The sequence below is a fragment of the Phoenix dactylifera genome, chromosome 14, assembly GCF_051530095.1.
Source record: "Phoenix dactylifera cultivar Ajwa chromosome 14, Ajwa_hap1_PhDact_Kaust_v1.1, whole genome shotgun sequence".
Classification (NCBI taxonomy): domain Eukaryota; kingdom Viridiplantae; phylum Streptophyta; class Magnoliopsida; order Arecales; family Arecaceae; genus Phoenix; species Phoenix dactylifera.
Genome location: NC_143203.1, coordinates 2972495 through 3116673, shown reverse-complemented (window position 1 = coordinate 3116673; position 144179 = coordinate 2972495). Strand labels below are relative to the sequence as shown.

At 42.2% G+C, this 144179-nt stretch overlaps 2 protein-coding genes and 1 non-coding gene across 15 annotated transcripts in view; all 3 read right to left on the bottom strand.

Moving 5' to 3' along the window:
• The window catches only part of LOC103695972 (transcription factor MYB61), a 2010-nt gene extending 1551 nt beyond the window's left edge, over positions 1–459 (bottom strand). Inside the window, exon 1 of the mRNA XM_008777432.6 lies at positions 99–459. Within this exon, the coding sequence (XP_008775654.4) occupies positions 99–231 (133 nt within the window). The 5' untranslated portion in view covers positions 232–459. The remainder of the gene's footprint in view (positions 1–98) is intronic.
• A 51311-nt stretch (positions 460–51770) lies between these two features.
• On the bottom strand, positions 51771–117888 carry LOC103697338 (Alkaline-phosphatase-like family protein). Of its 13 annotated transcripts, none has more exons than XR_005509451.3 (22): positions 117385–117883; positions 116883–116917; positions 116598–116719; positions 115988–116077; positions 115705–115824; positions 115465–115548; positions 77395–77472; positions 77042–77167; positions 76866–76955; positions 75796–75831; positions 75629–75684; positions 74193–74340; positions 59584–60040; positions 59385–59476; positions 58683–59238; positions 58442–58580; positions 54281–54322; positions 53806–53971; positions 53058–53141; positions 52422–52557; positions 52326–52347; positions 51771–52213 (listed from the first exon to the last, which is right to left on the bottom strand). XR_005509451.3 is itself a non-coding variant. In XM_039121323.3 (21 exons), exons 1-20 carry the CDS (start codon positions 117627–117629, stop codon positions 52462–52464), a joined length of 2862 nt encoding a protein of 953 aa, XP_038977251.3. In that variant the 5' UTR covers positions 117630–117888; the 3' UTR covers positions 51771–52347; positions 52422–52461. The 13 variants fall into 13 exon arrangements, 6 of the variants coding, with proteins under 6 accessions (XP_038977251.3, XP_038977253.3, XP_038977254.3 ...); XR_015973197.2 differs by having other exon boundaries at positions 51771–52347; positions 53806–53856; positions 53943–53971; XR_015973198.2 differs by lacking the exon at positions 52326–52347 and having other exon boundaries at positions 53806–53856; positions 53943–53971.
• A 7644-nt stretch (positions 117889–125532) lies between these two features.
• Positions 125533–125641, bottom strand: LOC149751296 (small nucleolar RNA R71). Its single transcript, XR_016398417.1, has one exon. It is a non-coding gene; the product is annotated as a small nucleolar RNA R71 (small nucleolar RNA).
• Positions 125642–144179: the final 18538 nt, after the last annotated feature.

Sequence of the window (144179 nt, the reverse complement as noted above, 5' to 3'; positions counted from 1 at the left end):
CGGTATGATTAATTAAAAGAATTGCTCTTTGCTATCTTGATTTTTTTTTCGGATGCATTCTTGTTTTAGGAGGTGATGAGGCGAAGTGGTAGACATACCTGCTAGCTTGGGCACAGAGCTCCAGCACCCATGGCCATACTTAGTGATGTGCTTGAGGAGCTTCTCATCCTCCTCCGGGGACCAGAGGCCTTTCCTTAGCTTCTGCTTGTAGCAGCAGGAGTGTCTCCCCATTTTGGGCGAGATAACCACAATGCCACCGAGGCCTTCAAATCTCCAGAGAATTTGGTATTGGATCCTTTCAGCTCGAGGGGGTAGCTTTTGTGAGTACGAGGATTGGGTGTTGGTCTCTAGGAAATGAAGTGGCAACGGAGAGGAGGAATTGAATTAGGAGGAGAAGGCCAAGCTTGGAGAGAGAGAGAGAGATGTGAAGGTGACAATCGACTGGGTGTGATTGGGTTTGAGGTTTTTTAATTTCTTTTCTCCATTTATTTCCTTCTTTTTGAGGTGGGGATAGGGGATTGAATATTGATCATCTTACAATGTAGGTCTCATCAGGCTCTGAGATAAATGTTTGCTCCTATAATGGTGGGGTATCTGCCCTCGTAAATTAATGGAGAAGCAGTAGCACGATTTGGTCCCCATGACTTGAAAGCTAAGGCAGCAAAAAAGTAACATTATTTGAAAGCTAACCTAACAAAATATAGCATGCATGGGAAAACACTGCCTTCCAAGCAATCCAATACGGAAACAACCGCAGATTTTTGGAGAAGGGCTAAAAAGTCCTCTCCTAGCAATAGACAAACATTAAATAATAAGCACCGGCCTATACAGCAGCAGTATACCTTTATCCCATTTGTGAAGGAGCGAGGCCCAAAGGAAAGTCCTAACGCCCATTCGAGTTCCTAAGATAATCACGTGTCAGAGAAAACTGGGCCCATTTTGCTTTTTCCACTGATCCCCAAATCCATGATCACGTTGGAGAGGCTCATCATTGATTGGAAAGAACGAAATACCTCCATACATCTTATAAAACGGAGGGCACCTTTCTCTGGTTTGGAAAGAGACAACTCAGACAACTGTGTCCCTTGGCGGATAACTTGGTATTTACCAATTGCAGAGGCTGGACAACCATATCATGGCTTCTCTGAAGAAACTGAAAGAAAGTACCTGGGGAGCAAGTCTGCTTGACCGAAAAATAGACTGCTTGAAGCGTCAAGCAGTTAAAAGTACGTTAACTTAGCATCAGTCTCGCGATATATGCTCTAATAACTTTTCACCCTGTACTTTTCTCTTATGAATGCATGTTTTCTTTGTGTTCTTTTTATTTTGATGAAAAGGTGGTCAGAGGCCACAAATTTTATTAAAGAATGAAAGAATTACAATACAATTAAGGTAGTGTGGAGCTAGGACAGATGGAGGAGGAAGCACAAATCAGAAACCTAGAAGAGAAGAACTTAAGCGAAGCTTCAGCAGTCGACCAGATTATGGAAGGAAATTTTACGGATTCTTCCGGCCAGCTTATGAATACATATTTTGTGACTATTCCTCTCTCTCCTCACATTACCCAGTATTTTAGCTTTGATATCTTTTCCTAAAATCTTGCAATTCAAACAAGAAAAAAAAAGAGAGGAAAATTTTCTCCTCAAGAAGAAATGTAACAGATTGTGCATTTGTTTATTGTAATTTATCAAAAAAGTACCCTATGATTCCTTATCCTATGATTAGGGTTTTAGGCTTGTTCTTGAGTTTTTAAACTTTTGGGTCATAACTTTGTGGTTAATTTTCTAAAAAACCTTCAACAGCCTCCCTCATTCCTCTTGTTACTAGGCTATCGTATTGTACAATGAATTTAGTTGGATTTTTCTTTACTTTAATTCTAGCACCGGAATCTACCAAAATCATCAAAAGGGTGCGGATGAAAGGGGTAAGGAATAAAATAATCTAAGGTCTATGCAGTGCCCTTGTAATTAATTCTATCTGTCATCAATGATTAGATATGCACCGTGCCATGATTGGGTTCATGTGACCCTAAGTAATTCTGGATTAAACAAAAGTTTGGGGGATTTTTCTGGCAACAAGAATATTTTAATGATAGATACTGACCATCTTTTCTGTGTGATTTCTATTCCATTGGGCCCTTTCTTTAGGAAAGCAATTTCCTTTGGAGCTTCTGGCACCCCCCCAGTCCTTGCTGCTTCCAGCTTAGGTGAGGGCCCCTCCAACCATCGGCTGTCCATAAACCTCGACAAAATTTTCCGTATTAAAGTCCAAGAACATGTTTATCAAAAAAAAAAAAAGGAAGAAGAAGAAAAAAAAAACAGTCCAAGAACACCAAATATTCCCTGAATAAGAAATCCCATAAATCCTACATAAACCAATCTTAAACCAGTAGAAAATGTCAAAATAGTGTATTGCATTATTAGATGTTATTTGCTGTCACGGCTTGCCCATACCTTGAAGTGCGAAGAACTCTCCATTCCACGTCGGAACAATTAATTTAAAAATCAAGCAAAATTATATACAGTCAAAACTGTCATATATTTATAAAATTATGATGATAAACTATATATGTTTAGATATTTGTAAGGCTCACTGTAGCAATCACAACCATCAATTTCACATCAGTATGAGGCTTTCGACTGGCAGATATATAACCATTGATACCGACGAAGCTAAGTGGCTAGATAGATAAGGCCCATCTATTGAAGAAATTATACTCTACAGTGCATACGGTAGAGTTGGGCAACGGGCCGTGCCGGGCCGGCCCGGCCCAGGCCCACCGGGCCTAAGGACTAAACGGGCCGTGCCTGGCACGGCCCGTCCAGCACGGAACACCAGCCCGGCCCGGCCCCAGGGCCCTCTATTGGTGGGCCGGGCCGGGCACGGCACGCCACGGGCCGTGCCAGGCACGGCTCGTAACGGGCGATAACGGGCCGTGCCAGGCACGGCCCGCAACGGCTTCAAACGGGCCGTGCCTGGCACGGCCCGTAACGGCTCCAGACGGGCCGTGCCAGGCACGGCCCGTCTGGAGAGGGGGGAGGAAAATAGCCGTTTTCAACGGCTATTTTCGTGAAAATGACCCTTTTACCCCTCCCAACAGTCCAATAACGGCTGAATTGAGGGGTATTTTGGGAAAAAAAAAATTTGGGCTTCTATAAATAGCCCATTCCTCCCTCATTCTCACCACACCAAACCTCTCATTCTCTCCTTCTCTACTGCTATTATTTCTCTCTTCTAAAGTGCTCTTCTAGCAATTTAATTTTTAGTTTGTTCAAGTGCTACACAAGAGGAGGTTCCTGTTGAGAAGAGAAGGTCGCTTCTGTTGAGAGCACAAGAGGAAGCTCGGAATCTCGGCTCTGCCTCTGCCCTCCGACCCTCTACTCAATTCCTCCTTGCGGTTAGTTTTTATTTTTTGAATTAATCATAGATATGTCATCTTTTGAGGAAAGTCAGTTTGGCATTCCTCCTGTTTCTGAGGGAGAAGAAACTAATCCCCAACCCTATGTTCCTAGTTCCTCTAGAACTGGTGAACCGAGTGAAGGTCAAACCTCTTCTCGTAAGAGGACTAGTGCTGTATGGAATGAATTTGATAGAGTTATGGTTGAGGGAGTCTGGAAAGCTAAATGTAAAAAATGTGCCAAACTTTATAGTTGTAGTAGTAGTGGGAGAACAGGGCATTTAAAAAGACATCAAGAGAGTCATAGGATGCATGATTCTCATGCTCAAACTCAAAGTACCCTTAATATACAAGGGGGATTACTTGTAGGTAATTTTGCATATAATCATGAAAATCAAAGAAAAGCACTTGTAAAATGGATAGTTAAGGATGAATTACCTTTTAGTTTATGTGAATCTTTTAATTTTGAAGAATATGTTCAATTAAACCTACAACCTGCTTACAAAAGAACTAGTAGGCGTACATTTAGAAGAGTAGCTATGACCAACTTTTTAGCAATGAAACAAAATTTAATTGAAACACTTTCTACTTTAAATGTAAAAATTTCATTAACTTCTGATATTTGGTCGGCATCTGTAGGTAGTAATTGTTTTATTGCCATTACTGCTCATTATATTGATAATGATTGGCAATTAAATAAACGTATTCTTGCTTTTCGTGCTTTTGATTTTCCACATTCTGGGCAACAAATTTCAAATATAATTTATCAAACTGCATGTTCATATAATATTAATGATAAAATTATGTCTATTACTTTTGATAATGCATCTAATAATAATTCTGCTGTTGCATTATTAAAAGACTCATTGCATCCCATATTAGATGGAAATTTACTGCATATTAGATGTGCATGTCATATCTTAAATCTTTCTGTTCAAGCTGGCATGGGCATGATTCAAGATGTGATTTCAAAAATTAGAAATGCAGTTTCTTTTATTCATGCTTCAAGATCAAGACTTCAAGAATTTAAGGAATTATGCGTAAATCATGGTAAACGTTTTAAAAAATTTAAACTTGATGTAATTACTCGTTGGAACTCCACATATAGCATGATACATGATGCATACCCATATAAGAACTTATTAAGTGCATATATTAATGATCGTGGATTAGGCTTTACATTGTCTGAAACTGATTGGAATAAAGAAAAAATATTGGAAGATTTTTTGCTTAGTTTTTATAATGCTACCAATGTTCTTTCTGGTATTTATTACCCTACTTCATGTTCATTTTTACAACAAGCATATATAATTAGTCAAAAATTTGCAGAACATAGATATGATGATGTTTTAATGCCTATTATTGACCTAATGGAATCTAAATGGAATGAGTATTGGGACAAGATATGTCCTATGCATAACTTAGCTGCTGTATTTGATCCTAGAGTTAAATTAAATGGCGTGCTAATTTTACTTGATGCATACTCTGAAAATATGAATCAAGATTCTGAATCTGCTAAAAATGAGGTAAAACAACTTCTTTATGATATTTATGCTATATATGATGAAAAAATTCGTGGATCTAGAACACAAATACAAACCTCTATTTCTCCTTCTAGTAGTTCTCGTTCGTCATCTATTTTTTCATTCATTGCACAGAGAAGACACACACATGCTTCAAGTTCCTCTTCATCTTCTTCATCTTTAAGTAGTGAACTAGAATTTTATTTACGAAATGATCTTCATTCTGCATATGATGAAAATCAAATAGAGAATCTAGATGTATTATCTTGGTGGAAGAGTGTTAGAAATCAATATCCTGTTATGTCTGCAATTGCACGCGATATTTTAGCTGTGCCGATGTCCACGGTAGCATCGGAATCCGCTTTTAGTGCAGGTCGGCGTGTTCTTGACGAAAAGAGAAGTAGGATGACGGGCGAAACGGTGGAGATGCTTCTCTGCTTCAAGGATTGGCTGGATGCTGAGGCAAGACTTCAAGATAAAGGTGGACATAATACAACATCCTCTGATGATGATGATACAAACACTACTGAAGACTGAAGACTGAAGACTGAAGAGTGAAGACTGATTCACTGAATCACTGATGATTAGTAAGATTTCTTAATTTTTTATAATTGTACATTTTTATTGTATTCTGGAGGTCAGACCAAGGTCCAAACCTCGGCCCTTTCTTATTGTATTCTGGAGGTCAGACCAAGGTCCAAACCTCCCTTCATGTACCATTTTGATTTAAATTAATAAACTGGTAGGGGTCTATGCCAAACCCCCCACCATTAAGGTGGCTTTATATTCATAAATCCTTAGTGTTCAATATTTATTAATTTATTAAAAAAATTTATGAAGCATTAATTTTTATCGGGTCGAGCCGGGCCCAGGCCCGGACCGTGCCAGGCCCGCGTGCCAGCCCGGCCCAGGCCCTTATGGGCCGTGCCGTGCTGGCCCGCGGGCCGTGCCGTGCTTGGCCCGCGGGCCTAGACTGGGCCGTGCCGGCCCAGGCCCGAAGCGGGCCGTGCCTGGCCAGTACCCTGTGACCCAGCACGACCCTATCAAATGGGCCGTGCCAGGCACGGCACGGCACTGTAGCTGGCGGGCCGTGCCAGGCACGGCCCGCTTCGTGCCGTGCCGTGCCGGGCCATGGGCGGCCCGGCCCAGTGCCCATCTCTAGCATACGGTTTGTGGCTATGCGCCATGCTAACCATCTTGTCTCCTTTCTATGGGCCCTATCATGCGTTCGTATTGATGATTGACCTATTAGAACAAGACGAGGTCACTGGCATGGTGCATGGCCACATAGGTGCATGCCATGCAAAATATAATTTCTCCACCATTCATGGTATACCATCGAAATCTCACTATTGGGAGTACGAAAGTGGATCCCTCGAAACCAACGGTTCGAATAAGAGATTTTGATCCTGCCGATCAGTGCAAATGGATGGCCGATCACAGGGTTTGAGAAAAAAGTTTGGGTCTACACTTGATGCCAATCATACAGCCACTGTTGAAAAGGTGCTGCACGAGGGTACGAGAATGGAGCAGCCCATGTACGGATCACCGAAACCTATGGTTGGGATCCTTTTGCGAGAATGACAGCAAAGTCCTCTCTCCAAGGAAAATTACTGACAAACCCTGAAAGGACTAAAATCATGGAGGAGCCCCAGCTTCCTCAGGATTCGGCACTGTTTAGAATGTAGCGCAGCCGGAGTTTGCCTAAAAAGACTAAAATGCCCATATCCCTTTGGTATATTAATTGGAGTCTCATTGCAAAGTTGTTGATAGGATGGTAATTTCACCGAAGGGACGTCCTCATAAGCCGAGCTCAGCCAAAAATTATGGTTAAGCTAAGCTCGAGGTCAGATATATATAGTTCAAGTCTTCTTGCAGGCTGAAGTTTGTTTTGATTGAAATCTCGAACAAAACCTAAATAGTTATTAGGCAATGAAGTTTAATAAATTTCAAAGGCAGTAATTAGGAATAAACTGTCAACCTTGCAATTCTGTGTCTATTAGCTTGTTCTTTTTCCTTTTTTTTAATTGAAAAAAAAAGAAATACAGTGATAATCAACATGGCACCACCCCCACTCTCCAAGAGGAGAGGGTGCCAACCAGTTGGACCAAGTCTTCTTGGCCATAGTACTTTGAGCATGTCACAGCGGCCCACAAAGTTTCTTTCTCCCTCTCTCTCTCTGTGCCCAATTATGTAGATATTTAGCATGGAAAGTAACCCTTACATGATCCCACTCTTTTTATATGATTTAGTCTCTACCTATTCCAATTAGTACACCGATTACACTATACTCATCAGCTCGGTAGCAAACTAATTAATATTTATTTGCAATTCATCACCTAGAGAAAATCCATCAATTGTTCGATCCGAGTTTAGGGGGGGATTATAGAGTTGATACTCCATCACACAAAAAGGGAAGTTAGCATGGCTTTCATCTACAACTCTATGGTCGGAGTCTGATGCATGGAGATTATAGTGACTGCATGGCTCAATTATAAGGTTCCTAAAGATAGTAGTTGTCTAACATCTGCTCATCAGATCGGTGGTAGTTGACTGGTTGGCCTCCTACCAAATGGATCAATCACTCTGAGGGACCATAAGGGCTCACCCAAATTATAGCAAATTTTCACTGACCTAATAATAGTCTTGATGATGTTAATCGCAACTGAATTGTCATCATAGTCTAATTCAGAGAACTTATCGATGCTGAATCATTTACGTTGTCATTATTATATTCTTCTCACCACCCCAAACTGTGTCAGCTGTCTGTCAACTGAAGATTTTGTATCTACCTCGGTTAAATTTATGATCTTAGTTATATTTCCACTATTAGGATCGTAGGCGCTGCCATGTCACTAAAATTCACAGGTGATAGTAAAAGTTTAACCATGGTCTTTAAACCAACCATCCCAAGCGCCCCCCCGGCGTTCCACGGACGAGCCTTGCTGACTTGGCCCTCCGCCAACAACTCCCCCCAGCAAGGGAGTTTTTTTTTTTTTAATCACTTATCCTGGGAATCGAACCCGTGCCGCTGGCTCTGATACAGGATTATAGGCACTGCCATTTCACTAAAACTCGCATGTGATAGTGAAGGCTTAACCATGGTCTTTAAACCAACAATCCCAAGCGTCCCTCCGCCGCGGGCGAGCCTTGCTGACTTGGCCCACACCGGCCTCCGTCGCGGGCGAGCCTTGCTGACTTGGCCCACACCGGCCTCCGCCGGAGGCGAGCTTTGCTGACAAACATCATCCAGTCATGTGTTTGGACTTAACCTGCTGACTGACATAATACAGAGGTATGGATCTACTGATGTTCTTAATCCTCTACCATGTTCTCATGTATAGTAAAGCATATGAGTTGACAGAAGGATTTGAAGCATAGGTAGTCATGATCTAACTATTGCTAGAATGATGTCTAATCGCGCAGATAGTAGAATAGGTAATTTAGAGTTGATCATCTTTGTTGCTGCCGATCCCGAGACAGTGATGTGAGCTGCCTCCATAGACCTATAAGGTAATAGCTAGGTAAAGGTCAGAGAGCTGCTCGCCGTGCCCTTTAAGTTGGAGAGAATTGTTCCAATGGAAAGCAATGAAGGAGCACTAATAGCAAACTGAGTAAACGAGTGCTCTCTCTCTCTCTCTCTCTCTCTCTCTCTCTCTCTCTCTCTCTCTCTCTCTCTCTCTCTCTGTGTGGAGGATAGTGTTGGGCATCGGGCCGTGCCGGGCCGGCCCGGCCCAGGCCCACCGGGCCCGAGGTCTAAACGGGCCGTGCCGGGCACGGCCCGTTCAGCACAGAACGACAGCCCGGCCCGGCCCCAGGCCCGTCTATTGGCGGGCCGGGCCGGGCACGGCACGAGACGGGCCGTGCCTGGCATGGCCCGCAACGGGCGCAAACGGGCCGTGCCAGGCACGGCCCGCAACGGCCCGTCTGGTGAGGGGGGAGAAAAATAGCCGTTTCCAACGGCTATTTTGGAAAAATTCCAAATTTGCCCCTCCCAACAGTCCTAAAACGGCTAAATTGAGGGATATTTTGGGAAAAAAAATTTTGGGCTTCTATAAATAGCCCTTTCCTCCCTCATTCTCACCACTCCAAACCAACTATTCTCTCCTTCTCTACTACTATTATTTCTCTCTTCTAAAGTGCTCTTCTAGCAATTTAATTTTTAGTTTGCATTTAGCAAGTGTTCAAGTGCTACACAAGAGGAGGTTCCTGTTGAGAAGAGAAGGTCACTCCTGTTGAGAGCACAAGAGGAAGCTCAGAATCTCGGCTGCCTCTGCCCTCCGACCCTCTACTCAATTCCTCCTTGTGGTTAGTTTTTATTTTTTGAATTCATCAATTTAGATATGTCATCTTTTGAGGAAAGTCATTTTGGCATTCCTCCTGTTTCTGAGGGAGAAGAAACTAATCCCCAACCCCATGTTCCTAGTTCCTCTAGAACTAGTGAACCGAGTGAAGATCAAACCTCTTCTCGTAAGAGGACTAGTGCTGTATGGAATGAATTTGATAGAGTTATGGTTGATGGAGTCTGGAAAACTAAATGTAAAAAATGTGCCAAACTTTATAGTTGTAGTAGTAGTGGGGGAACATGGCATTTAAAAAGACATCAAGAGAGTCATAGGATGCATGATTCTCATGCTCAAACTCAAAGTACCCTTAATATACAAGGGGGATTACTTGTAGGTAATTTTGCATATAATCATGAAAATCAAAGAAAAGCACTTGTAAAATGGATAGTTAAGAATGAATTACCTTTTAGTTTATGTGAATCTTTTAATTTTGAAGAATATGTTCAATTAAACCTACAACCTGCTTACAAAAGAACTAGTAGGCGTACATTTAGAAGAGTAGCTATGACTAACTTTTTAGCAATGAGACAAAGTTTAATTGAAACACTTTCTACTTTAAATGTAAAAATTTCATTAACTTCTGATATTTGGTCAGCATCTGTAGGTAGTAATTGTTTTATTGCCATTACTGCTCATTATATTGATAATGATTGGCAATTAAATAAATGTATTCTTGCTTTTCGTGCTTTTGATTTTCCACATTCTGGGCAACAAATTTCAAATGTCATTTATCAAACTACATGTTCATATAATATTAATGATAAAATTATGTCTATTACGTTTGATAATGCATCTAATAATAATTCTGCTGTTGCATTATTAAAAGACTCATTGCATCCCATGTTAGATAGAAATTTATTGCATATTAGATGTGCATGTCATATCTTAAATCTTTTTGTTCAAGCTGGCATGGGCATGATTCAAGATGTGATTGGTAAAATTAGAAATGCAGTTTCTTTTATTCATGCTTCAAGATCAAGACTTCAAGAATTTAAGGAACTATGTATAAATCATGGTAAACGTTTTAAAAAATTTAAACTTGATGTAATTACTCGTTGGAACTCAACATATAGCATGATACATGATGCATACCCATATAAAAACTTATTAAGTGCATATATTAATGATCGTGGATTAGGCTTTACATTGTCTGAAACTGATTGGAATAAAGGAAAAATTTTGGAAGATTTTTTGCTTAGTTTTTATAATGCTACTAATGTTCTTTCTGGTATTTATTATCCAACTTCATGTTCATTTTTACAACAAGCATATATAATTAGTCAAAAATTTGCAGAACATAGATATGATGATGTTTTAATGCCTATTATTGACCTAATGGAATCTAAATGGAATGAGTATTGGGACAAGATATGTCCTATGCATAACTTAGCTGCTGTATTTGATCCTAGAGTTAAATTGAATGGCGTGCTAATTTTACTTGATGCATACTGTGAAAATATGATTAAAGATCCTGAACCTGCTAAAAATGAGGTAAAACAACTTCTTTATGATATTTATGCTTTATATGATGAAAAAATTCGTGGATCTAGATTTTCCGTACAAACCTCTATTTCTTCTTCTAGTAGTTCTCGTTCGTCATCTATTTTTTCATTCATTGCACAGAGAAAACACACACATGCTTCAAGTTTATCTTCATCTTCTTCATCTTTAAGTAGTGAACTAGAATTTTATTTACGAAATGATCTTCAGTCTGCATATGATGAAAATCAAATAGAGAATCTAGATGTATTATCTTGGTGGAAGAGTGTTAAAAATCAATATCCTGTTATGTCTGCAATTGCACGCGATATTTTAGCTGTGCCGATGTCCACGGTAGCATCGGAATCCGCTTTTAGTGCAGGTCGGCGTGTTCTTGACGAAAAGAGAAGTAGGATGACGGGCGAAACGGTGGAGATGCTTCTCTGCTTCAAAGATTGGTTGGATGCTGAGGCAAGACTTCAAGATAAAGGTGGACATAATACAACATCCTCTGATATAATGATACAAACACTACTGAAGACTGAAGAGTGAATACTGATTCACTGAATCACTGATGATTAGTAAGATTTCTTAATTTTTTATAATTGTACATTTTTATTGTATTCTGGAGGTCAGACCAAGGTCCAAACCTCGGCCCTTTCTTATTGTATTCTGGAGGTCAGACCAAGGTCCAAACCTCCCTTCATGTACCATTTTGATTTAAATTAATAAACTGGTAGGGGTCTATGCCAAACCCCCCACCATTAAGGTGGCTTTATATTAATAAATCCTTAGTTTTCAATATTTATTAATTTATTAAAAAAATTTATGAAGCATTAATTTTTATCGGGCCGGGCCTGGCCCCGCCCAGGCCCGGACCGGGCCAGGCCCGCGGGCCAGCTCGGCCCAGGCCCTTATGGGCCGTGCCGGGCTGGCCCGCGGGCCGGGCTGGCCCGCGGGCCGTGCCGTGCTTGGCCCGCGGGCCGGGCTGGCCCGCGGGCCGTGCCGTGCTTGGCCCGCGGGCCAAGAGCGGGCCGTGCCGGCCCAGGCCCGAAGCAGACCGTGCCGGGCTCGGCCCGCGGGCCAGAAACCCGTGACCCAGCACGGCCCCCTTAAATGGGCCGTGCCAGGCACGGCCCGGTACTGTAGCCACGGCCCGCTTCGTGCCGGGCGGCCCGGCCCAGTGCCCAACTCTAGTGGAGGATCTTTCATACCTTTTAATAGCTGGAATCTTGTATCTTCAGTAAATAGTATCCCAACAAACTTTGGGTTTTACCATAATAACTTGTTGATGTGTCACAACAAATAAGAGATATGCTGCAACCATCTTACTATAGAATAGCATGCTACTGAGGTAGATCGACTAGGCCACCCCAGGATCTAGAAAATACTAAGAAAAAAAACAAAGAATATGGAAGAGATGTTCGAAGAAAAAATTTAGTAAAGAGGAGAAAAGTTGTTATTAAAAAATTACAAGCCAAGATTGAAACACAACTCCCTCACAAATAAACAAAACTTACCGTCTCTTTTTCCCTCTCTCACGCCATGCCCAAAGATACATCACACACCTTTCGCCCTTTTATAACTCCCACTGAAAATAAAATCTCACTACAAGACAGCATAGAGCCCTTCTAAGACTAGGCTTGGATTTATTAAGCCTAAGGCTCATCCTAAGCTAACTTAGACCAACACATATAAACACAGACCATTATCAACGCCAACACCCTTCACGAACTCCAACACCCTTCACGAACTCCAACACTCTTCCACATTGCGAACTCCATGCTAACAACGCCAAGTTTGCCATGCTAATCTCCAAATTGCCTCTTTGTTTCTTTCCCACCTTACAAACCCATTTCTAAGAAATAAGTAAAACACTGCTAGGCAAAAAAACAAAATCCCATATCTCATTCTTTTTAAAAGCTGAAATCACTTCTTTCATAGCATTCTTCCAAATACTGATGCTCTTGGCCTTAAACAATAATAGAAGAATAACAATAAGTAATAGAAAAATAAATCCAATCACTATAATTGCCAACTGGTTTTTTCTTTCTCTTGCTTCTCTGTATTAATAATGGATCCTTGGAAACTTTATGTTCATCTTCAAGTAACTTAATATTTTCTTCCTCTGCAATGATATGTTTGTTTTTCTTAGAATTTGAGGCACATATACCAATTTTTCATGAACTTTTCAATACAAAAAATTATGGAATCCCCAGAATTTAAAAGTGCTAGAAAAAGAAAAAAAATGCCGCCCGTCGTATCCCCTACAATGTTTAAAAATGCTGGACAAGTGTCAACTAATGTGGTATGGGGTTTGTATCCCCACATTTGTGAAATGCAGAGGATTTGATGCTTTTGGCGGCATTTTAAATGGATCTTTTCCAGCATTTGTAGAATATCGTGCTTCTTACCGGCACTCATAAGTGTTGGGAAAATCATCTATAATGGCTATTTTATTTATATATTACCTACCGTTTGCGGCATTTCCAAATGAGGGGGATTTAGTGCTTTTAGGGATACTTTACCATAGTTTTTATTTGTATTTGGAAGTGCTGGGAAAGCCATATATAATAGAAATTTTATTTGTATTTTGCTGCATTTAAAAATACGGGGCTTTAGTACTTATTGTGGTCTTCCATTAGGACTTTTCATGATATCCTTAGCAACATTTAAACTTGTGTCAATATTGTACAAAATATCCATATATTATCTTGGGAACACATTTTCTGATACATTATTGATATCCATAAAAACCAAAGATATAGCAACATCTCAATTTAATTGACCAAAATAAGAGATGTTCCTTTACATGGCTGCACATACTAAATAATATCCATCAAAAAATCTAGTCCTAACAACTGTACTAAAAAAGTTCTTAACTGAAGTAAACAAAATCATTTTATCCAATGTTCATGAAAACTATAAAAAATAGCCTTGCTTCAGTTGGCCTTTAGCAAGTGCCACCTGCAAAAATAAAAGAACACATAATTAGGTTATGATACAAAGTCTTTAATGGTTAAGCAAACTCGATTGCTCCAAGTGTGGTGGCTGAGGGCATCTCGTTGATATTTATCCCACTAAAAATCAACAGAATTTCGAAGAAGATCTTGGCGCTAGTCCTAAAAATTTAGAAAAGCCATATGATGATGTCCTTGCTGCTAAGATCCCTTCCCCTTCTCCTGAAGTCCCTCCTAAGCCCGCTGAGGTTGAGGACAAGGAGGAAGACAACGTGGAAGAACAAATTTTAGAGGTGATACTATCTGAATCTGAGCCTATTTTAGTTGATTTTTCTTATGTAACTCTAGAAGAGTTGCCCAAAAGAGACAACTCAGAAAATTAACCGAAGATCGAACATGAATTCGGGACCATATTTGCATCGATTGTAAAGGAAGATGGTTCTGAAATTTTAAAGAAGCGTCATCTGACTTCGAAGTGGGTGATCTGATCATTAATGGATACCAAGAGGAACAAATCAGCGAAGAAGAAGCAACCGAGCAAATCAGTTGTTGCAGCCTCCCGGCGTTCACCCGGACTTGCATACCGTGTGCATCGATCCCGCATCCCGTGCGCACCAGACCCGTGTCCACTCGGGTTAGGATTTTTCTGGCACGCATCAGCCCACGATCACTTGGGCTAGGAGTCTTTAATTCAGCCCCAACTCGATAGAGTCCAGTTCTTTCTAAGCAAGGGAGAACTGATGCACGAGCCCGAGTCATGATGGATGTATGTCGAGTTTGGATCCTTACTTGGAAGTGCTCGAAAACACATTAGGTTCATGATTTCCAACAATTAATTATATTGGATTGAGTCTATTTTATTTTGGTCTATTAGGTCACATTGAGTCCTTTTATTTTAGGTTTATTTGATTCTTGTTTTGGATTTGTAATTTGCTGATTTGTGTTTAATGATTGAGTTCATTCTAGTTTGGTGTGCGCATGTAGTTTGGGTTCATTTATATTTTGTGGCTAGCTTGTTTGCATTGGGTCCTTAAATTGGTTTGTAATTTTTGAATTATGTTAGTTGGGATTGAGTCCTTGTCATTGAGTGCCATGTGGCACTCAGTTGGTTATAGATTAGGAGGCGTGAAAGAGAGATTGATGCTGCAAGAAAGAGTCCTCCTTTCACTAGAAAATCTTTATGTGTGATGATCTATCCTTCCTGATTTTTAGGAATCCTCATCTCTATGATTTGGCGCCCCTTTGAGGAGCTCTACTTGGAGAAAGACTCTTATCACGTGAAGGGGAGAAATAACCCTCAACGCATGAAGAAGTCAATCGTGAAGGAAGGAAATCAGATGGCGTCTTTAGGCATGAAGAATCCTTGAAGATTTTTCTTGGCATGTGGAGTCTTTTGACTTAATCAAATCCTACTTTGGTTAGGAGTCCTATTGAGTCCCTAGTATTTGAATTTAGTCATGAGTCTAAATCTGAGTTTGAGCTATGAATGAGTTTCCTATTTTGTTCCAACACCCCATCTATTTAAAGGGTGGACGTTGAAGAATAAAGACAGAATTAATTTTGATTTTCAATTGCTCTTGTGATCTAGAGGCAAAAGCTTCTTCTTCTTCCTTTGGTAAGACTCTAAAGGTTTCTCTTTTCCTCGGTGAGATGCCGGACAATCCTTAGGTTTAGAATAGAGGTGAGACTCTTCTATTTAGCCTATAATTATCTTGTTACTATCAAAACTGCAACACCTTCCATTGTTCCTTATTCCACCTGCCAACCTTCATCATGCCATAGCTCTAATCCCTTAAACCCATATTTATCCCCTCCTAATCTCACCACCTATTCCTAATCCCTTAGAATCCTTTTTCGACTCCAAGACTTCATCCACGTCTAAAACCCCTCACGTTCCAAACCCAATTCAGATTTGGGTTCAAACCAAAGACCATCTGCTCCATTCAATCAAGTCCAATCCTTCCATTTGGCTACTAATCTTTGGACCTAAGAAAACCCCTTAGCTGTCCCATCTTCCTCCTTCCTTCATCCAAGAACCCTAGCCGCCATTACCAAAGAAAAGAAAAATAAATAAATAAAAAGAGAGAGTGTTTCAACCATCATTTATAAAATCCAGCAACACCCATCTCCGACTGTGTCACTGACTCAGCAGGATGCTCACGCATCCAACACTATGGTATCAGGTACACTACTGATTCCATCCGTTTATGCTAATGTGTTATTTGATTCCAGTGCTACACATTATTTTGTGTCATTTGCATTTGTGCAAAAGCATACTTGTCTTGGGTGCCGTTAGAATTTGATTTACATGTTAGCACCCCTCGAGTGATTGCTAATCAAATCTGCAAGTCTTGTTAGTTCAGATAGTGGATAGAAAATTGACTGCTGATTTGATAGTTATAGACATACATGACTTTGACATAATTTTGGGTATGGATTGGTTAGCGTCACATTTTGCCACCATTAACTGTCATGAAAAATGGGTAAACTTCAAAATCCCTAGAGATACTGAATTTAGCTTCATGGGTAGTGGTGCTTATACTTCCCCTCGAGTTATCTCTGCAATGCATATAAAGCGGCTACTCAAGAAGAATAAAATGTCATTTATTGCCACACTAGTTGATACTAGATAATCAGATCAAAGATTGGATGATATCTCAATAGTGAATGAATACCCTAATGTTTTTTCGGAAGATCTCATTGGCTTGCCACCAAATAGTTTGATAAGCCTGACATTTCTTTTTTTGAAACATCGGTAAGTTCCCGGGCCTTCTTAGAGGCTCGAGAAAGTTAATGCAGACATCGTAGCCGTAGCCTCCTTTGACAAAGTGAGTAAGAAGATAAAGTTCGATCATCTCTAGTAAGCCAGCCCCCGGTGGGAATAAGAAAGCCATTCCTTTCCTCCCTTTCCTTAAAGCTGAAATTCCGGAAAACCGGATTTCAGAGTATAGGAATATTCCCCCTAAGGGGGACGAGGCCGTAGGCCGAAGGGGGGTAAGAATATCCTATAAAAGATAGGAAGGGGAGGGGGTTCGGGGGTCCTAGCTATGCCATGCGTTCAATACAAAAAAGCCTCTGGGAAGCTGCAGGGATGACAAAAAGAGGGCGCTTTCCTGTGTTGCACTGAAAAAAGGACCTGTCTTTTGAGATACAATCAATCGAAGAGAATAATCTAAACTGGATTCAATAAAAAATAGGGCACTCATCAGTCGCCCCCTTTCCTATTCAGCTTTGCTTGCCGCCTATTAAGAGAATAGGCCCCGGTTCAAGCGGCCCGCCTTTCATCATCTATACCAGCTGCCACGCACGAAAAAAATTGATCATTCTAGTCATTCTTGGGTATTTCATCAATTTTTTAAGTGTGCGCTGTTCGCCTGCCTTCCTGACCACGGATAGGCTACGGGGCTTTGCTCTTCGTAGCGCTCTCACTCATCAGTCGCTTCTGACAAAAATTCCATTTTTCTTTTCTTCGTTCGGATTGTTCTCTGCAACTCGGGAACATGAAGTTGGAATCGCTAGTAATCGCAGATAGTTTGAGGCAGCAAGAAACTTTAGGGCTTGTTGGAGCTGCGGATAGACAAGCAGACCTGCCCGTGAAAACAAGCAGGCAGGAAGCCTCTACGCGGCGTACGTAGTCCTGAATGAAAGCATCGGTGTCGGGTTTGATTCAAAAGCAGCGGTTAGGGTCTTGCTCTGCCTACTGGGGACCCGCACTGAGAGGGGTTTTGCTTTCACACGGAAAAAGAAAAGATTTTTTTGTTTGAATAATTTTTCTAAATTAGAAGTTGAAATTCATTGAATAATTAAAAAAGTTCTATTTGTTCAATGAATTTCTCCGCACCGCTTTGCCTAGCTAAGCCTGACAAGGAGGTACAAGTGAGGATAAAGATAGATGAAACACTTTACTTTACAGAGGACGATGGTAGACGGGGGATCCAGAGAGACCTTACAGAGGAGACACGGTAGGCGATTGGTAAGATAAGCCGATGTTCTTACTATAGTTTATAGTTCTAGACACTGAGAATGGCAGACCAGCGACCAGTGAAGCCGCTGGAGAAGTGTTTGAGGCAGAAGGCACCCATTGAGGCACCTTTAGTTTAGCATCCACTTTTGTGCTCTGACGGCTCAGCACGAAGGTGCTTACGAGACGCTACTGGGAAAACATTAGCTACAGGTATGCCTGCGCGTAGAAGACCTAAAAAGCCTAAGCCTGTAGCGTAGGCCCCTATGTTATGCGGCCGTAATATTTTGTTACATTCCACCGCTGTTACGCCAGAAATCCAAGGTTCCACACGAGCTCCCGTTCTGCGGCGTGGTGGCAGGACCGCTAGGGGATTGGCTCTTGAGAAAGCGTTCAGACTCGGCGGAATTCCGATTCACCTTTTCAAGCTGTGTTTTGATTCGACTAGATCGATCGGTTTCGGGTCAAATAGGAAGAACTAGAATCTTCCAATGCATGAATTACCGCTGAAAAAAGGTTCTTTGAGCATTAAATGTAAATGCCGCTGAGGAAACGAGCGGAAAGAGCGAGCCACAAAAGCAATCTCAGGCAGGAACCTCACTCGTCTATTGAAAAGAATAAGAACTGGTCTCTTTGTTGGCTTGTCAGGATCGTCATAAGAGTCAATAGAAGTAGGAATCAGAATTTGAAACCTTTTTAGCCTCCTCTGAGCTTCCCCAAAATCAATCTCTATTCTATTTATCAATCTCATCACAAACGCTTATTGGGAGAAAACCTCGAAGACTATTCAAGGCTGTGCTGTCCAATTCATGATTCTGCTCTCTTACCGATTTATGAGCTTCGAATGGTCTCGAAATAGGCTTCAAGAAGAAGCGAAAGACGGTAGGTATAAAGAACCGAGGGCGGTGGGTGGGGAAAGGGAAGCGGAAGGGAAGTAGGCCTGCCTAAACAAGGAAGGAGAGCTATTCCTGGGCTATCCATCTGCTTCGTTCATGTCGGGCTTGTACGTGCTGTCTTCTACCTCCACGGAATGAATCGAGGAACTGAGGACGTTTCCAATACCGACAGCAGCTCCGGCTGAAGCAATTGTAGCAGCTCCGGCGCGACCTGTAGACCGAAAATCCAAAGATCTCTCAATGTACTCGATTTCAGTGGCTTTTTTGAAACTCTGATGAAGGGGGCAGTCAGCTAGCTGCTTCTTGGCCACGCCCCCCTGCTTATAGATATGAGATACTTGATCTAAATTCTACAGTAGTCAGTTTCATCGGGTTATTTCCAGTCTAGTCTAGAATCAACACCAACTCACGTCTGAGTTCTTTCTTTCATTCTTTCAAGTCAGCAAGTCGAAGCTCAAGGACGAATGAGTTCTTGAGTCAGCAAGCTTTCTCCTCTTTGGCCCCCTTTCCAGCACCAAGGTACCAAAAAAAGCTTTCATTTTTCGCCTAATGACTGCAACTCCAACAGAATTGAACTAGCCTGCTATCGAAGGATTGCCATGCAGATGTTGAAGAAGATTAAGACGCAAAGCACAGGCAATGGGCCCGCACCAGAGAAGAAGAAAATGAAATGTCTAGAATCACTAATTCTGTATCCGAAATAGACGACTAAAGGGGCCCAGTACGCAGGGTCGAGATAAAAAGAACATAAAATGCTACGCAACAGAACCTTAAAATCAACACACCATACACAACACAAATAGCAAATGACAGAATCTTTGGCATAGGGATGTCTTTTTTAAGCTTATCCCAATTCATGCATGATTCAAGATAATCCACTTGGTTGGGGAACATAATAGATACAAATACAAATATATATGAATATACGACCTAGAGTCGTAGGAAAAAAGATAGAACCGAACTATAGACCGAGATCAATAACCACCAACGGCAGATGCAGATGCAAATCTATAACCAGTGAATAAATGGACCCACGGTTGAAGCACCCATTGAAACCTTTTGACCTATCTATAACTAAGCTAATTGGAAAGCTAATACAGGTGGTGGCTGCCTACCTATGCCCCAGCATAGGGTGCTCCGAACTTAGGACAAGTATCCGGGCAATTGTTCGAATACTTCTCCTGTTGTTCTGTTTCCTTTCCTCCCTTTCCTTAAAGCTGAAATTCCGGGAAAGGGAAGCTAATCTTTCTTTGACTGTTGGGAAGGCTGATCTCACTCGTCAGATTGTTCCCCCCTCCCCTGGTCAATGGCAGTGAGTTGATTGACCGAGGCCTTCCCTTACGATGATGGAATTTAGAGAAATTGAATTTGCAATTGATTTGATTTCCGATACCACACCAATCTCTAAAACCCCCTATAGAATGGCTCTAGCTGAAATGAAAGAATTTAAGGAGCAGTTGCAAGATTTGCTTCATAAAGTCTTAATTTGACCTAGTGTTTCACCTTGGGGAGCTCCAGTATTGTTTGTAAAGAAGAAAGATGGTAGTATGAAGTTATGTATTAATTATCGGGAGATAAATATAGTGACAGTAAAGAATAAGTATCCTCTACCAAGAATTGATGATCTATTTGATCAGTTAAAGTGTGCTTAGATATTATCCAAAATTAATCTTCGTTCTGGGTACCGTCAATTGAAAATAAGGGTAGAGGATGTGCCTAAGACTACTTGTCGTATGCGGTACGAGCACTATAAATTTTTGGTCATGCCCTTTGTGCAGACAAATACCCCTGCAACTTTTATGGATCTAGTGAATAGAGTGTTTAGACCTTTTTTAGACAAATTTGTGGTGGTCTTTATTGATGATATTCTAATTTACTCTGGAAGTTAGGCTGAGCATGAGCAGCATTTTAGGATAGTTCTAGAAACTCTAAGATATGAGGACATGTATGGTAAATTGAAGAAAAGTAAATTATTGCTAGACAGTGTGATGACTAAAGAGGGAATCTATGTGGATCCAAAGAAGTTTGAAGCAGTAGTCAACAAGAGCAGGCTGAATAGTATTTCTGATATTCGCAATTTCTTAAACCTAGCTGGATATTATAGATGGTTTGTTGAGGATTTTTCCTCCATTGTTGAATCTTTAACTCGATTAACTCGTAAAGGAGTTAAGTTTGAGAGGTCAGATAAATGTGAACGGAGCTTCCAAAAGCTTAAACAACATTTGGTATCAGTCCCTATCGTTACCCTTCCTTCCAGTGGTGGAGGCTTTATTATCTATAGTGATGCTTCAAAGAAAGAATTGGATTTTGTGCTGATGCAAAATGATAAGGTGATTGCTTATGCCTCTCGACAGCTTAAGCTATATGACGAAAATTATCCTACTCATGATGTTGAACTTGTTGCTGTTGTATTTGCATTGAAAATTTAGAGACATTATTTATATGGTGAATCTTGTAAGGTGTACAAGAATCACAAAAGTTTAAAATACCTCTTTACTCAGAAGGAACTCAATATGAGACAGAGAAGATGATTAGAGTTGATAAAAAACTATGATTTGTCTATATATTACTATCCAGAAAAAGCTAATGTGGTGGCTGATGCACTAAGCAGAAAATCTACCGGTAATATTGCTACTTTGCTCACCTCTTAGAGGGGCATTCTGGAAAATCTGAGGAGAACAAAAATCGAGGTATGTTGGTATGATTCTGATACACATTTGGCAAATTTGCATGTCCAACCTACCTTGAGAGAGAGGATTAGGATTACTTAAGAAGATGACCCTCAATGTATAAAAAAATATAAATAATAAATTATATTATTATATATTATTTTATTATTTATATAATAAAAGGTATTATGAGAAATATTGATAGATCTTAGCAACTTATCCAGAAAAGTAGTAATACAAAAAAATATGGATAATAAATTCTGAAAGCATTTTTCAATATATCAAAAAAATATAAATAAATTATTTTTTAATCTAAATATTGCCTATAAAATACTTATATAGAAAAATGTAGATTTCTGGATAATTTTTTTACCCTCTAAAATAATAAGCCCAGAGGACAAGAGGGCCTGGACTACATACAGTGAGGAACTGGGCAAAGTCGGTCCGGGTCCTAGACCCACCAACTCTAAACACCCCCGGTCCCCTTTTTTTTTTCCTTTTTTTTTTTTCCCCTCTTCTCCCAGGTGCGCACCACCTCAGCCTCCTTCCCTCTTCCAGTCAAACCCCACAACTCCATTTGTTGCTCTCCCATCGCCGTCTGGGATCGGCCTCGCCAATCTCCTTCCTAGTCCTCTCTCACTCTCTTCTTCCCTTATTCTTCCTTTTCGTCCCCTCGTACCAACCGAGTGTCACCACTTCAGTGTGTCATCGCTATCTGGCAGACACCCTGCCGGCCACCTACCGCTTCTTCATCTCGCTCTCCCTCTCTCTCTCTTTGAAGAAAAAGGTGGAAAGGGACCAAGCCCCTCTCCCAATCGTCCCTCACTCTCCCCCTCTTACCCTCTCTCGTCTCTCTCTATTTCCCTCACTCTCTTTATCTATTCCCTGGCTTTTTTCACTCTCTCACTGCCTGTAGAGAAAGGAAATGGACGGTAACTAGCCTCTGTTGGTTGGCGAGGTAACAACCACCTTAATTTCGTTTGTCACCAAACAGTAATTTATAAGAATAAATAAGTCAAAGAATTATGATTAAGTATTTAGATTATTATTAGACAGTTCTATGTTTGGTCTATGGGAGCTTTTTAGCATCGAATAATTGTTAAGATTTTTTGAGGGTAAGAATAACCTTTGTTAATTCCTCGTGGTTCTTAGAAATAAATTTTATGAAAAATTAATTGAGGACTCAGATAATTTTAGAAATATTCCTATCTTGATATATTTGTGTTATAGATTATTAGATCTCATGAGGACAATTTTAGAGTAGTTGGACTTGGTTCTCAAAAGATGAGAAACCTCAACCTAACCATAGTATTTTTAACTATATATATCTAATATATATTTATAATAATTATTGTAAAATAATTCAAAATTTGTATAAACTACTTTATAAAATTACTTCTTGAAAATAAATTGTAAGTTTTTCTATCAAATACTTATAGTTCTAGACTGTGTTAGACAATATCTTGCCAAGCCGGTATGATGTCACTCCAGAGCTTTAGTTGGCATGAGATGCTATGGTGCCATTAGTCTATTGTCAGTATACGTCATGCTTGATACGATATGGCATGGCATTATTAGCTTTCAGCACAACATGGAAACCACAACTTTAACCTTCGTTCTTGCTGGATATTCTTTGAATATATGTAAATTAGATTGAGCAAAAGGGAAACTTATAATTAAAATCATAGACATCCTTGAAACTCATGTGCGTATGTAATTATAGACTATGTCGACATTGTTTGTAGGAAAATATTAGAATCAACCTTGAATCTTGTATTTAACACTCGAATACTTCTTTGAAAACCATGCATGCATATCAAATATTTGAAATTCTTTGATACTAATACACAACCGAGGATCTTAATTACACTACAGGAATATCTGGCATTGCCGATAATTTTTAATGTATTTGCCGACACGAAAAAGCGATGTGAGTCAGATTTCTGATGCCTTCTAAAAAATCACAAAAGCATCAGTAATGTTGTCATGAAAAAATAATTTTACGATGCTTTTGGTTCGCATCGTGAGTTATAACAAATGACACTTATAAGCATCTCTAATCACCGTCGCATTTAAATAGCATTGATGTTGTATATTTTAACGACGCATTTTAGCATTGTAAGTGTAAATTACTTTTTAAAAAAATTAAAAATGTATACAAATATATACACCAAACACCTATAGTAACAGAAGTCATATAGAAGTCATATACACCAAACACATAACTGAAGTCATATAATAACATATGTAATATATATAGAAATAGCAAATATTTATATTGTCAAATATGATAATATTTACATTGTCAAACATGATTGAAAGTCAATTTACAACTCAATGTGCTTTAGAAAATATAAAAAATATATACATAAAACTCTTAAAAAAATAGTCTAAGCGCTATCAGGGGTCTATGGCATCATCATCATCAGCTCTACAACTACTGAAAGGATCAAGAACCTACAAGAAAAGATAGAAACTTTAGAAGTTAAGAATACGAAAATCACAAAGTATCATTGAGCTTATACAAAAATACATGATAATTATGTAAAATATTCAAATAGATGTAGTTATTTATCTAAGGAGGGGCAAACCTATGCAACAAGAATGCAATCTGGCCAAGCTGAGCTTTCAAAGATTGTATCTCTGTCTGATAGCTCTGCCTTATCTCTTCTATCTCTGCTTTCAGACTACGAACCTTTACTACTATGTTTGGCATTCTGAGTATATTTGCTCACTGCAAACAATTGAGTAGGGGTAACTCCAATGTTATAACTCCTTACTCGACTATAACGTTCCGATCCAATCAATTTAGCGAACACTTGAGCGTCAATGTAACTGGTCTCAGCAGATGATGATAACTCCCCGACACACAATAAGGGATGTAGCCCTATCCTATATTTTAAAAAAAAGGTCACATATTAATGTTTGAAAAAATGAAACTACAAATCGTTGCACAAATCGATTATCAATACATACAACTATCTCTCTCGACTCCTTCCGAACAAAGTTGATATCTCGGTCAATGTACACTCATCACATATTGCAGTTACTTCTTGTCCTCTACTAAAATCTGTCAAATTTCTAATACTATGTCCAAGAACATCTCTGAGTAATCCCCTTATCCAACAAGATATTTTTTCATGTTACTAAATCCAAAACTAGTAGTGTGTTCTATATAAGAGGGTTGGTTACATGAAAATAGCAATATGGACTCTCCATGAAATATCCATTCAATATAACCCTTTAAAAAATCATTCCATACTAAATATTCTTCAATAATTTTTAAAGCGGGAGAAGAATAATTAATACATTTTCGACATGGACATAAAATTTTCCTATTTATATTAGCTTTCTCCCTAGCAAATTTAATAAAATTTTGAACTCCATCCAAATATTCTTTACTAGATCTCAACTTATTTATCTAACTTTTGTCTATTCTATTAGAATATTGATTGAATTGCAACTTATCTAGAAAAGAAAAACAAAATTAAACATTTAATATTACAAATTTGAATACATTCTATTAGAGAACAAAACAAGTCTTTTTTCATGGAACACATTCTATTAGAGTACAAATTTGAACTCATACATTCCATTAGAGTACACATTTTGGGCATGCATTTAGTCATTTCTTACATTGCATAGAACATCATTAAGCATAATAAATCATCATAAGGCAAGACACCTAAACTATGTCATTGCATATAGATAACAATGTTGTTCAAGTGATGTTCATGTGCCAAAATGTTAGTGTTGGGAGAAAAATGGATTGCTCAAAATACGTGGATACATCGTCGGCACGTGATGACGAGAGCAATGGCAACAACCCTCAAGGCGTCCGACCTCGAGATGCCCGACCTCAGTACGACCGAACTCAGTGCACCCGGCCTCAGAGCTCGCAGCCTTGCGGCCTTAATCTCGATTAAGCTGAGCCCGATCGACCTCAAGCCCAAGGGAGACCCAGTCAAAGAATGAAGTAGACCTCTCCACTCCACCATAAATCAAGTCTCTCTCCTCCTCATCCGGGATCCAATCCCGCGATCTCCGCCTCAACAACTGTCAACAATTAAATGCGCACGATCTCAACGGACCACCAGCCTGCCCAAAATCTCGGGTCATCCACGACAACTCATTAATTTGCACGATCACGTCCAATCGAGACGGTAACTCATTAATTCTCACAGTCACGTCCAATCACAGGTAACCCTTGCACTCCTCTTATAAAAAGGGGACTCCTTCTTCTCAAGAGGAGGACTTTTGACACACGCAATCTCTCTCTTTCTCCACAAAAAAACTCCTCTGACTTAAGCATCAGAGGGCCGGGGCCGGAATCCCCGACCACCGACTTCTTGCAGGTCTTCCGGAGAAAGTCGTCCGCCGCCGCATCCCCAGCCGGAGCTCCTCCTCCTCAACCCACGGTCGCCCCCGGGTTCAATTTCCAGCAACAGTAAATTTTGGGCTGGGCCTACTAAACTCCACTCTAACTTGAGCGTCGGAGGGCCCTCACGGGAACCCCACCGGTGAGGCTTTGTGCAGGTCCGCCGCCGCACGGGAGGTGACGCTCGTCCTCTTCTTCCACTCACCGGCAGCTCCCTCGACTCCTCCGGCATGGTCACCCTCGGGCCAGATTTGAACCACAACAGTTAATGTGTGTAAATGTTCTCATCCACCTTATTCATGCTAATTTAACATGAAAATGGAAAGAAATAAGCTAATTTAGGGGTTCTGAATGAATAGGGTGAGGGGCCTTGATCTGGCATTCTATTAGTTGAAATTAATAACTCGCTGAACAACTAAAGTCTTTAATTAATCACCAAACAACCTATTAATATCAAGTAACAGAATGCCAGCCTTGCTTAGAGCATGATAAGAAAATAGATACGGCCTTATTTAACCCACAAGTTACGCAACAAAGTGGTACAATGGCATGGCCAATGCGCACAACTTCAAACCAACCACTTGGAAAAAATCTAGGGAAGCTTGCGGTAGACTACAGTCACATCCAATAGTCCAAAAACATGGCTGTCCCAACCCTCCTCCAGAGCCAATAAGCATAGGGGAAGGCAATTTTACTTGGGGAGTCACATGATCCCCGTTCTCTTCTGCATAAAAGAGCACAGGTTTTTACTTAAGAAGTGAAACGCAGATGCGGGAATTTGTCTCAAGCAACATAGTCCATGCAACAATAGCAGCAGATCTTGTTATAAGTATCACCTAGTCATGACATCCATCTAAATAAATTTTGAAATCCTAATTTCCTACGGATCAATATGAAGATGAAATCGTAATTAATTGGAGGAAGGGGCGTGCCAAGAAGGTTATCACTAAGGATCCGTCGATGGCTTCTAGCAGTGGGCATCGGAAGGGATGGGCTTTGTTGTCGAATTTCTATTTACCTAAAAATATGCTAAACAGATCATTGTTAGAACCGACAAACAAAGTTTAAATTAATTTTACTCTTACCTGTTCTACTCGAAGAATAGTAGTCGTAAGAGGTCGATCCACAGGGAGGCGATTGGAGTTGCATAAAAATTAAAACGTTCACTCGGATTTGAAATCGATTTTTGAATGATAAAAGAAAAACATTATGTCGGGGATGTTGACTGATTTTCTGGTCTACCAGAGAATCTTTTTTTATTTAAAAATAATGAAAAGACAAGTACTTAGAAATCGAAGAGCATTTACAAATTTCATGAAATATTTAACTATTCAAAGGAAAATTTTGGTATGGATGAAAACAATGTTTAAGAAGATTGAAGCCTGGAACCTATATTGTATGAGAGAGAATTTCATATATTGCATGAAAAGAAAAATTACAGAATGTGAAAAACATAAATTAAGATTGCAAATCTAAAGCTCTTAAAATAAAACTCTCCAGTAAAATTGCAACAGAAAGAGCTACAAATAAGACTCTTAATTAAAATTAAAAACAACACTACTCTTAATTAAACTAAAACTAAAAAAATAAAATAAAAAGAAAAAGAAGAACAAGTAACGTGCTTTGTTTGAAAACAGAGCACGAACTTCTCCTCTCTCGTCTTCTTCCTCGGACCAGCCGACCACCCTCTTCTCCTCGGTTCTTTGGCCCAACCGAGCTCACCACCCTCCTCCTCCACCAGCCAACCTCCTCCCCTCTTTTATAGATCGCCCCCACCTCTTTGGCCAGCCGATGGATCCCCTGATGGAGGGATAACAGAAGCTTGATCGTAGGGAGGAACAAGCTGGCCGCGGGATGCTGGAATCGGGGAAGAGGGTCATCCGGGATGCGGAAGATGAATGCGAGACACACGTGGATGGCTAGAGGAGGCTGGGACGGCTGGATCTCTGGATGCATCACGGGATCTTGGACACGGAAAAGGGGAGGAGCTGCAGACGGGCGCCGATCCGAAAGGAGGACAGCGTGATTGCTGGGGCGCCGGATTAATTGCAGACGGCCGGATCAGTGGAGCTGGCCGCGGGATTCCGGGAGGTTGACGTGCGGAGGAGCTTGATTGCAGCATGGGATGTCGTGGCTGGGCGGATCGTGGAGGAGATTGATCACGGGATCGCTGGGGCGTGGAAGAAGAAGATCATGGCTTGCTGATTCGGGAAGGAAGCTGGGATTTGGGGGAGAATCACAGGCTGTGAGGAGGACGTGGCCTTGCTTCTTCGGGCCATGCTGGGATCGATCGCGGAAGGAAGGAGACACGGGCTCAGGCGGAGGAGCCTGCTGTGAATCCGATCATGGAAGGAAGGAGATGCTGCGGGATGAGCTGGGGCACTGCGGATCAGGACGAGGGGGATGCGGGATGAGACGGGAAAGCGAGAAAATAGGGGAGGATCTGCTACTGTAGACGCGTTGGGAGGCTGGAAATGTGGTTCCTGGGGGATTTGCTCGCGGACCCGGAAGCACGGATTGCCAAGATGTTGAGTGCTGATCCGCGTGCAAGCATCGTGGACGGCTGATGCTGAGGCATGGCATGGGCTGTTGCTGGCTGGCACGCTGGCTGGCACGCTGGCATGAACTGAGCTCAAACCCAATGTTATTGGGTCTCTTGAATTTCTTGCACTCAGACACAAATACAATGTTAATTAGTTAATTTTATCATTAATGATTAGCTATAATACTAATTAAGATGGTATGACGATTGCACTTTTGTGCTCTCATCACACCCCCCAACCAGCTTATTGCTTGTCTCTATCAATTTAGTGCAGAAATGAGAGTGCAAAAGTATTAATTATTATTATATATATACATGAATTAAGATAGATACTCACTTTCGTAGAGCATTACAATTATACTTAGCACGTGCAACAAGCCTTTAAACCCCTAGGTTATCCTAGTGGACGAGTTGTCTCGTGAGGATTTGCAGTGAAGTTACCCACAAACTTCATCAGTCAGGAATTTCTAATTTTTAATTCGAAATTTGAACAAGTATTACTGTATGAAACTAGAATTTCAAGGACAATAGAGACTAGTTGCTATCATATTTAAACAGATTCTAACTCAAGTTTCATTACACCCAATCTATCTGCTAACAAGTCAAGAATGTAGTGAGGTGCAAGATAGTATCATATAAATGTGTGGCTTTCACTTACTCCCAACATGATCACTCCAATTTTCAAAACTTTCTAGAGTTAAATGGTGATGAACACCCTAGATTCTTTTTTTTTAGACTGAATGCTGAGAAGAATGACTTGTGCAATATCTAGCCTTATTGAGCTTTCTAGCTAACCCATGTAGCGAGTGTTAGGCCAATGACTCCCGATCCAGATGACTCAGGGCACTAGGTGTAAAGACACCCTAACAGGCTTAATAACTCAAGTCAACTAGGCTCCAAGGCCAAATTAGTCACTCAGAGTTTAATCTCCGCCATCCTCACCTTTTTACGCGAACACTCGCTGCTTGCCAAGCAAGAGGCCCGGTTACTCAGTGAGAAGACTTACGATAAACTCATTTTATTTTATTTATTTTTTATTTTATTTTATTATTATTTTTTTATCAATATATATTATATATATATATATTTGATTAGGGTGTTCATCACACATATAACTTTAAATTATCCAGAAGATTAAAAGTATTCATATTAGTTGCAAGTTTACATACCCCACTATTCATATGCTTACGTGTAGGTGCTAAATCATCTTCTATTATGTTAGCAGAAGATAGGTAGGACGAAAACTCAAGCTAGAACTGCTATCATATTCCTTAACTCAAAGCTATTGTCAAAGCAATTCCTAGTTTATACAGCCAAAAAGATTAGATTTTGAGTTAAAAATTTGAAATCCCCCCTTTATATATATATATATAATTTTTTATTTATTTTTTTATTTTTATTTTTTTTATTTTTTTATTTTTTTTAGGGCAGAAAAATCAAAAATATTCTCACCCCCATACCTAAATCTAACATTGTCCTCAATATTAAAGAAAATTTAAAGGAGTAATAGGACAGAGGAGAAGTTACTTGATATGGGTAGGTAAATTGACAATTGGTGCAAAAACCCCCAAACCTGCATGTTAGTAAATTTTTTTTTATAATATTTATATGTTGGGTTGCCTCCCAAGAGCGCTAAGTTTTGGAAGAGTTCGAGGAAGAACAGTCGGCTGATGACGATCTATGCTCATAAGGGGAATAGAATTAGGGAGCGCACTCGACCCCTTCCTCGGAATGGGCAAGGTAAGCCTCTAAAGGGTCCTTACTATAAGTTTGTAAGAAAGTCTCCTGAACCAGACTTTCAATCATGTCAACTTTATTGATTTTTTTATCGTCTGGTGGTTGTTTACTTATGTTGAAGACATTAAGCTCGACTTTCATGTTGCCAAAAGATAACTTCAGCATGCCATTTCGACAATTTATCACAGCATTTACTGTGGCTAAGAAAGGTCTACCTAAAATTATAGGTGTGGGACTGTCTGGATGTATTACAGGTTCGGTCTCAAGGATAACGAAGTCCACTAGATAGTAAAACTCGTTTACCATCACTATTACATCCTCTACAATCTCCTTGGGGTACTTCACCGTCCTATCTGCTAAGGAAAGGGTAATATTTGTGGGCTTTAATTTTCCAAACCTAACTTTTGGTACGCATAGTAGGGAAGTAGGTTCACACTGGCTCCTAAATCTAATAGGGATCTCTGGATGATCGTCTCTCCTATTTTTATTACAATGGTGGGTCAACTAGGGTCTTTGAATTTCGGGACAATCTGTTGTTAAATGACAGATGAGGCTTGTGCAGCCATAACAGCTTGCCTAGAAATGCTGGTTTTTCTTTTGACCGTGGTGAGGTATTTCAAGAATTTTGTATAGGAGGGAATTTGTCGTATGGCATCGAGAAAAGGTATATTTATTTGAACAGTTTTAAAGACTTCCATTATTTCATCAAAGTTAGATTGTTTCTTGGAGTCCTGAAGTCTACTGGGAAAGGAAACCTTAGGTTTGTATGTTTCTATGGGTTCTTCCTTTTTGTCATGTTCTTGACCCCTCTTCTGAATAGGGTTCTTATTGGATTCATTCTTATTTTCTTTTACATGTTCAGGAAGTTGGACTTTATTGTCCACTTGCTTGCCAGACCTTAAAGTGGTAATTACCTGGACTTCATAGGTCGGATTTTCATTAGAATCGATTTGATACCGACCTATCGGATCTTGATTTTGTTGTCTACTAGGGTTAGGCACTAGTTGACTAGGTAGTTCACCTTTCTTCCTACCCCCTAGAGAGTTTGCTATTTGGCTTAGACTAACCTCAAGTTTTGCAATTCCTTGCGCATGGAATTGGTTAGTCTGGGCTTAGGCTGTATTGGTCTATTGTTGTTGCTTGATAAAATCTTGTTGTTGTTTCATCATATTAGCCATCATGATTTCTAATGGTGAAGGTTGCTGTGGGATAGAGGCATTATAAGGAGGTACAGATGGAACCAAAGGTTGGTTCATTTGTGATGGACCTATCCTGGAAAAGTTGTTCTGAAAACCTGGTGGACCACCTTGATGTTGAATAGGTTCATTTTGCTTGTATGAGAAATTTAGGTGAAACCTATTTTCAGGGTGGTAGATGATGAGAGCACAAAAGTGCGACCTACATCTCACTAAAATTAGTGTTATTGCTAACGGATAATGATAAATTCACTGGATTAATATTATATTTGGGTTTGACACAGATTATCATAAATTAGAGATAAAATGCACATTGAGTACAAATTTGATTTCAGAAGAATCCCTTCCCAGATCCGACCCGGTTGAAGATCGGGTCGGGTCCGAGTCGGGTTCGGGTCCAAATCGGGTCCAATTTTTTTGTGCTTTTGGAAAAGAATTTTGGGCAAATCTAATTTGGTCATATCATAACTATGAGGTGCTGGGTGACCCATGACTTGAAAGACTTGCAATTGACCTCCAGTCAGAACAGATGACCCGTCCGTCTACAAGCCAAATTTCATATCACACTATTTTTTTATCTATATGACTAATTGGATGAAACTTGGTGTCTCCCAACTCCTTCCAACGCAGCCATCTTCATTCCTGATTCATCTTCCGTGATCCAAGCAGCCGCTGCCTCACGGATCCGCGTCAGCTCCCAGCAACACCCGAAGAAGGAAGCCCGCGTCCCCACCTTCCACTTCAGCTCCCAGCATCGCGTCCGAGCCGGATTCGAAATCCCAGCCCCCTCTTCCGCAATCACCGGCGATCCCATTTCTTTCGCCCGTGATGCAGCACCGGATCCGCGTCGCCACCTTCCGCTTCAGCTCCCAGCAACACCCGAAGAAGGAAGCCCGCATCCCCGCCTTCCGCATCAAGCATTCCAGCGATCCCGCATCCGTGGCCCAAAGAAGCAAGACCGCGCCTCCCTTCCGCGATCCGCCCAGTCGATCCCGCTGATCCCGCCTCCACCACATCTCCAAGGGCCTATAAAAAGAGGGGAGGAGGAGCTTAGAGGGGGTGTGCTCGGCTGGGGTGGAGGCCAAGAAATAGAGGAACCAAGGAAAGGGCTCTCGGTCGGCTGGTCCAAGGAGGAAGAAGAACCAAGAACAGAGTGCTCTGTTCTTGGAAAGAAAGAAAAAAAAAAAGAAAGATTAGTTTATGTCAAAGTCCCACCGTGGGAGAGGAAGGGATTTTCTCAGTTTTATTTTATTTTTCTATTTGTAGAAGAAAGGAGCATTAGGCTTCATCTTCAAGTTTTTTTTTACTTTTTGTAATCATTTTTTTTATAAGATCAATCAATTTTCTTCCATGCAATCTTTGTTCTAGGTTCAGTTTAATTTCTGTTTTTTTATGCAATCTTTTAATTTTTCTTTCATGCAAAATATAAAACTTTCTTTCATGCAATTTATGTTCCAGGTTTCAATCTTCTTAGCACTATTTTCATCCATTTTAATTTATGCCAAAACTCTTCTTTGATTAATTAAATAAATACTTTTTGAATCTGAGTACCTTCCTTTTAGTTAGTTCCAATTAGAAAATCATATCAACATCCCCGACATAATGTTTTTCTTTTGTTATTCAAAAATCGCTTTTGAATCCGAGTGAACGTTTTTATTTTTAAGCAACTCCAACCGCCTCCCTGTGGATCGATCTCTTACAACCACTATTCTTCGAGTAGAAAAGGTAAGAGTAGAATTAAATTAAACTTTGTTTGTCGGTTCTAATAACGATCTGTTTAGCGTATTTTTCAGTAAACAGGAATTCAGACAACAAAATTTTGGCTCTGTTCTTGGTTCTTCTTCCTCCTTGGACCAGCCGACCGAGAGCCCTTTCCTTGGTTCCTCTATTTCTTGGCCTCCACCCCAACCGAGCACACCCCCTCTAAGCTCCTCCTCCTCTCTTGGAGATGTGGTGGAGGCGGGATCAGCAGGATCGGCTGGGTGGATCGCGGAAGGGAGGCGTGGTCTTGCTTCTTTGGGCCACGGATGCGGGATCGCCGGAATGTTTGATGCGGAAGGCGGGGACGCGGGCTTCCTTCTTCGGGTGCTGCTGGGAGCTGAAGCGGAAGGTGGCGACGCGGATCCGATGCTGCATCACGGGCGGAAGAAATGGGATCGTCGGTGATTGCGGAAGAGGGGGCTGGGATTTCGAATCCGGCTCGGACGCGATGCTGGGAGCTGAAGCGGAAGGTGGGGACGCGGGCTTCCTTCCTCGGGTGCTGCTGGGAGCTGACGCGGATCCGTGAGGCAGCGGCTGCTTGGATCACGGAAGATGAATTGGGAAGGAAGATGGTTGCGTTGGAAGGAGCTGGGAGACACCAAGTTCCATCCAATTAGTCATATAGATAAAAAAATAGTGTGATATGAAATTTGGCTTGTAGACGGACGGGTCATCTATTCTGACTGGAGGTCAATTGCAAGTCTTTCAAGTCATGGGTCACCCAGCACCTCATAGTTATGATATGGCCAAAATAGATTTGCCCAAAATTCTTTTCTAAAAGCACAGAAAAATTGAACCCGATTTGGACCCGAACCCGACTCGGACCCGACCCGATCTTCAACCGGGTCGGATCTGGGAAGGGATTCTTCTGAAGTCAAATTTGTACTCAATGTGCATTTTATCTCTAATTTATGATAATCTGTGTCAAACCCAAATATAATATTAATCCAGTGAATTTATCATTATCCGTTAGCAATAACACTAATTTTAGTGACATGTAGGTCGCACTTTTGTGCTCTCATCAGTAGACTAGGCTGAATGAATTGGGAGTGGGCTTCTTGAAGGCACTATATGAAATTAGAGCATTTGCTTGCTCGGCCTTTATAGTGGGCAGATTAGGGCAGCACTCCACTAGATGTTCCGGACTGTTACACAAGACACATAAACTATGTGACTCGTGATCCACTTTTATGATGGAATTTAACTCTTTATATGAACTCGAGCTAGTGGAAACAGTGAAAGCATCAAACTTTTTACTTAAGTTATTCATTCCAGTCACTAGATTGGACATGACATTTTTGAGATCTAGGTCTGCTTTCATTTCATAATTACCTGGTTTTCTAGACCCGAACTCATCTCTATTTACTTCCTCACCATAGCTACTCCAATTTTGGGCGTTCTCGGCTAAGTCAACAAAAAATTCATAGGCTTGATCTGGGGTTTAGTTCATGAACCTACCCTTGTGCATGGACTCAATCATGTTTCTATGTGCCGGAGTTAGTCCTTTATAAAAGAAGTGGACCAGATCAGCCTTATCAAGCCCATGGTGCGGCCACTTGACCAAAAGATCATGGAATCTTTCCCAAAGTTGGAAAAATTCCTCCTCAGATTTCCCTCTGAAAGTTCTTATGGCATCCTTAATTTTTTCTGTTTTAATCATGGGATAGAACTTAGCCATGAACTTCCTAGATAGTTGTTCCCATGATGTGATGGAATTTGAAGCAAGAGTACAGCCATGCAGCAGCACGATCCTCTAAAGTCATGGAAAACAACCTTAATTTAATACCCTCTTCATCTAAGTTTAGATTTCTAAACGTTTGACAGATTGTCAAAAATTTGTTTAGATGAATATACGGTTGTTCACTCTCAAACCAATAAAATTTGGGTAACATGTTTATTGTTGCAGCCCGAATCTCGAATTGGGTTGCGTTATTTATTGGCAACACTATACATGTAGGTGGACTAGCGGATGCAGGAGCGAATAATTCATTCAGGGTTCTAATATGATCACCCATTGTAGATATTAGTGGTTGATCAATAATTCGCCGGATGTGACAATAATTTTTTCCAACCTCTGAGTTAAATGGTGTTAACTTACCCCTTAATGATCTTCTACCATGCATACATTATCCACAACTAATTAGACTCGACTCCTAAACAAAATTCTAAAAAAGAAGAAGAAGGGCTAGACACAGATGACTACAACCAACACTACACAACAATTTGACTCTATTAGTCTTAGAATTAAGTGAGGTTTAGTAGCTTTTAATCTAGTTGCACAGAGATTTATCAGGTTAAAAAATTTCTAAAATTCTCTCCTAGATTAGACAGCTCATAATCTCCCTTTGTTGCCCAGAGATGGTCACCCAAGAGGGGGGTGAATTGGGTGTTTTAAAATTTTTGTCTAATTAAACAACACCCACAAGTGTAGGTGCAAAAGTAAAATTAAAGTGGTAAACACAATTAATCGCAAACACAGAGGTTTATAGTGGTTCGGAGCTTCCACTGCTCCTACATCCACTCCCCAAACACCTTTGGGAATTTTTCACTATAATCGGCGATTACAGTCCGGTAGTTTTTCGAGTGAACTACCCAACTCGTTGTTTTAACCCGGGCTAACAACGAACCCTACTATCCCCCAATTTAAACTAGGCTTGGGACGCCTAACCCTTGTTCCAAGTCCCTTGACTGGAACAAGCACAAAGTTCAAGTGTTTTACAAGAATTTAAAAGCTTCTGTGAAAGCAAATAAAACGATGAAGAACAACAAAACCAGAAGAACCCTCTTTGCCGTTGAAAGCGTGGATGATGGTGGTTCTTCCGATGTGGATCACGTCGGCTTGAATGCGAGCTTTGATTGCCGAGTGGGAGTGAGTAGATGAGCACGAAATCAGATGAAGAAGACTTGAATGCACTTGATTTCTCCTCTTGAAAGCACCAACTCCCTTGAGACTTTTTCTCTTTCTTCTCTCTTGAATGCTCTTGTGTTTGGTTGGTGAGAAGTTATTTTTAGGCACTTAAAAGCTCCTTTTTATACTTCTACAAGCAATAGATCCGTTAGACACAAAAATATAGCCGTTAGAATTTCAAACAAACCTGCAAAATTGTGTCAGTCGCGTCCCAGACATTCCGGAGACGTCTCCGCTTGAACGAGAGACGTCTCGGCTGTATAAAAAATCTTTTGACAATGTTGGAGTCGACTCGGCGCTTTCTGGGGACGACTCCGAAGAAGAACAGCCCGATTTCTTGTTTTTCTGTTTTTCTGAGAGAGTCGGCTCGCATGTCTCGGGGGTCGTCTCGGAATTTTTGTGCTTTATGCGTGGGGACGACTCCGCGACGTCGGAGACGGCTCCGACGTTCTCTCAACGAAAAAGCAGGTCCTCTGGAATCCCTAAGAGAGTCGGCTCCGCGTCCTTCGGAGACGACTCGCGCGCATCCCTTGAAATCGGCCTTTCTGCCGTCTCTGAGAGAGTCGACTCTGGAAAGCCGGGAGTCGACTCCGACCCTGCGAGACGCCTCGGCAGGTGCTGGGGACGTCTCCAGACGTCCCAGCTTCTTCTCTGCGTGCCAGAGACGTCTCTGGAACAAACCGGAGACGTCCCGGCTGCCCCTGATCCGTTTTCTTCATCTCAAAAATCTTCAATAAATCCATCGAAAAATATGGGAACATGCCTTGACAATCCTTAACAATATTCTTAGTTAAACACCTGAAATGCTCAAGTAAATTGTTAATATAAAGGAAATTATACTCTAGTGTTTTGTATTCATCAAAATCCATTAGGGGGTCAACAATCTTCTCCTTTTTGATGATGACAAAACACTGAGTATATGCAAAATTTAAAAATTAAACATATACACAGTATTTGATCAGATATACAAGTATTATGTTTTGGTTAGAGTTAGATACAGTATGCATAATTCAATATAGTCAACTGTCAGTTCTATCCTTATGCATAAGCATTGATCTTAGTAGCTCTTTGAGCAATTTTGGCATATTATCTATCACTTTTAGATTTGAATCAAGTTAAAGTGTAAATTGATGAAATATTGATGCTAAAGACAATCAAAAGCCAAATACTTTTGACTCCCCCTTTCTTTTCCAGAAGGACAATTGTCTTTAAGCCAATATTCTTCAATTTTATCTTTTCATTTTGTTGATTCTAATTAAACTTTCAAGTATGAGTGTAAATTTTAATATTCTTCAATTTTATCTTTTCATTTTGTTGATTCTAATTAAACTTTCAAGTATGAGTGTAAATTTTGCATTTTGCATTCCATATTGGTTCTACTCCCCCTTTTTGTCATCAACAATGAAGGGGACAAATTTTCCTTATTTCCCCAAAATGCGATGCCTATTAGAATTCAGCATTCATATTAACATGAAACATTCAATGATTTGGGAAGGTGAATTTTACTCCCCCTTTGTTTTGGAATTCATTTCAGACCATTTAAATTCAATTATTACAAGTTGTGCTCCCCCTGTTTCATATGCATTGTCAAGTTGGCAAAATAGTGAAATGGTTGCACATTGTCAAGTTTGAACATTCAAGGTATATTATGACATTTCAACATCCATGGCACATCACAATATTAGAAACATACTCCAAGATTCAAAAAGAAAGTATATGGCATTCATATAGTATTACAACATTTGATGCCATTACAAGGATTGATTGCAAACACAAAAGAAAGAGTTTCATATAAGCCTAGGGCTTTACAAAAAGATGAACCCTAGATGTCCACTAAATGTGCCTCACCGGCGAGCACGCTCAATAGCCGCAGCAGCAGCCTCCACAAACCTATTTATTGCATCCATTAAACTTCTAAAGTTATCTCCCTGAGACTGATTGAGTGCTGTCACTAATGCTTCAATTTCATGGGTTGCCCTATCAATCCTCCCTCTAAGCTGGGCAGCCACACTGCCCAAATTGCCTTCAGGGCTCGTCAGCTCTTGAAGACTATCCGATATGATCTTCAATTCAGCTTGTATCTCACATGATCTTCTGGTTTGGTTTGATGCCACACAAACCAATTCTGACCCTATAGCTTCCATTTGAGTTCTGATTCTTTCAACTCTTCTAAGAGTGCTTCATGTGAAGTGCGGATGGGAGCTATCTCAGCAGAAACCACTGATCTCATTTCTTCCCTTATTTGCTGGCACACCATGGATGCTAGGGTGTGCATCTGCTCATTTGACAAGAGAGTCGATCCACAGACTGGAGGAGGAGGCATGGATGGTCCAGCCGAGCTGGAAGGTACATCAGGAAAAGGAAAACTCTCCATATGATCAGTAAAGGGTATAGGGCTATGTGGAGGAGAGAGGTGGACAGGCTCCTGATGATGGATCTCAGGCTCTACAGTTTGGAATTTTCTTTTACAAATCTTAACCCAAGACCCGTCTTTCTTGTGAAATTCCATCCTATGTAGTGTGCTCTCGTTATAGAAGTCAGTGTTTCTCAAGGGTTTTTCTGGCTCATTTTCAGGGATAGGAACCTTAAAATGCTTGAAAAGTAGGGTAAAGACCATCCCATAAGGTATGCTGAATCTGGAGTACCTATGACAGATTGAGATGTAGTTCAACATGAGCCTAGGAAGATTTAGGGGAATACCTAACAGGATGTGGTGCATAATGGCCAAATCTCGCTCCGAAACGAAGTCGAAGCGACCGGTTTTTGGGAACAAGACCCTGTTGATTATGCTCAAAAGCAATCTCATTCAGCATTGAGGCCTTGGGACTTAACTATGTCAAGAGGACCGCAGTTCTCTCTACCTAGAATTAGGTTTAAGGCAATCTCCCTTTGGGGATGTGAGGTCGGAGCCTCACCGTACTTAGGTATTTGCAATAGGCTAGATAAAATATCCTCATTGACTTCTACCAATGTGCCTCGGACATACCCGGTGTACCCCGAGCTCCCTAAGGCCAAATTACTAAAAATTTCTCTCATTAGACCAGGATAGGTAGAGATGTTTAGGGAACATAGGTGTTCCCAACCTTGGGCACGGAGTCTCTCTCCAATAGAGAACCCCTCACTCGCTAAGAACTGAAAATCTATGTGCCTACCTGTTGTTACTGTGCGATTCGCACAGGAGGGAGTCACGGTTGGCGGAGCAACCGGAGGAGACGGCGCGGAGGGCTCTTCCCTCCGTTCCTCGTCGTTCGCCACCCTAGGACGCCTCCCACCACTACGCCTAGCTTTCTTAGGTGCCATTGATCGGAAATCTAGGGAAATGGGCAGTGGTTTTGGTTCGATTTGTGGTGGAGAGAAGATGGGTGCTAGGGTTTAGGGTTTTGTTGGGGACGATGGAAAACAGCTCGGGACGGCTCGAGCTGTTTCGGCCTATTTAAAAAAACATTCATTCTGTCCTCGAGACGTCTCCGCGACTAATGCAAGACGTCTCGCCGGGGGGACGTCTCTGCGATTTGCCAGAGACGTCTCCGGCACCAAAAAAAAAATTTCAAAACATTTCCAATCTTTTCCCAATTCGTTTTATTCAACCTTAATGATCAGTTTAATTTCTTTTGGCGAATATAAAGTGAGCTTGCTTGTGATCTTTCCCCTTAATAATACATCCTATAAAAGCTTGACAATGATTTTTGAATTATCAATATTGAAATGAGGAATGTTTGATCAAATTTCGAATGCCTATGGAATAGGCTCTGAAAATATCTCTATGAAGAGTCCAAGGGGGATAACTATCCTCCGGAAAGTCAAACAATTCGTCATCTAATTTGGTAGATTCATATTTTCACTCATTAGGCACTAGGTTTGCTATATGTGACCTTGAAGTGTATTAATAGTTTGAGTAGCATTCATATGTATCTCTAGAGCATACAAAGCATTGCATATGTTTGAGGAGTTAAATCATTTAAGCTATAGTATTGAAGTCAAATCATGCTTGCATTATAAGTTCAATCTACTTGCTAGGATCATACAAGCACAAGGCATTCCTTAAAAAATTGAACCTATCTTTACAAAGGGGCTTTGTAAAGATATCGGCCAATTGATTTTCAGTGCATACATACTCAATCAATACATCATTTTTCAACACATGATCTCTTATAAAGTGATGCCTAATCTCTATGTGTTTTGATTTAGAGTGTTGGACAGGATTTTTTGTTAAATTGATTGCACTTGTATTATCACATCTAATTGGAATATTGTCCATTTTGATACCAAAATCTTCAAGTTGTTGCTTAATCCAAAGAACTTGGGCACAACAGCTTCCGGCTGCAATGTACTCAGCCTCAGCTGTGGACAAGGCAACTGAATTCTATTTCTTGCTAAACCAAGAAACCAAATTAGCACCCAAGAATTGACAGGTACCACTGGTGCTTTTTCTGTCGAGTTTGCACCCGGCAAAATCAGCATCGGAATAAGCAATTAAATTTAAATCAGATTGTTTAGAATACCATAAACCTGCATTAGATGTCCCTACTAGGTATTTGAATATTCTTTTAACAGCTTGTAAGTGTGATTCCTTAGGACATGCTTGGTATCTAGCACACATGCAAACACTGAATAATATGTCTGGTCTACTAGCAGTAAGGTAAAGTAAAGACCCTATCATACCTCTGTACAATTTGCAGTCTACACATTTACCTTTTTCATCTTTGTCAAGTTTGCAACTTGAGCCCCTGGGTGTGCTGATTTCCTTTGCATCCTTCATCTTGAACTTCTCCAACATTTCCTTGATGTATTTGGACTGACTGATGAAAATGCCTTCCTCTGATTGTTTTATTTGTAGCCCAAGGAAGAAGTTGAGCTCACCCATCATGCTCATTTCAAATTCTCCCTGCATAAGCTTAGCAAACTCTTGACAAAGACTATCATTAGTAGCACCAAAAATTATATCATCCACATAAATTTGCACAAGCAATAAGTCATTCCCTTTTCTTTTAATGAAGAGTGTTTTGTCTACATTTCCTTTTTTAAACTCATTTTCAATTAGAAAATTACTTAATCTTTCATACCACGCCCTAGGGGCTTGCTTAAGTCCATACAATGCTTTATGCAATTTAAAAACATAATATGGATGTAAGTGGTTTTCAAAACCTAGAGGTTGTTCTACATAAACTTCCTCCATTATATAACCATTTAAAAATGCACTTTTTACATCCATTTGATAGAGTTTGAAATCCATGAAGCATGCATATGCCAAAAGTAGTCTAATAGCCTCTAACCTGGCAACAGGAGCAAAAGTTTCATCAAAATCTATGCCTTCCTCCTGATTGTAGCCTTTGGCTACCAACCTAGCTTTGTTTCTTATTACTATTCCATCTTCATCTAGTTTATTTCTATATACCCACTTGGTGCCTATAATTGAAGCATTAGGGGGTCTTTTCATTAGAGTCCAAACTTGATTTCTTTCAAATTGGTTTAATTCCTCTTGCATAGCATTTATCCAATTTTCATCTTTTTCGGCTTCTTCTAGTGATTTAGGCTCTATCTGTGAAACGAATGCAAGATAATTACTAGTGTTTCTTAAAGAGGATCTTGTCCTTACCCCTTGTGAAGGGTCACCAAGGATTAGATCCCTTGGATGACCATGTGCATACCTCCATTCCCTCGGAAGATCTTGATTTTTTGCTGGGGGTTGATCTTCTTCATCTTGCTGAATTGTATCTTCTTTGATTTCATCCTCATGTTGTTTGTCTTGTATGGAGAACTCCTTCATTCTGTCTTCAAGTATACCTGCATCACCATCTTCTTCTTTTCTAGAAGAATCTCCATTAGCTTCATCAAAAACAACATGAATGGATTCTTCAACAACGAGAGTTCTCTTGTTGAAGACCCTGTATGCTCTACTAGATGAGGAATAACCTAAAAAGATCCCCTCATCTGATTTAGCACTAAACTTACTTAGATTGTCCTTTCCATTGTTTAAAATAAAGCAGCGACAACCGAAAACATGAAAATAACTTATATTGGGCTTCTTATTTTTCAACAACTCATAAGGTGTTTTCTTTAAGATAGATCTAACTAAAGCACGGTTTAAAATGTGGCAGGCAGTATTGATTGCTTCAGCCCAAAAATACTTTGGTAGATCCGATTCACACAACATGGTACGAGCCATATCTGCTAGTGTGCGATTCTTCCTTTCTACCACCCCATTTTGTTGGGGTGTCCTAGGGGCAGAAAAATTGTGATTGATACCGTTTTCTTCACAAAACTTTTCAAAATGCTGATTTTCAAACTCGGTACCATGATCACTCCTAATTGCTTTTAGTTTAAGGTTAAGTTCATTTGAAATCCTATTATGAAACTTGATAAAAGCGAAAAAGGACTCATCTTTGTGGGCAAGAAATGAAACCCATGTAAAACGTGAAAAGTCATCAACAATTACAAGACCAAACTTCTTACCCCCTAGACTAGCAGTTCTAGTGGGTCCAAATAAATCCATGTGAATTAGCTCTAAGGATTTTGATGTTGAGACTATGTTCTTAGGTTTGAAAGAGCTTCTTGTTTGTTTCCCTAGTTGACATGCAGCACAAATTTTATCCTTTTCAAAATCTATTTTTGGTAGTCCTTTAACTAGATCTTTTGTAATCAATTTAGAAATTAAATCCATGCTAGCATGTCCTAACCTACGATGCCATAACCAGCTAGTCTCATTGACCTTGGCATCCATGGCTACAAGACATTGGCCATCTTTCATGGTGAGATCATCAAGATCTACCATGTAAACATTTCCAAGCCTATGTCCCATAAGTATGATCTCATTGTCAATTGGACTACTAATTATGCATAGGGAAGATTCAAATGACACTTTAAAGCCCTTGTCACAAAATTGACTTATACTTAATAAATTATGTTTTAATCCATTAACTAACAATACATTGTCAATAAATGAGGAGGGTGATATGGAGATTTTACCAACGCCAATAATTTGGCCTTTAGCATTGTCTCCAAATGTGACTACTCCTCCTTCTTTTGATTTCAAGGTGACGAAGAGGCTCTTGTCACCGGTCATATGCCTTGAGCAACCGCTGTCAAGATACCACATTCTCTTTTTGCTCCCGGCTGCAAGGCATACCTGCAAAATGATCATGTGAAGCTCTTAGGTACCCAAGTTTTCTTGGGTCCTTCTTGGTTAGTATAGTTGGTTCCCTTAGGAACCCACATTTTGGTTGTGTTTTTACCCTTTACAAATGTGTTCTTATTAGTTTGAATCTTTCTTTGAATGCAAGAATAAGCTTTATGTCCATTTTTCTCACAATAAAAGCATGTAGATTTTTCAGTTTTGACATCTTTTGCTTTTACAAAAAAGTTCTTTAGATATTTTTGTTGTTTGCTAGTTTTGTATCCTAATCCGGCTTTATTAAAAACAGCTCTTTGATTGGATAGAATAAGATTTAATTTTTCCGAGCTATGTGTAAATTTCTGCACAATTGGTTTATACTTGTGTAGCTCATCCTTAAGGTCCAAATTTTCTTTAGCTAATTCTTCCTTATCATTTTTAAGGGATTCAACATTTTGTGCAAGTGAAGTATTACTATTGAGTAGGAATTTGACTCTTAGATTTAATTCCTTAATGAGTGTTTTTGCCGTTTCATACTCAATGCTAAGTTCTGAAATTTTATCCTTTAGGTCAATAATGCTATCATTTTCATAGCTCTCCTTTTCAATCAATAGGTTTTTAATGTCATCCTTCAGTTTTTGATTGGAGGCCTTTAGTTCTTTATTTTTTACTCCTAACATACTACAATCATTCATGAGTTCTTGGAAAGCTTCATATAATTCTTCTAAAGTAAAATCTGTAGTTGAGCTTTGACATACCTCATCGTCGTTGAATGCCATGAAACACAAATTGGCGGTCTCTTCCTTCTCTTCCTTGGAGGAGGATGTGTCACTATCATCCCAAGTCGCTTTCAACGCCTTCTTCTTCTTCTTTCCATAGTGCTTCTTCTGTTGAGGGCATTCGGAGCGGATGTGTCCCGGTCTCTTGCAATCATAACATATGATTGGGTCTCTTACTTTTTCTTTTTCCTTTTTCCAATCATTTCTCCCTCCAAACTTCTTTCTTGGGAAGGCCTTCTTTCTTCTTATGAATTTTTTGAACTTCCTTACTATTAAGCCCAAGTCTTCCTCTTCACTTTCTTCTTCACTTTCACTGCTTTCTTCTTCACAATTACTTGAAGTGGCCTTGAGGGCGATTGTCTTTTTCTTTGGCACATCTTCTTCATGTTGCTTCATTGTGAGCTCATGCGTCATCAATGAGCCCAATAGTTCTTCAAGTGCCAAGGTGTTGAGGTCTTTGGCTTCTACAATCGCCGTGACCTTCGCTTCCCAAATTTTTGGCAAGGACCTGAGAATTTTCCTCACAAGTTCTGAATTAGTGTAAGATTTACCCAAATTCTTTAGACCATTAATTATATCAGTGAAGCGTGTGAACATGCATGAAATAGTTTCGTTGGATTCCATCTTAAATAATTCATATTTGTGAACTAGAATGTTCATTTTCGACTCCTTGACTTGATTAGTACCCTCGTGGGTAACTTCAAGCCTATCCCATATTTCCTTGGCGGAACTACAGGTGGAGACTCTATTAAACTCATTTACATCTAGAGCACAAAACAATGTATTCATGGCTCTAGCATTGAGTTGAACCATCTTACTATCATTCTCATCCCAATCCTCCTCAGGTTTGGGAACCTGAATGCCATTAACTGTGTGAGATGGTTCGTGTGGTCCTTTGATTATAACCCTCCACAAGGCATAATCTTGTGCTTGAACAAAAATTCTCATTCTAGTTTTTCAATAGGAATAATTTGTCCCATTGAAAAGTGGAGGTCTATTGGTAGCCTGCCCCTCAGCAGGAACATTGTTGAAGGGTGTTGCCATCTTGATCTTTGGCAAAGACAGTTAGGTCTTCAAGAATACACAGAGCACCTGCTCTGATACCACTTGTTGCCCAGAGATGGTCACCCAAGAGGGGGGTGAATTGGTTGTTTTAAAATTTTTGTCTAATTAAACAACACCCACAAGTGTAGGTGCAAAAGTAAAATTAAAGTGGTAAACACAATCAATCGCAAACACAGAGGTTTATAGTGGTTCGGAGCTTCCACTGCTCCTACATCTACTCCCCAAACACCTTTGGGAATTTTCCACTATAATCGGCGATTACACTCCGGTAGTTTTTCGAGTGAACTATCCAACTCGTTGTTTTAACCCGGGCTAACAACGAACCCTACTATCCCCCAATTTAAACTAGGCTTGGGATGCCTAACCCTTGTTCCAAGTCCCTTGACTGGAACAAGCACAAAGTTCAAGTGTTTTACAAGAATTTAAAAGCTTCTGTGAAAGCAAATAAAACGATGAAGAACAACAAAACCGGAAGAACCCTCTTTGCCGTTGAAAGCGTGGATGATGGTGGTTCTTCCGATGTGGATCACGTCGGCTTGAATGCGAGCTTTGATTGCCGAGTGGGAGTGAGTAGATGAGCACGAAATCAGATGAAGAAGACTTGAATGCACTTGATTTCTCCTCTTGAAAGCACCAACTCCCTTGAGACTCTTTCTCTTTCTTCTCTCTTGAATGCTCTTGTGTTTGGTTGGTGAGAAGTTGTTTTTAGGCACTTAAAAGCTCCTTTTTATACTTCTACAAGCAATAGATCCGTTAGATACAAAAATATAGCCGTTAGAATTTCAAACAAACCTGCAAAATTGTGTCAGTCGCGTCCCAGGCATTCCGGAGACGTCTCCGCTTGAACGAGAGACGTCTCGGCTGTATAAAAAATCTTTTGACAATGTTGGAGTCGACTCGACGCTTTCTGGGGACGACTCCGAAGAAGAACAGCCCGATTTCTTGTTTTTCTGTTTTTCTGAGAGAGTCGGCTCGCATGTCTCGGGGGTCGTCTCGGGATTTTTGTGCTTTATGCGTGGGGACGACTCCGCGACGTCGGAGACGGCTCCGACGTTCTCTCAATGAAAAAGCAGGTCCTCTGGAATCCCTGAGAGAGTCGGCTCCGCGTCCTTCGGAGACGACTCGCGCGCATCCCTTGAAATCGGCCTTTCTGCCGTCTCTGAGAGAGTCGACTCTGGAAAGCCGGGAGTCGACTCCGACCCTGCGAGACACCTCGGCAGGTGCTGGGGACGTCTCCAGACGTCCCAGCTTCTTCTCTGCGTGCCAGAGACGTCTCTGGAACAAACCGGAGACGTCTCGGCTGCCCCTGATCCGTTTTCTTCATCTCAAAAATCTTCAATAAATCCATCGAAAAATATGGGAACATGCCTTGACAATCCTTAACAATATTCTTAGTTAAACACCTGAAATGCTCAAGTAAATTGTTAATATAAAGGGAATTATACTCTAGTGTTTTGTATTCATCAAAATCCATTAGGGGGTCAACACCCTTTCAGATTAAGCTTGAGCTTACCAGTTAAGCGATCAATAACCAGTGACCAGAAAAGTTCCGGGGTGTGTGGTGGTGCCAGAAGGGATACACCGATGCCACAATATCCGTAACAGTTATCACTGTTGTAAAACTTTCCTAGACATCACCAATTACTAAATTCTCACTGGAGTGGCTTTCAGCCGCTTTTTTTCTAAGAGCCTAATTGAGCTCGAAAATCCTAAGGCCAACGTCTAATTGATTTTAATTTAATTTGGCTTAGGATATGTATGCAAGGTGGTGATTTTTGGGCTAGGAACAGGTAATGACTTTCCGACCTTATCTTTTTAATGGGTTTTGCCCTTAAATTATTTTATGCAAATGCTTAATACTAAATGCAGCAAATAATCAATATTTTTTTTTAAAGTTTATGCAATGTCATTAGGTTGTACTGATTAAATTAACAAGCAAAAAAAAATCTTTTTTTATTTTTTATATTTAAATCCTTTTTTTTAATTTTATATTTTTTTAAATTTTTATATAGGAATAACTTGAATGTAAACTAAAAACTAATCCTTATCCGTTAGTCAATCTTCGAATGCCCATTGAATAAGCTCTGAAGATTACTCCGTGAGGAGCCCCAATAGAGGTATGATAACCTCGGAGGATTGCACCCTATCAATTACTAGCAAAAATAATATTTTTTTTTAATTTTTTGATTTAATTAATTTTTTTTAACCCATTTTTTTAAAAAAATTTAAATTTCAAATTTTGAATTTCAGAATTCAAATTTTCAATTTAAATTTTTTTGAATTTTAGAATTTTGGAATTTTTTTTCAAGTTTTAATTATTATTTTTTTTTTGAATTTTAAATTTCGAATTTCAAATTTCAGAATTTAATAACTACGAAATTATTAACTAAAAATAATCAAAACAAGGGAAATTAATTAAAAAAAAATTTACTACCAGAGTGCATTCACTCCGGGCATCCAAAATTTGATTTGATCTTCGTGATCGTTCTTACTTCTCGATTTGCCTCCCCGGCAACAGCGCCAAAATTTTGTTGTCGAATTTCTGTTTACCTAAAAATATGCTAAACAGATCGTTGTTAGAACCAACAAACAAAGTTTAAATTAATTTTACTCTTACCTGTTCTACTCGAAGAATAGTGGTCGTAAGAGGTCAATCCACAGGGAGGTGATTGGAGTTGCATAAAAATTAAAACGTTCACTCGGATTTGAAATCGATTTTTGAATGATAAAAGAAAAAACATTACGTCGGGGATGTTGACAGATTTTCTGGTCTACCAGAGAATCTTTTTTTTATTTAAAAATAATGAAAAGACTAGTACTTAGAAATCAAAGAGCATTTACAAATTTCATGAAATATTTAACTATTCAAAGGAAAACTTTGGTATGGATGAAAACAGCGTTTAAGAAGATTGAAGCCTGGAACCTAGATTGTATGAGAGAGAATTTCATATATTGCATGAAAAGAAAAATTACAGAATGTGAAAAACATAAATTAAGATTGCAAATCTAAAGCTCTTAAAATAAAACTCTCCAGTAAAATTGCAACAGAAAGAGCTACAAATAAGACTCTTAATTAAAATTAAAAACAACATTGCTCTTAATTAAACTAAAACTAAAAAAATAAAATAAAAAGAAAAAGAAGAACAAGTAACGTGCTCTGTTTGAAAACAGAGCACGAACTTCTCCTCTCTCGTCTTCTTCCCCGGACCAGCCGACCACCCTCTTCTCCCCTGTTCTTTGGCCCAACCGAGCTCACCACCCTCTTCCTCCACCAGCCGACCTCCTCCTCTCTTTTATAGATCGCCCCCACCTCTTTGGCCAGCCGATGGATCCCCTGATGGAGGGGTAACGGAAGCTTGATCGTAGGGAGGAACAAGCTGGCCGCGGGATGCTGGTATCGGGGAAGAGGGTCGTCCGGGATGCGGAAGATGAATGCGAGACACACGTGGATGGCTAGAGGAGGCTGGGACGGCTGAATCTCTGGATGCATCACGGGATCTTGGACACGAAAAAGGGGAGGAGCTGCGGACGGGCGCCGATCCGGAGGGAGGACGGCGTGATTGCTGGGGCGCCGGATTGATTGCAGACAACCGGATCAGTGGAGCTGGCCGCGGGATTCCGAGAGGTTGACGTGCGGAGGAGCTTGATTGCAGCGTGGGATGCTGTGGCTGGGTGGATCGTGGAGGAGATTGATCACGGGATCGCTGGGGCGCGGAAGAAGAAGATCACGCCTTGCTGATTCGGAAAGGAAGCTGGGATTTGGGGAAGAATCACGGGCTGTGAGGAGGATGTGGCCTTGCTTCTTCGGGCCATGCTGGGATCGATCGCGGAAGGAAGGAGATGCGGGCTGAGGCGGAGGAGCCTGCTGTGAATCCGATCACGGAAAGAAGGGGATGCTGTGGGATGAGCTAGAGCACTGCGAATCGGGACGAGGGGGACGCCAGATGAGACGGGAAAGCGAGAAAATAGGGGAGGATCTGCTGCTGTGGACGCGTTGGGAGGTTGGAAATGTGGTTCCTGGGGGATTTTCTCGCGGACCCGGAAGCACGGATTGCCAAGATGTTGAGTGCTGATCCGCTTGCAAGCATCATGGACAGCTGATACTGAGGCATGGCACGGGCTGTTGCTGGCTGGCACGCTGGCATGAACTGAGCTCAAACCCAATGTTATTGGGTCTCTTGGATTTCTTGCACTCAGACACAAATACAATGTTAATTAGTTAATTTTATCATTAATGATTAGCTATAATACTAATTAAGTTGGTATGACGATTGCACTTTTGTGCTCTCATCAGGCTTCTTAGAGGAGGCGATGGGTTGGGGCCGGGCAGCCTGCTGCAAAAGAGGTGAAGGCCGTGGGAGGGGTTCGAGGAGGAGGTTGGAGGTATGCAGCGAGTGGAGTATGAGGAGTGGAGTTAGTGGAGGAGAAAACTGGTAAAGGAGGAGGAAACTGGTAAAGGAGGAGAAGGTCGGCGGAGAGAAGAGAGAAAACCAACAAAGAGGCAGTGGAGCAGGAGGAGGAGCTCGATGGTTGGGGTGAGAGGAAAGGAGATGGGTCGGGCTAGAAATTTGAAAAATATATAGAACCCAACGACGCTTATAATTAACGTCGTCTTGTTATTGGCTTCCGACGATGCTTTTAAGCATCATAATCGGAAAAATCCAGTTCTAACTTCCGACGTTTTAAAACGTCGTCAGAAGCCAATAACAAAATAACGCTAATTAGCTGCGTCGGCAAAATTTGGCATGGTTTTTCTTTTAACAACACTTCTTTCTAACATTGGCACATTTCCGTCGAATTTTTCACTTTTTTCTATAGGGTTAGAAACTGTTTGAGCCATCTTGTATATTTGAAAATAATATGAAATGATAACATAATTGGATTTGTGTGTTGCTTTGGACTCAATTTTCAAGCATAGGAGGGATGGGTAGAGGTTGAACGGTGAGCTTAGAGCGAGGTCCAAGACTTTATTGGGCCTATCCAACCTTTATAATCTATTGTGAAATCCTCCTTGATGTGTAGTTTTGTAGAACTATTTAGACCTCATAAAAATTTTGTGCAGTGGTTATGTCAATTAAATTGTACTTTTACCTAGATATTTAACTTGTGCCTATAGTGGGAATTGGTACAGTCAATTTAAATTTTGAAAAAAATCAGTGTTCTGAAATGCTACCCTACATGTTTGATTGGATTATTATTAGTTTGATTATGTTTATTTTCTTTGACAGGTTATCGTCTTGCATGCTCATGAGGCTCAGTCCTCCATGATGTATGCAGCGGGTTGCCTCGTCACTCGGCATGTAATTTTAGGTTGGAGCATGATCAAACAATATACCCATTTTCTTCTTTCTGCAAGTTTCCACCTGCAAAAACTTCACGCTCTTATCATTCAAACCCCTAATCTCGCTTGCCAATTTTTTGGTTACTAACCAGCTCGTTCACTCTACCCAACTTAATATGATCTTTAAAAGAACTGGTCTTTGAAAAGATCTTCGATGACAAGTAGGGGTGCAAATGAGTCGGGTAGGATCAGAGTGACCCAACCAGATTTTTTGTTCGGGTTCTAATTTTGGATCCAGACCCGACCCGATAGAAAATCGAGTCGAGTCGAGTCGAATCCACCGCCATAATTTTTTACCCAACGAATCATTCGGGTCGGATTGGGTCCATATATAACCCAGACCCGATCCAAAAAATTCAGATCCGATTTGGATCCGATCCGGGTCAACCCATCCATGGCTTTAGAACTTGTGTTTGTACCTCCGCGGGCTGCAGCTCGCAGCCCCAAACAATTTTACAGATTCGGATTGTGTCGAGCCGGGTCGTAGGATTGAAAACTCAAAATATCCAAATTTCAATTGGGTCAGATCAGGTCGGGTCTGAATTCAATAAACCCAGACCCAGCCCGGAAAATAGAATAGATCCAATTTTAGGACTGGACCCGGCCCGGCCCTATGGGTACTCCAAAATGGGTTGGGTCGCGTCTAAGCGGATTGGGTCGGATCAAGACACAGGTCAACCCAACCCATTTGCAGCATTAGTAACAAATCTTCTCCGAAAGGGTTAAGTGCATGATGCTGCCTGTAGCTATGATCTTATGGCCCCCGTGGTGCAACCTCAAAACCCCCTTTCCTCTGACGAGGACGATACTAGCAAAGGGATACCCGTATTTTTTATCACCAGAAAAAAGCAAGGCGAGGCACCGGAATTCCTCTAATTAATTTGGACTTCGGTTTTGCTTCTATCTCCAGTCAAGCTCTACAAAGTACAAACTTTCAAATGATTATTGGACTGTGTAGAAACCCGGCCCTTTTAGTGGCCTGATTGATTTGACCGGCCCAATTGAAAAAAGTTTAGCCCAAAAGAGAGAAAAAAATAAACCCGCACTGCACATACTTGGCAAGTGCAGAGATGGAAGAAAACTCCCAATTGGAGAACTCGTAATGCAAGTAGAACTATGAATAGAAACATCAAGTCTGGAATTCTCTGAAGAGTATAGATCTTGAGATGCTTCAAAAGCTATGGGTTGGAATCAAGCTAGATAGGTTAGATTTGAGTCAAAGACCCTTTAATTTATATCCAACTCATTTGCAATTGCACAAAAGTAATAAACCTATACCCAACCCATTTATTTTTATATAGACTGAAAGTTTTAGGGTTTCACTCATCAATTACATAGCTTAGTAAATGAAAACAAAGTAGCTCAAAATAAGGGAATCTCGGATTAGACATCCAAATGAAGTAAAAAAAAAAAAAAGGAGAAGAGATTTAAGCGGAGAAAAAATTATGATAAATCTTATATATGTCTCCTCAACTTTTCTCTCCTTTATATTTTAGTCATTATTCTAACTGCTAATTATGCAACCTTATTCTACCAGAAATTATCATACACTGGATGTTATTCCACCAGAAATTTTGCAAGCTTAGAGCAGCCAAAAACAGACCAATCCATTTGGAAGGATGTACAGGCCGTTTCGATCTTTCTATACTGACGGAGGCATAGCCTGAAACATGTATATGCAGAGTATAGACAAAAGTCAAAAAAGGAGGAAAAAAGGAAAATGAGGGATCCTGATGGAGTTCTTGCATAGATTCAAATGATTTTGTCTAGCCGTATCTTTGTTACAGAGTTGAACATAATGACAAGTGAGGGTGATGAGAAAGAGGATTTCCATGGCAACGACAAGCTCACCATCGATTGCTGTAAAAGAACTCCAAAAAATTGTTTCATCGATGGAAAATTTAAGAAAGCCTCGGTGCTAATGACAACACTTGAGCTCAGGTCCGCTGTTTGAGAAGGAGCAATCCACCCAACCATCTAATGCTTCGTATGACAATTTGATAACAAATATTCAAGAACAAAATCAACAAAATGTAAGACGCTTCAACAAAGCTTGGAATAGACTCAAAACAGTAATTCAACTTTCTGGAGCCTTCATGGTGAATATGCACTTTGTATTTATCAGAAAATAATGATCCATTTAGAAACTTGTCAAAGAAGATGCCTGCATTCATTCCAAGTCTATGGATGTCAGCTGGATTTGATTTTTCGGATCAACCATGATAACCTTAAATTTTCAGTAAATGCATTTCGCTATCAGCGACAACCACTATTACCAGAATTTGAATGAATTAGCTCCTGAAAAGAATTTGTTTAAAATGATCACCAGCCAAAATTTTCTGAAAAGAGCATCAACAAAGAAAATGCTGCACCTGACTTTTGGCAGCTTTCTTGACACAGGTTGCTGCCCTGTCAATAATAGTAGAGAGATGCCAAGCAAATTACGACATCTGTTAGAAGAAGGCCCATCGCTTCGAAAACATATTTTGGCGCAAATAATCCCCATACCTGTAAGATAAAAATGAAATACAAGATAAAAATCAACAGCGCCTGAAAAATTAGGTTGCAAGCAGGCAACCTTGACTTAATCTGAAAATTGTCTGATTGGATCTGATCTGACTTAAAACATTCAAAACCATTTGGTTCCCTCCACTTGAAGGTGAGACTGATTAAACGATCAGGTTGGACATTGGTCACATGAATTGCAGGTATAAATGAGTTCCCTTCAATCTATTCCTCTTAGTGAAAGCCAAACTAGTAATTCTACCTGTGTTAATCACCTGATCTTTTGTTGCCAATAGTGTTGTTAACCTCATAATGTACCTATTAATATTTTTCCAAAAATCTTTGAAATTGTCTGAACTTCCCATGCAACTCTATGAAATTTCCAACTATGAAATTGGTGTCCCAAAGCACATCTATCAAATTATGGATCCTAAAATCTTGCTGTGGTGATCCATAAAACCTAGTAATGCAGAGAAAGATGGGAACTTGGAAAACAAACTTACCATCAAATGTCGTCTGTGAATTGTAACACATATAATCGCGAACATAGTTGTCACTGATGTTATAAGCCCATAAATTAAGAATACCTGAAATGACAGAATTAAAAAACATGTAAACAAAACATCATATCAACTCATATAATTTACAACAATGAGCAATTGAGGGAGAGTTATTTTACTACTTATACAGTGTACTTTTTATTGACAATTTGAACTGAAATTGAATTAATTCCATTTATTTTGAAAAAAAAGCACCTGATCATCCGGGTTTTTTTAGAGCAAGATACCAACCAAGTCAAGGGCGATCCAAATGACTGAAGCCGACAGAAAACTTCATCAAAGATACAAAATTCTTTTGGCTGTCAGGATCTTCCAATTGATAGGAGATGATGACAACAAGAGCAAGAAATAATGTGAAGAAATCTAAGTAATTGTACTTTACAAAGCATGGCTCAGAGCTCAAGCAGATATGTGGTCATAACAGAAGGTCATTCCTGTATGCCATCAACTGATAAATTAAAATATCTGCGCATTCATTAACAGCCTATGGTATACACTTCTGACAGCCAATTGTCCAGATGCTCTCTCTCTCTCATCCAAACCGTTAAAATGTAAAGTAGAACAGGTATTTCTTTACACATATATGACGACAAGAATGTTTATCGAAGCAATGAGACTAAGAAGAGGTGAAATAGACAAATATCTTGAAAGAAGGCAAATTAAATAATATTCAAGATCGATAGGTCATTACCTGAGTTAATTTAACAAAAATGATACCCTTTGCCTTGTTTTCCTCAGAGTTCTGAGGATGGAGCATGACAAGAAATGGAAGGCTAAGAATGGGAACAATGTGAGAGACACCGAAAGTATCAATTGCCAGTAGAATACCTTGGCGAATGATATTGAAATGATCAAACCTGAATAAGAAGACAGTAATGAAACTGATTATCGAAGTCGATGGACAACTTCAGCATCCAGAAAAAGGTGTACACTGGTTAGATGAATAAAGACATCATACACTTGAAAAAAATAAGAACAGAACTAACAGTTTGACAGTTTAACATCAAATAAATAAAAATATAGCTAACAGCAGTTAGCTCAGCTGGATGATCCCCCTCTCGTGAGGGTTTGCCCTTAGGGAGGTCCAGCATTCAAACTATGATGGTGGCACATTACCATGGTATTGTTCAAGAAAAAATTTGAAAAAAAAAAAGTTCCTAGCTCACCCAATAAATGCTGCGCTATACCGAAGGCCATCAAAAGTACACCTGCAAAATTTAATTCACATTACAAACATTTCTTATACATGTAAAAAGAACAGCCATTTCATGCATGCATATAGCACGAAAGAATATGCATGTAAATAAGAATGAACCAGAGACATAAATTAGACACGACTTATATATGTGCATACTACAGTGTTTATGTGAATGAACGTCATTTATCATTCGAAAGTAGTGACAGACGACCATCCACCAATAAGGAATCTAGGCGCACTTGTGTTACGTGCAAATATAGAAATTAGAGAATTTTATCTTATTTAAAAAATAGAATTTTTTATTTTATTTGGATTCTAAAATTTTATTTGGACTTCGAATTTTATTTTTTTGTGGACTCTTATTAGGGTTTTGAGGTGTCTATGTAAACACATTGCTATGTTAATTGAAAACACAGATTACATTATTGAGAATACAAGGAAGACTGAGTTGCCCTCTCCCTCTGCCTTCTCTTCTTCCTCATCTTCTTCTTCTCTCTATCTCTTTTCTTCTTTTGTTGTCCATCAATTGGTATCAAAGCTAACTTCGATCCACCCTCACTACCATAGCCCCTTCGCTGCACCATCACCACAGCCCTAGCAACTCAATGCACCACCCTCCCCAGATCTGCTGCCACCACCACCACCATCCACACCCCATCACACCAACACCAAGAAAAAAAAAATTAAAAAAACACAAAACAATCCCCTATTTTCTAATCGCCACCATCCTCATCCTATTCTTCTCCATCAGACTCGCCTCACCCTCACCACCATCACGAGCTCATCCACAGCAGATCTCCGAAAAATATCTACTAAACACCATCCTCTTCCATATCGTCTCCACTCTCGAGCATTGTCAACCTTTATCTACACCCTTGACCTCCAAGGGCCATCAAGAGGTCATGCCCCCTTCCCCATTACCGTCCAGTGCCTGATCGCCACCCCAACCTTCCTTCTGCCTCTTGCCGCTCTACCTCTCCGATCTCTCACCATTTCCTCTCTGCCATTCGAGCCCTCGCTCACTGTCGATGCCCTTTCCCAACTCCTTCCACCGCCTCACAGAACCCCCAAAACCCTCATTGGACCCTCTTGCACTCCATCCATCCTCGATCAATTGCCAACACTCCAATCTCCAACACACACACTCTCCAACTATGAAACAGAGAGAGAGAGGAGAGAGGGAGGAAGAAAGGAGGCCGGCGCTTAGGCAGGAGGCGGAGGCCACAGCCGGGTTCCTGTTTTATTAGAAACAGGGTCGGCCGTTAATAAATTTGGCATTTTTTAAGTGAAGTCGGCAAATCGTTTGCCGATTATACTTAAATATCACAAAAATAAAAAATATTATTTAAGAAAAATTAAGTGAAGTCGATAATGAGTTTGCCGACTTCAACTTAATTCAAAAATAAAAAGGGCCCCTGAGGACCGAAGGCGAAGCCCCGCCTCTGCATCTCCCCGGCCTCCACCTCCTTTGCGCGCAGGCTCCCCGGCCTCCGTCGATCGGCCCTAGGCTGACCTCTCTTCTTTCCTCTCTCTCTCCCTCCCTCCTCCACTCTCTCTCTCTCTTTTCCTCTTTTTCCGTCTCCTTCAACCCCTCCGACGACGGCGTTTCGGTTTGGTTGCCGAAACCATCCCAATCCGCCGCCGGTACGGCTCAAAACACCCCAAATTGGGCTGTTCGGGATGGTTCCGCCGACCATGTCTCCAACTCTCAAACCTCCCACAAATCGTTCTCCCCTCAATCACTAGACGGCCTCACACATGGCCACACACACTAGGGCTTCAGATTTGAGGCCTCGCAAGGAAGCCCTGTAGATCCAAATCTAATCCAAATCCAACCCATTTGGCTTTTATCCCCTCCAGTCAATATTGTCACGTCAGCATTCAGTCGTTGTGCCAACAACCAATCAGCATCCAGTCAACATTGCCACATCAGCATCCCTTGCCACGTCATCGCCACATCACCTGCTTCACATTTAAGCCACATCAGCATCTGCAAAATTTTCCAAAAATCTGTCCCTAACTAATTTCAATGCATTGATTCCATTTTTGGTATCTATTTCTGCAAATTCTACCTCTGCAATGAGTTTCTTTTTGTTAGAAGGTGAAATAGTGGTTTAATGTGCTCTTTTTGAGATAAGATTTTTCCATTGGAAGCTTGATTGATATATATTTGATTGGCTCATTGGTAAGTTGCTTTAGTTCCAAGTTTAACCTTATTCTTGTTCTTCAAAAAAAAAAAAGAAAACTACATTCTAGTTTGTTTGCACCTAACCTTTATTTGCATCTAGCCTTCTTATTTGCTGCATCTAGTCTAATTTCTGTACTTTGGCATATCATTTGCATTAAAGTTACTAGTCTTGCATATGTGTATTGTAGTTGTTTAGGATTCATATTATTGCAATTTTAAGTCTACATCTGCATACTTTCATTGTCCCTATACTTGATCATATCACACTATAACCCAGAATATTGTCATGGTTCACATATATCCAAAATGCTTGCCAAAATATTCCTTCAAAAAATTACATGCCCGAGCCATTAACTCATTCCCCATCATTAGAAAACTTGGACTTAATGAATATTTACTTGATTTACCTGATCGTATGAATATTAGTCCTATTTTCATTATGGAGGAATTATTATCTTACTGAGGCACCTTTAAGCATCCTACTTTGCCATCTAGTGATCTTGTAGATACTTCAATTCCTAAGGCGCCACATTTTTCTCAGCAACCAAAGGAGACTAAAATGAGATAGTTACTTCTTTTAATGATGGTTTCCATTGTTATCTTATCCGATGGAAAGGTCACCCTTCATCTAATGCTTTTTGGATAACAAAAGATGAGTTCACACCTTAGGTTCTAAGCTTCTAAAGTGGTACTTACAATTAGACTCTCTAGAGCCAAGTTCTTTCCAACTAGGAGAGTATGGACCATCCACTAATAAGAAATCTGGGCGCACTTATGTTAGGCGCAAATATAGAATTTAGAATATTTTATTTTATTTGAAAATTAGGAAATTTTATTTTTGGAGGGTCATAAGTTTTATTTTAACGTGGGAATTTTATTTTAGTACGGACTTTTATTAGGGTTTTGAGTTGTCCATATAAATCCATTGCTATTGAATTGAGAACACAAAGATTGCATCATTAAGAATACAAAGAACATTGAGTTGCCCACTCCCTCTGCCTTCTTCTTCTTCTTCTTCTTCTCTCTATCTCTTTCTTCTTCTGTATTTGACCCCACCAAACCTAATGGTCGATCACCATCAGTCATCAACACATAAGGACATGTTCATGATGCAACATATCTCTTCTTGAAAAATTGCCCCTCTATATTTTCATATGTAAGCTCAATTCTCAGCACATGGACAACATATCATACTAGAATATATACATGCATACAGTAGTTATACATTATGCACGTAGGTATTAATCCATGCAGGATGACCAAAGCAATTCCTTCGCATTTCATTCTAGCAAATGTTTGGAAAAATGAGAGTATTCTGGACTTTTAACTGATGCATTGTGTGCAATGGTTGCATATCTATTGAATGCATTTAGCCCACTTGTAGAAAACCCATTCCATATGTATTAAACAGAAAACAATGCAATACGTGAAGCATGAACTCAGGTGTCAGTCTTCTAAAGATGAACATAACACCATTTTTAACATAGATTCATCAGTCATGTATACAGATGCAAAGGCACCATCAACTTTTGCAGCGCATTTGTTGCGCAAACAACAACAATGATGCTAGTAAATGTCTTCAGGAGAAAAGGTGCATTCTTGTCAACAATCATGTAAGACACCAATAACTCCGATTATGAGTTACTGTGTATATCTGCATGCATGTGCCTAAACACTGGAAGAGAGAGAGAGAGCACAACAATTTTCAGGTGTAAATCATCTATGATGCACTAAAAAGTACCGCAAGTTAAATTTAAATAAGTATTTCAGTCTCTTTAAACAAGCTTAACTAAGCTATTGAAAGCAAATGCTGAAGAAAATAAATTGAATTGGCTGAACATCAATAAAAGCTTACAATCACAAAATGTAAGACAGATCTGATTTTATTTTATCAGTAAATGTATGATATACCAAAATTCATCCAAATGGAAAGTACCTTACCAATGACCAGTATAAAAAAATAGACAGACTGCTAGGAGGTTCCATTGTGTTACATGAACAGGACTAATGGCAAACCCTCCCAAAGTCCCACTTTTGGATTTTATCTGTTGTTCCTTCTCTGCCCTTACAATACACCATGCTGTCATACAAAAACCATCCCAATATAAACATGTTATTTTAAGAATTCAAGTGCTGAAAAGAACTATTATAAGCAATAAACATAAAACTTCCAAACAAATACCTCCAATTATGCAAATCAAACCAACAAATGGACCTTGCCTTCCAAGTAGAATCAAGATGGTTGGGCTCCATGAAGAAAGCATAGAAACAGTTGAAATGGTTAAACTTGCAATTGGATTTAAATCCCTATCTTTCAGGCCAAGAATCCGAGAAAGCAATGATGATACTAGGAGCCCTAATCCAACAGCAAAAACTATTCGAGGTGCCAAATTCCTTCCAATATCTTGAATCACCATGGACATAGCGATTAATTTGCTTTCTGACACCCAATGGACTGAGATGAGCATATAGCTAAAACTGGAACCCATTATAAGAAGATATTTCAAGTATCCCCAACAAGATATCCCTAAAGTGCACTTATATAGAAAGATAGCCAATAAGGATAACATAATCACTGGTAATATCTCCAACAGCATCATCCAAAGAGGGTGACCCTCATAGATACCGAGTATATTCAAATACTGTGCATTCAAAGACGTTGAACCAACTGTCTGCTTTGACATCCCAAATCCAATGCCAAATCTAATAATAATATTTATAAGAAGAAAGACAAACTCCTGCAAATTGACAGTATAAGTCAAACCCAGAAAATGCACTACATCATGAAACTCGCATATCCACAATGTACAATTTCAGCAATAACATTATTAGAAACTGAACACATGAAGATATTTGAGTCTTCACTACTACTACTAATACTCACGTCTTTTGAAAACTTCCCATTCCTGACTGAATATCGTAAGTTGAGAATACCAGTTGTAGCCAGAAGAAAGTTTGCCACTCTTCCTTCCATTACTAATTTTCATAATGCAAAAAGAAAGAAATATTAGAAATGGAATGAACAAATTAGAATGACGGAAGGCTGTACATGCAGGAGTATGCAAAAGCAACTGAGAACTTACATATGTAACTGTTCGATAGGAAACTGGCTGCACGTATTACGACCAAAAGAAAAGCAGTAAAGAGACTAAAAGGATAGGCACAAATGCCTGATACAGCATAAAATGACCCACATACAATATTTACCCTTCCAATAGCAAAAAGATGTATGGAAAGGGATACTAGCATAAAGCAGATACCAATGGCCATCAATATTAAGTCAAATTCAGTCCATGCTGAGCGAGCAAGCTTGGCAACATTCTCTAAGAAATTAGAATATGCATCGATTTGCAACTGAAGAACGGATGCTGAACTATCTTGAGTTTCATTAGAGATGCCATTTTCAGATAAGCAAGTGGACTTTTTGGTATTTGACGAGCTTGTCTGTGCTTGTGCATATAATTCTGCTACATGGTGCAAGTCTTCTGAAGGTAATCCAATAACTGATGTTGCAGAATAGAGATCAATGTATCTTTTCACCTGCAAGATAAAAAGACCATAATAATTATGCAAACAACCATGCAAAATAAGGATGATATGATAAAATATGTCAACAAGTTTAGAGGTAGCTCAAGCTAAATCGAATAATCTTTGTTGAATGAAATCAAGATGAGGATAGAAATGAGGATAGAAATGCTTGACGTCAGTTTCATGATGTACTGCACATAATTAATATGTTTTAGATTTTAATGCGCATTGCTTGAATATTTATTCATTGATGTACCACAGATGAGCAACTACCACAGCCCCAATGGAGATAGAAATGCATGACATACCACCAGATAAGTAATTTAGTATTAAAGGCAACTTTTCATTGAATCCTAATGGCCATAGAAACATCACCAAACTAATAATATATAGCAACTAAAGAAAATTGTGCATTTATGCTGTGCCATTTAACAAAAAATGTGTAAGTGTTTTCATGAGTTAATTAGATTGACATGAGAAATATAGAATGTGGCATGTCGCAAGAGATCATAACCAGCATAGAAAAGAGTTACTTGCGCAATTCCAAAAATGGGAGCTTTCTTTTCTTTGTAGATGCAAGAATCCCAATCATCCTAGGTTTTTCATAAAAGACTCCAAAATCAGTTTTTTTTTTTTTTTTTTTTGTGGTACAACGGCAGTTCACACCCTACGGGTGTGGACACGACCAAGAAAATCAGAAAACAACAAGGCAGAAAAAGAAACCGGCAATCTGTCACCCCCCAACCACACAAAACCACCAGAATGGTGAGCTGCATAGGAGGCAACCCAATCAGCTGCTCCATTCGCTTCTATGTAGGTATGTGTGGCCTGATGGGCAACACACACCTGCAGCAGTCTGCGAATATCGAGAAGCAGTGGCCTACCCTCCCACGCACGCCCCCGACCCCGGATCTAGTCGATCACCATAGCCGAGTCGCCCTCGAGAATAAGCTGATCTGTACCCAAGGTCCAATCGGCAAAGAAGATGCCCTCCCAGGCCGCTCTGAGCTCAGCACACACCACCGAGGCATCGAAGATTCGCTGACCTCCTGCCGCTACTAGTCTGGACTCATGATCTCTGATGACAAAAGCTGCACCTCCACATCTCCCATCGTCCGCCACACTGCCATCAAAATTCACATTCAGGAAGCCAGAGGGTGGGGGCACCCAAGATACGCACACAAACCCGAGCGTTACAAGAGTAGGAAAGGGGCCCCAGATGTCCCTGGCCAGGCCAGAGGGTGAAATCTCAGCAGCACTGGTGAACTCTGAAGCATGTAATAAAGCTCTGACTGCCACCACTCTCGGGGGCGTACTGCTATCAAAAACTTGGGTGTTCCTGTTCAACCACACGTGGTAGGCCAGGTAGGCCGCCCGAGAGCCTCTCTCCTCCAATCCGGGACCAGATGCCGACTCCTCCAAAAAGAGCAGGAACTCCCTAATGGACGACCACCTCTGCCCCTGGACAAATTGAACCCCTGCACTCCTCCATACCCGACTGGCCCGTGGACACTCAATCAGCACATGGTATATGGTCTCCACCTCCGGACAAGCTCCGCATGCTGAGGAAACCCTCACCCCCCGCCGCACCAGAACGCTCCTCGTGGGTAGGCAGCCCCAGGCTACCTTCCACAGAAAAAGTGCGACGCGAAGATGAACCCGTAGCCTCCAGATCCAGCTTCCCTCCAACTGCCGAGCCGCCAATCCCCCACTCATCCTCAGTATATCTCGAACACCTACTGTCGTCTGACCAGTCAGTCTCCATACCCTCCTATCCTCCACCCCCTCCACTGGGATCGGCACAGAAAGGACTCGCTCCGCAAGCTGCTCACCAAAGACTCTCCTGACAAGATCCACATCCCATCTCCGCTCCCCTCGAGCAAACAAGTCACTGACTGTGCGACCCTCTAACCATTCATAGTCAATCGGGGTGGGCCAGCCCCGCAATGTATCCTCCGCCAGCCACCTATCCTCCAGGATGCTGATAGTCTGCCCGTCCCTAACCTCCCATCTAATCACCGAAAGCACCCCCAGGGCACGATCACAAATCTCCCTTCAGATAAACGACGAAGCACGACCCACACAGAATGCGTCCGGGGTGACTGGATCCCCATACTTCGCCCGCAGTATGGAGACCCAGAGGCTCCGCGGCTCCAGAATATACCTAACTGCCAACCTAGTGGCCAATAACTCCCTGCGATGTAGTAGAGAATGGATCCCCAAGCCTCCTCGACTAATCGGCTGACACACAACCTCCCAGGCCAGAAGGTGGACGCCCCCTCTGTCCCAACACCTACCCCGATAAAACTCCTGAACATCCTCTCCAAATCACGAAGTATAGCAATAGGTACCAGTGTGTTAGTCATTATGTATACTGGGATAGAACTCAACACTGACCTCACACGGGTGACCCTGCCCATCATCGATAAGGCGCTAGTCTGCCAACTCTCCAACCTACGCCTAATGCTCGCCTCCATAGATGTGCACTCTCCCCTCCGCAGTCGCCTCCCCGTAATTGGAACCCCGAGGTATCTAAGCATACCTTCCTGCTCACCAATCCCCAGACTGCTCAGAATGGAGGCCTTCGCCCTCTGGTCGACCTTTGGGCTAAAGCAAATGGTCGACTTCGTCAGGTTAACCAGCTGACCTGACGCACCACAGTAGCACTCTAGGATCCTCCTGATGGACTGTGTTGATCTCCTCGTCGGGCGTGCCAGAAGTAAACAATCATCCGCAAAGAGCAGATGTGAAATATAGGTCGCTCCTGTCGCCGGTCTGTAGGCCTCTACCTCCTGAGTCAAAGTTGCCTGTCGAAGTGCCCGCGACATAAGAGTCTGAACAAATGATGAACAATAGTGGAGAAAGGGGACAACTCTAACTCAGACCCACTGAAGACTCGAAAAAGCTCGACGGGGAACCATTAATTATGAGGGCAAAGGATGGGGACAAAATACAACCCTAAATCCACCTGATCCACTGAGGGTGAAAGCCAAGCAACTCCAAGGACTGTCTCACAAAATCCCATCTCATCCTGTCGTAAGCCCGCTCCATATCTAGTTTGACCCCCATCAGACTCCTACACCGAGGTGCCCTTTGCAGATCTGTCATGAATTCGTGAGCAATGAGGACATTATCAGAAATAGACTGTCCACCAATAAAGGCTCCCTGCTCAGGGCATATAATCCTAGGAAGGATCCCTCTCACTCTCTGAACCAATACCTTCGCCACCACCTTATACAATGTAGTGCATAGACTGATCGGTCGGTAATGGCTCGGCTCCACTGGGTCTAGTCTCTTCGGGATCAATGTGATGAAGGTCCGCCTCCACTCCTCAGGCATCGACGCAGATGCAAAGAACTGCTGAACCGCTGCAAGCACCTCCTGTCTGACAATGTGCCAATACCTCCTGAAAAAAAGTGGGGAAAAGCCATCCGGCCCCGGAGTTTTATCCTCACCCAAGGATCAGAGAGCTTCCCGAATCTCTATATCCGACACAGGTCTGATCAAGGCCTCATTCTCATCCCTAGATACTTGCTCCTCAGGGGCCGGCCCCCATGAACTACCACTCGTGCTCCCCGACTCGGTCCATCTGGCACGGAAGAACTGCTCCAAAACCCTCCTCACAACATCCATGTCCTCTAACACCTGTCCACTACCCTCCCGTATCCTGCGGATTCTGTTCTGTTGTCTCCTAATGATGGTCGACTGGTGGAAAAACTTCGTGTTCTGATCACCCTCTGTGATTCACTGAACTCTCGACTTCTGCCTCCAAAACACCTCCTGCTGACTCAAAAAAGAATGATGCATAGCCAGAAGCCCTCTGAGCTCACCCTGGTCACCCTCTGCTAATCCCCCCTCACCATCCTCTAGGGCCTGTAGTTTGGTGATGGATGTTTCGACTTCCTCTACTTTCCTGACAAGATCCCCCACCTCCTCCTTGTTCCTCTTGATCAGTCGGCGTCTAGTCAACTCCAACTTCCGTGTCACCCTATACATCACATTCCTCCGAACTGGCGAGCGCCATGCCTCTCTCACCACATCCCACGACCGCGGGTAGGACAACCAAACCTTCTCAAAACGAAATGGACTATAAGACTGAAAAGAGTGCGAGGTACTCACCAGAACAGGGCTATGGTCTGAGGCAATCCTGGGCAAGTGTCGTACCCAATAATCTGGAAACCACCGAATCCACCCAGTCGAGGCGAAGACACGATCGATCCGCTCCCAGACACGTGCCCGCCCCAATTAGTTGTTGCACCAGGTAAACCTCGGACCAGTGAAGCCAAGGTCAGCAAGCCCATTGGACAGAAGGAAATCCTGAAATTCCCTAACCTCAATTTTGTTGGTGAAGGCCAATCCACCACGCTTCTCCTCTGGACCATCGATACAGTTGAAATCCCCCGCAATCAATACCGGATGCCCCAGTTGAAGAAGTGAGGTGGCTTCCTCCCATAACACCCTCCTCTCCCTGTACTCTGTGCTCGCATAGACAGCTAATAGCACCCATGGAGCCCCACAATTCTCTGTAATCACTAAAGCCACATGCTGGCTACACCTATGAAACACATCGATGATGCACGACCCCAATCTTCACATGACCATAATGCCTCCGGACATACCCTGCGACTCTACAGCATATGTCCCCCACGATCTCGGAATAGCTCGCCTAGCCCGCTCCAGACTGGCACCCGAAAACCTCGTCTCAAGCAGAATACAAATATCAGGATCATGAAGGCTAACTAGCCTTCGAAAAGCCGGCCTAAAGGACAGTTTCCCCGCCCCCCGGCAATCCAAAGTAGAACTTTCATTGAGAAGGTGGAGGGGCTGCCGACCGGATCGTAGTCTCTTGTGACCCGCCTTCAACAGTTGGATTCACTTCCTTCCCATTCCCCTGTCGTGCCATGATCTCCATTTGAAGCACTACCTCATCATGTGCCGGCCCATTAGAGCTCACAGGAGCACCATTCTTCCCACTATGCCCAGCTTCCCGTGCCACAACAGGAGCCTGAGGGCGTGCCGGTCCACTGAACACCGAAGACCCCTCAGAGCGTGCCGGTCCACCCCGTGCCAGAGCCCCCAACCGTTCCGATTGCGCCTCCCGGTCCATAGAATCGGGGACAGCTTCTTGTTTCCCCTGTGCCCAGGACGACGGTTGACACCCAGGATTCCAGCTATCAACCAACTTCTCGCTACCCCCCTCTGCCGTACCCGAACCATAGGCAACAGGAGATACCTCCGGAGCACCGCCAAGCTAGTTCGCCGCCGCCGTCGATGAGCCTGAGACGGTCGACCCATCGCAGGTGATCCGTCCCCGCCGAAACGCCGGATCCGCCGAGACTCACTGGCGTTCTCCATCACCCGCTCCGCCTCGTCCGCCTGCTCCTCGGGTACGTGCACCCTCCGTGATGGCCCGGCGACAGGCTCCGGCTCCAGAAGCAGCGCCAGTCACCGTGTATCGCCGGGACCCTCTGTTAGCAACCCCGCTCCGCCCAGTCAAATTTCAGCCGGGTCAAGCGAGGCCAACCTCGCTCAAAGCCAAGACAATGCTAATTTGGCCGAGGCCAACCTCGGCCAAGACCAATGCCCGAGACAGATTCATTGCTTGGAGGCCAATCCAAGCGTTGGCCGACCAAGCCAACCCATGGTGCAGCCCCGCGCAGGCCGTGCCCAACGCCTACGCGAGATTTGGCGTCCTTTGCAGCAGCCACAGCAGCGCGCGGCCAACCGCGCGCCCAGCCCATCCATGGCACGCGCAGGCCACTGCGCGCCCCCATGGCCACCGCATGCTCAGCACGCACGCCAGCACCACGCGCGCCCGCTTGCGCATGGCCTCCGGCCCGTGCGCCTGCCAGCGTCCCCACCCGGCTGCCGCGCACCACGCCCACAGCCTGCGCGCAGCCCGCCGAGCGCGCACCAGCAGCGGCAGCACATGCGCGGCCCTCCGCGCCCCCCACTGCCCGCGCGCAGGCCTCTGCGCGGGCACCAGCAGCGCGCGGCTCTGCGCGCACCCATTCAGCTGTGCGCGCCCCTGCGTGCACATGCCCTGCAGCGCGCGCCCCTGTGCGCGCCCATTTCGCCACCGCACCCCTGCGCGCACACACCCTGCAGCACGCGCCCATACATGCCAAGCCTAGGCCGAGTGCGCCCAACCTCGGCCAAGGCAACTGCGCGCCCAAGTGTGCCCAAGCCTCGGCCAAGCATGCCCAACAATGGCCGGGCCCACAGCATGCGCAGCCCCACCAAAGCCATGCCACAGCAAGGCCTAACCGCGGTCAGCTCGCCAGCTACAGTGCCGCTGCCAGCAGCCAGCTACAGTGACAATGCCTGCTACAGTGCGGCGAGGTTCGCTGGAAAGAACCTCGCCAGCTACAGTGCCTGCCGACAGCAGCCAGTCACAGTGGCCGCATGCCCAGGCCCGTGCACGCCCAGGCCCGCGCCCAGCCGTGCCAGCGCGCCCAGGCCCGCGCCCAGGCCCGTGCCCAGCCGCGCCAGCACGCCCAGGCCCGTGCCCAGCCGTGCCAGCACGCCCAGGACCGCGCCCAGCCGTGCCAGCGCGCCCAGGACCGCGCCCAGCCTTGCCCGCGCGTCCAGGCCCGCGCCCAGCCGCGCGCGCGCGTCCAGACCCGCGCCCAGCCGCGCGCGCGCATCTGCCCGCCCACGCGCCCGACCGCGCGGCCGCGCCCGCGCCCGACCCGCGCGCCCGTCGTGCGCCCGCCTACGCCCGCGCCCGCCTGCGCCCGCGCCCGCTGCGCGCCCGCCTGCGCCCGCCCGTGCACCAGCACCCAGCCGACCGCGCCCGCCCGTGCGCCAGCGCCCACGCGCGCGCCCGTGCGCGCCCGCCAGCCTGGCGCCCGCCTGCCTGGCGCCCGTCCAGGCCGGGACACGCCCAGCCGGGGCGCGCGACCCGGTCAACCGGGACACGCGTCCCGTGCGTCCGGTCCGCGAGATCCAAGCAGATCCAGCCTTCCATTCTCTTCCATCCAATGGCCAAGAGCAAGCCAAGTTTCAGCCGAGAGAAGGCCCTTCTTGGGTGATTTTGAGCCATGGATTTCATGCCCATCAACGGTGGAAAGGCCTTGGATCCATGTGATGACAAGTTACTTAGTTTTGTCTAGGGTTTAGTCTATAAATAAGCTTGGGAGGAGCCATTGTAGGGCAGCCAATGATCAAAGTATTTCTTCATGTTTTCTCTTGTGAGAAGAGTCGGCCGCAAGGCCTAGGGACCATTGAGGGGTTAGGCCTTCAATGGATGTCGGTCCATAGATCTTTGTTCTAGGACTTGGGCTAGTGGTTGATACATCAATCTCCACTAGATTTCTTTTGCTTTCTCTTATTGTTCTTCGTCGTTCTTCGTTGTCCTTAGTTGTTCTTCAAGTTAGTGAAATACAAAATCAAGTTTTGCTTCATTGTTGATATCTTTCATTGAGTTGATCCCCGGCGTTACCTACATTCGGCCAAGGAAGAAGTTCAAGCAAGGCAAAAGACTTGCAATCAGCGGGATAGCTTGTTGGGAAGCCGTCGGCCGAGCGGGGTTCCTAACAATTGGTGCTTTCATTGAGAGCTTCGGCGGAAGAAGATCCAAGAGAAGCTTCGTCGAAGACTCCCCTCAAGGAGGTAACGCACGCATACCATCTTCCAGATCTGAGTTTTCATTGCATATTCTATTGGATCCAAGGTTAAAATTCAGATCATAGTTGTTGGTAGAGTTCATAAAAAAATTCTGCATCCTATATTGGACTAGAACTTGTAGTCGATTGGGAGATTCAGTTTTCTGTTTTTCATCCTTGTAAAACCCCTGTCGGAGGCTGATTGAGTGGTGTACACATCAGGAGGGTTGGTTCATCCATTGGGTGACAACCGCAGGAGGTTTGGGGACTGATTATAGAAGTTTCTGTGTTGCAGAAAATTTCTGCAACAAGGTGTTTGTGAAAAATTCTAAGAGAAGGATTTCATGGAGTTGGACATTGGTTCATGTATCCTTAAAACCTATGAAAAGAATAACGCCAAGGTTGAAAGGATGCTTGGACATTTGGTAACCACTTTGACCGCCATGAGAAGAGAAGCTAATGGAAATGGAGAGAGGATAGAGAGGTGTCTTATGAGAGAAAATAAGAGGGTGTATGAAAATGAGAGGAAAGACTATGTGAAAAAAACAAGAGAGAGGGAGGACAGAAGGTCTCATGGTGAGAACCCTTGGTCATATGCCTTACGGCGAGGTCCGGCAAGGCATGACAGTGAGGGTGATTCAGGAGATGACTGGAGAGAAATCCTAAGAAAGAAGAGGATAAAAGAAAAAAGAAGGTTAGAAGGCCGAAGTATTGAGGAAGAAATGAGGTATAAGAGGTACTATGATGAAGGTACCGAATCCGAAGATGAACCTTTCCATGCTCGAAGGCTTGAAGGCCGGAGAGAACACATGGATGGGAGGAGGAAAGGGTTGTTTGCTGATGACCATGGTGAAAGAGACTTTGGGAGATCACGGCTTCAAGAAAAGAGACCAAGGAGTCCCAACATTGACCGCCCAAGTTTCTGTGTTAGAAAGGGAGCCGCTGAAAAATTCTGCAACTATAAAAACTTAGCAACGGCAAGCCCAAAAGAGGAACAGCCAGCCGGCGTTGCAGCAGTGGAATCCGCCCACAGCATTGGCAGCAGGCCCTTGCTATTCCAAGCATCATCCATGGGCAAGGAGGCGGCAGCAGCCACCCACAGCAGCAAGTCCAAGGATTCTGTTCCAGCAACCATGGCAATTTCTGCAAGCATATCCAAACCGCAGCCACCTGCGGCCAAGAAGCTGAATAAGGAGAAGTTGCAGGACTACACCAAAAGGGGTTTGTGTTTCAAGTGCAGCGCCATGTGGAGGATAGGCCACCAATGTGCATCCGGCCAAGCCCATGTTGACAGCAGCAACGAAAAACCCAAAGAACATGTTGCTGAAATTTCAGATTCAGCACATGGTTACATGAAGATTGTGACTGCAGTTCACGCAGCAAAATCAAATGAAAAGGTTGCTGTTTTCACTCCAACCACAACCCGAGATGAAGAACTATCTAGTGAGGAATCCAGTCAAGCCAACATGCTTCAGGTGGACAGCGATTCTGCCATGGTTCAACCTGAAAATTCTGCACACATGAGCGCAGAAAATTCAGCTTCTGCGCCCATTGTATGGGAAGAGGCTGAGGAGTCTTTGGCCTCAGAAACTCCAGCAACCGAAAGCAGGTCACCCTCGGTTATTGCAACAGAAGCCCCAGCCAATGCAACCAAGGAACCAGGTGATGTAGCAGTGGACTTTCAGCTGCAAAGGGAAGACACCCCTGCTGCAGAATTTAGTGCAGAAAATTCTGCAACTACGAAGTTGGTTGCACCACCAAAGAGCAGCGGAATTCTTCCAGATTCTTCAAACCACACTGAGCCAATCCATAGCCAGGAAGATGCCAAGATAGCCACACGGACGATGAACATGATTCAGCGGCCAACTACTATGCAACTCACGGCTTGGATCGACAGATACGAGGTACCACTTCTTGTTGACAACACCTATTCCCATAATTTCATTAGTTCAGTGATTCAACAGAAATTGGGACTACGGAGTACACCCATTGAGCCATTAGAGGTTAAGGTGGCAAGTGGGAAAAAGATTAAGTGCAGCAACATCATCAAGGAGGTACACCTCAATGTCCAAGGAGTACAGATCAAGGTTGATTTGCATGTTCTTCAGCTAGTAAGCCTTGATATCGTCCTTGGTCATCCATGGCTTCATAGATTGGGCAGAATCAGTATCGATTATGAAGCCATGATCATGGAGTTTGCCATCGGCGGCCAAAAGAAGCAGTGGGCAGCATCTTACAACAGAGGAGTTGTTGAAGATCCACTTCGGCCGCAGTCATGCTCGACCCTTGAGGACAAGGGTCGTTTCCAAGGGAGGGGGAATGTTAGCAACCCCGCTCCGCCCAGTCAAATTTCAGCCGGGTCAAGCGAGGCCAACCTCGCTCAAAAGCCAAGACAATGCTAATTTGGCCGAGGCCAACCTCGGCCAAGACCAATGCCCGAGACAGATTCATTGCTTGGAGGCCAATCCAAGCGTTGGCCGACCAAGCCAACCCATGGTGCAGCCCCGCGCAGGCCGTGCCCAACGCCTACGCGAGATTTGGCGTCCTTTGCAGCAGCCACAGCAGCGCGCGGCCAACCGCGCGCCCAGCCCATCCATGGCACGCGCAGGCCACTGCGCGCCCCCATGGCCACCGCATGCTCAGCACGCACGCCAGCACCACGCGCGCCCGCTTGCGCATGGCCTCCGGCCCGTGCGCCTGCCAGCGTCCCCACCCGGCTGCCGCGCACCACGCCCACAGCCTGCGCGCAGCCCGCCGAGCGCGCACCAGCAGCGGCAGCACATGCGCGGCCCTCCGCGCCCCCCACTGCCCGCGCGCAGGCCTCTGCGCGGGCACCAGCAGCGCGCGGCTCTGCGCGCACCCATTCAGCTGTGCGCGCCCCTGCGTGCACATGCCCTGCAGCGCGCGCCCCTGTGCGCGCCCATTTCGCCACCGCACCCCTGCGCGCACACACCCTGCAGCACGCGCCCATACATGCCAAGCCTAGGCCGAGTGCGCCCAACCTCGGCCAAGGCAACTGCGCGCCCAAGTGTGCCCAAGCCTCGGCCAAGCATGCCCAACAATGGCCGGGCCCACAGCATGCGCAGCCCCACCAAAGCCATGCCACAGCAAGGCCTAACCGCGGTCAGCTCGCCAGCTACAGTGCCGCTGCCAGCAGCCAGCTACAGTGACAATGCCTGCTACAGTGCGGCGAGGTTCGCTGGAAAGAACCTCGCCAGCTACAGTGCCTGCCGACAGCAGCCAGTCACAGTGGCCGCATGCCCAGGCCCGTGCACGCCCAGGCCCGCGCCCAGCCGTGCCAGCGCGCCCAGGCCCGCGCCCAGCCATGCCCACGAGCGCCCAGGCCCGTGCCCAGCCGCGCCAGCGCGCCCAGGCCCGCGCCCAGCCGTGCCAGCGCGCCCAGGACCGCGCCCAGCCTTGCCCGCGCGTCCAGGCCCGCGCCCAGCCGCGCGCGCGCGTCCAGACCCGCGCCCAGCCGCGCGCGCGCATCTGCCCGCCCGCGCGCCCGCGCCCGCGCCCGCCAGCGCGCCCGCGCGGCCGCGCCCGCGCCCGACCCGCGCGCCCGTCGTGCGCCCGCCTGCGCCCGCGCCCGCCTGCGCCCGCGCCCGCCGCGCGCCCGCCTGCGCCCGCCCGTGCACCAGCACCCAGCCGACCGCGCCCGCCCGTGCGCCAGCGCCCACGCGCGCGCCCGTGCGCGCCCGCCAGCCTGGCGCCCGCCTGCCTGGCGCCCGTCCAGGCCGGGACACGCCCAGCCGGGGCGCGCGACCCGGTCAACCGGGACACGCGTCCCGTGCGTCCGGTCCGCGAGATCCAAGCAGATCCAGCCTTCCATTCTCTTCCATCCAATGGCCAAGAGCAAGCCAAGTTTCAGCCGAGAGAAGGCCCTTCTTGGGTGATTTTGAGCCATGGATTTCATGCCCATCAACGGTGGAAAGGCCTTGGATCCATGTGATGACAAGTTACTTAGTTTTGTCTAGGGTTTAGTCTATAAATAAGCTTGGGAGGAGCCATTGTAGGGCAGCCAATGATCAAAGTATTTCTTCATGTTTTCTCTTGTGAGAAGAGTCGGCCGCAAGGCCTAGGGACCATTGAGGGGTTAGGCCTTCAATGGATGTCGGTCCATAGATCTTTGTTCTAGGACTTGGGCTAGTGGTTGATACATCAATCTCCACTAGATTTCTTTTGCTTTCTCTTATTGTTCTTCGTCGTTCTTCGTTGTCCTTAGTTGTTCTTCAAGTTAGTGAAATACAAAATCAAGTTTTGCTTCATTGTTGATATCTTTCATTGAGTTGATCCCCGGCGTTACCTACATTCGGCCAAGGAAGAAGTTCAAGCAAGGCAAAAGACTTGCAATCAGCGGGATAGCTTGTTGGGAAGCCGTCGGCCGAGCGGGGTTCCTAACACCCTCCCCACAGGCGGGCGAGCAACCAGCGGCTCCCCCTTCCGGTGCCTCGTTGGACTCCTAGCTCGTTTCAGCGGGCCGGGTCCACCGAGCTCGATTGCCTGGGCCGGGTCCACCGATCGCTCTTGGGCCTGGGCCGGGCTCCCAATAGACGGCCCAGCAACAGCTGGCGCAACACTGGCTGGGCCTGGGCCGCTGGCCCGGGTTGGGGCCCTCGGTGGACTTGGGCCTCGCTTTGACACCCGGCCTTGGGGGCCCACTGGCCGATTCTGACTCGGGGCCAACCCGCCCAGCTGACTCGTCTTCGTCTCCGCATGTAGCCCGGAGCTGCCCTCCCCTCCCTTCTTCGCCGGCGAGATACGCCGGGCAATCTTCTTGGGCTTCTGCCAGCCCCCAGTGTCCGGAGAAGACGCAGGCGATCTCGGACCGGCATCACCTAGGATTGGCTCCGCTTCCTTCTGACTCGCCTCTTGGGTTGACTCGGGAGCAGGCTTAGACACCGTCTTCCTCCCCGCACCCCCTTTGAAAGCTCCGCCCCTCTGCCACCAAGCCCGGGACGCGAGCATCCAGGGGCCGACGCCCCGCGCCCCAACCGCTGGCTCGACGAAAGAGCCCCCCTCCGTACGCTTGTCTCCCTGGTCAGTCATCGTTGTAACCTCCTGGCCCTTCTCCCGGTGAAGCTGGCAATCGCCGTCTTGATGCCCCATGCGAGCGCACCGAAAGCATAGCCACCTGCCAGAACTTCTGCTTCCCCCCGAAGACAAAAGCACCAGGTACCAAGGAGAGGAGGGCATTGATCTCCACCTTCGCCCGGGCATAGCCGATGCGCCAGCGTTCACTAGTAGAGGCGTTGAGATCCAGTGGTCGCCCCGCCTCCGCCAGTATCGACATAATAGTTGTCTTGTCCCAGTATTCCACAGGTAGCTCTGGCAGCCAGACCCAGACCACCGTCCAGCTGACAATGTGGGTGCCCGGGTTGAAATCGGGCAACCACTTCTCCATTACCATAAGCTGGCCCGCCACCAACCACAGGCCAGTCCCCATCGCAACCTCCCGATCATCCTCCGATCCGAACCGGAGGGTCATGAGCCCGTTTGCCATGGGGAAAGCTTCAATCGGAGCCTTTAACTTGCTCCGGATTTGAAGATCTCGCGCAACCAGCTCCGCCTAGACGCGCCGTCCCAGATTCCTCACGATGACGGCCCTTCCCTCCCACTCCGTCCGGGCCTGCTCCAGCCGCTCCGATGAAACCACTACCACCCGAGGGAACAGCCGTTCCAGGTCCGCCAACTCCTCCACACTAGGCTGGAAATAGGACATTTCCGGCTGCACTGGTCTCCCCTGAGCCACCGCGGACCACGCCGGAGCTGACACTACAATCCCCTGCACCGGAGCCGGCCGCTGGAGCCAATCGACACCCGTCGGCTTGCCAGGCCCGAGATCTCCCATCGGTCCGCCCACCCAGTGCTCGACAGAATGCCCCTTCACCGCACGATCCTTGAAGCAGCTTCTCTCTCTCTCTCCGCTCACTCCCTCTCTCTCTCCGCTCTGGTTCCTCAGTTTCAGAATGTAACAAAAAGCATAGCAATAAATAAAAATAAAATAAAGGTCAGGTACACCTTGGTGGCTACTTTTCCACCAATCAGTTGTCTAACGCACCCAAACCCCAACTTCTGAAAAATTATCAAGTAATTCTGACATGCTTTCTATGTTTAATGGATCCCTTGATCCTTGCATAGAAATGATATCTTACAAGAAATTCCTTCAACCAAAAAGACTTGAGAGAACTGTTACATAGCACTCTTAATGTTGCTAGAATTTTGCCTTGTCCACAGCTAGGGCTTTGTTACGTACTGGAGTAGATATTGAAAGATCAAAACACTCCCTATAGGTGACAATGATGGAGAGACAATGAAGTACATAATATACTTATTTGAACATCTTTCCCAAGCAGGAAATTGATATGCACTGTACAATCGACCACATGAAAGGCCACTGGGAGGCTTACTTTCTTGCTACTGAAATATATTTTCCTAAGTAGAAAAGAATAAAAGATCAAATCATAAATATTTTCATTCAATTACGTAGCCCTGTTCCTCCCATTTACACTGAGAATAATGTTATCCTAGCATAAACAAGTGGGCATAAACATTACCTGCCAGCAATTTATGCAGAGAGTGTTGGCATAATTTTGCATCCAAGCTTCCAAATTTGACCAAGATTTGCAATTATTAGTACCCATCTTTTGCCCATCCCATGTAGAAGCACTTAAAGCATATAATTCAGGATTTACATGCCCGATGCTAGAAACAGAATAACAAAAATGTTTCAATGAGACAGCAAAATTCAAATATGTTTACTACGGAAAATTTGGAGCAGGTACAAAAGAAATAACCAACATATAGAACATAATTTGTGAAGACATGTCAAGGAGTTGGTTGTGTGGGTGTGTGTGTGAATATGTGCATGTGTCTATGTTTGTCTGTTTGAAGGATTCACACACTTATAATACAAACAGGGAGGATGGAAGAAATTCTCTATTTTTTATGAGAAATTAGAGGTTTCTCATTTTACAGACTCTTATTTGTGGTTTGTGGGATATTCTTTGCAAATAAATTTGTAGGCATTTGGTGAAGATGAAAACATTACATCATTCAAGTACATTAAAAATCAGAAGGTTCCTACTAGATGATTTGGTATATAAGTACATACATGGTATGAATTCTTTTCATGGTGAGCTATTATGGTCCAAATAAAGAAGACTTCGAGTAGGTTGTCAATTTATATTATCAGTCCACATAGGGAAAATACATATTGCATCCAGAAGATATAACTTACGTGAAAGTCATATATTTATGTTGCAAACTCTGACAGCAGTATAGGTCCAGTTGTCGATGGTTCCTTGGAAGGAAATGCCAATATAAATTGTTGGTCGACTACCTTATAGGTGTAATATTATTAAATATTTAGGTGCAGTAAGTACCAGTATATACCATACATCATGGATTGCACCAAACAAGTAGGGGCATGATATAGGTGATAAGTACCTATATATTATGTGTATTCATCTGTGCCAGTGTCCATTGACACAAACTGACAGGGACCCACATTTACCCCTGTTCATGTTTTGCTATAAGCTTTGGAGCATAACCGACACGGCATGGCATAATACGGCATACTACCAAGCCATGCCAGTTCATGCCCAGCAGTCGCGAGGTTCAGCACACAGCATTTCAGTCTTTGTATTTGTATGTCAAGTAACAGATTGCTTATTGTCAACAAAAGAGGAAATCAACAAAATGGATAGGTCAATGGCACCAAGAAAATGCAATTGCATATTTGGGAGGTAAAGACTTGTTATAAAGTAAACAGTTCCCACAAGCACAAACATAAGCATGAGAAATAAGAAAAATTTAGCATTATAGAGCCCTAAAGCCTAGGAAATAAGTGCTCATATAAGAGCACCTCACTGGAGGTAAGACTATTCAATATTTAACAAAATATTATACATCTATAGATAAATTTCCAGGTAAACAAAAATTTTGATATAGTATTATAGCTCTGGCATAAATTCCCATATTTATTATGCACCTTCCAAAAGGAGTAGGAATACCAAGAAGTGCTGCCACAGTTGCTGCAAAATCAAGCTGCAACAAACAAATGACAACAAAAAAATAAACCATGAACTAAAATGAGTTAGAAGAGTATAGATGGTATTGATAAATCAACAGTCTAGAGAACATATAATTGCATCTGACCTGTTGGATGGTGCCAATGCATATCTTTTCTCCATCCTAAGAATTTGAAACATTAACAAACAAAAACATATAAGTAGTTTATGTCAAAGCTTACTGATGCCGACCGCATAATATTTTTCTCAGATATAATAAAACAAGGAAAAAATTTGAGCAGCAAGAGGAGTAAAAATTAGATAAAGTGCAGAAGAGTCAATAGCTGCACTTCGATTATTAAAGGTTGTTTTGTTTCATTATTTAAGTGATCGCTTCAATTAGTTCAATGAACACACATCAGTTGTTTGACTAGGTCCAAAATTTGTGGGTGCAGGTAAACATCAGATGTCCAAGAATTCAAAGATGATATGATAGTGATACGAACAATACAGGGCCAGTTGGTAACAAAAATTACAACAGTAAAACAGGCTATATATCCCATTAGCTGATAATTCCCATGGAAGTGTTTAGGTGGGCATTTAAAATGCCACCTATGTTGGAGGAACAAACCAATCCGCAGGCAAAATTGAAAATCATTTGTAGCTCTTTATTTATTTTTTTTTCCTCTGCTTTTCATGGGAATTTAGAGAAGCAAGATGCACTTTTATTATGAAAATGCAATTGTTTCTATTTTACCACTATAAGCAATGTGGATATATTGTTTTAATCTTCAAAAAATTAATACGTACAGGCAATTCCCATCAAAATTTTAATAATATTTTAAAACTATATAAAGACCATGTGATAAGATAGGTTATTTTCCATTGCATGATATAGAAAACTATTTTTTTAGCAAATCAGAGTCACAAGAACTGCTGAGTAGGTATGTGTTATCCGCTTATCTACAAGTATGCAATTATGCATTTATCTATCTATATTTTGTATAAATTTCTTTCTCATGCCAAAGTGCAATATTATTTTTTTTACACACCAAGGGGCACTGGTAAAATCAGCATAGCCAAATGATCTGAAAATATGAGTTCAAATAGGCATTGCTTAAGAATTTGGTCTGAAGATTCCATTTACAACAAGGTATGCAATCTGAATATAAAATCAATCAGTTACATGAATACGCTTCACACAGGTCATAAAAATACCAAATCAAGTTTGCAGGAATTCAAATCAAGAATGGACGAAATAGAAGCTGGAGGGCTTCTCAAACTCATCGCAAATAGCGATGTTTCAACCTGCACAGGATATGGTAATAATCAGCAAGAAGGTAAAATATGAGCATGTATTAATATTTTTAAAAAAAATGAAAAGATGGATAAACCTCCTCAGGAGTGCCTCCACCATGATCGCCATTTAAGGTTTGGCCATGATCCCCCATCACAACAAGAAAAGTGTTCTCATGAGGACCACCAGGTCCAGACTGGCTCTTCAGCACATCAACAACTTTCTGCAAAATGGCAGTTAAATATTCAAAAGCTGAGACCAAAGCGTTATGAAGTGCATAAGGATAGTTACACACTAGAATAACTTCCATAATCTAAGTACATTCGAGAAATACTATTCTTCCCTAGTGGCAACATAATTTGCTTCTAAGTCAAAGCAAGAAAAATAAGCTAGGCAAGAGTGCTTTTACTGCAATTAATATTTAAATAGTTGAATTTTAAGAAAATTTACCTCCAAGATACTATTATATTGCTCCAACTTTTGTATCATTGGAGTAGAATCAACACCAAATATGTGCCCTGCATGATCCTAACACCAGTTGGAGGCACAAGAATTGCAACATTATTGAAAATATAAACAAAGATTGTATGAAAAGCAACTGACAGGGAATTATTTAATTACTGAGAGCAATAAGATGTAATATTTATGAACTATAAATGAGTGCAATGTCTTTAAAAAAGAATGATTTCTTATGGTTTTGGACAAGCATAAAACAAAATTATTAGAAAACTTGCCAGAATGCATGTCATTTTATTTTAGATGCATTGAACTATGTTGTCAAGAGAACTTCAGAGAATTTATTTTTTTAATAAAAAAAATCTTTAGAAACTGGGATAGCAGATTGACACTAGCCCCTCTTTTTTTTTGAGATATTCAGAATTTCATTCTGCTGAAGTCAAAGTGTCAAAATTTCATGTTTTCGATATTTGCAACACCCCTCTTCCGTCCATGCTTGGAGACAAAAAGGAGACTTGAAGTCAAAAAACATGGGATTTCAATTGGATGAACACACAAGATGAAAACCTAGGATCTAAATGCACGGAGTTGGTAGCTTCTCTGACCAAGAAACAATTTTCTCATCATAAAACAGGCAAAGAAACCAGCAAAATAAAGTTTGACAACAAAAGGCTACATTATGGTACATGCATATAGTGTCCCTAATTGCACTTAATTTAGAAACCTACCAAGAATCCAAATTGAACCGCTGAGGTCAGACAAAATCCGAAGTGAAGCAGTGAGGTCGGTAGATAGAGCTCCAAGCTGAACACTTAGAGGCTAGGACAATGATTGAACTTGAACTTGGATGAAAAAGCTCGCCTAGCATGAATATCCAACCTAAAACTAGAAAGGGAAATCCACTTGCCAGAGTTTGTCCGGCGGGGGACCCTCCAATGTTTAAGTCAGCCGGATTCTGGAGGAATAGAAAAAATTTGAGAGAGTTACAGATTGTGAGAGAGTGCGAGAGCTTACGAAAACATACCTAGAGGTCCCCATATAACCCCTTATATAGAAAGAGGTTGATGTCTGTTACTGAGTAAGGCAGAAGTGGGCCTTAACTACTTGGTAACAGTCCCCATGTTGTGCACATGGGGAATCTTAATCTTATTGATCGTACAGTAATGGCTTATTTGCTCGAGATAAGATGTAACCGCCCCTCAATTACGGGATTGTGATTGTTCCTTTAATGGTTGTTAATGGCTTTAAATATACTTGAATTGGAGACACGTGGCTTATTACCGTTGGTCGGTCAGCCCACTCTAACCGGCTTGCTAGTTCAAGTCAGCACCTCAGCCAATACCAAAGTTAATAATTTGGTTGACCGTCGTGGCTGCTAGCTCGGTTGGCTGCTAAGACTAGCAGCTTCGTTGATGTCGAGATCATCACTTCGGTCAATTGCCAAGGTCAAGTTGATGAATACATGCCATATCAATTGCCCCCCACATCTGAGTCAAAGTGTCAAAATTTCAGAATTTTGAGATATTCAGAATTTCATTCTGCTGAAGTCAAAGTGTCAAAATTTCACATTTTCGATATTTGCAACACCCCTCTTCTGTCCATGCTTGGAGGCAGAAAGGAGACTTGAAGTCAAAAAACATGGGATTTCAATTGGATGAACACACAAGATGAAAACCTAGGATCTAAATGCACGGATTTGGTAGCTTCTCTAACCAAAAACAATTTTCTCATCATAAAACAGGCAAAGAAACCAGAAAAATAAAGTTTGACAACAAAAGGCTACATTATGGTACATGCATATAGTGTCACTAATTGCATTTAATTCAGAAACCTACCAAGAATCCAAACTGAACCGCTGAGGTCAGACAAAATCCAAAATGAAGCAGTGAGGTCGGTAGATAGATCTCTGAGCTGAACAATTAGAGGCTAGGACAATGATTGAACTTGAACTTGGATGAAAAAGCTCGCCTAGCATGAATATCCAACCTAAAACTAGAAAGGGAAGTCCACTTGCCAGAGTTTGTCCGGCGGGGGACCCTCCAATGTTTAAGTCAGCCGGATTCTGGAGGAATAGAAAAAATTTGAGAGAGTTGCAGATTGTGAGAGAGTGCGAGAGCTTACAAAAACATACCTAGAGGTCCCCATATAACCCCTTATATAGAAAGAGGTTGATGTCTGTTACTGAGTAAGGCAGAAGTGGGCCTTAACTACTTGGTAACAGTCCCCATGTTGTGCACATGGGGAATCTTAATCTTATTGATCATACAGTAATGGCTTATTTGCTCGAGATAAGATGTAACCGCCCCTCAATTACGGGATTGTGATTGTTCCTTTAATGGTTGTTAATTGCTTTAAATATATTTGAATTGGAGACGCGGCTTATTACCGTTGGTCGGTCAGCCCACTCTAACTGGCTTGCTAGTTCAAGTTAGCACCTCAGCCAATACCAAAGTTAATAATTTGGTTGACCATCGTGGCTGCTAAGACTAGCAGCTTAGTTGATGTCGAGATCATCGCTTCGATCAATTGCCAAGGTCAAGTTAATGAATACATGCCATATCAATTGCCCCCCACATCCGAGTCCAAGCTATTTCTCAACTCGGATGAAGGAAGCAGTTGCGCCAACTTCACCGAGCTAACTCATTAAGCTTAGCCAAGATTACACCCTTGTCATTTCTGGAACTTCTCGGAAGGTTTGGGAGGTAGCACTAAATGCTTGGCAGCATCTATTGACATCCTCGAAGCATCATCATTTTGGCAGGATTCCCTAGATGACAATTAGACTCTTCAAGAGGATTTGAAGTGGCAATTGGATAACCATTAGATGGTGAATACCAAGCTAACATGTGGCTGCGATCAATTCAGGTAGTTGTATAGTCGCTTTGATCTAGGTCGTCCATCCCTTTATATAAAGGGTTTACCCTTTCTCCTCTCATTTGAGTCTGAGGCAGTTGAGAGCTCTTCCCCGTTGCATCTGCACCTTAATCTTCTCCAACAAGCGCAACGAGAAGATTTCCATGCACTCTGCTTCCGACGATCGTCATCTTTCCGATCCGGCCAACAACTCGGGGATTTCTCCCTTCAATTCCTCCTAGTCTATTAGAGTAGGCATTCCTTCTTCCTATTCCTCTTCTTGTTCTTTCTCCTTGTTCTGCTTCCTTGTCTTCTCCTTATTTTTTCCTTCTTTTTTCGATCTTCTTAGATTAGATACGCTCAAAAATGATTGATCTCTTCAGGAGCTAGTCGACTGATCCTCCCTCTCTTCAGGCTCCTCCTCATTCTCCTTCCGATAGCTCAAAGGGAGGGTTTGAAGTTTTCTTTAGACCTGAGGATAAGGAACTAGTCTTGGTCTAGGAGGACCTAGACTGAATTAGGGTTTTATGCTATATTCCTCCTGAATTTTCTTTGGAATTGTCTGGCCCTGATAGCCAGGTAACCAACACTTCCACTGATAGCTTGGTTTATACGAAGAGAGTCTCAAAGTCAGGTTGAGGCTTCCTCTTCACCCTTTCATCAACCATCTTCTAATTTGCTATTCATTAGTCCCAACCCACTTGGTCCCCAACTCCTGGCAGATTATAGTGGGATTTCTTTCCATTTGTCGTCTTCTCGAAGTTTGGCCCACTATCAAACTTTTCTAAAGATGCTTTAATTTGAAAAAGCATCCTCAGAAAAGAAACTAATGGTAATTTTCACCTTGAAAAGGCCGCCAGTTGATTCGAGGTACGCCTTTCTCCATTCACAGGTGGAAAGAAAGATTTTTTTATTACCTCCGAGCAAGGTTGGGCCTTCAACACCCTCTGGGGTTTACATCTGCTGAGATACACCCCGTGCGATGCGACATTCGCAGCGGAATTTGCACGGGACGTCGTTCATCGGATGAACGCGTCTTGGATCGTAAAATTCAAAAAAATTTCTGGATCCAAATCCAGAAGATCTTTGAACTCATTAAGGATGGGAGATTAGGATCTGAGGAGGGTTGATTAAGATTCATAAAACTGAACAAAAATCAGAGGTTATAAATTTGAAGATCTCATCTTCAAAAATTCTGCAGGTGTAGAACATCGCAGCCTGATGATCTTTCTAGGTTCTTGGTTAAGCCGCACATGTTTCCGGCCTCTACAGGTATCCACACAAGTATCTAATCATCTGAGATAGGGTTGAAAGAGTAGATGCCCTACAAGCCAATCGCAATATGTATTGCGAAAGATTTTTTCTTTTGATTTGTCCAAATCATGTACATGACATTTAAATATGAATAAAGGCGTTATGTTTTATCATATGCTGTTGATTATATTTATGATAAACTCCTTAGATTAGGGCAATGGTTTTAAGACTATGATGAGATCATACTAGTGAGACTTAAAATCCTAAAATCCTAATCTTAAATATTCCCAGTCATTGGTACATTGAGTCGGGGATCAATGATTACCGGAAAGGCTGGCATGTCTTATGTATGCTCGATGCAGAGGATGATTGATCTCACAATCATTTGTGTGGAGACACTAATACAAAGATGTGGGTGCTCATTAGAAGAATGAGTTCACTGAATTGACCTACAAAGAGAAATCTTATGAAGTCTTACTTACATGTCAAAAAATGATTCTCTTAGTGGGAGTTGTGCAACTGATCCTATGACCTGAGATCACCATGGTATCTTGTGCACATGAACCCATATTTTGGTTTACACTCATTCATGACAATAAGTTGTGTACGAGGTCTTCTGGATATGATGAATTATGTACGAAGATTATGAGTAGGTCAACAAGAAATTAATCATTTCTAGTAAAAGAAGATAGCATCCTATTTATTCTAATCATATGATAATTCAGAAAGCCTTTGATCAAAGCAGAATGAAAATTAGAAAGAGTTTCTAAATGTTTCATTATTTGAATTATCATTAAAAGATTGAGAAAAATATGAATATGAAATTGAGTTTGACATATATTCATACTCATATACATACTTGGGATGCAGTTCGATTAAAGGATTAAATTGCACGGTAACTTGCCACTGAAGGGTATTTTTGGTATTTCCACCAAATTCCATATTTTTCGGGTAGACATGATATGTTGCTAGACGTCAATCTTGTTTTATAGGTTTGATCGAATTAAAAAGTTTAATTCGATCACCAATTAGAAATGATTCTAATTGTTAAGTTCGGGTTCGCGTAGTTTGGACTTAAATCGATTAGAAGAGTTCTAATCAAGTTGGGTCAACTCGCACTCACACCTATTGCTGGCTAAGTATGGAACCCAATGGGTCACACACAAGAAAACTTATCAAGGGTCTAATTGGATTAGATCATGTTTGCAAGATAAACATCCTAGCAAGTGTTGCAAACCTTAGCTCCTGATTCGAATTGGATTCAAATCTGTTTCGAATTGGATTCGAATCTGATTCTTAATTGATCTAATTTGATTAGATCATATTCTAATATGGGTTAGCCAAGAGTTGGCACCTAATTGGCTTAGTTTGAGTCCAATTGGATTAGATTTAATAAATCATTCAATCTAGACCGTTAGATCTTGATCTACCATTGGATGAAGTTATAATGGAGAGTTGGTTTAACCCAATTGGATTGAGTTAGAGGATGGCTACCATAATTGACCATTGGATCTTAATCCCACCATTGGATTAAGATATAATGGGTCAAGTGAATGGCGCCTTGCATTGGAGCCCTTGGATCATCATCATGAAAGATCAAGAGGTGAGGCGTGATGGACATGTGATTAGCATGTGATGTTGACTTGGTCAAAATATGGCACCACATGAAAGGACATATCATTTGATACACCTCCTCACTTGATCTGCACCTCCTCTTATTTAATATGGCCCTTTAAATGATGTCCTTTCATAAGAGGATGTGTGGATGGGATGCATCCCTTGGAGATGCATCCCTACACCTATTATAAATAGACTAGCACTCCATGGGTTTCATCATTCCAACTCCACCCCACTCCTCTCTTCTTTCTTTCTTACATTAGTTTCTTTCTTTCTAGCATTGCTTCTAGTATGTCCTAAGCCAAGACAAGGTGGTCTTCTTTAGGACAAAAGGATTAGAAGTGATTTTAGAAGGTTAAAGAAAAATAGAAAGAAAGGAAAGCAAGCCATTAGAGTTCTTTAGAAGAATTCTGCATTAAGGATCAAAGTCTTTGGAGCTTAAGACTTAAAAATCAAGTTTTCGTGTGGATCAACGTTGGAGGGTGAACACTTGGGCACCTAGTGAAAATTCTGCACATTGGATTAGCGTTACAGGTATTCTTCTATTTCTGCATTTATATTATATTATTTGATTGCTTCCATTAAGGTGATCTTGGCTTATAAGGGTTTTATGTTAAGGAACTTTACCAAGAAACTTTTAAAATTCCTAGCTTCTGCTGCCCATTATAGCATGCCAGAACCCTTCAGTGGTATCAGAGCCATCCTTAATTGGTTCAATCAAATAATTATGTATGATGTATTGAGGATGATAGTGTTATTTTGATGATTAACAAGCAATTATCTAGAGCATGCTATAAGTTAAAATTGATACTTCATTTATAAGTTCATTACTCTCAGTACATTTGCTTAATTGAAAATATATATATGGTCTTGTTCATTTGGATGGATCTAACTTTGAGAATGCAGCAAAGTGTGAATTGAGTCGACCCATAGGTTGATTGGGTCGACCCCGGTACTTCAAGGAATCATCTGGCACACTCCTGCAAAAACAGCACAAATGAACAGTGAGTTGGGTCGACCCAAGGTAAGCATGAGTCGACCCAACCTCCAAAGAACCTCAAAACGCAAAGGAAGAATGCTCTCTGGATTCACTGAGAGGGTCGACCCACACTGTGGTTGAGTCGACCCAAGCTTGAGTCGACCCAAACTCTGAGAGGGTCGACCCAAGCTTGAGTCGACCCAAACTCTGAGAGGGTCGACCCAAAGGGCAAGACAGAAGACAGACAGAAAACGGTTCTCTGGAATTACTGAGAGGGTCGACCCAAGTTGAAGTTGAGTCGACCCAAGTGGACTTTGAGTCGACCCAAAATTTGGTTGGGTCGACCCATGGGAAGGAAGGCTGAAATTGAGGTTTCTGTGGTTACTGAGAGGGTCGACCCAAGAAATGGTTGAGTCGAACCAAGGCAAAGTTGGGTCGACCCAAGGACAGGTTGAGCCGACCCAAACACGGGCTGAACAGTAACGGCTAGTTCTGCAGATGTACTTTTTGTCCTTCCCAAGGCTTGTAACGGCTAGTTTTTCAAATCTGACGGATGGGGCTTGTCCAAGGAAGGTTGAAAACTATTTAAAGGGGCACTATTCATCAGGATAAACAACTTTTGAGTGGGATATCAAAGCATACACAAGAAAACCAAAAGAGCCCTAATCTCCTTCATCAAGAGCTTCATCCAAGAATCAAAGAAAGGAGTTGAGCACATTCAAAGAGGCATCAAGAGCTCCTTCCTCCATTGAAGAGTGAAGCTTCCTTGATAAAGAAGAGCAAAGCGACTTCAAAGCGATAATTTCTTTCTAACTCTTCTTATTGCTCATATTGTCTTATATGCTCATTTAGGAGTTTAAATCTTTTATTTTCATTTGCTTGAACTCTTTGTAAAGGTTCGTTGGTAAGCCCGCAAAACCAACAAAGGTTTTTGGTGAACCCGGAAAACCAAGTTGTATAGGTTCGTTGGTGAGCCCGCAAAACCAACAAGATTTTTGGTGAACCCGGAAAACCATAGTTGTAAAGGTTCGTTGGTGAGCCCGTAAAACCAACAAGGTTTTTGGATTGTGAGCCCGGAAAACAATCCAACTGTAATCCGCGAGATTATAGTGAAATCCCAAGGGTACGCTTGGGGAGTGGACGTAGGTGCTAAGGAGAGCACCGAACCACTATAAATTGTTGTGTTTGTGTTGTGATTGTGCTTTAGTTTTCTCTTGCTTTATCTTCTATTATTGCATTAGCTTAGCTCACTCAAATAGCCTAAGAAAGCATCCACCGCACACAACTAAGAAAGTTTTTAAAGGCACCTAAAGTTTAAAAGAAACCAATTCACCCCCCCTCTTGGATTGTCACCTTGGGCAACAAGTGGTATCAGAGCAAGGTGCTCTAATAGTGCTCATTGATCTAACCATCAAGAGTCAAAGATCATGGCAACCCAAGTGGGAGGTGCAATGAGTGAGGGGCAATCCACAAATAGACCACCTCTATTTAATGGCACAAATTATGCATATTGGAAAGCTAGAATGAGGATATTCATTCAAGCTTCAGATTATGAGGTATGGCAAGTAATCACTAGAGGACCTCACACACCCACCCTCAATATAGAAGGCACTATCATACCCAAACCAGAAATGGATTGGAATGAAAATGATAGAAGACTTGCACAGTTAAATGCAAAAGCAATAAATATACTCTATTGCTCTTTAGATGTAAATGAATTCAATAGAATATCCACTTGCTCCACTGCCAAAGAAATTTGGGATAGACTTGAGGTCACACATGAAGGGACCAATCAAGTCAAGGAGTCAAAGATAAATATATTAGTACATAAATATGAATTGTTTAAAATGGATTCTACCAAGTCCATAACTGATATGTTTACTCGTTTTACTGATATTATAAATGGACTTAAAAGTTTAGGAAAATCTTATTCTAACTCTGATTTGGTGCGTAAAATTCTCAGGTCTCTACCAAGGAATTGGGAGGCCAAGGTAACCGCCATACAAGAAGCGAAGGACCTCAACGCACTGCAACTAGAGGAGCTTCTAGGGTCACTCATGACCCATGAGTTGACCATGAGGCAAAACTCAGAAGATGAGGTCAAGAGAAGAAAGCCTCTTGCCCTAAAGACTACCACCCCTAGACAACAATCTGAATCAGAAGACTCAGATGACGATGAAGATATTGATGAGGAAGGGATGGCAGTACTTGGGAGGAAATTCAGAAAATTTATGAGAGGTAAAAATAGATTCCATAAAAAGAAGCCCTTCTCTAAAGGTAACTCAAGCAAAGAGAAGGGTAAGGACAAAGAAAAGGGTAAGGACAAAGAAAAGGAGAAAGAAACCCCTATTTGCTATGAGTGTAACAAACCCGGGCATTATAAGATAGATTGCCCAGATTTGAAGTGGATGGCAAGAAAACTGAAAAAGAAGAATTTTATGGCCGATTGGAGTGAGAGTGAGGATTCAAGTTCAGAGGACGAAGATCATCAAGACACGGCCCAAATATGTCATATGGCCAATGACGATGAGGTAGATTCTGAACTTGACTGTGATTTTACTGTTGATGAATTACATGATGCATTTTTGGAACTCATGGAAGAACACAAGAAAGCAATTAATAAAAATAAAGCTCTAAAAGAAGAAAATCAATCTCTCATTAAAGATAAAATGAAACTGTCTAATAACTATGAAACATTAAGTAGGAAACTTGAAAATGAAAACAAGAATCTAATTGCTGAAAATACTAAGTTAAAAGAAGATGCTGAAAAGTATAAATCCTTGGTAGATAAATTTACTCTTAGCTCTACCAAGTTAAATATGATACTTGATAGTCAAAGAACTGTAGATAATAGGGCAGGTTTAGGCTATAGACCAAATACAAAACAAAAATTCTTAAAGAATATTTTTGTAAAAGCTAAAAATAAAAATGTTACTTGCTATTGTTGCAATAAGATAGGACATAGAGCATATGAATGTAACATTAAAAAGCTTAGCCAAAACAAATCAAGTAATAATCAAAAGCTTAAATTCAAGAAAATTTGGGTTCCAAAAGGAACATGGAGTACTAACCCTAAAGGACCCAACTTAGTTTGGGTACCTAAAGTTTCTCCTTGATTTTGATTGTAGGTGTGTCTTACAGCTGATAAAATGGAAAAACGATGGTACCTAGATAGTGGCTGTTCAAGACACATGACCGGTGACGAAGATCAGTTTGTCACCTTGGAACCAAAGAAAGGTGGAGTAGTTACCTATGGAGACAATGGTAAAGGTCATATCATTGGAAAGGGTAAAATTTTCATTGCTCCATCTGTTTTTATAGAAAATATCTTATTAGTTAAAGGCTTGAAACATAATCTTCTTAGCATAAGTCAATTTTGTGATAAAGGATTTAAAGTTACATTTGAAGCATCTGTATGCATTATCACAAATCCTAAGGATAATAGCATCGTACTTGTAGGACAAAGGCAAAGAAATATTTATTTAGTAGATCTTCATGAATTAGGTAAGAAAAACGGTTTATGCTTAGTGACTAATGAAGAAAAGAAGAATAAAACTAGTTGGCTTTGGCATAGAAGACTAGGACATGCTAGTATGGAATTAATATCAAAACTAGTTAAGAAAGAATTAATAAAGGATGTGCCAAAACTGATTTTTGAAAAGGACAAAATATGTGGACCATGTTCATTAGGAAAACAAACTAGATCATCTTTTAAATCGAAAAATGTAGTATCAACAACTAGACCATTTGAACTCATACATATGGATTTATTTGGACCTACTAGAACGACAAGTCTAGGAGGAAAGAAATATGGACTAGTTATTGTTGATGATTTTTCAAGATATACATGGGTTTCATTTTTGGCACATAAGAATGAAGCATTTTCAGAATTCTTAAAACTATATAATAAAATCATAAATGAAAAGAAACTTACATTGGTAGCAATTCGAAGTGATCATGGCACGGAATTTGAAAATCAACACTTCGAGAAATTTTGCACTATAAATGGAATATCACATCAATTTTCAGCACCTAGAACGCCTCAACAAAATGGGGTTGTTGAAAGGAAAAATAGGACATTGGCAGAAATGGCACGCACAATGTTGTGCGAGTCAAATCTTCCAAAGTACTTTTGGGCTGAAGCTATAAACACCTCTTGCCATATTTTAAATCGAGTTTTAATACGACCTATAACTAAGAAAACTCCTTATGAACTTTGGAAGAATAAGAAACCAACTGCAAAATACTTTAAAGTGTTTGGATGTAGATGTTTTATCTTAAATAATGGCAAGGAGGACTTAAGTAAATTTGATGCCAAGTCAGATGAAGGTATCTTCTTAAGGTACTCCACATCTAGCAAGGCATACAGAGTATTCAACAAAAGAACCCTAGTAGTGGAAGAGTCGGTCAATATCATATTTGATGAGTCTGATAGTGAGTCTGCTAGGAAAGAAAACTCTATTGATGATGATACAGGAATTATCGACTTTGAGAAGCTGAAAATTGATGACATGCCAAATCAAGATAAGGGAGAAGATTGCGTGCCACCACAACCCCAAGACGTGCCAAAAGAATGGAGGTATGCACATGGACATCCCAAAGACTTAATTATTGGTGATCCATCTCAAGGGGTAAGAACTCGATCTTCTCTTAGGAATTTAAATGATTATCTTGCTTTTGTTTCACAATTAGAACCTAAAACTTATGAAGAAGCTGAAAAAGATACTAACTGGATAAATGCCATGCAAGAGGAATTAAATCAATTTAAAAGAAGTAATGTATGGACATTAACTGAAAGACCAAAGCATAATTCAGTAATTGGAACAAAATGGGTATTTAGAAATAAACTAGATGAAAATGGAGTAGTTATAAGAAATAAGGCCAGGCTTGTAGCTAAGGGATACAATCAGGAAGAAGGAATAGATTATGATGAGACATTTGCTCCTGTAGCTAGATTAGAAGCTATTAGATTACTTCTAGCATTTGCATGTTTTATGGATTTTAAATTATATCAAATGGATGTAAAGAGTGCATTCTTAAATGGCATTATTGAGGAGGAAGTATATGTAGAACAACCTCCAGGATTTGAAAATCTTGAATTGCCAAATCATGTGTTTAAATTACATAAGGCATTATATGGTTTAAAGCAAGCACCTAGGGCTTGGTATGATAGATTAAGTAAGTTTCTCATTGATAATGACTTTTGTAGAGGAAATGTAGATAAGACTCTATTTCTCAAAAGAAAGGACAAAAATCTACTAGTGGTACAAATATATGTAGATGACATAATCTTTGGTGCCACTAACGATACTCTATGCAAAGAATTTGCTGATTTAATGCATGGAGAATTTGAGATGAGTTTGATGGGAGAATTAAGCTTCTTTTTAGGATTACAAATCAAACAAACCAAAGAAGGCATTTTCATTCATCAAACTAAGTATACAAGGGAAATACTGAAGAAGTTTGGTAATGAAAATCATAAGGGAATTGGCACTCCAATGAATCCCACTAGTAAGCTAGACAAGGATGAAAAAGGGAAAAGTGTAGATATTAAGCTCTATAGAGGACTAATTGGATCCTTGCTCTATCTTACGGCTAGTAGACCCGACATTGTATTTAGTGTAGGGATATGTGCTAGATATCAATCGGATCCTAAGGAGTCACATTTAAGTGCAGTTAAGAGGATCCTTAGATATTTAAGAGGAACCACCACCATTGGATTATGGTATTCGAGAGACTCATGTCTAGATTTGCTTGCATACTCAGATGCAGATTTTGCCGGATGCAAATTAGATAGAAAAAGCACAAGTGGCACATGTCAATTCTTAGGAAACAATTTAGTATCATGGTTTAGTAAAAAGCAGAATTTAGTAGCACTATCCACAGCCGAAGCTGAATACATAGCTGCTGGTAGTTGTTGTGCTCAAGTATTATGGCTCAAGCAACAACTAGAGGACTATGGAGTTAAACTAGAAAATATTCCTATTAAGTGTGATAATACGAGTGCTATCAATCTCACTAAAAATCCAGTTCAGCACTCTAAGGCCAAACACATAGAAATAAGGTACCATTTCATTAGGGATCATCTGCAAAATGGAAATGTATGCATTGAGCATATATGCACAGAAAAACAATTGGCCGATATATTTACAAAACCACTGAGTGAAGATAGATTCTGTATGCTCAGAAGGGAATTAGGTATATGTGATCCTTTTATTGAATGAATATGAAAGGAAGTTAGTAGTCTCATGATACATTCCTCTAACTTCAAAAATCCCATGAAACATGAGTCAAATTTGTTGTCTATAGATTTCTTACTCATGTATCAATGTCCCATAAGGAGCTTATAAGGATTAAAAGCGAGGAAAACTTTTTAGAAGCAAAAAGGGAGAGAAAACCAAGTTCTGCACTTGGGTCGACCCAACCCAGAACATGGGTCGACCCAACGTTGAGTCGACCCAAGAAAATTCTTGAGTCGACCCAACGTCGGGACCCCACTGTTAAAAGGGGGCCCGAGAGCTCATCTAGGGCACTGTTTGCCCTTTGTCTCCTTCCGAAAAGCTTGGTCCCCACTCTCCAATCTCCACTAAACTCTTCCAAACAGCAGATTTGCTAAAGATCTTGGAGAAATGGGACCCAAACGAGCCGTAGCCAAGAGATCCGGAAGAGTGAGCCGAGTCCAACAAGAGGAAAGGCGCCCTACCGAGCCTTCTCCCGTGTCTCCACGACGTGAGGCACGTGCGGAGGTCCCTCCTCCTCCTTCCCCCTCAGTGATCCTTGCAAGATTTGCCGGGAGGCCGGTTACTAGCGGGAGAAGGATCCACTCGGAGTTTTTCAACCAAGAAGGATTTCGGATTTGGGAATGGATCCAAAGACAAGGTTGGGAGTATCTTTGCTCCCTTGATGTGGTAATTTACCCCGGTTTGGTCCAAGAGTTCTACGCCTTCCTCAAGACTGGTATGGGAGGGCTTGTTTCAGATGTTAGAGGGATTCGGATCCGTGTGTCCGAGGAGAGCTTGAGCGAGCTACTACACCTACCCTGCATAGGAGCCACGCCGGAAAAATCAGAAAACAAAATGAGAGCTCTACAGTTAATCATGGAAAATGAGGATTTTGATTTTTCCACAAAGGTAATAGCTAGCTCTCTTTCTGCTGAGATGAGGTTGTTGCTAAATATGATAAATAGGATTTTATTTCCGAAGACCGGGAGATTCGATCTCATCTCAGAGCGAGATCTTGCAATTATGGAATGCATGATTAGGGGGATTCCCCTAAATCTTCCGGCTATGATATTGAGGCAGATGAGAAAGGTGATAAGCAGCAACAGGGTATCATTGCCTTATGGCATGATACTTACATTGATATTTAGACAGCATGGGTTACCTCTCGAGGAGGAGGCATTCAAGAATCTGCATCCCACTGACATGTACACTGCACGGACACTCATACGCATGGAATATGCGAAAGTAAACGGGCAGTGGATTCACACAGGTGCAGGCATACAGGGTGAGGCACCAGAGGGTGAGGCACCAGAGGGAGAGGCACCAGAGGATGAGGATGAGGAGCCTATAGATCATCCTACTGCACCCTCAGAGGCTGGACCGTCGTCATCTGCTCCTCCGACAGATACGGATGACTTCTGGAGCAGGATGACAGAGCTCATGACAGCCCAGGCGAGGACTATTACTGACGGGCTCACGAGCCGGCTGGATGTCATGTCTGCTGATATCAGTGATCTGAGGCAGCAGATTGGAGCACTCAGGAGTGAGAGAGAGACACATGGACCATCTGTGCCACAGGCTGCTGAGTCAGAGATATCGGCACAGAGTCATCCACCTCGACGTGCTCCACGCCAGACTCAGTCTCACCAGGCTCGACCTCCCCTCGCCACTTATGCTAGGCGGATGAGGACTAGATCCCAGCCATTAGATTCTTCCTAGGCTGATTTTAGCATTTATGTTTAGAGCCTAGGCTAAAAATCTAGTTCTCATATGTATCTTGCCCTTTCTCATGTGTATCTTGCTTTTTCCCTGATGTATCTTGTCTTTCTCTTATGTCTTTAAATCTTGATTGAGGAACATTGTACTTATCTTTATTTTGGATATTAATGTATGAAAATGTTCCTAGTTTGATCAATGAAGTCTGAAATTTGCTCTTTATTGCATCTTTCCCCATAAATATATGTTTTTGATGATAACAAAAAGGGGGAGAAGAGAAGGAAAGAGTATATAAAAAGAGAAGAGAAGGAAAGAGTATATAAAGGGAGAAGAGAAGGAAAGAGTATATAAAGGGAGAAGAGAAGGAAAGAATATATAAAGGGGGAGAAGAAAAGAAAGAGTATTGAAAGAATATTTCATTTGAGAAGTCAAGAAAGAGTATTGATCTTGGTAGAAGTAAAGATAGTGTTTAGAATATGTAAAGATAGTGTTTAAAGAAAGAGTATTAATTTTGTGAGAAAGAGTGAGTAAAGAAGTTATGAAAAGAAAAGAGAAATAAATGGGGAAACAAATTGAAAATCGCATAAGAAAGCTTATATATCTAAGGGGGAGCAATTTGTAACAATGAAAACCATCAAATCAAAAATTTCTATCACAATTCAGAATTTGGCACATATAAATTCAGAATTTGGCACGCTCCTCTCTCACCCCGATACATAAGCTGAAACTCATATTTTAACTCAAATTTTTGAAGTTTCATTGCTAATGAATTATAAATGAAAGGGGGAGCCATTCAAAAAGTCAAATTGGCAAATTTTGAATGATATAGGGGGAGATTTCACATATATATATGAAAAGCTGAAATTCTGAAATTCAATCCCTTTTATAAACTGATTTTAAAGACAAGTATCAATAGACTTATACTCTTTATTTTGTAATCATCAAAAAGGGGGAGATTGAGGATGATAGTGTTATTTTGATGATTAACAAGCAATTATCTAGAGCATGCTATAAGTTAAAATTGATACTTCATTTATAAGTTCATTACTCTCAGTACATTTGCTTAATTGAAAATATATATATGGTCTTGTTCATTTGGATGGATCTAACTTTGAGAATGCAGCAAAGTGTGAATTAAGTCGACCCATAGGTTGATTGGGTCGACCCCGGCACTTCAAGGAATCATCTGGCACACTCCTGCAAAAACAGCACAAATGAACAGTGAGTTGGGTCGACCCAAGGTAAGCATGAGTCGACCCAACCTCCAAAGAACCTCAAAACGCAAAGGAAGAATGCTCTCTGGATTCACTGAGAGGGTCGACCCACACTGTAGTTGAGTCGACCCAAGCTTGAGTCGACCCAAACTCTGAGAGGGTCGACCCAAAGGGCAAGACAGAAGACAGACAGAAAACGGTTCTCTGGAATTACTGAGAGGGTCGACCCAAGTTGAAGTTGAGTCGACCCAAGTGGACTTTGAGTCGACCCAAAATTTGGTTGGGTCGACCCATGGGAAGGAAGGCTGAAATTGAGGTTTCTGTGGTTACTGAGAGGGTCGACCCAAGGACAGGTTGAGCCGACCCAAACACGGGCTGAACAGTAACGGCTAGTTCTGCAGATGTACTTTTTGTCCTTCCCAAGGCTTGTAACGGCTAGTTTTTCAAATCTGACGGATGGGGCTTGTCCAAGGAAGGTTGAAAACTATTTAAAGGGGCACTATTCATCAGGATAAACAACTTTTGAGTGGGATATCAAAGCATACACAAGAAAACCAAAAGAGCCCTAATCTCCTTCATCAAGAGCTTCATCCAAGAATCAAAGAAAGGGGTTGAGCACATTCAAAGAGGCATCAAGAGCTCCTTCCTCCATTGAAGAGTGAAGCTTTCTTGATAAAGAAGAGCAAAGCGACTTCAAAGCGATAATTTCTTTCTAACTCTTCTTATTGCTCATATTGTCTTATATGCTCATTTAGGAGTTTAAATCTTTTATTTTCATTTGCTTGAACTCTTTGTAAAGGTTCGTTGGTAAGCCCGCAAAACCAACAAAGGTTTTTGGTGAACCCGGAAAACCAAGTTGTATAGGTTCGTTGGTGAGCCCGCAAAACCAACAAGATTTTTGGTGAACCCGGAAAACCATAGTTGTAAAGGTTCGTTGGTGAGCCCGTAAAACCAACAAGGTTTTTGGATTGTGAGCCCGGAAAACAATCCAACTGTAATCCGCGAGATTATAGTAAAATCCCAAGGGTACGCTTGGGGAGTGGACGTAAGTGCTAAGGAGAGCACCGAACCACTATAAATTGTTGTGTTTGTGTTGTGATTGTGCTTTAGTTTTCTCTTGCTTTATCTTCTATTATTGCATTAGCTTAGCTCACTCAAATAGCCTAAGAAAGCATCCACCGCACACAACTAAGAAAGTTTTTAAAGGCACCTAAAGTTTAAAAGAAACCAATTCACCCCCCCCTCTTGGATTGTCACCTTGGGCAACATGTATGATTATTAATTTACTATGAGATAGTAATGTCATATGCTTAGAGAAATGCTGAAATGTATGATTCATATATGATATGTTATGTAATAAAATATCATGATATGAAATTTTCCATATGAAAATATGTTGAAGCATGTTAATTAATTGCTTATGATTTATACATGCTATGAGATAGCCATTATGCATAATAGTTTATTTTAGACATGTTAAATATATGTTACAGTTAAAAAATGTGCTAGAGACTAGTAAGCCCTCAATAAAAAATATATTAAGTCATAGTGTTGAAAAACTTTGAGCTAATCCATATTAGAACAATTAATCTAATTGGTGTCTAAGGAAAGCACTAAAGGTGGTTCTCTAATTAGGACCTTACTCTCTGAGTAAGGGGAGCCTCCCACCTGCTTACCTGGCCAATTGTTTGATTGTCTATTATGGATAAGCTTAATATTGATATAACACTATTGATAGCCTTCCTTCATGCCTCGACATTATTATGTCAAGATCCATGCTAGTTTGTTGTGCTAACACAAGGCTTGCTATGGGGACCGATTTTATATTGTCTTGGTGCATTAAGATGCTTATGGCATATTTTAATATATTGCTTTGTTGTGTAACCACAAGGACAATATTATTCGAATATGATTATATGGAAATGAAGGGTTTGACTTAACTAAAACATTATTGTTTGTTGTGCTAACACAAGGCAATAAGTGTTTTAAGAGGACAAGATAAAGTTGAGAATTGCATGAGATGCAATTGGAAAGGTTTCCTACCTTTGAACTCATAAGGGTTTGTTGTGTAACCACAAGGCTTTTTATGATGAATTAGGATCTCAACTCTACTAAGAAAAATTATATTTTCACGTTTATCATAGGAGAGGGCTATGATATTCGATAAAAATAGTAGAAGACAAATTAGATTAAAGTCCTTATCTAGTTGCAAACATGTCATCATGATTGGTCTGCTTATGTTAGTTTTGTTCTTGCATATGTAGAATTATTAAATGGCTTCTTCACTTTCACTAAGAGGCATCTTAGATGCCAACAAGTTGACTGGTCCAAACTATGTGGACTGGTTGAGGAATTTAAAGATAGTACTCACTCAGGAGAAAATTTCCTATATACTTGAAACCCCTGATCTTGGAGATCTAGGGGATGATGCTACAGAAGAGGAGGTTGCCACACATAAGATGTGGAAAAATGACAGTTTGGCTGTCAAATGTATCATACTTGCCTCTATGAGCAATGAATTACAGAGGCAACATGAAAGCATGGACACTCAATCCATACTTCTCAATTTAAAAGAGTTGTATGGAGAACAAAGCAGGACTGCTAGGTATGAGATATCTAAGCAGTTGTTCCGTGCTAGAATGAATGAAGGAACTCCAGTGCAAAACCATGTTCTTATGGTTATAGACTTAATCACCAGATTAAGTCAATTAGGTTTTGCTATGGATAGTGAGCTCAGTCAGGATTTGATCCTGCAATCACTGCCTGATTCATTCTCTCAGTTTGTTGTGAACTTTCACATGAACAAGCTGAACACCTCCCTGCCCGAGCTGTTAAATATGCTCAAAACAGCTGAAGGCCATATTAAGAAGGATAAAGGTCCACTCCTTCTTATAGATAGAACCTCTAAGAGGAAATCGGGAAATAAGGGTTCTAAGAAAAGATTGAACCCTAAGAGTAGCATCAAAAAGAAAAAAGGAAAGAAAAACTCCGGATCAAGTACCTGTTTTCATTGCGGCAAAGCTGGCCACTGGAAAAGGAATTGCAAGAGTTTTCTTGCAAGTATGAAGACCGATGCAAGAGTTGCATCGAAAGGTATGTTTATGTTACATGCCAACTTGTCATTAAGTTCTTCAAATTCAAATTCATGGGTATTGGATACTGGCTGTGGTTTTCACATTTGCAAATCTTTGCATGGACTACAGAAAATTAAAATTTTGAAAAAAGGTGACTTCGAGCTATATGGCGCTGGAGGAGAGTCCATCCAGGCTGAAGCTGTTGGAACCTACAACTTGGAGTTGCCTTCGGGAGAGCTCCTACAATTAGAAGATTGTTATTATATGCCCAAAATTATTAGAAATGTAATTTCCATTCCTTTGAGTTGCCTTCGGGAGAGCTCCTACAATTAGAAGATTGTTATTATATGCCCAAAATTATTAGAAATGTAATTTTCATTCCTTTGTTGTTAAAGAAAGGCTTTGAAATTAGTGGAAAGGGCAATGGTTGCTCTATTTATTTTTCTAATAAACATCTTTGCAATGGCATTATGGAAAATGGTCTTCTTGTTTTATTACTTAATGACAATATCTTTCATATTAATAAAAGCAATAAAAGAAAGAGAGAGAAAGTAAATAATACCCTCCTTTGGCATTGCCGACTTGGTCACATAAGTGAATCAAGAATCAACAAGTTATACAAAGAAGAGTTCTTTGAACCTTATAATTATGAATCATTAGGAACTTGTGAATCTTGTCTTATGGGAAAAATGACCAAATCTCCATTCACTGGACATGGAGAAAGGGCAAGTGAGTTATTAGGACTTATACATACAGATGTATGTGATCCTATGACAACTCCAGCTAGAGGTGGATACTCTTACTTCATCACATTCACTGATGATTTATCAAGGTTTGGATTTGTGTATCTTATGAAACATAAATCCGAAGCCTTTGATAAGTTTAAAGAGTATCAAAGTATGGTTGAAAAACAAACCGGAAAGTGTATTAAAATCCTTCGATCTGATCGAGGAGGTGAATACCTTTCTAATGAGTTTTTAAATCATCTTAAAGAAAAGGGCATTCTCTCTGAATGGACACCTCCGTATACGCCACAATTAAATGGTGTAGCTGAACGGAGGAATCGTACTCTATTAGATATGGTAAGGTCCATGATGTGCTTTACAGATCTTCCTATTTCCTTCTGGGGTTATGCCTTAGAAACTGCTACATATGTGCTAAACAGGATACCTTCAAAAACTGTATCTAGTACTCCATATGAGATATGGAGAGATAGAAAGCCCAATCTTAAATATTTTAAAATATGGGGCTGCCAAGCATATGTCAAAAGAAATTTTGGACATAAGCTAAGTGCTAGATCAGATAAATGTATATTTGTAGGTTATTCCAAAGAAAGTATTGGATATCTCTTCTATCACCCTACTGAACAAAAGGTATTTGTTAGTAGGCATGCCACCTTCTTAGAAAAGGAGTTTATCTTAGAAAAGGGCAGTGAAAGAAGAATTGAACTTAATGAAGTTCAAGACCTACAAATAGAAACACAAGAAATTCTTCAACCAGATGTACCCATTGATGAAGTACAACCACAACACACATCTCCTCTCCAAAGGTCAGATAGAGTGTGAAATGCACCTAAGAGGTATGGATTTATCATTGAGAATGATGAAGCCCACATCGTTGAAAATGATGATCCTCTGACCTATTCGGAAGCTATCATGAGTAATGACTCTGACAAATGGCTAGAAGCCATGAAATCCGAAATAGATTCTATGTATACCAACCAAGTATGGACTTTGGTTGATGCACCAGAGGGTGTAAAGTAACCCTATAGGTTGCAAATGGGTCTATAAAAAAAAGATTGGAGCAGATGGCCAAATAGAAACCTACAAGGCTAGATTGGTGGCAAAAAGTTTCATGCAAAAGCAAGGAATTGACTATGATGAAACTTTTTCACCAGTAGCTATGCTCAAATCTATTCGGATTTTGCTTGCAATAGCTGCATACTATGATTATGAAATCTGGCAGATGGATGTCAAAACCGCCTTCCTTAATGGTCATCTTGAGGAAGAGGTTTACATGACACAGCCAGAAGGATTTGTCTCAAGTAAGAGAGCAAATCAAGTATGCAAGCTTAAGAGATCCATTTATGGATTAAAGCAAGCATCGAGGAGTTGGAACATCCGTTTTGATACAACAGTCAAAGAGTTTGGTTTTATCAAAAATGTGGATGAACCATGTGTGTACAAGAAGACTAGTGGGAGTGTCATTGTCTTCTTAATATTGTATGTAGATGACATACTGATCATTGGAAATGATATTCCAGTGTTACAATCGGTCAAGACTTGGCTATCAAAAAGCTTTTCCATGAAAGACTTGGGAGAAGCATCCTATATACTTGGTATAAAGATCTATAGGGATAGATCTAAAAAGATGCTAGGCTTGTCCCAGTCTAGGTACATAGATCATGTGCTGAAAAGATTCAGCATGGAAGGAAGTAAAAGAAGTTACTTGCCTATGAATCATGGCATACGTCTCTCTAAGAAGATGTCTCCTAAGACATCTGAAGAGAGAAATAGAATGAATTCTATTCCCTATGCTTCGGCAGTAGGATCGATTATGTATGCTATGCTATGTACTAGGCCTGATGTTGCTTATGCCTTAGGCATAACAAGCAGATTCCAGGCTGATCCAGGAGAGGATCATTGGATAGCTGTGAAAAATATTCTTAAGTACTTGAGAAGAACTAAAGATATTTTTCTAGTTTATGGAGAATCTGAGAGTTGAAACTAGAAGAATTTTCTAATTCTAGTTTTCAGTCAGACCCAGATGATAGCAAGTCCACTTCAGGGTATGTCTTTACCCTAAATGGTGGTGCAGTGAGCTGGAAGAGTTCCAAATAGCAAATTGTAGCTGACTCAACTACTGAGGCAGAATACATTGCTGTAAGTGAAGCCGCTAAGGAAGCTGTCTGGATGAAGAAGTTCATCTCTGAGTTAGGAGTAGTTCCTGAGATTGCTGGACCAGTCCCAGTTTATTGTGATAACACTGGAGCTGTTGCTCAAGCGAAGGAACCAAGGTCTCATCACAAATCCAAGCACATTCTAAGACGCTTCCATCTTGTTCGAGAGATTGTCGAGAGACAAGACATAGTCATTGAACGAGTAGACACCAAGAACAACCTAGCAGACCCGTTCACTAAAGCTCTACCACAACAGCAGTTCGATCGCCACCTCGATTGTATGGGGATAAAATATAAGAGCGATTGGCTTTAGTGCAAGTGGAAGATTGAAAGAGTAGATGCCCTACAAGCCAATCGCAATATGTATTGCGAAAGATTTTTTCTTTTGATTTGTCCAAATCATGTACATGACATTTAAATATGAATAAAGGCGTTATGTTTTATCATATGTTGTTGATTATATTTATGATAAACTCCTTAGATTAGGACAATGATTTTAAGACTATGATGAGATCATACTAGTGAGACTTAAAATCCTAAAATCCTAATCTTAAATATTCCCAGTCATTGGTACATTGAGTTGGGGATCAATGATTACCGGAAAGGCTGGCATGTCTTATGTATGCTCGATGCAGAGGACGATTGATCTCACAATCATTTGTGTGGAGACACTAATACAAAGATGTGGGTGCTCATTAGAAGAATGAGTTCACTGAATTGACCTACAAAGAGAAATCTTATGAAGTCTTACTTACATGTCAAAAGATGATTCTCTTAGTGGGAGTTGTGCAACTGATCCTATGACCTGAGATCACCATGGTATCTTGTGCACATGAACCCATATTTTGGTTTACACTCATTCATGACAATAAGTTGTGTACGAGGTCTTCTGGATATGGTGAATTATGTACGAAGATTATGAGTAGGTCAACAAGGAATTAATCACTTCTAGTAAGAGAAGATAGCATCCTATTTATTCTAATCATATGATAATTCAGAAAGCCTTTGATCAAAGCAGAATGAAAATTAGAAAGAGTTTCTAAATGTTTCATTATTTGAATTATCATTAAAAGATTGAGAAAAATATGAATATGAAATTGAGTTTGACATATATTCATACTCCTATACATATTTGGGATGCAGTTTGATTAAAGGATTAAATTGCACGGTAACTTGCCACTGAAGGGTATTTTTGGTATTTCCACCAAATTCCATATTTTTCGGGTAGACATGATATGTTGCTAGACGTCAATCTTGTCTTATAGGTTTGATCGAATTAAAGAGTTTAATTCGATCACCAATTAGAAATGATTCTAATTGTTAAGTTCGGATTCGCGCAGTTTGGACTTAAATCGATTAGAAGAGTTCTAATCAAGTTGGGTCAACTCGCACTCACACCTATTGCTGGCTAAGTATGGAACCCAATCGGTCACACACAAGAAAACTTATCAAGGGTCTAATTGGATTAGATCATGTTTGCAAGATAAACATCCTAGCAGGTGTTGCAAACCTTAGCTCCTGATTCGAATTGGATTCAAATCTGTTTCGAATTGGATTCGAATCTGATTCTTAATTGATCTAATTTGATTAGATCATATTCTAATATCGGTTAGCCAAGAGTTGGCACCTAATTGGCTTGGTTTGAGTCTAATTGGATTAGATTTAATAAATCATTCAATCTAGACCGTTAGATCTTGATCTACCGTTGGATGAAGACATAATGGAGAGTTGGTTTAACCCAATTGGATTGAGTTAGAGGATGGCTACCATAATTGACCATTGAATCTTAATCCCACCATTGGATGAAGACATAATGGGTCAAGTGAATGGCGCCTTGCATTGGAGCCCTTGGATCATCATCATGAAAGATCAAGAGGTGAGGCGTGATGGATATGTGATTAGCATGTGATGTTGACTTGGTCAAAATATGGCACCACATGAAAGGACATATCATTTGATACACCTCCTCACTTGATCTGCACCTCCTCTTATTTGATATGGCCCTTTAGATGATGCCCTTTCATAAGAGGATGTGTGGATGGGATGCATCCCAAGGGATGCATCCCTACACCTATTATAAATAGGCTAGCACTCCATGGGTTTCATCATTCCAACTCCACCCCACTCCTCTCTTCTTTCTTTCTTACATTAGTTTCTTTCTTTCTAGCATTGCTTCTAGTGTGTCCTAAGCCAAGACAAGATGGTCTTCTTTAGGACAAAAGGATTAGAAGTGATTTTAGAAGGATAAAGAAAAATAGAAAGAAAGGAAAGCAAGCCATTAGAGTTCTTTAGAAGAATTCTGCATTAAGGATCAAAGTCTTTGGAGCTTAAGACTTAAATCAAGTTTTCGTGTGGATCAACGTTGGAGGGTGAACACTTGGGCACCTAGTGAAAATTCTGCACATTGGATTAGCGTTACAGGTATTCTTCTATTTCTGCATTTATATTATATTATTTGATTGCTTCCATTAAGGTGATCTTGGCTTATAAGGGTTTTATGTTAAGGAACTTTATCAAGAAATTTTTAAAATTCCTAGCTTCCGCTGCCCATTATAGCGTGCCAGAACCCTTCAAGGGTCTTACCGAAGTGCTAGCTCCTTGCAAAGACCTCTCATGACTATCATGATATTGGAAGAAAAATCAGCAACATACCTCTTTAAAGAAGAACCCTTTCTTCTTCAACCTTGCTCGCAATGGAGGAAGATGAGGGATGAAGCTTTAAGCGTGGATCTTCCTTGCCTTGTCCTGTGGATGAAGAGGAAGACGAGGTCCCCTTGCTGCCGTGGAGAAGGAAGGAAGAAGGGAGGGCTTGAGGCGTGAAGGAAGAACCCTTTCTTCCTTGGCGAGTTGATCTCTTCTCTTCCCTTGCTTCTTTCTTTCAACACTTTGGAGAAGGAAGAGGATTAACCCTTGCTGTCGTGGGAGGAAGAGGAGAAGCCTCTTGCTGCCGTGGGAAGGGAGAAGAAAAGAGAAAGGGAGGCGTGGAGAGGAAGAGGAGAGAATTACTTTATGATGCCTCCCTTGCTACCCTTTTATAGATTGGGTTTAGGGCTTCTCCTAATCTTATTAGTAGTATGGGATAATAACCCATCTTTGGATTATTGCCAAGTGTCCAATCCTTGTGCTCATGGCGCCATCAAATAGATGCATGACATGTGTCCACTTAATCAATTGATTAGAGCCTAATCCAATTAGGTTTAATCCCTATGGCGCCATGATCAAGTCCTAATCCAATTAGGCCTTGATCAATTCCAATTACAAGCCCAATTCCTAATCACATTAGGACCTAGGCTAACTCCTAATCACATTAGGAGAATTAATTTGGGAGCATGCATCCAACGATGCCATGTGGACTTTAAAGTCCGCATAGTGTGAACACGACTTAAGTCATATTCATCCTACGACGACATGTGGACTTTAAAATCCGCACAAATCCTGGTTTAATCCAATTGACCCAATCATGAACCCAAATCAATTTGGGTTGAACCCAATTTAATTTGGCTCATTTAAACAGCCCAATTGTAATCAATTCCACTTAATTTTTCTTCCATTAACTCACTAACACTTAGTAGGTTAATTCAATCACCAATCATATTGATGATTGATTTCTATTGTGATTCCAAATCACAATTATGATAGTCTGACTAATTAAATTCTCTATGTGTGTGACCTCGTAGGTTCTATTCTGACTGGTAGTGAGACATATTGAGATCTCCATTTCAATATCACTGAAACTTCTTTCAATGGACTGAAACAATTTCAGTTCTACTCTTAGGATTCACTGATCACCAAATGAATACCTTCGAGTCTCACAATCCACTAGTGACACCTAGCAGTATGTGGTGGCAACCCAGCAGAATGGAAGGCGGGTTGGTGCACCAGCCGGATCAAGTTGTTAGCGGACAAGTGTCGTGCTAAAGAAGTGGTCGTTAGTGCCGTGAAAGGGAGCTCCGAAAATCTGAACCTCTAGATGCAGTTAGCGTATGATACAGTCCCTCTATCATAAATTCCGACAGGATGGAGATTTTGGATAACTTGTCAAACCCTTTCGTCCGTCATATGTATAATTTATTCGACTTCCAGTTCGAGTTATGGAAAACTCTTTTTCCAAAATATCTGATCAGGAATTTATCGAACTCAGTCTCATAAATCACATAGGATCACTCCTAATCTATCAAGATTGATAGATCCCATCTAGATGCAACCCTATTCCAAAATGAACCTACTACAGCCAATCCGCACCACGAGGACCCGAATGGCTAGGGCCCAAGTTCACATGCTCGTCAAACTACAGCAACCTCACAGTGAATAGCTGAAGCATCGCAGGTTAAAGGACCAGCCATACAACTGCAGCATAAGTAGTCACTGACAAGTGGTTAGACATCCATGTGACTACTTTCTTTGGTCACGCTCAGTACCTTGTTCTCTAACAAGTACTTGCATAATCACTCCAGTGTCTCTACACCGTGGACTTGAGACTCGTCCATCTGACTAAGTGATGTGTGCACTAATCTCAGCGGATCGATCACCGTCCCTCGTGATGGATCCATCGATCAAGAGCATTTAGAAATTAATCCCTAATGACATATACCTCAAATTCTCAACTCCTTGAGAATATGTCATCTATTAATTTCTTGGACGATTCATGGACACATACAAACATGAATGAAAAATAAATTGCCCAATCTTATTTATTAATAAGAGTCAAATTACAAATTCATGCCCCAGATTACAAATATGCGTCAGCCATATTGGCTTCTAGGGCATACTTCTAACAACATCGAAGGCCATTGAACCGAGCTCCAAAGCTGTTAGAGGAAGACCAGAAGTCGCTCAATCTTCTGCTCAGATCCAAGGTGCCCCCCGTGCAGGAGCTACTAGCCGAGCAGACTCTGATTAACATCGACCTGAGCTCGGCTAACCCCCAAGGTGAAATCTGCCTTCTCTCGATTTCATGCATTAATGGTGATAGTTTTTTATCACTTTCTTCTCAGTATTGCAGGAATGAAGGCCTTATGCTATTAAAGAAGGTTGTTTGGAAGAGGGCGGCCACTGGAGGCAAGCCCCCAGCAAAGAGGCTCAAACAACTCCGACTTTGGCTCCTCCAAAGCCTCTGACTAGAGTCACCTCGACCCTATCAGAGGGCCAAGCTCAAAAGATGCTCCTCGGGCTGAGATCCAGCCTAAAATGGAAATTATTTCGCCAATGTGCTCCTGCCTCCTCCAGGCTGGTAGGAATTATTTCGCCAATCCGGTCCTGCCTCCGCCAGACACCACTTCTCAGTCGTTGCCGCCCATCACCACCTCTCCTCAGCCCACGTCATCTATTCCAGCTTCCCCCGCACCCGAGCCGAAGATATACATTCCCAAGGTGGTTGATCAAGACTACCAACTCGAGCTTGAACAACACCCGGATGGCCAAGGAATTAACTCGAGTCATGGTGTGCTTCCCGAGGATAAAAAATCATTCAGAAAGTCCCAGTCAATGAGCCTTTGAGGACACCTACAAGGTGGTCATCTGGATGAGTACCGAACTAACATATCATTAATTCAAATTCCATGTCTTTTGCTCAAACTAACTATTTTCTTCTCTTAAAGCATGCTGACACCATTTACTTTTGCATGATGCACTAAGGCGTTAAGGCGCCTCATATCGGCGGAGGAGAAACTTAAAGATGCTGAGCATAGGTTGGCCGAAACCGAGGCAACACTGAAGGCCGGCCAGCAGGAGCCAGAGGAGAAACTGAAGATGGCGGCGGAGAAGCTAGAGGCGGTGAAGGCATGGGCTACAGCGGCGGAGTCCATGGTTGATGCAGCAGAACTCTATTTAACCATGGCCAAGAAGAGAATTCGGACGACTGCGCAACAAGTAGCTGAAGGTGAGGAAAATGCAGCTCAAGCTGAAGAAAAAGCCGCCTGAGCCGTAGAGACTTACCTCACCTAGGCAGAGTTCAAGCATAAGATCGCCGAAGGAGCTGCAGATTCTTTCATGCAAGGTTTCCAGGACTACCAAGCTCAAGTGGAAAAACTTCTCCTGGAAACCAATCTCAGCAGCCTCTGACCAGCAGTAGGCAACAACAATGACGACGCTGCTCCCTCGAGCTCTAATAGCTGGTCTTTTCCTTTTATTCTCTGTCGAGTGTTTTACTTCGGACAATACACATAGCTTGTAGGTTGGTCAATACATCTTTGATCGCAAGATCGTAGCAAAATCAGTTGCGTTAGTAGAGACTAGTCGAGGTATTCATGAGCGTCTCTAGTCTGCTAGGCTTTTTTTTCCCCACTCATTGAGTGTTACCTCAGTGTTTCGGACTTGAAGAGGTCAATTTGGATGTCCTCCGATCTTTAATTGGTTGGGTTTTTAGATAGCTTATGCTCAAGTGATCAGAGCTAGCATGTCCCTTCCCATTTGAGCCTAGCTCCTTGCTAGGTCATTTCATTGACTCATAAGTCAGTAGGATAGAGGTCCTAGTTATTTCCAAGTTGCCTCCGCAGAATGAACTAGTTCTTTCATCAGATTCTCCATAGCCTCGTAGGCCTATTGAATGGAGGTCCCAATCGATCTTGGAGTGTCTCCATGGGAATTCCCAGAGTTCGGCTCTACAGGTTTTAACTCCCTAGCCTTATAGGCTCGTAGGTCAGGGGTCCCAAACATTTTTGGATTGTCCCTTTTTTTGAAGGTCGGTAGTCTTCAAGGGGCGCCCGGCCATCATCGGTGATGATCGTCCGAGGAATGCCAAACCTACAAATGATTGATTTCTAGATGAAATCCAAGCATTTCTTTCTATTATCCGAGCTAAGAGCTCGACCTTGACCTACTTCGTGAAATAGTCAATGGCTATGATTAAAAATTTTCTCTACTCAGCTGATGGAGGAAAAGATTTGAGAATATCCATTCCCCACTGGGTAAATGGCCAAGGGGCGCTGAACAGTGTTAATTACACCGTTGGCTGATGTTGGATGGTGGCGTGCCTTTGGCATTTGTCGCATTTCTTCACAAACTCAACTACATCATTCTGCAAGGTCAGCCAGTAATAACCTTACCTCATAACTTTGCAAGCTAGCATTATGCCTCCTAGGTGGTTACCATAGATGCCTTCATAAACTTCCCGAAGAGCATATTCTGCATTGGAGGGTTGGAGGCATCTAAGAAGAGGTAGACTAAATGACCTCTTATAGAGCCCTCTGTCCACTGAGATACAATTCACTACTTGGTACCTCAGTCTTTAAGCTTCTTTTTTGTACTCAGGTTGCCTTGAGGTACTCAACAAGTGGATCCATCCAGCTCGGTTCATAGTTAGCTTGTAGCACCGAACTTGGCTTTTCATCAATGCTAGGCTTCTCTAGCACGTCAAAGTAGGCGGTCTTCTTTAGGTCGATGCATTCCGAAGTTGCTAAACTAGAGAGAACATCGGCTCTGGTTTTCTCCGACCTTGGGATCTATTGGACCTCAAATCTACTGAAGGCCAAGGAGACATATTTCACCTTTTGTAGATATTTGGCCATTGCGGGACCTCGCGCCTCACATTCTCCTCAGACCTAGCCAACAACGAGCTAAGAGTCACTAAAGGCCTTAAGGTGGCATACTCCTTGGCGAGCTTGAGACCAATAATGAGGGCCTCGTACACAGCTTTGTTATTGGAGCCTTTGAAATCGAGCCAAAAGGCATACTCTGAGATGACTCCTTCTAGGCTACTGAGTATCAACCTGGTTCCGCTTCCGCTCGAACTAAAGGACCCGTCGACATGAAAAATCCAGAAATTCTCCAGTTTGTATTTCTCGTCTGTCTCTGGCCTCTACCTCATCGGAGATGGTACATTCCATAAGAAAATATGCTAACACTTGAGCTTTAATAGGTATTCCACAAGAAAATCTGCTAACACTTGAGCCTTGATGGCGAGCCAAGGTCAAAAATGGATGTCGAACTCCCCGAGCTTGACTGCCCATTTGATCAACAACCCCGATGTGTCTAGCTTCTGCAATATTTGCATCATCTATTGGTTGGTTAATACAGTGGAGTGAGCTTGGAAATAAGGTCGCAATCTCCAAGCTGAGACGAGGAGAGCATAGACCATCTTTTTCCACCTTAGTGACCTCGTCTCAGCATCTCGAAGAACTTTGCTTGTGTAGTAGATCAGCTTCTGAACTCCTCGGACCAGGATCGAACTCAAGGCTCAAGGAGAAATAGCGACGTAAAGGTACAGCATCTCTCCCAAGCTCAGTTTGGTAAGGAAAGGTGGTGATGCAAGGTACTTCTTGAGTTGATTGAAGATGGTTTGGCACTCTTCTATCTACTAAAAGTCCTTTATTTGCTTTAGGATCTTGAAGAAGGGAAGGCATCTCTCTACCAATCTTGAAAGAAACCTGTTCGGCGTCGCAATCCAACCTATAAAGCATGGCACCTCCTTTATTGTTCTCTGTGGTGACATCTCCAGCATAGCTTGGATCTTCTCAGGGTTGGCCTCGATCCCGCGCTGTGTTACCATGAACCCCAGAAACTTTTCCAAGGTGATCCCAAACGCGCACTTGCTCGAATTGAACTTCATGTGGTACTTTCTTAGGATCGCGAATGCCTCCAAATATGTCACATGCTGCTCGGCTTCTTTACTCTTTAATAATATGTCATTAACATAGACTTTCATGTTACGGCCGATCTACTCTTTGGAATATACGATTGACCAATATCTAATTTGCTACACCGGTGTTCTTTAGACCAAAGGCATAACCCTGCAGCAACAAAGACCATCGTCAATGATGAAAAAGGTCTTCTCATCCGCAGGGTCCACCATAACCCGAGAATACGTCTATGAAGCTCAGCATCCGATGTCCTAAAATCATATTTACAAGTTAGCCAATCATCAAAGCAGGCTTTGTTGAGGTCAGTATGGTCGATGCAAACACTCCATTTCTTATTAGCCTTCTTCACCAAGACAATGTCAACCAGTCAATTGTCGGGTTACCTCCGCACGCGTTGCGACAATCGCAGCGGAAAGACGCACGCGGGGTCCTTCATCTCATGAACGTCCCGAGGAACGTAGATTTCAAAAAAATTCTGAGTTCTCTAACTCAGAAGATCATGAAATCTGAAGAAAAGGATTAAAATTAATTACTTGATTAATTTCAGATCTACAATTAAAAATTATAAAGATCAAATCTTTACCTTTGAGCGGGTAGATCTTCACCGCTATTTGATGATCGTGGAAATCAGGTTCGCTTGAAGCCGCACAAGTGTCCAGCCTCTACGGGTATCCACACGAAGATCTAGAGTGATCGAGGTTACGATCTTACCAGGGTGCTAGCTCCCTTGCAGAAATCCCTTTTGATGGTTGGAACTCCTCTAAGCAATCAACTCTTGATTGCTTCCAAGAGGAGGAAGAAGGAGAAGAAAGAAACACTTTCTTGCCTTTCCTTTACCATGGATGAAGGAGGGAAGAGAGGAACACCTTCCTCTCTTTATTTTCTTTCATGTAGCTGACCAAGAGGAGGAAGAAGACTCCATGCTTGCTGCCCCTCTTTGTGCCTTGCGGATGGAAGAAGAAGAGGAGAGGGAAGGCGGCCGCCATCATGAAAAGAAGAGTCTTAATCCCAAAGGGGGCCGGCCCCCTTTTTATTTCTTTTCATCTAGATGCCCTAGGCGTGGCCTCCTTAAAATTAGGAGCCACGCCCCAACCGGGTCTCGCGTCCCGGACACCCGGGACGCGCGTCCCGGCCATCCGGGACGTGGATCCCGGGAGCACGCCCCACTTGATCAAATCAAGTGGGGTGTGGGGCCTCCTTTGATTGGATGCTGAAATCCTCCTCTAAGGAGGATTAGGTGAATCCAATCCTTATCCATATTAGTCCTAATCTAATTAGGACCCAATTGGATCATGACTCAATTGAACTCTTCAATCCTAATCCAATTAGAAATCATCTTCATCTATTAGAGCAATAATTAATTAGGACTCATATAATTTTAGTCCTAATCCAATTAGGATTTTAGGAATCCTACCCTAAGTAGGACTCTAATAATTTGAAGTCCTAATCCAATTAGAACTCTAGGAGTCCTACTTTAAGTAGAACTCTTGAACCTTATCATATAAGATCGAGCCCAATTAATTAAGTCCAACTGATTCAATCAAATTGCAATCCAATTGCAATTAATTCCTTCTTCAACTCACTAACTCTTAGTGGGTTAAACTAATTATCAATCAAATTGACAATTACAAACTATTGTGATTCCAAATCACAATCCAACCATTAGATCAATCAGATCCTCTATTGTGTGTGACCCCATAGGTTCTATTCTGTCTGGTAGTGAGATATATTGTGATCCCTATTACAATATCATTGAAACTCCTTTCAACGGGTTGGAACAATTCCAACCATGGTATGCCGAACCGGCCCGTACCGGTCCGGCCAACTACCGGTACGCCGGAGCCGTGGAAACCGGTATAGGCCGATTCCGTGCCAGAGACGAAGAAGACGAAGAAAAAAAGAGAGAGCGCGGGAAAGAGAGGGAGGGAGACCACCTTCATCCGCCATCGGAGAGCCGTGGAGGGGCGTCGGAGGCCGGCGGGGGGCGGCGAAGCCCGGCGGGGGGTGGGGGAACCCGCGGGGGCGCTGCGGAGGCCGAGGCAACCGATTTGCCGACTTCACTTAAAACCCCCAAATTTAAAACCGCGGCCGCGGCCTCGGCCTCCGCCGCGCCCCCGCGGGTTCCCCCGCCCCCCGCTGGGCTCCGACGCCCCTCGACGGCTCTCCGATGGCAACCAAAGGTGATCTCCCTCCCTCTCTTCCCCGCGATCTCTCTGGTTCTCTTCTTCCCCGGCTCCGTTGGGGAAGAGCTTTCCGGTTCATACCGTCCGATTTCGGTACGAACCGGAACCGTACCGGTGCAGTAGGCAACCGATATGCCTACCGGATCCGGTACGGCGGATCTTGATTCCAACTCTTCTCATTCGGATTCACTGATCACCAAGTGAATGGCTTTGAGTCTCACCATCCACCAGTGACACCTAGCAGCATATAGTGGCAACCCAGCAGAATGAAATGATGAACCTCTAGGTGTAGTTAGCATATGATACAGTCCCTCTATCGTGGATCCCGACAGGATGGAGTTCATGGATAACTTGTCAAACCCCATCATCTGTCATATATAAAATTTATTCGACTCCAGTTCGAGATTGAAAAACTCTTTTTCCAGAAACTACCTTGGCCAAGGATTTACGAACTCAGTCTCATAAATCACATAGGATCTCTCCTAATCTATCAAGGTTGATAGATTCTATCTAGATGCACCCCTACTCCTACAATGAACCTACTGCAACCAATCTGCACTACAAGAACCCAAATGGATAGGGCCCATGTTTATGTGCTCGTCAAACTACAGCAACCTCACTATTAATAGTCGAGGCATCGCAGGTCAAAGGACCAGTCATACAACTGCAGCATGAAGTAAATCACTGACGAGTGGATAGACATCCAAGTGACTACCTGTTTTGGTCACACTCAGTACCCTTGTTCTCTAACAAGCACTTGCACAATTACTCCAGTGTCCCCACACTATGGACTCAAGACTCATCCATCTGACTAAGTAATCTATGCACTAATCTCAGCGGATCGATCACCGTCCCTCGTGATGGATCCATCGATCAGAAGCAATTCAGAAATTAATCACCAATGACACATGCCTCAAATTCTCAACTCTTCAGAATATGCGTCATCATCTTATTAATTTCTTGGACGATTCATGGACACATAAGAACATGAATGAAAAGAATGCCCATCCTAATAAATTCATTGTTAGGTCAAGTAAAATTTTATATCCCAGAACAAAATAATGTGTCAGCCAAATTGGCTTCTAGAGCATACTTCTAACATCAATCAGGATAGTTGACTTCACAGATGAAGCCGACATTTAGGAGTTTGTCCACCTCCTCATCCATCGCCTATTGGCGCTTTGAGACTTCTCTTTTTCTACCGCATAGGTCGGTGTACCGATTCCATATTCAACCTATGCACAATAATGCTAGAATCTATACCTGGCACATCTGAGGCTAACCAAGCAAAGATGCCTACGTTGGCACAAAGAAAGATGATGAGCTGAGCTCAGGTTGCTGCATCTAGTTAGGAGCTGACATAAACAATTCAACCTATCCCTTCGTCGCCAACAAGGAAGGGGATGAGCTCCTTAACTAGCTCTCCTTGTTGCTCCTTTAGCTTGTTCCGTGTATCCAAGCCTTTAACGAGGAGCATCTCGATCAGCTTCTTTCCTCAGAGTGCGGCCACATAACACTATCGAGCTATTGCATGATCACCCCGAACTTCTCCAACTCCATGCTCGGTAGAAAACTACACTACAAGATGATAGGTCGATACCACAGCTCGCATTGTATTCAACCCGAGCCGACCCAAGATGGCATTGTATGCCAGGAGAAACTTTACCACCAAGAAATTCAACATTACGGTCGTCTACCAAGGCTCCTGGCCAATAGTAACCATGAAGGTAATGGTGCCTTCCACGGGAACAGAATCTTCCGAGAATCAAATCAGAGAAGAATCAGTTCTTAGCGGATCTGACGATAAGCTCATTCTACGGAAAGCATCATAAAATGTCTGTCGAGCTTCCATTATCTACAAGAGTTCTTCTAACATCATAATTAGCAATTGTGAGGAAGATTACAACTGCATCACCATGGAGGGTGGGGGTAGTACTTCCTCTAAATCATGGTTCGCTGAACCGGTCGAAACCGACCGGTTCAGCCTGCACCGGTACCGGTACAGCGGCCTCCACCGGTACCGGTACAGCGGCCTCCACCAAAGAGGTCGGAACCGAACGGTACCTTGCCCGGACCGGTGCGAACCGGTGCGGTTCGCACCGATACAAGCCCGGTACCAGTCGAACTGCACCAGTTCGGGCTTGTACCGGTGCGAACTGCACCGGTACTCGCGGGAAAGAAGGGGTAAGAGAGGAGAAGAGAGGAGGAGAGAGAGAAAGAAGACCTCTCGCGCTACCGAGCCTCTTTCTTCCTTCCGAACACCTCGCAGGGAAGAAGAGCTCCTTTGCTCGCAGGAGAAGGGGGAAAGCAAGGAGAAGAGAGGAGAGAGGGAAGAAGAGAGGAGCTCGGGAAGAAGAGGAAAAAAGAAAAGAAAAAAAATAGAGAGGCCGCGGGAGCGTGCCTGCGCGCGAGGATGTGGGTGCGAGTGGGGAAACGCGTCCCCCGACTCGTGCCCACACGCGTTCGACGCGGTGGGAATCGCGGTCCACACACGGGGAATCGTGCGCACGCGATTTCCCACGCGGACTCGCCGTGCAGGGCAGCGAGCCCACGCACTGCCCCGCGTGGCTGCTTTTAATGCGGCAGTGCCACTCTGCAGCATAACGCATCCGCGCATTTTTTTTCAGAATCGGTTCGGTACCGGTTCCGAACCGGTACTGGTCTTTACCGGTACGTCGGTTCGGTCGGTTCCGCGTATCTTGCTTTAAATCATCATCCAAGAAGGAGATAACCTCCTTGGTCCGCTGTCTCTTCAGGAAAAAAATCTTCTGCTAGGGCTTCCTAGGTGTAAGTCCTTCAAGCTGATGAGCTCGTCCCTCCAGGTGCTAGTCCTCCAAAGATGGTATTATCAAGAGATTATCGTTCAGTTGCTCAGGGGTGTGTTGATAACGACCAGCTTCGGCTCGGTCTCATTGGTCGTTAACATAACGATCGAGGTTCCTCATCAGATACGGGTCTCAACCTTGTTCCTCAGTTGCAAGCCCTTTTCAGCCCTTTTCAGTGTCGTGTATCAATGGAACTTACAATACTTATGTTGATCTCTCTTGCCCATCAGCGCCTTCATCCTCTGAGGCCCCTTTAGGTAACCCCAGTTCTTGATTTCCATAAGAATTTGAACCCTTGAAGTGTTGAGAGGAGTGTACCTCTCATACTTCCAAGGTGGGCTCCTCGAGCGACGAGAGCTTCCTTCATTTCTCCTAGGCCTCCTCTTCGGCTCTTCTTTTTCTTCTTGGTTTCTTTCATTTTTCTTCTTGCCATGCTTACCCCTGCTAACTCTCACTGAGCTACCATCGCCTTCTCAACATTAACATACTTCTTGGCTCAAGCAAGAAGCACGACAAAGTCTAAAGAAAAGAGAAACCAAGAAGGTCTCAATCTGCTCTTCGGTGCAATCATCACAATAGAGTGATTCAAGTCGCAGATTTCCAAGGTCGCCATGTTGAAACGATTGACATAATCTCTAAGGGATCCCCCTTGCCTCTGCTTCACAGCAAGAAGGCTCTCCAAGCCCCTCCTCTGATTCCGACTACTATAAAGTGGGTTGCAAACAGCCAGCCAAGCTTCTCAAAAGAATGAATTGAGCCCTGTTGGAGACCAATATACCAAAGTCAAGCTACTCTCTAGAGCGTTGCAGGGAAAGCTCGGCATAATACTATGTCAGTGGCCCTCTAAAACATCAAAAGAGCCTTGAAGATCTCTAGATGGTCTAGAGGGTCCGAGGTGCCATTGTAGGTTTCCAACTAGGGCATTTTGAACTGAGATGGAAGAGGCTCCTCCATTATCTTCTTTGAGAAGGGGGGCTCGGTGGTGAACTCTAGATAATCTTCAAGTTCAGGGTTTTTGCCCCTTAAAGCTTCAATATGGTTGTTCATTTCCTCGATCTTTTGGTCGAGGTCAACCCCCCTCCAGAAGACCCTTTTTGATAGATGAGGGGAGGAGCGGCCTGGAGTGGAGTCCTTGGAATGCAGGCTTAGAGATTGGCATCTCCTATCTCGTCCCGAGCTCCACGAACAAGAGTGGTGACTTTGTCGCACCCTTTCAAGACTTCAGGGATGGGAATGATGACTTGGTTATGCTGGGGCTTCATGACGGCTCGGCTCATTGGCCTACTACAGGTTAGTAGTCGCTTGCTACAAGTTGTCAATGGCCGCAGTAAGTGCTTAGACTTGCTGGACAAGCAAATTGAACTACTCGAAATTGACAACTCCTAGCTAAGAGCTTTGGGGAAGCTGTGCTCTCTGCAGGCTTCGATTAGAGGCATCTGACTACGCCTCCTGCTGACTAGTAATTGGTGCTTCTTGAGCTCTCTGTGACTTTGTCATGGCAAACTTCCTCAATTTCTCTAATAGGATCAAAGGCTCACCTTTTAGCGCCAATTCTATTGCCACTAAGATCTGAACCGAACCGCTAAGGTCGGACAAAATCCGAAGTGAAGCAGTGAGGTCAATTGTTGGGGCTTCGAGCTGAACAATTAGGCTAGGGAGGGTGTTAACAACTGAACTTAAACATGGATGGAAAAGGTCGTCTAGCATGAACTATCCGACCTAAAAACAGAAACGAAAGTCCACGAGCCAAAGTTTGTTCGGCGGAGGACCCTCCGATGTTTAAGTCAGCCGAAATCAGAAGGAACGGAAGAAATTTGAGAGTTGCAAAGTGTGAGAGAGTGCGAGAGCTTAAGAAAGCATATCTAGAGGGCTCCCTATAGCCCCTTATATAGAAAGAGGTTGATAATAAGATTCGCCATCTCGGTATCGGACCCCATACCAGTGCCATACTAGCACAGTGTCAGTATGGTACGGTATGAAATTTTTTGAGCGTACACTCGGTACGCGACCCATACCAGTACCGATACCAAACTGGTAGGGTACGGTACGCTCCGTACCGGCCGGCATACCATGGTTGATATCCGTTACCGAGTAAGGCGGAAGTGAGCCTTAACTACTCAGTAATGGTCCCCACATTGTGCACGTGGCAAATCTTAACCGCATTGATCATGCGATAATGGTCGATCCGCTTGGGATGAGCTGTAACCGCCCCTCAATTGGTGGGATTGTGATTGTGCCTTTAATGGCAATTAATTGCTTTAAATGCACTTGAATTAGAGACATTTGGCTTATTTCCGCTGGTCGCCCAACTCGCTCTAATTGGCTTGATGGTTCAAGTCGACACCACAGCCAATACTAAAGTTAACACTTTAGTTGACTATCGTGGCTGGTGGCTCGATTTGTTGCTAAGACTAACGGCTTGGTTAATATCGAGATCATCGCTTCGGCCAATTGTCGAGGTCAGGATGACGAACATATACCACATCAAAACTCATTGAACTTATTCAAGTATACCATAGTGCAAAAACTAGAAGAGTGTATATGTGTGTGTAATATGGGTAATAGAAGCATAGCTGCTGACATGCTTATAGAAATGTGAGCAGTATTGTGTACTTGGAAAAAAACTAACTTGAAAAGAGATACTCAGACTTACCACACCAAGAAAATGTGCAATAAGAACATCCCAGTCATCTTTATATAGTGATGGCAGCAAATGTTCCATGACACCATTATCTACCTGCCACATGGAATTCACACATAACATATGCAGAAAAGATAAAGTCACTAGTAAATATGAATAAGTAAATAAACATACATGCATGCATGTTAAATTCTTCTTTTTTAAAGATAATAATTTAAAGCAATAAAGAACCTATATTTGAAGAAAACATACTGTATCAAGATCTTTAACATCAAAAGAAGGGTAAGGATATGATTTGTTAAAATGACCAGGAAATAATTGCAACCACGTATCGTCCCCCATCATCAGCACTCTCTTTCCATTTTTATTCAACTGTTTTTAAATAAGCAACATAAAGAGAAGCATCCATAAGATTGAAAGAAATAATGGATGAGCAGGAAAATCAACTCTATATTGAACATTAAATTATACTGCCTCGATTCCTTTCTGTCCAATCCAAAGACATGAACTATAGCGACATATTATTAGAACAAACCTGACATATTAAATTATCTTCAACAATTGCTGGAGCTCCAAAACTATTACCAACATCAATAAATGTAGGAAGTCCACCCGTTGTTAGACCCTAGAGAATTGCAACAAAATTGAGGTTATTTATAGGCATTAGTTGATTACATGTTAAACGAATACTTGAACATATGTAATGGTTCTTCAAGACAACAAACTCGAAACATGAAAGAAGCATGAAAACTGAATCATAACTAAAACACGGACTTGAACATATGTAATGATTCTTCATATCAACATACATCCATCTCTGTACCTAGATAAGAAAGGAGAAGAATTGGAACACGTTGAATCATGCATATCTAAAAATATAATGTATATTGTTTTTAAAATCTTCAAATGATCATCATCTACAATGAAAAAGAAGGTGTTTGGTATCCCCAAGATTACTAAGATGATGACCCTTAAAGATTTATCTAGTGGGGAGGAAGGGACAAAGAGCTAGATTATTCATGAATAAAATGACGATAGTGATACGGTTTACCAGCCATTCAATGTTTGAAATCAAGTCGATTTAAAAGAAAGAAAGAAAGAAAGAAAATCATAATAAACCACATCTTAGAGGGAAAAAGGTTGACCTTCAACCGCTGCAGGCTAGTTGTTGGTGGGTCTGCGATGGCCTTAAAAATCCTAGCAGATGATCCTTCTCCAGAGGCGAGCTTCTGCAGCACCCGTAACTTGTCCATCCACGGCTTTGCCTCTGGAACAAAAAGCCTGCATCATCTCCAATCCTATACAAATGTTCTAGTAATGATCAACCTATCACCTAATTTTATTCGCATGCATGATGCTGCTGAGTTTTGGTCTCTCCCATCACAAAAAGAAAAAAAAGAATAAATGTAGTAGATGGAGGGAATGCTGACCTGCAAAGAATGAACTGGGCGCAAGAAAATCAAACCTGCAACACGATAACCAACTTGTCTGAGAACTTGGAGAAAAGCCCCCCATGAAAATAAACATGAAAAGGGAAAAAAAAATGAAGACGATGCCTTTGCCCATCAATTTGGGGTTTGAGATTTGAATCCAATCCAGGGCCAAACTTTTCTTAGAAAACGGAGCATAACTCCACATGAATTCTTATCGTATCCGTCTTCTAGGTCTTCTTGATACAAAAGAAACCCAAAAAAATAAACAAGAAAGCAAGTAAAGGAGGCGCTTATTCCCACATAATTGGATTTGAGTAAAAATCCAACCAGAGGCCAAGTAATTTTTGGAAAACGGCGGTGGGAATCCATCCGTCCCCTATGTATTCCAAGCCTTTAACAGTCGGAAGTCTGAATCGAGATTGCGGAATCTAAGAAGGGGCTAGGGCAGCTTTTTTTTGGAGACGAAAGGAGGGAGGGAGGGAGGAAGGGGCAGGTTCACCTGAGGGCGTCGAGGATGATGATGACGAGGCGATCGACGGCGGGCTTCGTCCAGCAGCGGCGGTCGTCGTGGGAGGAGGAGTTGTGAAGTGCAGAGCAAGGGGAGTGGGAGAGGTCGGAGCAGCGGCTGTACGCGGAGAGCTCGGTGCGGGTGAGGAGGAAGCCGCGGGTGAAGAGATAGATGGCCACGGAGTGGAGGAGGAGGATTAGGAAGAAGGGCCGGATCAGAGCCCACTTCGATCCCATGGGAACCACCGACACAGACACAAACGGAGAGACGAAGAAGGTAGACACGGAATCGCGAGGACGATCGGATCGCTCGATCGCTTTGCGTTAGCTTGCCGTTGAAACGGGAACAAAGGGTACACTGGGCCGGGCTAGGCAACGCTTGCGAGTGCTGCATGCCAGCGGTACTGCTCGAGGAAGATCCAGATGGGTTCAGCGGATTATTTGGCGGCATGAGTCAGTGCCACCCTTATTCGAGACATCCGGGTCATATAGTGTCAGTGAGATAGTCTTTTGAGCTATGTATATCTATAGGGCTACAGACTGAAAAATCTCATACGTGGCCAATTACTCCATTGACATCCTTTGGCTTGAAAAGAGGAAACTGCCTAGTATACTCTGAAATACGTTATATTTCGATTTTTTTTAGATGTATTTGTACTAAATCTATATAAATTATCTATTTCAACAAAAAATAAAGAAATACATATTTTTCTGTACGTGGCACTCCCATGAAAAATACAAAGGAGGAGGATAAATTATGAAGCATCGTGCATAGACGCAAATACCTTGCTAGTTAATTGGAAGAAATCTTTTGCAACAAACTTTTACCAAATTTATAATTGTAGTCTGCATCTTATGAAGCAAAGAGCTCTGCTACAAATAGAAAGGAGTCTCAAATTATTTTTGTGGCAATCGAAATCCATCGTATAACTCAATTGATTCTACTGCCAAAAAAAGGATAAATTTTAGATTATATGAGTTGTCTGTTATAAGATGTGGCTTGATTCTATCTATTATGACAAGCATTATTCTAGTATCAAATGTATCATATATTGGATATTAATAGTCTTAATGCTGATTAAATTTATATTATACTATAATTTTATTGGATTAATCATGCCAAAAATTCTAAGTTGTACGGTTTTTTATTTTTATCTTCAAGTTTGTGCAATTAGGCCATTGAACTTTCAAAACTTTATAATTGATACCCTAGCTTAACTTCTAGATGGCCGTGAGGAAGATAGTCACATGATAGCACATGTTATCCATTGCTGATGTGACAAAAGTGGCTGATGTATACAAGATTTTCTCCCTCATTTTTGCCACTTTTTGGGTAGAGTTTTTATTTCCCAATCCCATCCAAATCCTGGTCTCCTTTCCGATCAACAACTAGAAACCGGCGACGGCCGCAAGAGCAAGTGGTGGTTTTTTCTTCCAGCGATGAGCGGCAATGATTGGCAAGATTCCTCTCTACATTGGTGATAAAGATAATATCATCGGCTTACTTTAGGTTTTCCTATTATCCTTTAATCCTGTATCCGTTAGGTTTCGGTTATCCTTTCATCCTATATCCTTCATGCCCTTGGAAAAATAAGAAAATATTAGATTATCTTCAAACTTTGCTGGTGATTGTGAGCAATATCAATGATTGGTGGCAATTTTGTTGTTGCCGTATCTATGTGGTTCCAAAGCTTTGTTATTTAATAGAATGTGGTCCCAAAATCTTTTTTTTAGGCAAATCTATGCACTTGTTGCTCCAAGTGGGATTAAATAATTTGGTTTGTTACAATTTATTTAATGTAACCCAACCTATTTAATGTAATGTATTTATTCTAAGTGGGACTAAATAATTAGTATTTCATATATCGTGGAATGGACAATGTCACTATAGTTGTGCATTACGGCAGCAAGTTTGTCAACAAGGGTGGACATGTTTTCTATGTTGGAGGAAGTATGGCCTTTTATGACATCGGTGACATAGGAAGCATGTGTTACGACAAGTTACAGAATATCGTGGAGAAGTAGCGCGAGGCTAAAGTTAAAGGCATTTTCTTTAGGGTGTCTATTCTGAATAACGATCAGAGAATGAGGATTTGTATATGAAGGCGGTCAACTTAAAAAGATGATAAAGCTTGATTGGATAGAAGGGAGATTGTTCACGTTTATGTAGAACGTGAAGAGATAGCTATCACATCTCGTGCCCAGTAGTATGAGCAGCACATCATAGACGGGCCGCACGCCTACAAGGTGTGACTCCTAAGGCAGGCAAGGCCTAAGAAAAAATTACTTGTAAACTTAAATACTAAGCTTTCAAAGAATAATAATTATTCATAATTCAAGGTCCAACATTATTTTTCAAATAAGTTCTATATGGATTTTATAGATATGTATTACAAAAGAAAAGATGTTGTTTCTAGTCCTCCGCTCACGACCCAAGATCCCATTCGCACTAAATGTTGACATATGAAAAAGAAGGCAAAAAAAATAAAAGTGAGCTAAAAAGTTCAGTAAGTCACCTCTATCTCTAGTTCAATCAAGCATAATATAAACAGAATATCAATTTCATAATATAAGAGTTTTGATTATAATTAAAAATATGTTGAGGAATGTAAACTAGATATTTTAAAAAATATGTAATATATCCGATCAAAGATAAGATTCCAAATCAATGTATCTAACAACTCACATTCTCTCCTAGCCTTTAGGACTATGGCCACGATTAGTCCGTGGCAAACCCCGAAAGAGACTAGCTCCTAATTACAATATTTCGTTGATCGACATGCACCAGTAATCATTCCACTAGAGGCCCAAAAGAAGACTAGCTCTGAAATCACATAAAAATCGTGCTTGCAACAACATGTGCTAGTGATCGCCATACTAGCGTGGCCCGGACGAAAACTAGCTCCTGACTACAATATGCCGCCATCCTGCTTACGCCAGTAATTACCCTAGCTAAAGGTATGAAAGGAGACTAGATCCTAACCCATGTGATCATAGTCAGGCTAGAGAGCACATCATTGCAATTAAGAAAATCAACAATGTCCTGGTGCAACAATAATGCAAATTTATACCTCAGTAAATCATTTCACACTTAAATTTTTAAAAATAGGGCTATCATGCAAGAGAACTAGAACATAATTAAATAAACAAGCTCAAAAAAGTAGAAACCTATTACCTGCCGGGAAGCGGACGATCAGGGGCGCAGTTGCAGCTGATGGGCTCTTCAATTGGCTGCAATTTGGATTAGATCACTGCAATTTGCAGGCTCTTTATAGAAATTAACCTAATTTCAGTGATTTGTTGGGCTTAATTACTGTGGCTTGGCAGGCCTGATGACTGGGCCTATTGTTTTAAAGAGGTGTTTGATGGGCCCAGTAAAAGGGGAAGGAGCGGGCCGGCTAAGCAAAGAAGGGGCGGATGGGTTGGTGTCAGGTTAGGCCTGAAAACCTGCGGGCCAGAAGGAGGTGGGTTGTGAGGGGGTGCGGCTGTTGCTGGGCCTATTGGGTCTTCGGGCTCGTTGGGCCTAAAAGGCTACCAGGCAGGGGTGGTGTCAGCTGGGGCCTGTGAGGCCCGAGGATAGGGGGCTTTGGTGTGACGGCCCGACGGCCTATTGTGGAGGGGAGTGGAGGGTGAAGGGGTTTTGGGGAGAGAGGTGGGGTGGTGTTATAGTGGGAAAGGGGTTTGGGGGGTTTGGGAGTTGGGGTGGAGGTGTGAACGAGGTTGGGGAGGAGAAACCGACTCGGTGTTGTCAGGTTAGTGTGAACAGGCGGTGGGAATGGGGGGAGGGGGTGGCGTTTTAGTGTGAAAGGGGTTTAGGAGGAGGAGGGAGTTGAGGTGAAGGTGGAGGGAAAGTGTGAAAAGGATAAGGCAGAGGGTGGCGGTTCTCGACGGAAGGAAAGCGAGCCGGAGTGGCGGTGGTGCTCGGCAGAAGGGAAAAGCGGGGTGCTCGGTGGAGGCGGCGGAGGAGGCGGCGGCCGAAGGAGGGAATTAGAGATGGCGCTCGGCGATGGAAAGGGCAGCGCTTCACGGGCGGCGGACGCCGGGGGGGGGGGGGTGTTGAGATAGAAGAGGTGGAGCATGGCGGGGTGGCGGCGTCAGCTCGGGCACCGGCGGCTCAGTGGAGGGCTCGAAGGAGGCGGCGTCGAAGGGGAAGGCCGAGGGGCGGTGGCCGCAATCGGGGAAGCACTGCGAAGGCGAAAGCGGCCGGGGATGATGACGGCGCTGCGGCGAGCGGCAGTGACGAAGCAGAGGCGGCGTGAAGTGGAGGGACCTTGGCGGCACGGTGAAGGCGGCGGAGGAGCAGGGCAGTCGCGGGGAGAGAGACAAACAGGTACTTCTCTTTTTTTTTTTGGCACGCATGTGCAAAGCTTTTCTTTTTTTTCTTTTTTTTTTAGTCGGCATGTGCGATCACGTAAGGAGGATTTTTTTTTTCGGATCCGATTAGATTTAGCTTATCAGGCGCGACCCGCTCCAATAACCCGTTGCGGGCACTCACGTGCAACTCATGCGATTTTTTTTCTTTTTCTTTTTTCTCTAGAATGGATCCGAGCTAGTGGGTATGGGCTAACGGGTCTGAGACTTACCCGTTGCCTCAACCTTCTTCAACCTCCCGACGGTTCGGGAGGGTGGGCCGTTCCTCACGATGGCGGCAGTTGCAAGGACGGGCTGTGGTGGCGGAACAGGAGGAGGGCACCGACGAAGAGGGGTGGCCGGTCACAGCAGTGGCCGGCGGCGGTTTTCGGTGGTGAAGGTGGAAACATGCACGGTGGCGAGGGATCACAGCGGGTCGGTGGCACTGGAGTGGTCTAAGGCAGGTGCAGGCAGGGATGGCCGGGGACTTGTTGGCTGAGACGGAGGAAACGCCAAGGGGTTTTCCCCTTTCTCTAGTGAAATCGGGAGGGGGAAACGCCAAGGGGTTTTCCCCTTTTTCTGGTGAAACCGGGAGGGGGGACCCTTTTCTTCTGGTGAAAACCGAGGGAGAGAGGAGCTTGGTGAAATCAAGAGAGAGAGGAGAGAAAGAAACTTGATCGTGGCTTTGGCAGCAGGAGCAAAGCCGGCCTGCTCTGATACCAAGCTGATGAAGGACCACTGCAGGGAGAAGAGAGAAAAAGAAAGAAGAAGGAAAGGAAGAGGAAGAAGAGGATATAGAGATGCAGGAAGAAGAGAAGAGGAGGAGGAAGAAGAAGAAGAACAAAGGAGGCTAGGATTTTATTCAATCATTCAATGCCCTAATTCATAAGCGGGGTGGCCTTATTTATATAGGCCTTACATCATGAATTGGCCAAGTCAAACAATTAACAACTACTAAACTTGGACCCTTCAATTAATTGACTAGGTCAATTAATTGATTACATACCAAATTAAACCTTACTAATATTAATCTATTAAACCAATTGATCACACTGATGAGAGCACAAAAGTGCGATCTACACGCAGCTTAAATTAATATTATTTCCAACAAATAATGATAAAAGAGCTGCATTAATTTCATATTTTTTATTTGGCACAGATCAGAGTTTAAATACGCATTGGGTCTATAAAGATGCATCGCCGCAGGTCAATAGCTGAGCACATAGGGTCAGCCCCATTTGCATACCAGAAGGAGCATTAGCAGACCAAGTCCAGTCTAATGGAACAGCAACCAAAGGAGTTAGATTCATTATTCGGGAGGATCCAACGTCGTCCGCCTCCTCCACTGATTCTTCCATGATCCTAGCTCCCGTATTCAGCGCCCTAGCCCCATCCACGGCGTCCGATCCTCTTCTCCCAAGCATCCGCCTCCTCCACAGCGGTCCACGATCATCTCCCATACCTTCCAGCAACTCGTTTCACGCCTCCTCCACAGCATCCGCGAGGCAATCCTTCCGCATCAGAGCTCCCAGCATCATCCCGTGCACAATTTCAGGGTCAACATTCACAACGTGGTGGTTTCCTCCCTTCCGGATTCGCCATCATCCCAACACCCACGCATCTCACGCATCCTCCATCCCGCAGCCAGCATCCTCAGCCTCCCATCAGCTCACGATTCACAGCATCCGTTCTCAGCATTGGAAATGGCCGCAATCATCTCCCGGATCCGTGATCTTCCGCACCCATTCCTGCGGTCCGGCTGTTCATATCTTGCATCCAGCCGCGATTACCTCCCGACCCATTCATTCCATTCGTCTGTTCACCTCCCAGCAACTGTGGCGACTCTCCCGTTCGAGTCCATCTCTTCCGTGATTCAAGCATCCGTTCGCGAGCTTCCAGCAGTTCGAGATCATCGCCGGAGATGCAGCCCTTCCGTCGATCTCCATCGCGTGCAAAGGAAGAGCTATATAGCTCTCTCGGCTGGGAGATAAGGGGGGGGGTCCAAGGAAAGAAAACAGGGGCGTCGGGCTGCTGCAGGGGAAGAAAACAAGAAAGAAGAAGTGAAAGGGAAACAGGGGATGCCCTGTTTCCGAAAATAAAAAGAAGAAAAAAAAATAGAGAGAGAGAAAAGGGAGGGATGTTGATGTTTGTATTTTTTACCTTAGTAGTTAGTATTTTTCTTTTGAAAAAATAAATTGCATCTTTACTACTATTTTTAATTCCCTGCACAGTTTGCATCAAACTCTGATATCATAGAAATTAGCCGTCTGATTTGACTCAAATTTGGTCAGCTAGTGCATGACAAATATTCAATAATCTGAACGGTCTGATTGACATTTTGAGACTTTTAAGACCATTAGATTAATATAAAACCTTGCTGATTTCTGTTTTGAATTTTCTGCATTTATTTTTTTTAGAATCAGAATTTATTGTTATTATATCTCATTAACCCTTGTTGCTAATTGAAAATTGAAGGAAAAAAAAAAACTTTAAGAAAAGATCAAGGGTGATTATTCAAAAATTTAATTTTAAAAAAAAGAGGAAAACCTAAAATTTCAAATTTCAAATTTCAAATTTCAGACTTCAACTCATAAAATTTTTTTTAAAAAAATAATTAATTTGCTTGATCACCTATTCAATGAAATTTAATGTCATGTCATAAAACATTAAAAAAAAAATCTCTTGATTGTTGCATATAGTATAAGGCATCAACATAAAATATTCTAAGGGCTAAACCCATTTAAAAAGATAAGGTCGGGATTTCATCACTCGTCCTTAGCCCAAAAATCACCCCAGTGCATAAATGTCCCAAGCTTAACTAAAATCAACTAGACGTTGGCCCCTAAGGACATTCGAGCTCAATAGGACGAAGACCACCGAAAGTTGCACCAATTTCGCTCTGTGGCTTAGTTGATGTCTAGGCAAGCTTTGTCCCTATAAGGGAGACAGTTCATCTGTTCGAGGCAAGTGGGTTTTAAGTGGGACCTTTGCGAACGCATCGTGACCCCTCCACTTACCTGGGAGCTTACCTGGTCAACTCGGTTCATTAGACCGGATTGGAGGCTTAGGTGCCCTCTTCAAACCAGTTAGGAGCTGTCTAGAAATTTAAGAAAAACATTAGAAATTGAGGTGTAATGTTTTGTTGCATGTTTGATTGTGAATAGGATTTTTGTTTTAGGATGTCGTTTTAGGGTATCTTTAGTTGGTACTTATATTTATTTTTTTAATTTAAAAAAAAGAAAAAAAGAAAAAAAAAAGGGAAATATTTTGCATGCTAAAGTGGAATAGGGACGACACTGGTCGATTAAGTCGTACAACTTTAGATCATCCCTTAGGACATACCCCTGAAATTCCTTCTCAATATCTCACACCTTGTGAGATGGCTGATCTAAATGAAGATGCGGGGAGTCACCACAATCGAGAACGAGAACCCCATGTTATGACTCTAAGACAATACCTACAACCGGCTAGGACTAGTCAGCCTTCATGCAAAATTTTTCCTGATAATGTAGGACATTTTGACATCAAACCAGGGGTAATCCAATTGCTGCCCAAGTTTCATGGGTTAGAGTCCGAAAGTCCATATCTTCATTTAAAGAATTTTGAAGAATTGAGCATTACATTTAGAGTGCCAAACGTCACCGAGGATGTCCTCAAGTTAACATTGTTTCCTTTCTCTCTAAAGGATAAGGCCAAAACATGGTTAACTCTTTGCGACCTAGATCAATAAGAAATTGGCAAGATATGCAGAGAGAATTTTTAAAGAAGTTCTTCTCCACACAAAGGACTAACTTTTTGAAAAGACATATCAGCAATTTCCAACAAAAAGATAATGAAACATTTTATGAATGTTGGGAAAGATTTAAAAACCTTCTTCTCTCATGCCCTCATCACGGATTCGAAACTTGGAGAACCATTAGCTTCTTTTATGAAAGTTTATCTCCACAGTTGAAACAATTTGTAGAGACCATGTGCAATGGTAGATTTTTAGAAAAACAACCTGATGAGGCATGGGAGTATTTGGATTCCCTTGCTGAGACTGCCCAACTTTGGGATAACGGGGATAGAAACAACAAGTCTTTGCCTAAGCCTACTAGCTCTGTACATGGAGGCCTTTACAACCTCAGAACTGAGGATGATCTTCACCCTAAAATGGCAGCCCTCACTAGGAAGGTAGAAGAAATTGAGCTTAGGAAGGTTGAGCCTGTCAAAACTATAGAGCTTAGAAACGAGTGTTGTGGTATCTGCGATATGTCGAGTCATACCACTACAGATTGCCCCACCATACCGGCATTCAAAGAAGTCTTGCACGATCAAGCAAATGCTATGAACTCCTACCAAAAGCCTTATAACGATCCATACTCGAATACCTATAACCCTGGTTGGAAGAATCATCCAAATTTTAGGTGGAGAAATGATCATTCTCAACAGTCACACCATTCAGCTCCTCCACCTGCACATCCTACTTTTGCATCACCACCTTCTCAAAAGCCAAATATCGAGGATACATTGCAATCCATACAAACTTTTCTACAAGGTCAAGCTAATATCAATGCTCAAAATACTCGAAATTTTGAAGACATAAGGAACCAATTGTCAATGTTGACTACCGTCCTAAGTACCCAAGAAAAGGGTAAGCTTCCAGCTCAACCCCAACCTAACCCACAAGTGCACGGTAGTAATAATACGGCTCCTTCTAGTTCACATACAGAGCATGCAAAGAGCATCATGACTTTGCATAATGGGAAAGTCATTGATCAAACTGTCCAATTGAGACCGCAAGTCACTTCTAATTCTGATGCTCCCAAAGTCGATGAAAGGGACAAAGAATAAGTTGAGGTCCCAACTTCTACTAAGAAAGTTGAATGTCCTTTTCCTCCACCTTTTTCACAACGGTTAAAGCCGTTGCAAAAGCTCGAACCTAACTCTGAAATTCTTGAGCTTTTTAAACAAGTAAAAATCAATATACCTCTTCTTGATGCAATCAAACAAGTACTCTCATATGCCAAATTTTTGAAGGACTTGTGTACCGTTAAATGCCGATTAAATGTTAAGAAGAAGGCATTTTTAACTGAAAATGTGAGTGCTATTTTGCAGCACAACATTCTCCCTAAATATAAAGATCCAGGTTGCCCAACCATCTCATGCATCATAGGCGACTTTAGGATAGAGCGAGCATTGTTAGATTTAGGGGCAAGTGTGAATTTGTTGCCATATTCTGTATATGAGCAACTTGGTTTAGGTGAGTTGAAGCCAACCTCCGTCACTTTGCAATTAGCTGACAGGTCAGTTAAAATTCCAAGGGGGATTATCGAGGATGTATTAGTCCAAGTAGACAAGTTCTACTTTCCTGTCGATTTTATTGTATTGGACACACATCCGGCTTCGAACTCACAGTCTCAGATTCCGGTCATTTTAGGACGTCCATTCCTTGCAACTTCTAATGCATTGATTAATTGTAGGAATGGCGTCATGAAGCTTTCTTTTGGTAACATGACCTTAGAATTGAACATTTTTAATGTGTGCAAACAACCCAATAATTCCGAAGAGAGTAAGGAGGTTGATTGGGTTGAAACCATCGCAGAAGATTATTTGTTAGCTAAAGCAATTAACGACCCATTCAATGATAGCTTAATTGATTGGTGTCCTAATGGAACCGATGACGATGATTTTTCAGTCACACCTATTGTGGATAATCTGGATATCAAGATGGTCAATGGGTGGAGACCAAAAGTAGGAGAATTTGAGAGGTTGTCGCCTCGAGAGGTGAAAATAGTACCATCCCATGAGCAAGCACCCAAGCTCGAATTGAAACCCTTACCGAAGGAACTCAAGTATGCCTTTCTTGGACCCGAGGACACTTACCCTATAATTATCTCGTCTGATCTTAATCATGACCAAGAAAGAAAATTACTTGGTGTTCTAAAGAATCATAAAGGAGCCTTAGGGTGGTCTATTGCCGATTTGAAGGGAATTAGCCCCTTAATTTGCACGCACCGTATATATTTGGAGGACAATGCCAAAACCACAAGGCAAATGCAACGAAGGTTAAATCCTACGATGAGAGATGTGGTTAAGGCAGAAGTCCTCAAGTTGCTTGACGTGGGTATTATTTACCCAATTTCTGACAGCAAGTGGGTAAGCCCTACTCAAGTCGTTCCTAAGAAATCGGGTTTGACGGTAGTAGAAAATGAACAAGGTGAACTAGTTCCAACTCGTGTCCCGACGAGTTGGCGCATGTGTGTTGACTACCGAAAACTGAATTTGGTCACACGAAAGGATCACTTTCCTCTACCCTTCCTAGACCAAGTATTGGAGAGAGTTGCAGGGCATGCTTTCTATTGTTTTCTTGATGGCTATTCGGGATATTATCAAATTAAAATTTCACCAGAAGATCAAGAGAAGACTACCTTCACTTGTCCTTTTGGCACATTTGCTTTCCGACGAATGCCATTTGGGTTGTATAATGCACCCGCAACATTTCAAAGATGCATGCTCAGCATTTTTGAAGACATGAACGAAAAATTTTTGGAAGTGTTCATGGATGACTTCTCCGTTTTTGGTGACTCATTTGATGATTGCTTGTCACATTTACAAGCAGTCTTAGCTCGATGTATAGAAAAGAATTTGATACTGAATTGGGAGAAATGCCACTTCATGGTGCCAAAAGGAATTGTCTTAGGACATATTGTTTCATCGAAGGGCATGGAAGTAGATAGAGCTAAGACTAATTTAATTGCTAAGCTACCTGCACCCAAGACGGTTAGAGATGTTAGATCATTTTTGGGTCATGCCGGATTCTATAGGAGGTTCATCAAGGACTTTAGTGTCATGTCTCGACCATTATGTAATCTCCTATCCCTTGATACACCGTTCAATTGGACTGAAACCTATCAGGAGGCATTCGAAAAGTTGAAGTCTATGCTTAGCACTGCACCCATTGTGCGACCACCCGATTGGTCATTACCTTTTGAGATTATGTGCGACGCTAGTGACTATGCAATAGGAGCTGTCCTAGGACAACGCAAGGATAATAAGCCATATGTCATTTACTATGCAAGCAAAACCTTAAACAATGCTCAAATGAATTACACTACCACCGAGAAGGAATTGCTTGCAGTAGTATTTGCCTTAGATAAATTTCGCTCTTATATCCTTGGTGCTCCTATTGTTATCTTCACGGACCATGCGGCACTAAAATATTTGTTGGATAAGAAAGAGGCCAAACCACGCTTAATACGATGGATACTTCTACTCCAAGAATTTGACATCACTATCAAAGATAAAAAAGGAGTAGAGAATGTGGTTGCTGACCATTTATCACGATTAGTTTTTCATGATTCAGTGCCACAGTTTTCCATCAAGGACTCATTCCCTGAAGAGCAATTGTTTGCACTTTCTAGTATACCATGGTATGCAGATATTGTAAATTTTCTTGTTACAAGCCGGATGCCGGAGCATTGGGGGTCGACAGATAGAAAAATTTTCTTGCGTGAAGTAAAGAATTATTACTATGACGAACCCTATTTGTTTAAATATTGCAATGATCAAATCTTTAGACGATGCATACCAGATCATGATATACAAAGCGTACTTTCTTTCTGCCACACTGATGCTTGCGGTGGACACTTTGCCTCTAAGAAAACTGTTGCAAAAGTTTTGCAATGTGGTTTCTATTGGCCCACTATGTTCAAAGATGCCCACGAGTTCTGCAGGACATGTGATCCATGTCAACGTATTGGAAGTCTAACTCGTAGGCAAATGATGCCTCTTCAACCCATTACTATTATCGAAATTTTCGATTGTTGGGGCATCGATTTTATGGGCCCATTCCCACCATCTTTTGGATATGAGTACATTTTAGTTGGGGTCGAGTATGTGTCCAAATGGATAGAAGCTGTCGTTTGTAGGACCAATGATCACAAACCTGTCCTGAAGTTTTTAAAAGAAAATATTTTTTCACGATTTGGGATGCCTAAGGTTATAATTAGTGACGGTGGAAAATATTTTTGTAATAAGCCTTTTGAGACATTATTAAAAAAGTATGGTGTCACCCACAGAGTTGCTACCCCATATCACCCGCAAACTAGTGGCCAAGTAGAATTAGCCAATAGGAAAATCAAGCGTATTTTAGAAAAAACGATAAATCCATCACGAAAAGATTGGTCCTTAAAACTATCAGATGCTGTCACGACCCCCGCCCCGTTCCCGGTGGGCCGCCGCGACGGTCCTAGGGTGCGGGTAGGCATAAGGCCACCAGCCACCGCGTAGAACCCTACTACCTATCAATCATCAATAGATCTTGAAAAATTTGGCATGATACATGCACAAAATGATCACTTTTCCTATAGTGACCTGTCAGGATTATCTCAATACATACAACACACTACCTGTCAGAGCAGCAATCACATAATCCGTCACATAATGAACCTGGACAATATATATCAATACATTATCTCAGGCATATAACTGATCTGCACACACATATATATATACATGCTTCCCAATCCATCCATGGTCAAACCCATATCCACAACAGGATCTATGACTGTAACTATGCACTATATATAATAGAAGGTTTATAATACACCAAAAGGGGATAAACCTCTATCTACATTATACTATACTATGGAGCGGCACAGCTAGCAGGCAACCACTAATCCTGCTCCTCTCTATACAATACCTGCCCTGCAATCAAAAATATCAAACTGGGGAGTGAGTATATAAATACTCAGTGAGTGGAGTAGAGAGTACTATGCACATGAGACAGAATATAATCATGGCTCGAGATGAAATCTCAAGATCAATAACAACATGAACATGAACTCAACATAGAGAATATAGAGTAAATCATCAATATCACCACAATCAATATCAACTCATCTGAAGCATATATGGAATAATCAAGTAAACATATATGCTACTCATGAATATGCTCAACAGATCATAATGCTGGAACATACAAATCAGGTGTCAATATGCTGAAATCATCACTAGACAGCTATCGGGAGGTGGGTTTTACGCCCCAGGCGAACCAGCAACAACTCCCTACTGCCATATGCATATATCGAATATGACACCACACCAATATGTAAATCATCACTAGACAGCTGTCGGGAGGTGGGTTTTACGCCCCAAGCGAACCAGCAACAACTCCCCACTGTCACATGCATATGCAGGATAAGACACCATATCGATAATGTAAATGCTAGACAGCTATCGGGAGGTGGGTTTTACGCCCCAGGCGAACCAGCAACAACTCCCCACTGTCACATGCATATGCAGGATAAGATACCACACTGATCATGTAAATGCTGGCCAGTATCCAGAACAGAAATCCATCTCACATCTACATACTAAACGGCACCTCGCGGGAATTCTACATCCGCGGAAAGCCATACTGCACCTCGCGGGGTCTTACTATGCCCGGCGGCAAGCAGAATATAAGTCGTAGGACCGGCCGATCCTACGCCTAGGGCCGTGTCCCCCCCTAGGAAGGGACTGGGCTCCGCCCACCCAGAAGGCTACTATGTGCACAAAGGCCGATGTTCAACCCCATCGACTATAGGTGTCCTGCAGATACTGCCAAGCCATGCATAAATGCCATAATGCACCCTCCCAATACTCTACTAAAAAGGAGTATAATCAAGATTACCACTCACTCGATCATGACCCAATCATAAACTAACATCAGGGTTGGGAGTGAGGAATCACGGGAGTACAATGCAACTCAATATACCATGAGAAGGGCTGTACAAGTCTTTGAAATAGAGGAAATGAAATCAATTTACAAAAGAAGTCATTTCACAATTCAGATCCAATTTCATTACTCATAAAGGAGTATAATCAAGCTACGACTCACAAGTCTTTAAAATAGAGGAAATGAAATCAATTTACAAAAGAAATCATTTCACAATTCGGAATCAATTTGATTACTCATCAACCCCTCGTAATTTCTCTCAATGTTCCCTCAAATGCGTGCACAAGATAATCAAGTATGGAGAAACAAAATTACAGAGGAATCTACTACAATATCAATCAATATGCTCAAGTGGAATCAATTCACACTTGGCGACATTCATGAAAATGAATTAAGGATGCTCATGGTGCAAAGTACATGACTCCCACTCACCTGCCAATCCGGCACGGCCTCGATACGCCTCTAGAATTCTACAGCAGGCAGTGGAAAACTTCTTCCTCTCGTTCCCTAGCTTCTTGCCCAACTGTGACATGCATTTACCATACATTTAGTCTTGTATCAAGGTCATAATCTACGTGCCAATTATAATATAGGGAACTTTAATTGATTCAACTCCCCCGTTCCCTAAATCTTTTCTTTTCTTTCTCTTTTTCTTTTTCTATTAATTAACTCATCATTTATGTGTATTAGGGACTCCCTTGCACGAGTACAAGGTCTCCCTTAGCCTAATCTAGGCTTAATACCCTATTATGGCATGAAATCCCTTATTTTCCACCCGGATGAACAGTAACCCGAACTGACAGTGGGTTACTTCATCCCGGTTTTGATCTACTTTCAGGACTCCAAATTTGATGAAATTTTTACCTAACATTCTACACTCATAGAGGATTCCAAAGAGATAACATGCATCATCATCGGAGGCCGTTTGACCCCTTAAATAATTCGCCGAAGTTGGGACTTCGACACAGTTTTTCCGTAGTGCCGGAAAAATTTGTTAAAATCCGATTCTTCCTCTTTTAACCACCTCTACAACCCTTATCCGACCCCTCTAGACTATATCCACCCTTTGTATAGCCTAATGTCATCAAAAGACTAGATAGGGACGGATATTTACCTTTTTCTTTTTGGAAATCGAGGTCTTTGCGTAGAGGGGAAGGAGATCTACGTTTTTCCCTTCAGCTGGAAGTGCAACCGGGATCCCCCTCCTCCTCGAATCCCCTTCCTCTTCTTCTTTCTTCTTCTTCTTCTTCTCCTTTTTCTTCTTCTTCTCTTTTTCCCTCTCTCTGTGTTTCCACGCCTGAGACCTCCTCTCCCTCTCTGTCTCAATTCCCTCTTCTCAGCCAACCCACCGCCAGACAACCCCATTTAAGTCAAATCAAAGCACTATTCACCTTTGTTTAATATTATTAAATTCCCATTTTGCCCCTAACACTTCAATATATCTACAACTATGCCATTATCTTTTGATTCCTTCCAATTTTACCCCTTATATCAATTTTAAAGGACTATTCTATCCCTTTTTATATATATAAAAAAAATTTTGGGGTTATTACATCCTCCCCTCCTTATATAAAATTCGTCCTCGAATTTAAAAGAGTAAATTACCTGATTACTCAAAGAGGTGAGGGTATTTGCTTTTCATACTTTGCTCCGACTCCCAAGTGCATTCTTCAACATTGTGCCGGTGCCATTGGACCTTTACCATACATATTTCCTTATTTCTCAGCTTCCTGATCTGAGTATCAAGAATAGCGACAGGAAGTTCTTCATAAGAAAGATCTTCTTCTACTATAACTTCCTGCACTGATAGCACATGAGATGGATCCGGCACATACTTCCGGAGCATAGATATGTGGAATACTGGATGCACATGGCTGAGGTTTGGAGGCAGTGCTAATCTGTAAGATACATTGCCAACTTTATCTAATATTTCAAAGGGGCCAATGTATCTGGGACTAAGCTTGCCCCTCTTTCCAAACCTCATTACCCCTTTCATAGGAGAGATCTTTAGGAACACGTGATCCCCCGTGCCAAACTGCACATCTCTCCTTCTGACATCTGAGTAGCTCTTCTGCCTACTGAACACTGTCCTCAACCTTTCCTGTATCATTGGCACTTTTTCTGATGTCTCTCTGATCAAATCTGGTCCTTCTAGGTGCTTCTCTCCAATCTCAGACCAGCACAAGGGAGATCTACATTTCCTCCCATAAAGTGCCTCATAAGGTGCCATACCAATAGTGGAGTGATAACTGTTATTATATGCAAACTCCACTAAAGGTAAGTATCTGTCCCAGCTACCTCTGAAATCCAGTACACACATTCTGAGCATATCCTCGAGGGTCTGAATGGTCCTCTCCGATTGCCCATCTGTTTGAGGATGAAATGCTGTACTGAAATCAAGCTGAGTTCCTAATGCCTCATGGAGTTTCTGCCAAAATCTAGAGGTAAACTGTGAACCTCTATCTGATATAATAGAAACTGGCACTCCATGCAGAGATACTATTTTATTCACATATATTTCGGCATACTGAGCTACTGAATATGTGGTTTTCACCGGTAGAAAATGGGCTGATTTTGTCAATCTATCCACAATCACCCAGATGGAATCATATCCTTTTTGTGTTCTGGGCAGCCCGACTACAAAATCCATAGTTATCCTTTCCCATTTCCACTCGGGCAAAGGTAACTCTTGCAAAAGCCCTGTTGGCTTTTGATGTTCAAATTTCACTTGTTGACAAGTCAAACAAGAAGCCACATATTTGGCCACATCCCTTTTTAATCCGTTCCACCAATATATGCCTTTGATATCATGATACATTTTGGTGGAACCAGGATGAATGCTATAGGGAGTATTGTGTGCTTCATGCATAATCCTCTGTCTCAGATCTTCCACATTTGGCACACATAGCCTACTGCCACACCTCAACATTCCATCTACAATCTGAAACCTTTCTGACTGTCCTGATTGCACTTCTCCTTTCAGTTTCACAAGGATTGGATCTAAATCCTGTGAAACTTTGATTTCATCTATCAACCTCGGTTTCACCTGAAACTGTGCAATCAAAGGACGAACCTCTAATAACTCAAAAGATAGTCCCTGAGCAAATAAATCTGCCAGATCTCTGACTATCTCTCTCCTCTGGATGGAGATGTGAGATAAACTGCCCATTGATTTCCGGCTTAATGCATCTGCTACTACATTAGCCTTGCCCGGATGATACAGGATTTGGCAGTCATAATCCTTCAACAGCTCTATCCATCTCCTCTGTCTGAGATTCAAATCTCTTTGCTGCTGAATGTACTGGAGGATTTTATGATCAGTATATATTTCACATTTCTCACCATATAAATAATGCCTCCATATCTTTAGTGCAAATATGACAGCAGCCATTTCCAAGTCATGAGTGGGATAGTTTACTTCATGCTTTCTTAGCTGTCTGGATGCATATGCAATCACCTTGCCATTCTGCATCAACACACATCCCAATCCCACTTTAGAAGCATCACAGTAGACTACAAATCCGCCTGTATCTGTGGGTAGAGTCAAAACTGGAGCTGATGTGAGGCAATCTTTCAGCTTCTGGAAGCTTTGTTCACAAGAATCTGTCCAAGTGAACTTAACCTGCTTCCGAGTCAGCTTTGTTAATGGGGTAGCTATTTTTGAAAAGTCCTTTACAAACTTCCTATAGTACCCAGCCAGACCCAGAAAGCTCCTGATTTCTGTTACATTTGTTGGTCTCGGCCAATCCATAACTGCCTCAATCTTCTTGGGATCCACCCTGATTCCTTCCTTACATATTATGTGTCCCAAGAATCCAACTTCTTGTAGCCAGAACTCACATTTGGTAAGTTTGGCATACAATTCATGTTCTCTCAAGGTTTGTAGTGCTATCCTCAAATGCTCTTCATGATCAGCCTGACTCTTAGAATATATGAGGATATCATCTATAAAGACTATCACAAATCTGTCAAGATAGGGTTTAAAGACCCTATTCATCAAATCCATGAATGCTGCTGGGGCATTTGTCAGCCCAAATGGAAGCACTAGAAACTCATAGTGCCCATATCTCGTTCTGAATGCAGTCTTCAATATATCTTCCTTTCTGATTTTTAACTGATGATACCCAGACTGCAGATCAATCTTCGAGAAGTACTCAGCCCCTTGTAATTGATCAAACAGGTCATCTATCCTGGGGAGTGGGTATCTATTTTTGATGGTCACTTTATTCAGCTGTCTATAATCTATACATAATCTCAGCGATCCATCCTTCTTCTTCACAAACAGAACTGGGGCACCCCATGGTGATGTACTGGGCCTAACAAACCCCTTGTCTAGCAGATCCTGCAACTGGACCTTCAACTCCCTCAGCTCTGTAGGTGCCATACGATAGGGAGCAATCGATATAGGGTTTGTACCAGGAAGAAGTTCAATACTGAACTCAATTTCTCTATCAAGTGGCAATCCTGGTAATTCTCCTGAAAATACATCAGGATACTCCCTAACAACTGGAATCTGCTGCAGATCCACAGACTCTACCTGGGTGTCCATCACATAAGCTAGATAGCTTTGACACCCCTTTCTCAGCAGCCTCTTTGCTTTTACTGCAGACACCAAATTCATTGGGATCTCACTCCTGTCCCCTTGATATGTAAATTTTCCCTTATCTAAAGGTCTGAAAATAACACTCTTTTCTTGGCAGTTAATGGTGGCACGATTGTCTGATAACCAATCCATGCCCAGTATGACATCAAAGTCTAACACTGCCAACTCAATCAAATCGACTGGGAGTGTCTTACCTTCTACCTCTACCACACAGGTAGGATACACATATCTCACTTCTATACTATCCCCTACAAGTGTGCTAATAACTAAGGGAATATGCATCAATATCTTATCCTTAGCTAACTTTTTAGCAAAATAAGGGGACACAAATGAATGGGTAGCTCCAGAATCAAATAACACTCTAGCTTTAATCTTATCAATGAGGAGCATACCTGTCACAGCTGCATTTGATGCCTGTGCCTCCTGTGGATTTACCGTGAACACCCTTCCTTGCCCTCTGCCTGCTGGAGCTAACAGCTGAGATGGTCCAACACTCTGCTGTGACGTTGGTGTCTGACCTCTGCCTCTGCCTACAGGCCCCCTACTACTAGGCCTGTCCATCTGCACAGAAGGGTAGGATGTTAAAGGCACAAACTGCTGGGTGGCACCCTGCGGGCATTCTCTGACAAAATGACCCGGCTGTCCACATCTGTAGCACACTCCCTGACCCATTCTGCATCTGCCAGGGTGCTGCTTCCCACATATGCCACACATTGGCCATGATTGAAACTTAGATTCAGTTCTGGCCATAGTGACCGGAGGACGAGGTGCTAATGGTAAAGAAGCATCCTGTGACTGACCTCTTCTCCTCCACTTCCTCTTACGTGGGGCAGGTGGAGCTGAGCGTACAGACTGCTCTGTCGGGCCCTCCGGGAGACTTGCTCCTTCAGATCTACCTCGGCTGCTTTGCCCTTTCCCCTTACTCATTTTCCTCTGTTCTCTTTCAGCCCTTTCCTCTTTGTTTCTGATCTCCCACTGTTTTGCTTTATCAATCAGCCTAGACAAGGTGGGGACCTCTACTGCCAGTACTGCATTATAAAGCGGGGAAATCAGACCCCGCCTGAATCTTTCTATCCTGGCAGCTTCAGTGGGGATGATGTAAGAAGCATACTTCCCCAATCTAGTGAACTCACGAGCGTACTCAGATACGCTCATTCCGGGCATCTGCTTCAGCCTCTCAAACTGAAGAGCCCGATTCTGCCTCTCAGCCGGAGACAAAAACTCATCCATCACTGCTTGCCTGAACTCTTCCCAGGTTGGAGGATTCCTACTGTACAATCTGTCCTCCACGTGCCTCTGGTACCAGCCCCAGGCATCTTCTTTCATTGTGAGCCCTACAAGTTCTATTGCCCTTGCATCAGAACAGGGCAGTCTCCGTATCATCTTTTCAGTCTCCTCCAGGAATCTCTGAGGATCTTCACCTTCTTCCCCCTTAAACTCTGGGGTTCTGAGCCTCAGAAATTCCTGTACAGTAATCCCCTCATCATCTAGAGCCCGCCTGGCCAAACTTCTTGGCACAACTACAGGAGGTGGGATGGATACTACTGACGGGGCAGGAGATTTCCCCCGAGCAATCTGCTCTCTCAGAGCCTGATTCTCTGCCAGTAACTGTTCCATTAATGCATCTCTACTTCCTACCTCTCCTTGATCATCAACCCTCCGTCTATCAGCAGGAGGAGATTTTTCTCTTTGGGGCTCGACATGTGCGGAACCCGCATCCAATGCTATATCTGGCTCCATTCTCCTTGGAAGTATTCTTTATATGTCTCTAAAAGAGTCAAAAAGAGAGGACAGTCGTTACACAGAGCCATAATATATTTTACTGAATTGTAAATGACTCATAAATTAATATACAGAAAAATCCTATGCTCCATAGTATAATGCTATACTTAATCCTGACTCACCCTATTGCTCTGACAGGACTCTTGTTTAACCTTTGCTCTGATACCAAGCTTTGTCACGACCCCCGCCCCGTTCCCGGTGGGCCGCCGCGACGGTCCTAGGGTGCGGGTAGGCATAAGGCCACCAGCCACCGCGTAGAACCCTACTACCTATCAATCATCAATAGATCTTGAAAAATTTGGCATGATACATGCACAAAATGATCACTTTTCCTATAGTGACCTGTCAGGATTATCTCAATACATACAACACACTACCTGTCAGAGCAGCAATCACATAATCCGTCACATAATGAACCTGGACAATATATATCAATACATTATCTCAGGCATATAACTGATCTGCACACACATATATATATACATGCTTCCCAATCCATCCATGGTCAAACCCATATCCACAACAGGATCTATGACTGTAACTATGCACTATATATAATAGAAGGTTTATAATACACCAAAAGGGGATAAACCTCTATCTACATTATACTATACTATGGAGCGGCACAGCTAGCAGGCAACCACTAATCCTGCTCCTCTCTATACAATACCTGCCCTGCAATCAAAAATATCAAACTGGGGAGTGAGTATATAAATACTCAGTGAGTGGAGTAGAGAGTACTATGCACATGAGACAGAATATAATCATGGCTCGAGATGAAATCTCAAGATCAATAACAACATGAACATGAACTCAACATAGAGAATATAGAGTAAATCATCAATATCACCACAATCAATATCAACTCATCTGAAGCATATATGGAATAATCAAGTAAACATATATGCTACTCATGAATATGCTCAACAGATCATAATGCTGGAACATACAAATCAGGTGTCAATATGCTGAAATCATCACTAGACAGCTATCGGGAGGTGGGTTTTACGCCCCAGGCGAACCAGCAACAACTCCCTACTGCCATATGCATATATCGAATATGACACCACACCAATATGTAAATCATCACTAGACAGCTGTCGGGAGGTGGGTTTTACGCCCCAGGCGAACCAGCAACAACTCCCCACTGTCACATGCATATGCAGGATAAGACACCATATCGATAATGTAAATGCTAGACAGCTATCGGGAGGTGGGTTTTACGCCCCAGGCGAACCAGCAACAACTCCCCACTGTCACATGCATATGCAGGATAAGATACCACACTGATCATGTAAATGCTGGCCAGTATCCAGAACAGAAATCCATCTCACATCTACATACTAAACGGCACCTCGCGGGAATTCTACATCCGCGGAAAGCCATACTGCACCTCGCGGGGTCTTACTATGCCCGGCGGCAAGCAGAATATAAGTCGTAGGACCGGCCGATCCTACGCCTAGGGCCGTGTCCCCCCCTAGGAAGGGACTGGGCTCCGCCCACCCAGAAGGCTACTATGTGCACAAAGGCCGATGTTCAACCCCATCGACTATAGGTGTCCTGCAGATACTGCCAAGCCATGCATAAATGCCATAATGCACCCTCCCAATACTCTACTAAAAAGGAGTATAATCAAGATTACCACTCACTCGATCATGACCCAATCATAAACTAACATCAGGGTTGGGAGTGAGGAATCACGGGAGTACAATGCAACTCAATATACCATGAGAAGGGCTGTACAAGTCTTTGAAATAGAGGAAATGAAATCAATTTACAAAAGAAGTCATTTCACAATTCAGATCCAATTTCATTACTCATAAAGGAGTATAATCAAGCTACGACTCACAAGTCTTTAAAATAGAGGAAATGAAATCAATTTACAAAAGAAATCATTTCACAATTCGGAATCAATTTGATTACTCATCAACCCCTCGTAATTTCTCTCAATGTTCCCTCAAATGCGTGCACAAGATAATCAAGTATGGAGAAACAAAATTACAGAGGAATCTACTACAATATCAATCAATATGCTCAAGTGGAATCAATTCACACTTGGCGACATTCATGAAAATGAATTAAGGATGCTCATGGTGCAAAGTACATGACTCCCACTCACCTGCCAATCCGGCACGGCCTCGATACGCCTCTAGAATTCTACAGCAGGCAGTGGGGAACTTCTTCCTCTCGTTCCCTAGCTTCTTGCCCAACTGTGACATGCATTTACCATACATTTAGTCTTGTATCAAGGTCATAATCTACGTGCCAATTATAATATAGGAAACTTTAATTGATTCAACTCCCCCGTTCCCTAAATCTTTTCTTTTCTTTCTCTTTTTCTTTTTCTATTAATTAACTCATCATTTATGTGTATTAGGGACTCCCTTGCACGAGTACAAGGTCTCCCTTAGCCTAATCTAGGCTTAATACCCTATTATGGCATGAAATCCCTTATTTTCCACCCGGATGAACAGTAACCCGAACTGACAGTGGGTTACTTCATCCCGGTTTTGATCTACTTTCAGGACTCCAAATTTGATGAAATTTTTACCTAACATTCTACACTCATAGAGGATTCCAAAGAGATAACATGCATCATCATCGGAGGCCGTTTGACCCCCTAAATAATTCGCCAAAGTTGGGACTTCGACACAGTTTTTCCGTAGTGCCGGAAAAATTTGTTAAAATCCGATTCTTCCTCTTTTAACCACCTCTACAACCCTTATCCGACCCCTCTAGACTATATCCACCCTTTGTATAGCCTAATGTCATCAAAAGACTAGATAGGGACGGATATTTACCTTTTTCTTTTTGGAAATCGAGGTCTTTGCGTAGAGGGGAAGGAGATCTACGTTTTTCCCTTCAGCTGGAAGTGCAACCGGGATCCCCCTCCTCCTCGAATCCCCTTCCTCTTCTTCTTTCTTCTTCTTCTTCTTCTCCTTTTTCTTCTTCTTCTCTTTTTCCCTCTCTCTGTGTTTCCACGCCTGAGACCTCCTCTCCCTCTCTGTCTCAATTCCCTCTTCTCAGCCAACCCACCGCCAGACAACCCCATTTAAGTCAAATCAAAGCACTATTCACCTTTGTTTAATATTATTAAATTCCCATTTTGCCCCTAACACTTCAATATATCTACAACTATGCCATTATCTTTTGATTCCTTCCAATTTTACCCCTTATATCAATTTTAAAGGACTATTCTATCCCTTTTTATATATATAAAAAAAATTTTGGGGTTATTACAGATGCATTATGGGCCTATCGGACTGCATATAAAACCAATCTTGGCATGTCTCCCTAACGGCTAGTCTACGGAAAAGCGTGTCATCTGCCTGTAGAAATAGAACATAAATCGTATTGGGCAATTAGAAAATTGAATTTTGATTTACAAGATGCCGGTCTAGCTAGAAAATTACAATTGAACGAGCTTAATGAGATTCGCAGAGATGCTTATGATAATGCTAAAATTTGCAAAGAACGAATGAAGATCTTACATGATAAATCAATTTTGAAAAAATCTTTTGAACCTTTGCAAAAAGTTCTTTTATATGATTCCCGCTTACATCTGTTTCCTGATAAGTTACGATCAAGATGGACAGGTCCCTACATCATAAAAACTGTTTTTCCACATGGGGCGGTAGAGATTGAGAATCCACGGGATGGTAGAATTTTTAAGGTAAATGGACACAGGTTAAAACCTTTTCTTGAGAATTTTTCAGATGAAGAGGATTCCTTTTCCTTGGGGGAGCCTTCTTATGACTGAACATGAAGGCAAAGGTATGTGTATAATAGTCAGAATTATTTTTCTAGTTTTGTAGGTCTTATTTTTTGGATATCAGCAGCTCAAGGTATTCCTCTTCTCTCCAATATTATTTTCTCTACTGTCTCTCGTATATAGTTTTCTTGTATCTATTACATTGAGGACAATGCAATGTTTAAGTTGGGAAGAGGGAAATATTTTGATTAAAAAAAAAAACATGTTTTTGTATTTGATTTATTGCAAATGCACATGCATTGAGTTTGTGCAACTATTAAAGCAAGGAACACATGCATACTATGATTGATCAGAGATCTATTATTAGATCCCCGCACATGTACTTAATGATTATAGGAAGGCCTCAGGAGTTCACGTTTGTTTAATGCATTTTTATTAAGCTATATCTGTAAAAGAAGTACGAGTATCCTTGTCCATACTATAAGGTTCATGATTTGGTTTTCACATAAAGATAGAGGTTGAATACACCGGCTAGATCATCTAAGTGTCTTATGTTCCAACCTTGGTTGACCTATAGTCACGATACAGTCACATTATATGGTTCAGTTTACCTTCTCTATTCTAAAAAAAATAATAATAAAAAAATAAATAAGGAGATGACAAGTCTAACCTCGTGGCGTAGTCTGATTCGAGTAATTAAGCCCGAGGGGTGTTTCACCTAATGCCTTGAGCCAACTGGATCAGGAGTCATTGGCCGAAAACTCGCTATATGGACCTTGCTAGAGCCTAAGGGGGTTGGACTATTGTAATCACCATATGAGTTAAAAAAAAAAAAAAAGCATGAATAGGGTTGGTCGGGCTGAACCCAGTGACATGTGGTAATGACTGGTTTGACTCCATTGTATTGGACCTCTGTGCACTTTGGATATTTAGTTGGGATTGATAGCTCCTTCTTTTTATGCGAATCATTCTTAACAATTTTTAGACAACATGAGATATTCCGAAAATTTGATGGATTAGGCTCTAATAAACTGTAGTAAACACTTGTGAACTTGAGTAGTGCACCTAAAATTCAAGTAGTACCATGTTGTGGTGGAGGTATTAGTGCTCTAAGAAAGTCATCTGTTTATGCATACTACACTTTAGTATTACCCTTGCTTTTGATAGTTGCCATGCTTGAGAAAAATATATATCACGTGTGCATTAACTTAAATTTCATTATATATCATTTTATGAATGATGTTTGTGGGTAACATCACTGCAAACCCTCACGAGACAACACTCGTCCACTAGGGTAACCTAGGGGTTTAACGGCTTGTTGCACGTGCTAAGTGCAATCGTGATGCCCTACGAAAGCGGGTACATATCTTAGTTTTATGTCTTTAACTTTAATAAAAAGTCAAAAGATTGACCAACACTTTTTGTACTCTCATATTATTATTTGCTCGTTAATTGCTAGAGACTAGCAATAAGCTAGTTGGGGGGTGTGATGAGAGCACAAAAGTGCGATCTACACGCAGCTTAAATTAATATTATTTCCAACAAATAATGATAAAAGAGCTGCATTAATTTCATATTTTTTATTTGGCACAGATCAGAGTTTAAATGCGCATTGGGTCTATAAAGATGCATCGCCGCAGGTCAATAGCTGAGCACATAGGGTCAGCCCCATTTGCATACCAGAAGGAGCATTAGCAGACCAAGTCCAGTCTAATGGAACAGCAACCAAAGGAGTTAGATTCATTATCCGGGAGGATCCAACGTCGTTCGCCTCCTCCACTGATTCTTCCATGATCCTAGCTCCCGTATTCAGCGCCCTAGCCCCATCCACGGCGTCCGATCCTCTTCTCCCAAGCATCCGCCTCCTCCACAGCGGTCCACGATCATCTCCCATACCTTCCAACAACTCGTTTCACGCCTCCTCCACAGCATCTGCGAGGCAAATCCTTCCGCATCAGAGCTCCCAGCATCATCCCGTGCACAATTTCAGGGTCAACATTCACAACGTGGTGGTTTCCTCCCTTCCGGATTCGCCATCATCCCAATACCCACGCATCTCACGCATCCTCCATCCCGCAGCCAGCATCCTCAGCCTCCCATCAGCTCACGATTCACAGCATCCGTTCTCAGCTTTGGAAATGGCCGCAATCATCTCCCGGATCCGTGATCTTCCGCACCCATTCCTGCGATCCGGCTGTTCATATCTTGCATCCAGCCGCGATTACCTCCCGACCCATTCATTCCATTCGTCCGTTCACCTCCCAGCAACTGTGGCGACTCTCCCGTCCGAGTCCATCTCTTCCGTGATTTAAGCATCCGTTCGCGAGCTTCCAGCAGTTCGAGATCATCGCCGGAGATGCAGCCCTTCCGTCGATCTCCATCGCGTGCAAAGGAAGAGCTATATAGCTCTCTCGGCTGGGAGATAAGGGGGGGGGGGGGGGTCCAAGGAAAGAAAACAGGGGCGTCGGGCTGCTGCAGGGGAAGAAAACAAGAAAGAAGAAGTGAAAGGGAAACAGGGGATGCCCTGTTTCCGAAAATAAAAAGAAGAAAAAAAAATAGAGAGAGAGAAAAGGGAGGACACAGACTCGAATGGACCCAATCCGGGGCCTGACTCAACCCGGTGGCTCAAAACCATCTCCC

Coding starts and splice junctions, on each gene's coding strand:
- LOC103697338 (XM_039121323.3), bottom strand. CDS start 117,629: ATGGGATCGAAGTGGGCTCTGATCCGGCCCTTCTTCCTAATCCTCCTC. Junction 116,720..116,882: donor GCCCAGTTCATTCTTTGCAG/GTCAGCATTCCC, acceptor TTTTTGTTCCAG/AGGCAAAGCCGTGGATGGAC. Junction 52,558..53,057: donor TTCACAGACGACATTTGATG/GTAAGTTTGTTT, acceptor TTTATCTTACAG/GTATGGGGATTATTTGCGCC.